This window comes from Nothobranchius furzeri, chromosome 18, assembly GCF_043380555.1.
Source record: "Nothobranchius furzeri strain GRZ-AD chromosome 18, NfurGRZ-RIMD1, whole genome shotgun sequence".
NCBI lineage: Eukaryota > Metazoa > Chordata > Actinopteri > Cyprinodontiformes > Nothobranchiidae > Nothobranchius > Nothobranchius furzeri.
Genome location: NC_091758.1, coordinates 15,469,534 through 15,575,904, shown reverse-complemented (window position 1 = coordinate 15,575,904; position 106,371 = coordinate 15,469,534). Strand labels below are relative to the sequence as shown.

General features: G+C 43.8%; 4 protein-coding genes and 1 long non-coding RNA gene across 10 annotated transcripts; 2 read left to right on the top strand and 3 right to left on the bottom strand.

Annotated features, from left to right (window-relative positions):
• Positions 1-7,083: 7,083 nt before the first annotated feature.
• Positions 7,084-47,371, bottom strand: LOC107391826 (oxysterol-binding protein-related protein 7). 5 transcript variants are annotated; one of them, XM_015969277.3, is made up of 23 exons: positions 47,201-47,371; positions 42,113-42,328; positions 35,558-35,686; positions 34,694-34,747; positions 34,471-34,584; positions 34,198-34,359; positions 31,051-31,189; positions 30,766-30,884; positions 30,599-30,688; positions 28,625-28,781; positions 28,269-28,402; positions 27,578-27,670; positions 23,504-23,684; positions 23,324-23,398; positions 23,000-23,214; positions 22,775-22,912; positions 22,636-22,699; positions 22,484-22,562; positions 15,037-15,181; positions 14,798-14,948; positions 13,937-14,063; positions 13,725-13,847; positions 7,084-8,064 (listed from the first exon to the last, which is right to left on the bottom strand). In XM_015969277.3, the coding sequence occupies exons 2-23, from the start codon at positions 42,275-42,277 to the stop codon at positions 7,947-7,949; spliced, it is 2,772 nt and encodes a 923-aa protein (XP_015824763.3). In that variant the 5' UTR covers positions 42,278-42,328; positions 47,201-47,371; the 3' UTR covers positions 7,084-7,946. The 5 variants fall into 5 exon arrangements, with proteins under 5 accessions (XP_015824763.3, XP_015824764.3, XP_054597886.2 ...); XM_015969278.3 differs by having other exon boundaries at positions 23,504-23,681; XM_054741911.2 differs by lacking the exon at positions 47,201-47,371 and adding an exon at positions 46,897-47,093.
• Positions 47,372-55,762: 8,391 nt separating this feature from the next.
• Positions 55,763-101,528, bottom strand: aoc2 (amine oxidase copper containing 2). Its single transcript, XM_015969275.3, has 5 exons — positions 99,897-101,528; positions 74,861-74,979; positions 69,675-69,841; positions 56,730-56,862; positions 55,763-56,634 (listed from the first exon to the last, which is right to left on the bottom strand). Exons 1-5 carry the CDS (start codon positions 101,452-101,454, stop codon positions 56,344-56,346), a joined length of 2,268 nt encoding a protein of 755 aa, XP_015824761.3. The 5' UTR covers positions 101,455-101,528; the 3' UTR covers positions 55,763-56,343.
• Positions 76,655-78,727, top strand: LOC139063914 (spectrin alpha chain, non-erythrocytic 1-like). Its single transcript, XM_070547001.1, has 4 exons — positions 76,655-76,859; positions 78,062-78,184; positions 78,255-78,472; positions 78,557-78,727. Exons 2-4 carry the CDS (start codon positions 78,175-78,177, stop codon positions 78,590-78,592), a joined length of 264 nt encoding a protein of 87 aa, XP_070403102.1. The 5' UTR covers positions 76,655-76,859; positions 78,062-78,174; the 3' UTR covers positions 78,593-78,727.
• On the top strand, positions 78,583-80,980 carry LOC139063913 (uncharacterized). 2 transcript variants are annotated; one of them, XM_070546999.1, is made up of 8 exons: positions 78,583-78,661; positions 78,746-78,850; positions 78,926-78,958; positions 79,892-79,939; positions 80,052-80,120; positions 80,201-80,505; positions 80,600-80,812; positions 80,895-80,980. In XM_070546999.1, the coding sequence occupies exons 5-8, from the start codon at positions 80,083-80,085 to the stop codon at positions 80,957-80,959; spliced, it is 621 nt and encodes a 206-aa protein (XP_070403100.1). In that variant the 5' UTR covers positions 78,583-78,661; positions 78,746-78,850; positions 78,926-78,958; positions 79,892-79,939; positions 80,052-80,082; the 3' UTR covers positions 80,960-80,980. The 2 variants fall into 2 exon arrangements, with proteins under 2 accessions (XP_070403100.1, XP_070403101.1); XM_070547000.1 differs by lacking the exons at positions 78,583-78,661; positions 78,746-78,850; positions 78,926-78,958 and adding an exon at positions 79,513-79,683.
• Positions 81,618-82,892, bottom strand: LOC139063915 (uncharacterized). The gene is made up of 3 exons (XR_011517228.1): positions 82,753-82,892; positions 81,783-81,843; positions 81,618-81,695 (listed from the first exon to the last, which is right to left on the bottom strand). It is a non-coding gene; the product is annotated as an uncharacterized lncRNA (long non-coding RNA).
• Positions 101,529-106,371: the final 4,843 nt, after the last annotated feature.

Here is a 106,371-nt window from a genome sequence, read left to right as displayed (position 1 = left end):
GCGAAATATCAAGAAATTCTTGTTTTTTTTTCATCAATTTCATCATAAAATGCACTTTTTGTAATAAAACTAAAAAAAAAACAAGTAAAAAAAATTTTTTTCTTGAGTTTTACCCACAAAAAGAATGTGATCATACGATAATTCAATATAGTACTGTATGTCAGACAGGTCAGCTGGATTCGGGAGCTGAGCTTGTAGGGAGCGTGGTTTCACAGACGCGGAAGTGATAGCGTCAGTGAAACGCCGGCTGATCTAGGAAACCCCCGAGCGTTCGAGCGTCAACGAAGTGACATGGAAATGCCCGGCTTTCCAGAAGTAAGTAAGATAACTTACTATGAGCTGATAGTTCGTTGGATTGATCGGTAGGTTGGAAACTCTGATCATGAATCTGAAGAAACGATGACTGAGTGGTGAGCTGGAAAGGCGACTTCCGTTTATAGCCGCGGTTTGTGACGTAGGTGCAACGTGGAGGGAATCCCCGCGAGGGGCATGCTGGGAGTCCCTACTTCGCAGATTTTCACCTATCGCGGCCAGGTCTGGAACGCATCTACCGCGATAAACGAGGGATTACTGTACACACATTGAGTCGGGACTTACACACTGGCCAGACCAATAAAATAGCGGGTGGAGTGGTATGACTAGAGGTCAATTCTTTATTTTTGTTTTTAATAATTTCTAGACTAGGGACACAATGAAATATCATACCCACTGTTTTTAGTGAGCTAAAAGTCCCCTAACCCTAAATGTCCCTGACTAACAACAATCCCCGACCGAGAAAACGGTCCCGACTAACAGCAATCCCCGATTAATACTATACCTTTGGTCGGAGAAGACAAACATTGCTCATATACTGTATAAGCACCCTGACTCCAGCGTATTTTCATGATCTTCTACACTCAGCTTTGCTGTTTTGTGAGAACGAATGAAGGAAATAATCGCGGACCGTGCCAGCTACTCTGTAGACTATTGGTGTGATCCGAAGTACAAATGGATCAACACCATACAGGACTACAGTACGGCTGTGTATGTGGAATCTCACTCTTATGATTCCATCAAAGTGGTCACATATGCACCATACATGGCCAGACATGGATCGGGGAGATACAAGTTGTCCTCTCCGATACTGGACGATCATTTACAGAGACTGATCAACCTCGCCAGTCACCTGGATACCAACAATTATCGCATCTGCGTTTCACTGCATGTAGAACAAATCAATGTGTTTATCCCCACGGGCTCTCGTTGTAACAACATAGGATATACGCATTTCACCCGTGAAGACGTGAAAGCCAATGAGCTCCTGAAAGATATCTTCAAAGAGTGCCTCCAGGTTTCTCGTGCGACTGAACTGCTTACGGAAATGATCACAGACAGCGCCCGCTACTCTGTAGACTATTGGTATGATCCGAAGTACAAATGAATCGAGACCAGCTACGGCGAAACACAGGAATATATTGGCACTGTGTCATGGACGTAATTTTGGGAGGGGGGGGGGGACAGAGAGACATGCCCCCCCACTTTTTCCAAAGTCAAGTTTTGACCCCTGCACTTTTTACCATCCAAAAACAATATTACAGTATATTAAATGGACACTGGTTGAGCTCTAGGACAGCGGTTCCCAAACGTATTTAGCCGCGCACCCTCTTCTATGTCCCGACCATGTCCTCTCTCTCTCTCTCTCTCTCTCTCTCTCTCTCTCTCTCTCTCTCTCTCTCTCTCTCTCTCTCTCTCTCTCTCTCTCTCTCTCTCTCTCTCTCTCTCTCTCTCTCTCTCTCTCTCTCTCTCTCTCTCTCTCTCTCTCTCTCTCTCTCTCTCTCTCTCTCTCTCTCTCTCTCTCTCTCTCTCTCTCTCTCTCTCTCTCTCTCTCTCTCTCTCTCTCTCTCTCTCTCTCTCTCTCTCTCTCTCTCTCTCTCTCTCTCTCTCTCTCTCTCTCTCTCTCTCTCTCTCTCTCATCGATCTCGAATTTCATACGTCATCCCAAATTAGAAGCTAATATCTTAATTTGACCTTGAATGAAAAATGTTATAAACCTCAGCGCTCATTTCTGCCTTCAGTCTGACGGCGCCGCGCCGGAGTTTGCGCAGCGTGCGCTTATTAAATCTCTGTGTGTGTGTGTGTGCGGCACAGCTCCATGAGCCGCTCCAGTCACCACGTCTCCTTATTGGCGCTATTTAAACCAATGTTGTAAAATTACTTCTGCCCAGCCCAGATGTGCTCACATGTGCACCCGTGAGCCGTGGTTCCGCTGGAAGGCATCTGACCTCTGACAGATGCACTCTGAACTTCAGATCTTCAGCCTGTTGTTAATAGCCTGACACGTTTAGAATGCTGTCCCACAGTCAGTGTGCTAATATAATAATGCTAAAAGGCCCAGATGGGAATCATTTCTTGATTTATTTTGTTACATCCACAATGTTCTGTGTGTGAGGTTTACAATGTCAGAACACCTGCATGAGACAGGGTGTTAATTACAATCTGCCAGAATGACTCACCACCTTCAGATTTCTCCAACATCGTTAAAAATGATCAAATACGGAACATTTCTTGCTATTGACAGCATGTACCAGGCCAGAGCGCTGAAGCTCGGCGCATTATTATTATGAAGCTAGGGCACATCGGGAGGACACACACACACAAGCTAAATATACTTGTTTTCAATTACATTTATTGGGCCCACTTACTTTTCCTTAGGCCCACCCACAAATGAGTTTCTGGCAATGCTAATGGTGACATTAGACAGACTTCTCTGAGCTCCGCAGCCATTACACTTCTCATCTTGCGCAGCTCCTAGCGGCAGCTCACGCTTAGGGAATCCCTGCTCTAGGACCAAGTGGTAAACAACCGTTTGTGTTGAAGCCCGTTTCCCATTAGAGCATACAGTAAAGATGCCCCCCCCCCCCACACACACACACACACTTCCAAAGTGAAAATTACGTCCATGCACTGTGTACATGGAATCGCAAGAGTGTGATTCCATCAAAGTGGTCACATACGCACCGCTATCCTTGACTAGACATGGACCACGGAGACGCAAGTTGTCCAACAGTGAGATTACGTACACGGAATCGCAAGAGTGTGAGTCCATCAAAGTGGTCACATACACGCCACCAATACTGGACTATCATTTACAGCACGGGTGGGGAACCCTGGTCCATCGAGGGACGCTATCCAGCATATTTTAGTTTCAACCCTGCATCATCACACCTGATTTCAATCAGCAGGTGATTAACAAGCTTCTGCAGAGCTTGATGAGTTGCAGAACAGGTGAATCAACCACTGAATCAGAAGTGTTGGAGGAAAGACATTCAGGCCACCGGCCCTCGAGGACCAGGGATCCCCACTCCTGATTTACAGAGACTGAGCAAATTTGCCAGTTACCTGTGTACCAACGATTATAGCATCCGCGTTTCACAGGGCTCGAGATTACTCCATGTGGTCATCCCCACGGGCTCCCTCCTTAACAACATACCCGCCAGGTATATGCAGTTCACCTATGAAGACATGAAATCCAATGCGCTCCTGGAAGAAATCTTCAACATGTGCATAGATGTTTCTCGCGCCACTGACGAAATATTGGCTGACCAAGAGGCTGAATTATTGGAAGCTCAAAGGAACTGGGACATTGACATGTGGCACTCCGCGCTCCACTGAACAAATGTGGAAAAGAGAGGTTGGATTGGAAGCTCAAAGGAACTGGGAACTTGACATGTGGGCCTTTGGATATAAACCTACGTTGACGAAAGAATGCAAAGTACCCTTGCCTTTTGACTGAGATGGGCATGTGGGTGTTTTTTGTCAGTTTTCTAATACACGCCCGTGTATCATGATAGATCTGTGGTAAACACATTAGATGACATTGTGTATGTTTTAAAATAGATATTCTTTTCTTTGTCATTTGAATTAGAAATCTATTCCCGCACAATTGTTCTTTTTTCTTTTATGTACAAAAAAGTTTCCATAATGTGCAAATGAAATGTCGTACCATGCAATGTATGTGATATGTTGTAATCACCATTGGCTTCAAGTAAATACAAATGATCATTACGAGAGTGTTGTCTTTCATTCTTTATTTGCCATGCACATAACAATATAGTGTTAACATTATTGACACAGTAGTGAACAAGATGTGTCCATCTGGACAAATTGAAGCGCTCTAAATGCTGCCATAAAATCCAGTACGTCCAATAACAATTCAGAAGTCGTGTCCACATCCACTTGGATGTGGACACATCCAAATTGGTAACAATTTCGCGATGTCTAACTGTAGAATCGTAAAGAATCATCAGTTACGATCTTAAACCCTTGCCCGGTGAACGTCACTGTGTATCTGCATTGTCTAGTGATCACAGTAAACAGGTAACCTGGGTTTTTTAGTTGCTTATAGCGCATTATGATACCCGGCAACCTTGCGTCTTCCGTCTCAACCAAGGTGCACAAATACATTAGGATGGGCAAACCATTGTAGAAAGAGCCCCACCATAGGGCTCTTTGTAATAAATATTCTGTGGTCCCAGTAACTTCTCTTATCAGTGTATTTGCGTCGATCTCTCTCGTGGCATCCACATTAGAATGGGATAACATATTCCCATTAAACAATGTTACAAAGTCTGTGAATATCTCATGTAAACCACGCCCCGTTCTACTGGAGTGGTAGTGCAGATTTCTACACGCAAGCACAAAATCATTTTCCGTGACCACAATGGGAATATGGATTACGCAATTGGGCGATCTCATTGAAATCGAACATACAGCACCTTTGATGTTCCCCAGAAGTGGTGCGGATACAATGATAGAACCTATGGGTTTGGTAATGAGAACGTCCTCCACCTCCATTCTGCATACCTTGCCCCACCAGAGCGAACCCATGATTTCTTGACACTTAGTCCATTCTTTGAACCATCCACACCAGGTCTTTATTTGTGATTGGTAACAATTTCGCAATGTATATGTAGCGCTTGTCATCTTTCAACCAGCGGGGGTTTCTGTGTTAGCTACAATTTAGATTAGTTATGTTCACGTACATGGAGCTCTGTGAGTTAATATTTTAAGTTTAGTCGGGACATGCATACAGCTGGGGCAGAGACTGCGCGAAAACGCTTTGAAAAACACCGGGGCGTTGGGCAAGGCCCGCGGGGAAACGCGCGCGTGCGGTCGATGGGAGATGAATATTTCTGTTCCAGAAACCAAACAAGTAGATTTATTTCAAAATTTATGGTGTTTCCATTGGTTCAGGTGTGTCTTCTATAATCAAGGATGTTTTTGGTAGTGTAGATTCACATTTCATCTTAGCTCTAATGTACATAGCATGATTGGAAATGGAGAAGCTAATTTCTTTGATTTATTGTTCATTATCTCCAGATTTAATAGTGCATCTTTCTCTCTCTGGGAAAGGCCCCGGGGAAGTGTGCGCGTGCGGTGGGCGTTTCTACCCCCCCCCCCCCCCCCCCCGAGATACCACGCTGTTTTTGCACCACCATAATTTAGTTGTTGTGGTTTCCGCCCTTTTAATACAAGAACAATTTTGCAACCTGATCAAAAATCTTATTTCAAACATTGAACATGACGATTCTATAGATTTTCCGACATCTAAGTGGGAATATTTAAAATTTGAGAAATCTCAAAATATGGAAAATCCTCCAAAAGCCTGGAGGGACTATGTCTCTCACCTGGCCAGGGAATGCCTTGGGATTCCCCAGAAGTGCTGGCCCAAGCTGGGGAGAGGGAAGTCTGGACCTCTCAACTTACGCTGCTGCCCCCATGACCCGACTCCGGATAAGTGGAAGAAAATGGATGGATGTTTACAAGAATTTTTGATCTGCTAGGGCATTCATTCCGATTACTTGTACCAATGTAAATGTAGTTAGTGTGATGTTGGGACATTGGATTACAAACGGTTTTTTAAATTTTATAACACGGATTATTATGACCGAAAACCAGCAAAGGTAAGAATTTACACTTTTGATTTCATGAAATTATCTTTGTTTTGCTGTTGGGTTTCTTGAGTTTTGCAAGCAGAGTAATAGTACTTATGCTGTTGTACAAAGGAGAGTCTGGGCTTTAAACAGCTGCTTCTGATTGAGTAGCAGCAATGCAACATGATCCAAAGTTTTTCTTGTGTAAAGGTAAAGGTAGAAAACGTGGTCTCTGTCATAAGAAGGGTAATTTGGCATCCCCTCGTAATGATATGTGGTTAGCACATCTAACATCTACAAACGGCGTAAATGCACCCCACCAAAAAATAAATTAAAAAAATTCAGCCACCACTGGCTTATAAACTGTAGCAGTCTATTGTTGCTTAACAAGCTGAAACTACCAATGAATAACCCTGGGGAGTCAACCCACAGACATATGTAGACACGACGTGCATTACTCAAGCAACAAACAGCTTTGCATTGCAAGTGATCTCAGCCATTCTAAAGTTCCTTGGAGAGAGCTGGAGACAGTGTTTGAATTACGGGAGAGCTAAGGGGATTTTGGCTCTCCTAAAACGGTGACAGGCTCCTCTAGAAAGCCTCAACTTGCACACCCAGTCTTTTTCTGCATCCACAGACATTTACCCCTTCCTTCTCCATCACATCACATCACATCACAGCCATACACACACACACACACAAGTTTAGGGGGTGTGGGGATGGTTTCCATCTCTGCAGTCTTGTGTCATGCTGCACCGTATTTTTAAATAGCAATTAAAACACTTCCACTAATGGCAGACACACAAATGCACACTTAGGGCCTTGGGGGTGAGCACACTTGATGGCACTAGAAGGGGGGAGATCTGTTCACTCAATCTTGTGTCTGGTGTCAGTGTCCACTTCCAATTTTAAGCTGCAGACACTTAGGGTGCTGGGTGAGGAGTTGCGGTTGTGTACCGACAACATTTGATGTAGGCCGGATAATGCATGTCTCCCCGCCATCAACCCCCACCGAGCTCCCTCCAGAATCCAGAATGTGTAATTTGTCCCCTGGATGGAGATGACTCAGTGAGTCAGTTTGATCTTTTAACTAGCAACTGGGAGTGTGACATAATCAAAATGTTTCTGAACTAGATGTTAAATGCCTTAACATGAATAAATACAGAAGTCATGATGTTGACCCATTTGTGTGTAATTGGACAAATCGTCATATACAGAACTGTTGCACAACTCAAGTAGCATTCAGGTGAGCCCAAATAGTTACAAAATACCCACTCTATAAAACCCAAGTTTTCTCATTTGTGTTAAATTTTAAAGAGCTTCATTGGTGCTTATAGAAAAAACAAAGAATCCTGACCATTATTTTCCTCAGTGAAAACTGCATACTGGTAAAAAAAAAAAAAAAAAAAAATACTAGCCTTTCAGCTCCTCCAAGCAAGGGGAAGGTTTTTATAACAGAAAAATTAAGTAGCCATGTGCAAAACCAAACTCAAGAAAACCTACTGCAACAGGGTTTGATCCGAGATTAAGACAGCAGCAGTTTCACCTGTAATGTAACCCCACCCCCATCCCCCAGACATGGAAAATATACAAAACATCCTACAAATATGTAATTATACAATGGGACCAGAGTATCAGATCGATATCACTAGTCATCTAAATAGTTGTCAGTGTAATTCAGATTAATAATACATTTAACGTTGAATATTTTAAGTTTTCATTACAAGAAAAATGCCAAAAAGTACAAAATAAAAATAGGAAGGGCAGCAGATCTGTTGAATCATTTCTTTGATTGTGGCACCTCACCTCTAAAATACAAGTTCACATGAGGTTCATTCATGCTCCAAACACCCTATGCTTCATCAACAAGGACATGGATGGCACGCACACTGGAATTGCTCTGTGGATGTATGTATATATATATATATATATATATATATATATATATATATATATATATATATATACTAGATCAATATTGTGATTCAAATGCAACGAGTACAGCACAAGATCACACTAAACATCTAGCTGATTTTATTCACTCAGCCACAGGTCCAGATTCTCCGTCTTAGAAAAGCCTGGATCTTTGCGGATCTTCCAGTAGGTTCCATTATATAGCCACACCTCTCGACCAGCCTCATCTTGTGCTTTTCTGTAAACATGAAAATTAAAATAATAATCAATAACTAGATGTGAACTAAATATATTTTCCAGTGTGAAAAGATATGGAACCAAATCAAGGAACATGGTCAGTAAATTTAAGTGGATATTTTCTCTTTTCTTGGACCATGATTGTCTAATTGAAGCTGCCCCACCATCTTCACGGCTTCTGCCCATTTCCTTGCCAGACACGGCTCAGCTGGTGGTGGTGGGGACCTGTGCTGTTGAAAAGGGGGCATTACAAGTGAGATCGTTTGGGGTTCCAACATCTATAGATGTCCTAAGTCGATATTGGAGGTCCAAATCTTTAGTTTGGTTGCAACACCACCAGAATTTTTTTTAACAAAGTAACATCAAAAAAGTAATATTTTAGCCTGCCTAATTTTACATTTAGAATAGGTCCCCTAGAAGCTTTTTTATTGTTTGCTATATGCAATTTCAACTAGGGATGTCCCGATCAGGTTTTTTTGCCCCCAAATCAGAGTCATTTGATTTAGAGAATCTGCCAATACCGGGTCCCGATCCGATACTTTCGATACATAAAAAAATAAAGGAAGAAACAGTTCCAGAAAGTTCCTTATTTTTTATTTAATTACCTTTTTATTTTAATTTTTAACAACAGATCACTTCTGTGAGGTAGCGTGAACAATAAAGTAATAAATAACATAAATTCTTCACTTTTGGACTTTATTGCAAATATAAAAAGTCTAATATAAAAACAGACAGCCCTTCAACTTAAAATACCTGGCAGGGGTCTATTTAGCCTCGGCCCCCAAAATGCTTAGATACGTCCCTGGGCATGGGACGGAGTTTTGAAGATGATCTGAATTGTATCAACTATATAAATACTGCATGCTGATAAATTATTGCTTTAAACAGGTACAAACGTGTAGTGGGATGAATCTACCTACATTTTATTTATTTAAGAACTTTGTTTTGTTTTCTTGGTTTTTATTTTCCTATCATCCTGTCCTGTCCGTCTCTGATCTTCCTGCATCTCCCAGTCCTCCCGAAAAACTCCTGCCTGCTTCCTTCTTTTTCACCTCACAAGTAACTTTTTAACTAGCAGATCAAATTGATCTATTGACTGCAAAATAAGCGGACTGTGCGCCGCGCTGCAGCGCTCAGCGCGGCAGCGCGAGCGCGTCCACACGTCATGCTCAAATACAGACAGAACTTACCAGAGAGAAAATGAACGGACACGAATGACTGTGTGTTAATTATATAGTTTTGGTGACGCCACTTAGAAACATAGAAAATGTTACTGTGGCCGCATGCAGAACGCAGCTGGAGTTCATGAATAATCAGCGGTCTGCCTGCCGCTCTGCTCAAAAGAATCCCCGCTACGCTGAGTCCATATAAATAATATAATATCACGGGATCTCTTTTGTGCTCCTTCTGGGTGTGTAAGTTAAGGGTATCAATGGAGCCTGACAACCTTTAAGGAGAACCAAGTTGCTCTCCTGTAATTTGAACCCAGTATCCGACTCCGGATCGGGGCTTGGATCGGGAAGTAAAGCCCGAGTCCCGATCAGTCTGAAACCACGTGATTGGGGCCGATTTCCGATCATGTTGTCAGATCGGGACATCCCCAATTTCAATATTTAACTTTTTCAAGCAAACACAAACATTCATTAGTGTTTTACACACACTTTTCATATTCATTAAGTACTGACACCTAACATGTGCTTTAAACTTTATGAAGTAATTTCATTTCTTCAAGTCATCATTTAACTAATTTCATAATTTCACACCAAGAACAGAAACACACTTTGAATTCATATTAGTTCTTGCTTTGTGACAAATGACCCGCATGGCTCCTTTCATGTCTCTCCGACCACCACCAGCAGGCAGGGAGGGTTAAATGTCTTGCCCAAGGACACAACAGAAGAATTATCTGCCAGGATTGAACCTGCTATCTTCTGATTTTTCTTCACACTTCCTCTGTCCTCTGGCTCAAGTTATGATAGTGTTCAAGTGTATTGGTGTGTGCTTGCATGTAATTCATGTCCTAGTCTTCTAGTTTTGTTTACAAACAGATTTGGTTGGGTTTGATGACACACAGTGTGCATAAATCACGCATGCGGGAACCCCCCCACTGGCTCATTCTTCTTGCGGATCGAAGGTGGTAGGTGTAATTTCAGCCGGCCAATCAGTCCGTAGTGTGGCCTCGGTCCCAGTCTGACCGCTGAGGAGAAGGTCTGAGAAAAAGAGTCGCCTTGGCACCGAAAACGCAAACATGACCTGTGTGTGAAACCAAATTCCGGGGCCGTTTGGTACCTTTTGCGGCCGTGCTGACGCTAATGAATAAGCGCCATAAATGCATGGTGCATCTCCTGCCACTCTAAAGCACTGTGCTGAAGAGCTGACCCAAGGGTTTACGGGCATTTTCAACTCATCTCAAGTACCTTACCCCAAGAAGCCAAGGGTAACTGGACCCAACGGCCTGCGGCACTGACATCTGTGGTCATGAAGTCATTTGAGCACCTGGTTCTGCCCCACTTGAAGACACCAGCTTAGTGGCCTAGTGGTAGAGTGGCCACCCTGAGACTGGGAGATCAGGGCTCAATTCCTGGTTGCGTCATACCAAATACCATGCCTCCTTGCTTGACACTCAACATTAAAGGGTTGGATTGGGGGGTTAAACCACCAAATGGATCCGGAGCGAGGCTATGTGTGCAGCTCACCACTCTCCCAGGGGATGGGTCACATGCAGAGAACAAAATTCACACACACATCAGTGTGTGTGACAACTACTGGGACTATAACTTAGACTTTCACAGGCCCTCTCCTGGACCCCCTGTAGTTCGTCTACAGAGCCAACATGTCTGTAGTTGAGGCCATCAACATGGCTCTTTACTTCATCCTGCAGCATCTGGGCTCCCTGGGAACCTACACCAGCATCCTGTTTGCAGACTTCAGCTCTGCCTTAATCACAATGCTTCCAGACTTCCTACAAAATAAACTGTCCCAGATGAACGTTCCTGACCCCATCTGCAGGTGAATCATGGACTTTCTGACAAACAGGAAGCAGCAAATGAGGCTGGAGAAGAATGTTTCTGGCCTGTGGACCATCAGCACCAATTCCCCTCAGGGTTGTGTTCTCTCCTCTCTGCTCTCCTCCCTTTACTCCAGCAGCTGCACCTCCAACCATGAGTCTGTCAAGCTTATCAAGTTTGCATACAACACCACCGTCAAACTCATCTTGGATGGGAATGTCTGCCTACAGGAGGGAGGTCGAATGGCTGGTGTCCTGGTGCAGCCACAACAACCTGGTGCTAAAAGCAGAGAATACAGCCGAGGTTTTTGTGGACTTTAGGAAGCACATAGCTCCACTCCCCCATATCCCGGTTTGACACTTTAACTATGGTGGACTCATGTTGCTTCTTGGGCACCACCATCACCTCCATCAGAAATAAGTTCCAGCGGCGGATGTACTTCCTGCTGCAGCTGAAGAAATTCAACCTGCCAGTACAGTCGATGAGGCAGTTCTACACCGCAGTCATCGAGTCCATGCTCACCTCTTCAATCACCGTGTGGTACACTGGAGCTACCATCAGGGATACGAAGAGACTGCAGCGTGTCATGCGCTCTGCTGAGAAGGTCATTGGCTGCAAAATCTCCTCCCTACAGGCTCCGTCAGTGGCGGATTTAACTATCTGGCGTCCCAAGGCGAACACAGACATGGGCCCCCTTACACTAAATTTTCGACAATCTATAACTGGATTTGCGAAACTCTCCCCTCTTCTGACACGAGTTATTTTCACTTTTTATTAGTCCTCCTCTTTTTTCCTGTTTTTCTCTCCCTTTGAGCGCTTTCAATAAATGCTCTGCTGTCTTCTTCCTGTCAGTGCTCCTGTGTTTTTGCCTTTATTTTAATTGTTTTTATTTTCCATTTTGGTCTATGTTTTCCTCCCTTTAAACATTTTCTATAGTCTTTCCTTTCTGCTTTATTATTATTATTATTATTATTATTTTTATTTTGAAGAGATCTTTTCTATAACGCCTCTCAAGATAAATATCACGAGGCGCTTCACAAAAACAAAAAATGTGAAAATATAAAAAAGATGAGCTTTTAATGACCGAAAGAACGAGAACGCAGATACAAGCGGCCAAAATGAGTTTCCTCCGTAGGGTGGCCGGGCTCATTCTTAGAGATAGGGTGAGGAGCTCGGACATTCGGGAGGGACTCAGAGTAGAACCGCTGCTCCTCCGGATCGAAAGGAGTCAGTTGAGGTGGTTTGGGCATCTGGTCAGGATGCCTCCTGGACGCCTCCCTGGGGAGGTGTTTCGGGCATGTCCTGCCGGCAGGAGGTCCCCGGGTTGACCCAGGACACGTTGGAGAGGTTACATCTCCAATCTGGTCCGGGAACGCCTTGGGGTCCTGCCGGAGGAGCTGGTGGAGGTGGCTGGGGAGAGGACGGTCTGGAGCTCCCTAGTTGGGATGCTGCCCCCCGCGACCCTGACCCAGATAAGCGGACGAAGACGACTTTGGAAAATGATTAAAACTATATTTAAAATGAGCAAAAAATAGACAATTGTGATTAAAAATGTAAAGAAAGAAAGTGAGTGAATAGGAAAGAGGGAAATCAGTGGATCCTGAGGAAGGTGGAATAGGTAGGGAGAGCAGAACAAGGAGAGGGTGATGAAGGCGTGAGGGTGATGTTTACATAGAAAAACGACGTCACTTTCAGAAGTGAAAATAAAAGCTTTTATGAAGCATGCTGCTTCTTTCTCTTATTGGAGCCACTAGGATAACTCCATTTCATGCTTCATGTTTTGACTATCGCTTTGAGTTTATTACGAACGCTCGCGCCTCTCTTATTATTATTATTATTATTATTATTATTATTGTTATTATTATTATTATTATTATTATTTGTGGTCTAATGGCACTTGGCAAACAACTATTTGGTGCATTACCAACACCAACTGGATTGGGGTGGAATGACCACCATTCGCTTCCTGTTTGTGCATCAGCATCTTAAAGGAATAGTCCATTGTGGCATTAACAGAGGGGTGCTAGGGCTAGGGGCCCCCCAACATAAGGGGGCCCCAGGCAGCCGCCGACCTATGCCTAATATTAAAACCGCCACTGGGCTCTGTACACCAACAGGACATTGAGGCGTGCAGGTCAGATCACAGTTGACCCTTGTCACCCTGGATGGGATGACTCTTTGACTCGCTCCCATCTGGCAGGAGGTTCCCATCCATTTGGACCATAACCTCTCACCACAACAACAGTTTCTTCTCCTCTGCAGTTAGATTCATGAATGTCAGTCGTAGAACTGCCCAATCCAAATGCTTTGATTCAGTCACATGACACTGTTGTGTTTGCACCTGAACTGATCCGCTCCGACCAGTACCTACACTGACTTGTATTTAGTAGCCTCTTCTCTAGTTATTACCTCTCTATGAAATCATCATTTCATTGTATTTATTTTTTAATTCCAACTTTGGTTAATCATTTATTTTTCTTGCACCAAGTACTGCAACAGTTCCTAACGTTGTGATTCTCGCTCATATGGCAATAAAACCCTTCTGATTCTGATTCTGATTGACACTTGCATTTAGTCAGAAATCACCCTCTCTCCTATAGCAGGTGAAGTTCATAATGATCATTAGCTGTCAAGTCAACTGCTGTTTCGTTACCTGAAAAATCTTGGGATGTGCTCCTCTCCTCTTCTGGCTATCTCCTTTCTCCTCTCCCTCTGTTTCTCCTCTATTTCATCCTTCTTTTTGTCTGCCTCCATCACTTTCCCTTCCTCTAGGAGCCTAATGGATGGAGTAAGGGATCGTAATGAACACTCTGCAGCGAACACAGGAAGGTGTTGCAGCTCTCTGGCTAAATCATTTGTTAATACCTCTGGTCTGGTCTGAAACGCGTGTCTGTGGGTGGAAGGACATCTTTCAGCTCTGCAGTCAGTTCATTCAGTTCTCTGGCATACTGTGAGAAACCGTAGAACTCAAAGTGGTCATCAGGCTGAGGATCTGAACACAGATGAAAGATAACAACAATGATAATTGTCTCATCATTATTACGGAGTATAAATTAAACTCTAAAACTTGTAGAATAAGTTTCAGTCTAGTAGGTTTTTTTCCAGTTGAGATCAGTTCATGGTTCATTAAATAGATATTCCACCCTAGTGACCATGTCCTCCAGGCATAATGGGTTAGCATAAACAATGTAAATGAATGGTAACAGCTAGTATTTCAGTCATTCAAATTTAAAGCCACAAATGCGTGGCTAATAGGCTCAAACTTGGTACCGGTTTGGAAGGAACTGAAAAGTGAGTTGATCTAAAAATGGCAGAGTTTATGACGGATGAAGTAGGTGTGTTTTGGGGCGGATGCATCAGGTCGTTGCACCTTGCAGTGGTGGCTAACAGTGTTGCTTTGTCATGAAGTCTCGAGGCTAAATTGGCTCGTGTAACTCCTTTGTGTTACTCATTGTCATTTGCAGTCGATATGATTATTGAGGTCACTAATGCTAAGATAATGCTAACACCATACTCAGATTATGAGAATGACGGGGCTGGTTACAACTTATCTAACACTTATCTAACTCTGGGGAATATGGTCACAGACCAAGTTTAACTTAGGGGTGGGTTATCCCTTCAAGAGAAAGGAACTAAAATGACCTGCTAGCAAAATAAACTGTCAGCTGGTTACATTTTAATGTGCTCTAACTACAGACTCAAAGAGCTCAAGGCCAAGTTCCTTACTTGGCTTCCAGAGACACTTCGGTGTTGGCAGCGTGTCACAGAAGATGCCTTCATGCCAGAAGCCTCCAAAACGATGAACCACCTCTCCAGCCCGGTTCAGAACAGCCCCCTGGACCTCATTCTTTCCACTTTCAGAGCTCCAGTAACGAGACTGAATGAAACAGGCCACATGGTAGTGATAGCTAGAAGAGATGGTGGCAAAATCAAACAGAAAATTGTGCTCATGAGCACGTCTTTACCTTGACAAAGGTCATCTTGCAGGTGCACATGTCACTCTTGGTATTTTTGATGACCACCTCCCCATAATGCTCCAGCCAGCGCTGTTGACTCAACACACTGTGGATGCATGTCACTGCCTTGTTCCATTCGTAGTGATCACCATAACTGCAGACATTTAAAGTAAGATCAGTGATGTGTTGCTCAAAATGCTTAGTTTTTGTTTCTCTATTTTAGAGGAACTTTATTGATGTGTGCTATAAAATAATTTTGTTACAGGTAGAGATGGTCGGTATTCGATAAACCAACATATGCAGAGCCCCCGCCTCATGAAAATAGATAAACTTTAACATGTTACGTCACCAACATCACATATCTGCTACCATACAGGCTGACATTTTAAACATGTTCTGTGCTAAACGACAAATACTTCAATCTAAGTCAGTAACAGGAAAAGCGCCATGTTAATTTGGTCTCCAACAGCAGCTGAATCTCATTCCCCCCCAAGCGTGAAGCTAAGGTGTGTGTTTTATACAGATAGATGTACTTTTTTATCCCAGGCTGGGAAATTGCAGTGAAGAAGAAGAAAATATCATTTCTGTAGCGCCTATAAAGATAAAAATCACTAGGCGCTTCACAAAAACAAAAAAATGTAAAAATATAAAAAAGCATTTAGAAAATGTTTAAAAATATATTTAAAATGAGCAAAAATAGGCAATTGGGATTTAAAAGAAAAAATGTTAAGAGAGAGTGAACAGGAAAGAGGGAAATCAGTGGATCCTGAGGAAGGTGGAATAGGTGGGGAGAGCAGAATAAAGAGTGGTGAAGAAGGTCATACAAAAGCCAGCTTGAACAGGTGAGTCTTCAGCTGCTTCTTAAAGGAGACCACTGAGTCCACTGATTTCAGGCTCATGGGGAGAGGGTTCCAGAGTCTGGGGGCCACAGCAGCAAATGATCTGTCACCTTTGGTCTTTAGCCTGGTGCTGCACAACCAGTAGGCTTTAATCACTGGACCTCAGGGACCTGCTGGGGTGTAGGGACTAAGAAGATCACCAATGTAAGATGGTGCTTGTCCATGTAAGGCCCTATAGACCAGAACCAGGATCTTGAAATGAACCCTGAATTTGTCTGGCAGCCAGTGAAGCTGGAGGAGAAGCGGGGTGATGTGGGTGTGTTTGGAGGACTTGGTCAGAAGCCGAGCACAGGCATTCTGAACCGCCTGTAGACGGTTCAGGGAGGTTCTGCTCAGACACGTGAAAAGAGAGTTACAGTAGTCTAAGCGTGAGGAGATGAAGGTGTGGAGAACTGTCTCAAGTTCAGAGCGGGACAGAATGGGACTCAGCTTAGCAATGTTCCTGAGATGGAAGAAGGAAGAGCCAACAAGAGAACTGACACGAGAGTCCAGGGTGAGAGCTGGGTCAAAGGTCATGCCAAGATTCCTGACAGAAGGTTTGGTGTGAGAAGCAAGCTGACCAAGAGAGTCTCTGACTTTGGGAACCAGCTTGTCTGGGGCACAGATGAGGATCTCAGTCTTATCTTCATTCAGCTGAAGAAAGCTCCCACCATCCAGGTTTTGATAGAGTCTAAGCAGGTGTGTAACAGCTGCAGTTTAGACATCTCATGGGGCTTGAAGAAGATGTACAGTTGGATGTCATCTGCATAAAGATGGTAGGAGAGTCCTTCGAAGGAGCTCAGGATGTGCTGAAGAGGAAGCAGATAGAGGAGGAAGAGTAGAGGCCCCAGCACAGAACCTTGTGGGACACCATGGGTGAGACAGGTGGTGGAGGACCTAAACTTGGGGACGGCCACAGAAAAGGAGCGCTCAGAGAGATAAGAGGAGAACCACTCCAGAGCAGATCCTGATAGGCCTACCCAGTCTCTCAGCCTCTCCAGTAGCAGGTGATGGTCAACAGTGTCAAAGGCTGCAGTCAGGTCCAGCAGGACCAGAACAGAACAGTCCCCTGCATCACTGTGAGTCAGAGGGTCAGAGACCCTAAGAAGAGCTGTTTCAGTAGAATGAGCTCTACGAAAACCTGACTGGAAGCTATCATAGATGTTATGTTCATCAAGAGCAGCTGTGAGTTGTTTAGCCACAACCTTTTCCAAGATCTTGGAGATGAACGGAAGTTTAGAGATGGGTCTGAAGCTGCTATGGAGAGAGGGGTCGAGACTCGATTTTTAAGAAGCGGGTGGATTAAAGCGTTCTTAAAGTAAGCAGGGACCTGACCAGAAACCAGAGAAGCATTAATTATAGAGAGCACGCTGGGACTGATGGACTGAAAAGCACTTTTAAACAAAGATGAGGGTAAGATGTCGAGGGGGCATGCAGAGGTCTTCATAGAGTTAACTAGTTTGGTTAACTCAGGCAAAGAAACAGGAGCAAAGCTATCCAGGATGATGGGCCTGGTTGGAGTCGGGAGAGGCAGCGATAAGGCTGAAGGAGAGATGCTAGATCTAACCTTATTGACTTTGTCCACAAAGAAAGACAGAAAGTTCTCACAGTCTGTAACAGAGTGGATGGAGGCTGTAGGAGTGGCAGGAGAGACGATGCTGCTGATGGTGTTAAACAGCACCTTGTGGTTCCCTTTGCTCTGGGACACCAGGTTGGAGAAATAGGAAACCTTATCGTCTCCGACTGCAGAGTTAAAGGATGTCAGAAGATCCTTTAGGTGCAGCAGATGGACGTGGAGATGGGTTTTCTTCCACAAGTGCTCATTTTTTCTGCATTGGCGCTTCAGGCTGCGAAGGCTGTCATTAAACCAGGGAGTAGGGTTCACTGCATGAACTGATCTGGTTCTGACAGGACAGATGTTGTCCAGAATGGAGAGGCAGTGCTCATTAAACTGAGAAGTTAAGGAATCTGGGTCGTTATCAGAAGAACAGGGTGGATCAAAGGCAGCAGAAAAATTGCTAGCTGTGCTTTCATTAAGAAAACTCAGTGTAGCAGCAGCATCACTCACATCAAGACGGTTAAAAACAAAAGCAATATAAAATGGCCAAAATGTATAAACTATGCAAAGCATTTCAACTGTATATTATGACCCAGAGTTTAGGTGTTGCTATGGTACAATGTGATGGCATATTGTAGGAAAGACTTCCTGTCTCCCTTCGACAGCGGAGCTGTAACAGCCTGCGTGAGAAGGTGTCTGTCTACTGTGTGATGGAGGGGGTACTGGTCATTGTCCATGATAGATCAAAGTTCATTCAGCATCCTCATCTCCACCACAGTCTCCAAGGTGTCCAGTCTGAAACCAAGTAGAGCCAGCCTTCTTAATGATCATATTAGGAATGTTAGTGTCGCTGGCTCTGATGCTACTGCCCCAACACACAAAGGCAAAGAAGATGGTGCCTGGCAACAACAGACTGGTAAAAGATCTCCAACATCTTTCTGCACACGTTGAAGGATCTCAGCTTCCTCGGAATATAGAGTCGGCTCATTCCCTTCTTGTATACAACCTCTGTTTTCGAATTCCAATCAATTCCATTGCTGATCACAACACCCAAATACCTGAAGTCCTCCCCCTGATCTGTAGTGGCTGTGAAGGTGTCTTCTTCTTCCTGAAGTCAATCAACATCTCTCTGGTTTTACTGATATTCAGCCTCAGGTGATTCTGCTCAGACCTCTCCACAAAGTTATCCACTAGTGCTCTGTACTCATCCTTTTCTCCCTCACTTATACACCCCACAACAGCCAAGTCATCAGAAAACTTCTGCAGGTGACGTGACTCAGAGTGGTTCTGAAAGTCAGTGGTGTAAAAGATGGAGGAGAGGCAAAAGCACAGTTTCCTGTGGAGATCCTGCATCACTGACCACCACAGCAGACAGGTTGTCTCCCAGGTGGACAAAAGGTGGCCTGCCAGTCGGGCAGTCTGCAGTCCGAGGTCCATGTGTCACCAACACCCATCCCCCGCAGCTTCTCATCCAGCAGCAAAGGCTGAATAGTGTTGAAAGCACTGGAGAAATCAAAGAATGTGATCCTCACAGTGCCTCACCACCATCCAGATGCAAAAGGGCTCACTACCGTGGGTAAATGATGGCCTCATCAACTCCTGAGGAAATTGCAGGGGATCCTGAGACATCCTCACCCGTGGCCTCAGCTGAGCTAAGACAAGTCTCTCCAGGACCTTCATGGTTAGTCATGTATTGTCTAGATGTCTTTCTGTATTTTGCAGTTATGATGATAAAACATTTAGAAATATCTTCAGGTAAGAAAAACGAGCCTTGGGTGAATATTCTTGATTTGGTTTTAGTCATTTGTTAGCTGGATAGCTACAAGTAGCTACGTGCTGATAAGACCGCATACGTTCAATGCACAGGGTACATTTCTGCTTCACAAGTTGTGCCAAATAAACTAAAATATCTCAAAATTGTCCTCACATCTGTTGTATTTTGACATTTTGAGAAATAGCTGAAGTTTGATGTGTGTAAAAGTTGTGTCGTTAAAAGCCTGAAAACAGATATCTTCTGATATTACGTTTTAATGCGGATATCAGCCGTTATTAATGGTAGACCAATATTATCAGACATCCTTATTTACAGGCTAACCATCATCAGACAAGAGGGCCTGAGAGAAGGGCTAACAGGCTGATTGGAGGACCAAATCTTACACATTTTACTTATGCCTTTTGTCAGAATGAGCAATAAATAAATAATAAACAATAAATTAAGCAATATAAAATTGACAAAAACTATCAGTGAAAATTTTAGCAGCTTTAAAATTTTTTTTTTAAAAATATTCATTAAATAGACGTCCATTGCTCAGAACGAATGAAAATGTCCTGGCATGACACTGGAAAAAGCAGACTCTGCTGCTGCTGCTGGTGGTGGTGGTGCTGCTGGTGGTGGTGGTGCTGCTGCTGCTGGTGGTGGTGGTGCTGCTGGTGGTGGTGGTGGTGGTGCTGCTGCTGGTGGTGGTGGTGGTGTGCATTGATCTTGCTCTAGTCTGGGATTTTAAAGTTTTGATATCCTGCTGCTCAAGCAGCTGGAACTGGTTCAGGACATAACCCAGATCAGTGGTTTTCTTTAAGTAAAAAATTCCAAATTTTTTAAATGTCCTACCCGTTAGCTGCAGTAAGAGTGTAGTGACATGAATGACCTCATATTTGTGACCCAAAGGCTACACTTTCCCAGCTGGGTCGAGCTGTTTTTGTTCCACAGTTTATCCATCAGGAGCCGGGATGTCTGCTAATCACCATCTTTATCTAGCTGCTGTTCCATCCCAAGATGAAGGACACTTCAAGATTTTAAAACAATAATTTTAAATAAACTGCTTTTACTGTTTATTACAATCATCATAAATAATCATCTTGGTTCAGTATAAATGTATTTAATTACTGAAATGACTTATTATTCTTTGAGTTAATAATTATTATTATTTATGATAATCAGTAATGTGTGATCAGTAACCAGAAGGTCATTGGTACGTGTACACCTCATGCAGGACCGGATCCAGGGTAAAGTTAAACCACCTCACATGTCTTTGCTCCATAACAACGAGCTTACTGACGCTAAGAGGGCGTGTTCTGAAGTTCTGTTAAAACCAAATCTCCGCAGCTCAAGTTCAGTTCTTGAACCCACCAGAGGACGAGGGTCGGCCGCCCAAGCCTCTACTAAGCTGTTCTGTCATGCCGATAGAATTGCTCCGAATAGACGCACCTGTAACCAGCTGACGCAAAAACTCCTTCAGAGTTATTGATTTTGAGACTCAAATAGTTTCATCAGTCGTTGTGACCCACGGAGACATCTCAGGACCGATTGAGTTGCACCGAGGTCCCTCTACCAACCTCGTGCCCGGAGGACATCATCTCCACCTGACATGTCACATCCACAGAGGGTCTCCTGAACTGGGTGAGGTAGACTTCCTGACAGATGGCGTCTGATGCTGTTCTCTCTAAGAAACATCAGTTAGCTGCAAACCAACGTTTTCACCCAGAACGCTTTCTCTCTCTGAAAGAAATCTTCTGAGATTCATTCACGCATCCAAACCTGGCATTTCATTTTAGCTTTTCATTCAGACACAGGTTTGCTTTTCATAACAAGTTTTAATATCAAGCTGTTATAAATGGTCATTTTTCAAATTTTCATCTTAAAAAATTGTTAGTAATAAATTCTTATCTTTTGAAACCTGACTTCTTTGAAATAAAACACAGAATGGTATATTTGGTTATTGAATAAGCAAATATCCCTTTAAGCTTCTGATTCAATAAATAAACTTTTGCTAAAATTTAATTGTCTTGAATTAAAAATTAATCTTTGGATTGAATATAGACCAAGCTCGTTGGCGTATGAACTTCTATCGAGTATATTAATATCCTAGATATTTTTATATGATAGAAGCTTTATTTGCTAACTCGTTTGATCTTCAGAATCTAACAAAGCTGATAGCAAACAGCGTTAATTCTAGTATGTAGTTTAACCACGCTACATTATGTCAAAATGCCCAACTTTTTTTAAATGTCCTACCCGTTAGCTGCAGTAAGAGGCAACAGCTACACAAACATTAGCCATTAGCGTGTCTGGCTGGTAGCTTGCCATCTAGCTGTCTTGTGATTCTATTCCAGCTGCACAATTGCAACCAATGGCGTATGGTTGGCTAAATGTTCCCAGCTCTCTGACAGAAATGTGAGTGACCAGCCACTTCATGGTCATGACTGGTCAGTCCCAGAAGCTGGTTCATCAACATTTCATCACAATGCTCTACTGAGGGCCAGAGGAAGTATGCTTCCCTGTGGTCACCTGATGGTACAACTCCTCTCTCAAGACATATACCTTTTCAAAATTTTGATGAACCTGATGTTTATGGTGCATCCTAAAACTTATTTTACTTTCACATTTCTTTGTTTATAAGAGTCGATGGTAAATGGCCTGTATTTGATATAGCACCTTCTAGAGTCCTGGGACCCCCCCAAGGCACTTTACAACACAATCAGTCACTCACCCATTCACACACACACATTCACACCCTGATGGTGATGAGCTACATTGTAGCCACAGCTGCCCTGGGGCGCACTGACTGAGGCGAGTCTGCTGTAGACAGGCTCCACCGGTCCCTCCGAACACCACCAGCAGGCAAAGGGGGTTTAGTGTCTTACTCAAGGACACAACGACAGCGACAGACTGAGCGGGGCTCGAACCTGCAACCTTCTGATTATGGGGCGAGCACTTAACTCCTGTGCCACCATCACCCACTATAGTCAAATCACATTACCGTTGAAGGTATATAAATGGATTAGCTCCAAAAAAAGAATTTAAAAAAATGGAAACTTTCTTGCATCCAACCTATTTAGTTATACCAATTTAGTTATACCAATTTAGTTATACCAATTTAGTTATACCAATTTAGTTATACCAATTTAGTTATACCAACTGAAATTATTTTATATTGCTGGAAAATCTGATTAGCCACCTTTACTTGCAGATAGAATCATAGATCAGAGTACAGCTAAACATGTGGGTGAAAGTCTGACTCACTTGGGAAGGGTAACATTGACCAGTCCAGTAGAAATGATCTCCACAGACTTCCCCCAAAACTTGTTCTTCCATCTCTGATCTAAAAAGCAGACAAATCATGGATTCTATCCACCAAAACATGGATAATATCAGAACACAGCTAATACTCTTACCTTGCCAGAAAGTGAAATTTTCAGACTCTGCATGGCAGGCAGAGATGGGTGGGTGATGACTGACCTGAAAAATATGAAACAAAACTGGAGTACTTCCTTCAGCAGATCAGAAACCTGTGACTTTTCCACAGATGGTTACCTGTTCACTTATAAAACGAAATCCTCTGTCTTCTCTGTGATTTTCATACGTTTCTCCCAGAACAGGGTTGAAGGGTTTGTAGCGATTTCTCCAGGATGCCCACGCATAACCAGAGATGGAAAAGGCCGCGACATAAACCTGCAAACAACCCCGACATTTCCAACATCATTAACTGCCCCTCATCTCTGATGACTTTAATCTGAGTCAGATAGGAAACAAACTCACCATTCTCTCATACGGATCGTCAGTGTGATTGGCTATGTCCAGCAGCTCGGGATACTCCAGTTCTTCACTGAGTCTCTGAAGCAAGCACAGAGGCTCATTGAGAACTGCTGGCATTGAGACTCTAGATAGGTCTTTGCCAATGTTATTGTACAGGATGGTCATAATTCCAATATGGCTGTTGTCTGCTCCTGGGGCAGGGAGAGTCTTACGGCGACCTGGGTCACAAAAAAAAAAAAAGATCAAACAGACCTAGAACATCATTTTAAAATGTTTTGGTATTACGTTGTTTAAACTGGACTAAATGAACCCGCTGTGTTGCATTACCAGTATCGGTGCGCACTGGGGTGGGCTTTTCAGGTGCACTGTTTAGACTTGCTCTATAGCTGACAGTTGCGGCAGCTACACACACACACACACACGCGCACACACAGTTCTACTTGTAAAATGAAACATCCACAAGTGTTTAGGTTATTTCTGCGAATGCTAGGGTAGACAAATCCTTACTGGGTCCTTCTTCAGGCTCAGAGTTGCTAGTAGTAGTGATGTCACTCAGACCAGACTCATCTGAAGCTTCAGCATCTGATGAGGTCTCACATACAATGACCTCACTGGCATCATAATACTCCGCCATGGATTCTGCCACTGAGGGAGCACGGTGACTGTGGCGGTCCAGAGATGGAGTCTTCTGGAAGGAAGTGAAAGAAAATAACAAGTTCCTCTTTATAGGGATCAATAGATCTTTAATGGATTTAAGAGAAACTAGTTTACATCTTCAATATGACTTTGGTTGTGAATTAGCACAAACTAAAAAAGTTTTAAACTCACAAAATGTATGAATTTCAGTGAAACATTCAGTTACACTCCGTTACTGAGAGAACACGTGCCAGCTAGCAAGCAGCCCATCACTGTTCATGTTATGGCTTTAGTAACTCATTCATGAGTAACTTGATTCCTCATCCTCATTAGGAGAACTACCACATGTGGCATGACTTTAGTTTGCCAGAAGCCATCATTCATCTGAGTGTTGTCCCATTATCAATTAAGAACAAAAATTCTTGCTGAAATCTTGACAAAAGTCCATTAAGGAGGAAGAGGTAGAGTGAATAAGAAGAGGCTTAGTTTAAAACATGCTTAGGGTGAAAAGTAGAAGCAGATAAGAGACAATATAGAGATGTCTTCTCCGACTCATCATGAGAACAGGAGATCACTGAAAACCAAGACAGCCAAAACAACAGGAGTTGCTGTAAATGGGGAGTAGAGATTGTGCACTCCCAACTTTTAGCCATGGGGCTGCTAGAACACCTTTTCCATCCCTTCAAGCTTAGCTAAGCTATTTTTGAGCAGAGTTAATTTCCAGAATACTATAATAGTAATAACAATAAGCTAATATAATAATTATAAATAAATAAATATCTAATATAATATATAATCTTGTGTATTTTGCTGCATTTATACATAATGAAAACCAAAAAAAGTAAATGCAAGTTTGTTCAACAAACATTTGAGTTTCTGTACATTCAGTTGCACCACAGAGGACAGACGAGTACTTTCCTAGTCAAATAAAATAGAGTCAGACACTGGAGAGTACCATTTTAGATCAACGATATCCAGGCCAGTCCCTTCAGATCAGCAGGATTATGCTAAGCCATGTCTACATGTCCCAGTGCATTCAAACCCATCATCAGCAGAAGGCAATGCAAGATCACCAGACTCCAGCCACTGTAAAAGGCATCTGCTGCTTTCAGAGGTTCTGTGGCAACATGATGGCTACAACGCCATTGACTCCTATAATTTTAATCAGTGGGCGAGGGTGGAGACAATGGGAGATTATGAATACTCAAGAGTGCACCAGGATATAACCATACTGCTGGACTTTATGAGAAAGTTCAGAGTCATCTCTCTTCATTTCTTGCAGCAACAGAGGTTAGAAGATGCTCAGGATTCTGTAGGTCACAACAAAGACTGAACAAATGAGTCTTCAGCTGCTTTTTAAAGGAGACCACTGAGTCCACTGATCTCAGGCTCAGGGGGAGAGAGTTCCAGAGTCTGGGGGCCACAGAAGCAGATGATCTGTCACCTTTGACCTTTAGCCTGGTGCTGCACAACCAGTAGGCTTTGACCACTGGACCTCAGGGACCTGCTGGGGGTGTAGGGACTGAGAAGATCACCAATGTAAGATGGTGCTTGCCCATGTAAGGCCCTATAGACCAGAACCAGGATCTGGAAACAAGATCATATCACCCCTGTATTAGCAAATCTTCACTGGCTTCCTGATGAGTTCAGGATTGATTTTAAGATATTGCTGCTAGTTTTTAAATGTCTGCATGGTTTGGCTCCCTCAAATCTGTGCAGCCTGATTGAATCACGTGTCCCGTCCAGGATGCTAGATCGGCAGATCTCCATCTACTAATGACATGCAGATTTCGGCTATAAACTAAGGTTGCTAGAGCCTTCTTCGTGATGGCTCCCGTCCTTTGGAACCGTGTACCCTGGATGCAAAGACAGCTGATTCCTTGGGCTCTTTCAAAGTACGTCTGAAAACGCATCTGTCTGCTTTGGCATTGCAAGGACAACCAAGTGGTAAGGGTTAAGGCTTTCGGTTTTGTTTTCTGCTTTTAATCTCATTGATGTTTTATATTCCTATTACTTGCATTTCATCTTGGTTGTCTGAGATTTTATTTTTGTTCTTGTAATTTCCGGACAGCTTTTATGTTATTAATGCTTTTTTATGTCAATGTTCAGCACTTTGGGGTAATGGCTGTTGCCATATATATGGGCTGTATAAATAAAACTCGACTTGAATTGAAATCACTGTTGTTTTGGCGGACATCTAAGTTAGTCTTAGTCAGTTTTAGACGACTAAAATTCAAAAAGGTTTTGAGCAGTGAAGCACTAAGCCAAGCTGAGTGAAGTTGGCTTCCAACACACATCAGAAATCCACGCAAATAGAGTAGTTAGTGCTTTCTGATCTGGGTGGGGAGCTGAGGCTGGTCTCTGAGCAGAGGACACAGACAGCAGCAACAGAGCTTTACTTCGAACTTTTGTGAGACAGTGTGAGAAGCAAGCTGACCAAGAGAGTCTCTGACTTTGGGAACCAGCTTGGCTGGGGCACAGATGAGGATCTCAGTCTCATCTTCATTCAGCTGTAGAAAGCTCCCACCATCCAGGTTTTAATGGGTTCTGAGAGGATTAATGGTCACAGCAGATAAAACATATTTGAATGAAATTTTTTTGTGTTGCCAAATCAAGAAAACACGTGTAGATTTTTTGGGCAAACTCCTCAAGGATCCCCCTAAGGGTATAGAGCTGGTCCAGTGTTCCACAGCCAGGACGAAAACCACATTGTTCGTCCTGAATCTGAGGTTTGACAATCCGCCGTATCCTCCTCTCCAGAATCCCGGATTAGACTTTACCAGGGAGTGTGATCCCGCGTAGTTGGAACACACCCTGCTGTCCCCCTTTTTAAATAGAGGAATCACCACCCTGGTCTACCAATCCAGTGGAACTCTGGGCAGCACCAGAGATAGGAGAGCCCAGCCCAAAGTCCCCGGCCTCTGCTTCCTCACTGGAAGACGTGCCAGTGGGATTGAGGTCTTTGATGTACTCCGCCCACCTAACCACAACGCCCCAAGTTGAGGTCAGCAGCACACCATCCCCACTATAAATAGTGTTGTTTAGAGGCGCTGGATGGTGGACCAAATTTTCCTCAAAACCATATGGAATTCTTGCTCCATGGTCTCACTGAACTCCTCCCACATCGGGGTTTTTGCCTCTGTGACCACCCGGGCCGCATTCTGCTTGGCCTGCCGGTACCCATCATTTGCCTCTGGAGTCCCACAGGCTAAAAAGACCCAATAGGACTCTTTCTTCAGCTTGACGGCATCCCTAACCGCCAGTGTCCACCAGCAGGTTCAGGGATTGCCACTACGACACGGCCGCAGCTCTGGTTGGCCGCCTTGACAATGGAAGCACGGAACAGGGCCCACTTGGACTCAAATGGCGCCTACACATTAGCGTCGGCACGGTTGGGGTCTGGTCAGGCTGTATGGTGTGGGTTCTGTCTAGCACGAGCGATGTAGTGTTCACATTCTCAGGAATGCGGAAATCCCCGAGCGCACGCACGCACGTACGCACACACGCACGCACACACACACACACACTCTTCTCTTGTTCCCACTCAGCGGCAACTCCGGAACAGCAGCTCTGTGCTACAGACAGAAGTTTACAACAGTATGTTAAGGAAGTGACGGAGGATTTTACAGAGTTAAACAAAAGATAATCAGCTAATGGGAAATTAACTTAATCTTTGATCTCATAGCACCCTCAATGAAAAGCCAACACCTCCAGAAAAAGAAGTTCTGGTGCCACCCCATTCCCGATGAGTTTACTTTCATTAGAATATGAAGTGACTGATCTCAAACACCAAACACCAGTGAAGAAACCGACTATAATGTAGATGATGTGATTTGGCCCAAACGTGTCATGCTATAAAAAGGAAAACCTATGTCAAAGAAAGATTTTACATTGTGATTTTAAATGCAACAATTCAGATGATACTGGGACTAAAGCAGTACACACCTGGTCTGGGCGGACAGTGCAGAAGGATTCTTCAGTAGAGTCAGAGGACAGCGAGAATGAGTGGACTTTGGTAAGATGGGACTGAATGTCAAGCTACACATGCATAAACACACATGGGCATGCAGGTAAATACAGAATTTCCATGTAGGGAAGACGCAGCAAAATCAAACATACAATATCATGACTGAAAGGCCTGATTCCAGAGAACTTGGTTTAGTCTCAGTCACTAGGAGGTCACTCCCTACTGGTTTCACCCAACCTCCATACGAACTCCCAGTAAAAAGGTCTGGAAACACACCTGTCTTGGTTTGTGTCACAAGCAAAAGCCTGCCTCTCAGTCACACACACACACACACACACACACACACACACACACACACACACACACACACACACACACACACACACACACACACACACACACACACACACACCTAAGGTGTGTCCTCTGTGAGGTTTTTCCTCCCTACAAACAGCCCCGACCTGCTCAACTGTTTCACGATGCTCCTCACACACAGACTGCTAGGGCTTGGCCCTCTTTTGTTCTCCCAGATCACCACTAATGAGCAGAAGCAACAACAGGTTTTGAACCAGAAACCCTAATCTGTCTGAAGTCCCAGGGGAAGTAGATCAGATCAGGGTCTGGAGGAGGGGCACTGTGGTTTCCATGTTACCCAGCATGAGTTCTTACCTCTGACAGTGTGGTGCACAGAGTAGCGAGCTGCTCAGACGTGTTCTGTCTGAGGTCGGGTCCGGCCCATGCCTGCCTCAGTCTCTCTCTCTCTAAAGTCAGAACCTCATGAATGGCCTTCAGAGAAGAGTGAACTGTAACATGAGTATTAGTCAGTAAGACACACACACACACACACACACACACACACACACACACACACGCACACGCACACGCGCACACGCACGCACGCGCGCGCACACACACACACACACACACACACACACACACACCTAAACAGCTGTGAAAATGTAAACTAGTTAAAAACAATAAGCCAACAACTTTAGTCTGAGCTGGAGCCACTGGGAAGATCTTACCCCTTTGAGACAGACTACAGATGTCCTGGTGGAGCTTCTTGGCTTCAGGTGAAGTGACCTGAGGGTTTGACAGCTGGGAGTAAACATGGTCAGGTATGGACTGAACCGATGCACCCAATCCAGAGCCACAGCTGGTACTCAAGTGGCTTGATGTGAACTAGGAATGACAGACAAAGAATTCAGCATCACAAAGGCAGCTTATGTCATAGCTCATCTTTCTCCAGGCCAGAGTCACTGATATGCTTTGCAAGGAACCATCACACTTCTGCAGCTCCTCCTGCGGTCCCTTGGGTTGTCCTATAGGCTAGACTAATACAGCTTCTTTTGGTGTGTGTGTGTGTGTGACACAGGAGCCTCTTGTCAACAGGCCATGTCCTAACCACCTCCCACAATCCCACAAGAGGCATCTAAGGGCCAGTCTGACCATTGAATTTCCCTCTGGGATTAATAAAGTATTTCTGAATTTGAATTGGATTTGTATCCCTGAACCTCTTATACTCTCTCCTCTTCTCATTGTAGAGAAGCAGCAGCACAGGACTCCAGAGATGCCCGAGCTCCTCACCTCATTCCCAAGGTGGAGCCTAGTGGAGCAAACACTTCAGCTGTTCGTATTTGTAATCTGGTTATTTTGATGGTTACCTAAAGCTCATGGCCATTGGTGAGGGTTGGAATGTAGATCAACCTGTAAAGTGAGTGCTGTGTGAGCAGTTCAACCCCAACCCGCATGCTGACCTACTGCTCCCTCCTTAGCAGCACCTAGATACCTCTGCCCAAGAGACCCAGAACTGGCAAACCCCCCCCCCCCTGCATTTCAGTGTGTTGTAACCCTTGTGCAATAGCAGATGTTAGATTAGTGTGTCTGTGTCTCTTTTGCTGCATACTTCTGGAACCCAAGTTTTCTTTTCATTTGCTGTTGTCAGTGGTTGAAGGTTACAATCATAGTTTACTGCTGTGTGTGTTCATCTGTAACATTTTTCTTCTTTCTTTTCTCTGTGTGTATGTGCTGCTCTAGCAAGTTAATCTCCCAACTAAGGGATTAATAGTCTATTCTATTCTGAGAACCATGGCTTTGGAGTTGGAGGTCTTGATCCCCTTCCCTGGTGGAGTAGTACCCTCAGTAGGAACATCTCCATCTTTCTTCTGACTATGTGAACCAGACCGTGCTACAAAGACCGAATGGCCCTTAATCCATGACGGACTCCACTAGGGATGTTCAGATCACACTCCTTTGCTCCTGTTTCGACCAGAAAAGCATTAAAATAAGGAGAACACATCCAAACTGTCCTTTAAGTTTCACTTTCAGTTTAACATTTCAAGTACACAGAATAAAAACTTGTTTATATTGTGAAATACTTAAAAGTAGCACCATTGCTCTTATTTCAAGTCGTTTACTCCCTCAATATGTAACTGTGAGCAATGCGTGTTCATGTGATGGAGCAGGCAGGATAACTTTTCTCTGCATAACACCGGTAGCTCCAGTGTGCGGCAAAGGAGAACTAGAAACCCAAATGTTTTTGCAGTCTTTGGCTATTTCTCTTTTATTAGCGTAACTTTCTCTGTCGGCTGACTCCGCGTTTTTGTCCGACTTCACTGTTAGAGGTAAACTGGGGATTGATGGACACCAGTGATTTGCTATCCACAGAGCAGGGGTGAGGAGTGAGCACCACCTCACCCCTGCCACATGGACCTCAAGGGATAAACCATCAATCCTGCTCAATGGTCAGCTTTCCTGGCGCGGTCGCCCATGAAGACAGTGGGAGGGTGAAATGTTAACAAGACTGACTAGATACTTCAGCTAACATTTCCTTTTGTTCATTTCTCTGGAGCTGAAGCTCAGGTTTAAAAACTATCAGAAATAAAAACAACACATTTAACAGCAAACCACTCATCAGCACAAAGCAACAACACAAAACTAATCTAATAATATTAATAACAAAAGCACAAATCATGTCTATTGAGTGTCAAAAGTCTTACCGTCCCACCCATAGCTTCCACACGAGACAAAGTCCTGGAGTGACCAATGAACTTTCCAGTCTTCTTCTTTGGTTTTTCCAGGGTGATATTCTTAAAACACACACACACACTCTTTATTAACCTGCATTTATCTAAAACAGCTTACAGTACTCTGACCGTCTGCTCACCTGCATGCTGATCCTCATCTCCAGATCAGTATTTGTGATTGGGAAGCCTCCTTCCAGCCAGTGGAGTCTTTGGACCAGTTGAGCAAGTTCTGTCAGTTCTGCTTGGCTGCGAGCAAGGTCTGATCAACAGTGAGTGGAAAATTACAGGTTAGTGAATAAAACAGTTCAAAGCTCACCATTTGATTGGGTCAGAGGTCACGTTTGTATCCCAATATAAGCACGGACCTTGTTGATTACAGGTGAACTCTGCTATTAAACCCCATGTTAACCTAAGAGCTCCCTCACCATTGGAGGTTGCATCAATGTCATGGGTCTGCTGCAGCCAAGCCGACACTTTGCTGGTTACGGCTGGATGAGAAGTGACCTGGGTGGGGCTAACCATCTCAGAATGGCATGTGGATGCGGAGCTGGCATAATGAGGACTCTAAAGAGCAACAACAGGTAACACAAGAAACACACTGATCAGAACACAACTGGGTGGAAACCTCTGGAGACCAAACATGCTCAGAAGTTGGTGGTGTAATGCAGGAACATGTTTTTGAGCAGCAGATGGTAAACTCCAAATGAAATCACTCCTTAATAACATACTAGTGTTTTCAAACACAGATGTGTTATTTACAGCCAGGCCTAAATGTGAATGACAGGTTTGGTTTTTAGTTTGCTGTTAAAAGGGTTTTTGGATGTTGAGGAAGCAAACTTTCAAATGATCAGTAGAGTACATCAGCACCAGCAAGGCCTTCTCTGCTGGCCTGAACGTGATCAAAATCACTAACTTATAGAACGATGCTAGTCCAATGAAATTATATTTACTGACTTACAGTAGATTTTATTTTCCTGTTTGGGGAACGTTTCTCTTGGCTGCAGCATGTCCTCTACCGGTCTGGATTTTCATTATTTTGTCAAATCCGATTTTGCCTCCGTGCTGCCAGAGGGGGTCTAATCTGCCCAAGGCCCATACGCCTATAGAGTGGGCTTTTGATAGCTATGTTGAAAAGAAAGGGAGCCGTGTTCATTAACCAATCAGCTTTCAGATTCACCTCTGTGGGCCTTTTAGCTGGCTCACAGGGATGCCAGGGGTTATCTGTCCTCTGGATGTTCAGAGAGAAGCCATCACCACCAAGTTTTGCTAGCATAGCATATCCTCTGCAAAAGTCACACAGCATAGACGTGAATATGTAGATGCCCCATTGGCTGCTTGACAGTATATCAGCGTTGATGCCATATTGGATGGTTCCTCGCTCTCCAAACCCAACTTGAGTCAACAGAGTAGACAACTATGCCCATTTTTTGTGTATAAAAACTACCCAATAAAATCGAGGTAACTATTTACTTAGTTAATTTATACCACATATATGTTTGCAAATAGTACTTATATTCAAAGTTAAGACATAGCTTGTTCTATTTGTCAGTTAAATAAAATGGGTAGAATTAACACATTTTTCTTTATTTCAGTATTTAACTAATACATTTAGTCCCATTTTAGATGATTTTCTTGGGTGACATTAACATTCCAAAAAATTGTTTACAGTGCACAAGTCTTGCATATGACTGGAAAGTTTTCCATCAAGCTATGATGCTATTAACAACCAGCATATTTGGCTCACGGGACAGCCAATCACACTGGCCATATGCATTACGGAGGTAGAACTCAAGAGGAGAACATCATTGAACCCTTTCTGCACCTCTCTAGGGTAACGACACGGTGAATGGCTTGCAGCGGCGGTCAAATTGTTGGTGGGGACACGTTGCCTCCGTCCGTGCCAAATCTATGGCCTTGAGTAGAGGTCACTGCTGACTTGTCTAGCCTACCTGTTGAAATGTTATATTTCAATTAATTTTATTTATTCTGTTTATTTATGTTTGTCTTTAAACCATCATGCCAAACACACACACACACACACACACACACACACACACACACACACACACACACACACACACACACACACACACACACACACACACACACACACACACACACACACACACACACACACACACACACACACACACACACACACACACACACACACACACACACACACACACACACACACACACACACACACAAATAAATAAATGATGAATGAATGAATGAATGAATAAAAAAAACTTTGTGAAAATGCATATTAGGATGGGCCTGTGGTTCTGATGTTAGCCTAGATCTGGACAAGTGGGGGAGTAGAGGGAGGTGGAGTGTACAGTCGGTAAAGACGGCTCTCCCTTGCCCTGTCTCTAACATGCCTCCATCTAAATAGGATAGATTATCCAGAGTTATCTCTGTAGTTATGCTGCTATAGGCTTAGACTGCTGGAGGACACACTGACCACTTTCCACACTCTACTGCTTTCTTCTACAATCTGCTCTTTAACTATATTATTTCCTGCTATTTCAGCTGTTAACTTTATTTTTTCTTTAAGTGTTTTTCTCCCCAGAAGAAGCTACAATGATGTTCTGCTGAGCTGTGGTGGCCTCATGGAGGGGGCCATCGGCTAGCACACTGCTTTGACATTGAATGTGCTACTACTAGTTTACCCGTTTATAGATCCACTAGGATGAATACAAGTTTATCTCTCACCTAATAGAAAAATTTACTAAGAAATCACAATGTAACCTGTGTGTGTGTGTGTGTGTGCGTGTGTGTGTGTGTGTGTGTGTGTGTGTGTGTGTGTGTGTGTGTGTGTGTGTGTGTGTGCGTGCGTGCGTGCGTGCGTGTGTGTGTGTGTGTGTGTGTGTGTGTGTGTGTGTGTGTGTGTGTGTGTGTGTGTGTGTGTGTGTGTGTGTGTGTGTGTGTGTGTGTGTGTGTGTGTGTGTGTGTGTGTGTGTGTGTGCGCGCGTGTCTGCTCTGTCTTCTCGATCCCCAGTGAGTCGTGGAGGATGGCTGTTTATCCTGAGCCAGGATTCTCTGGAGGTTTCTTCTTGTTAAAAGGGAGTTTTCCTCTCCACTGTCACTGCATGCTTGCTCAGTATGAGCTGTAAAGACTCTGACGCTAGTCAGTGACTTGATGCAACATGCTGGGTTCCTTATATAGGAACCTTTTTACTGATTGGCTTAATGACCTGACCTGTATTGGAATGTTTACTATGTGAAGTGCATTGAGACGACTTGTCATGATTTGGCGCTTTATAAATAAACTTGAATTGAACTGAAAGTTTTTTAGTTGGGTAAACACCTTCCTCAATAGAAATAAATGCCCTTGGGGCGAATGGGGACCCATTCAAGATGGCATCCCGTTGCTATACCAGCTCCGATAGACAGTGCCTGTAGCTTTTTACACATGAGCACATGATTTCTAAAAGTGTAACCTGCTTTGCAACTGCTGTGATTAAAGCAGGCAGCTGAAAATATTTTCTCTTAACGTTAGCCTGAAACATTTTAACGGCCTTTTACAAACAAAGCACATCATTTGATCTGTGGGAGTTAATACTGACGATCAATTTGCTTTGCTGACTGGCTACAGCTGGCAGCGTGTTCTGGCCCAATGACAGAGCGTGTAGGACACCACGATGGACGCTCATTGCCTCATTTTTTCTAAAGACACGATGGGCACACAGCTTCGTCAGCCAGATGTAAAAGATGTCACTGCTTTTTGCCTAAAATGGGAAAGGAAAGAGGAAACATTTAATGTTAAATGCATACTATTTATATAAAATAGTTTAAATGGTATGTTCAGCAAACATCTTCTGAAAGACACAAGGACACACCTTGAGGTGATAAAGATTGTCTCCAGCATCGAGGTCAATGCGTTTGGACTTCTTGTTCACAGACATGACCGCCATACTGATGTCCAGAGAACCGTGGAGCTTCCCCCTCTGAATCTTTACCACCAGGACAGAGGAAAAATGTCATTTTCTTTTCTTAACTCAAGAGGAAAAAAAAGTAAATCTGTATACGAGGCATCAGGCAGCTGCTCTGATGATGACTCACATCTTGCTGCGTCTTTGAGTACTTGAGAATTCCTTTCTCCAACAGGAAATATCTCTAAGAAAAACAAGCAAATTCATCAGGAGACACACACACACACACACACACACACACACACACACACACACACACACACACACACACACACACACACACACACACACACACACACACACACACACACACACACACACACACACACACACACACACACACACACACACACACACACACACACACACACACACACACACACACACACACACATCCAATCATTTGAAGATTACGAAACATGAATTTATGCACTTTCACTCAAGCCCGTGTCCATGAAATTCCTGCCAGACTTGATTTGGTCTTTAGCCACAAGCTCATTCATCCTGAAGAACATAAAAGCCATTTCTCCAAACAGAGGCCACTGACTCAAGTTCAGGACTTCTGCACAGACGTAATCTTCAGAACCCTAACCTAAAAAAAACCACTTGGCGGAAGCTTCTTTATTAATTTCATTATTTCTTTTGACATTTTTATGTATTTCAAGTTCTGTTAGCAAAAAGACAGTTCTGCTCATTTCCAACCGCACGCGTGCATCTAATGATACATCATTATTAATTATCAGTGACACAAAAACAGTTGTAGACTTTTGTTCAGACATGCACTTCAGCACACATTTTTAATTTGCTGTCTGAAATGGGTTCAACATGAAACCTGTTGAAATGCACAGAAAAGTATTTTATCAATAAAGCATGCTCTCCCACTGCTCCGTCTCAAACTCTTTACCTGCAGAAGCACCCTCAGAGCTGCATGCTCAGCTGCTAGCTTCTGACCGCTTTATTGCTGCTCCACAGGTAAAGCAGGTGTGCTTCTCACCTTGTGCCAGCCTTTGAGGGGGTACTTCCTTCTCTTCATCAGGTAACCCTCACAGATACCAGGAATACTGAGGTCCAAAGAAGAGCCAGTAACCGAAGATGCATCATTCATCACCTCCCAGTTGCGAGACTGATGCAGAACAAGAGGGAACATTTTTGAGACAAGTCGTTATCATACTAAGACATGTCCTAGTCCTTAGGGCACCTCCATAATGTACCAAACATATGGAGTACCTGTTGACCTCAGCAAGGTGCAGGAGACCAGCTATAGTGGTATATATCATTTAAACATGATTATCACTATCCCTAAAAAGAGGAAAACCAAGGAATATAGTACATTTACTCAAATCTTATTTTTAATGCAATTAATGTCAAGCCCCACCATGCTGTGTAATACAAAGTTCTACCAGCAGTTGGTGCTATAGGGGGCCTAAGTCTCCTCCCCTTCCGGTCAGATCATGAGTCACCAGAAGAGTGAATGCAAGTCAATGTGGCTAAAAGAGCCATTTTCTAATCTGCTTTGTCTTACGCCCTGGATTGCACATATGTTGCACTGCAATTAAAAAAAAAACTAATGATGACATACCCACCCAAGTCACGTACTTTGAGGTTTATCGGCATGTTCGGAATTAGCATGACAACATATCAGACATCGGCACGTCACATACGTCACCACAGAATCTCTTCTCCCCTACTGCAGCTGCTGCTTTCCACATGGCCAGATTTACATGGTTTTTCCTTCTTAAGGAAGGATTTGAGGTTCGCTAAACTTTCCCTGTTTTTCCACCATGTCTGGTTCGATGACATCACTTTGGTGAAGCACATTTGTAGTCTTGGACTGATTTTCACACAAAACCTAACATAATGTTTCCCCCCGATCAAAAGTAAGCACTTTCTTGGTATCAAACTGCGTTTTTAAAATGAATCATGTGTGAAATCCATGGCACATAACAAGCAGAGTTAGAAAATTGCATTTTTAGCCCCGTTGACTTGCATTCATTTTATCGGTTTTCCGGGGTCCCATGGTCCAGAAGTAGATAAGCGTGACTTAGGCTCCCTACAGTTTTTTATGTTCTCATGTTGTTTTGTGTTAGTCAACCAAAGTGCAGTAGACCAGTAAGTAGCTCACATGTGCCATTTACTGAGGGAGTGAAGAGGTTAGAATTGTTTGTGAGATCCACATCCATCCTCACTTGTTCTATGGAAAGCACCGTCTCTGTAGGTATTTGATTATTGACTTGTTTTTAACCCTCCCACTGTCCTAATGGGTGTGACCCCACGAGGAAAGTTGACCATTGAGCATCGCTGGTTTATCCCTTGGGTCCATGTGGCAGCGGTGAGGAGTGAGCACCACCTCCTCCCTGCCACATGGACCCAAGGGATAAACCATCAACCCTGCTCAGTGGTCAACTTTCCTCGTGGGGTCACACCCATTAGGACAGTGGGAGGGTTACAACATTTTCTAGGGTAATTTATAATAATGGAGAGTCTGTGACTTATTAAGAAAGATTTCTTTGTGACAACAGCTAGATTCAATATACAGGCTGTGTTTCATTGCTAATGAGGATGTTATGTTCTCTTTCGTATAGCTCCACCCTTTGAGCTATTGCTTATTGGATTAATCCCATCCCCTTAACCAATCATTGAAGAGCTTTTGTGTACGCCCGCCTCCTAGGCGGGTCCTGGCCCCATAAAAGGGCACAGCGAGCCTAGCTCATCTCCTTTTTTCATCTTCAAACAACTTTATCGTTTGAACGAGCTAAAACTAACCCATTCTCTTCAGGCACATATTTGATGATCTGGTCAGTTTGTGCTCCTTAGGAGTTTTCCTTCCCCTCATGTGTCAGAGTAAGATGCTGCATCCCACCTGCTGTGCCCAGTGTGTGAGCTCAGACTCTACGTCTCTCCCACAGCTCAGCTGCTGTATGTTCACTATAGTGATTGTTCCAAAGGGCAACCTCGATCATCTCAGCGATGTGGTGCCAACGCACAGTAAGGCTTAATCACAGCTGTCGCTGACGTTTCTGATCAGAAACTATGCAGTTTCGTTTTTGTCATCCTTGTGTTCTTAAGCACAATATGTCACATTCTGTCCTCTTGATTGTGACAGCTTCCCTCCCGCTTGTTCATAGGCAACCTTGGGATTGCTTCTCATCAGCTATACGCTGATCACATGCTGTCATCATGTCCTCCAGCTGTTCTCACATGTTTACGCCTGCAGACAGGTGTAGAGGTTTATTAGGTGGAGCCTCTGAGTCCGCTCAGGTTTAGTTCTGAACCAGTGTGGCATTGACTATATCTGGCTCCGCCTTTAATCGAATAGGTGATGGCTTAAAGGGCGGAGCTATACGAAATAGAAAGTTGGTTACATATTGCAACCCCAGATTCTGAGTATAGCGTAGCCCTTCAAGCATCTTCGCCCCACTGGTTCTGTGGGCTCAGTGAGACTTATGGAGATGAGCTATGCTTGCTGTGCCCTTCTATAGGGCCAGAACCCAGCTAGGATGCAGGCATGCACAAAAGCTCTTTAGTGATTGGTTGAGGGGATGGGATTGATCCAATTGGCGATGGCTTGAAGGGCGGAGCTATAATCATTGAATCTGGGATTACAATATGTAACAAAGGTTTTAGTGACGTGTTGATGGACAATCTTGATGTTATAAAAGTGCATACCTGTATTTGTTTTGTTATTTTGAATGACGTCCCTTACGTTTAATGCATTGTGAGCATCATCATTTAGTAGTTTTTTTATACATCACATCTACAGTGGTTTTGTTATTGTTTAAATAGCAATCCACACGTCTGAAAACATATTTATTTTTAATTTTTTTTCCTCTGTTGATTTGATGAAGGAAACAGAAGACAAAACACCTGTCACTTGTCAAAGACTTATTTATCTGCGCGCTTCCCCATCAGTGAGAGAATACGCACAGATTTTAGCTAATAGAGCTGATGGTCACAGACCATATATGTTGCTCATTTTATAGACCTGTTAGGAACGCTAGTCTAGAAACTAAGCAGAAAAGGTACAGAACAATAAAAAAATAGAATCATGGGCGTCACACCCGTAGGGGATTTGGGGTTTTCTACACCCACACTTTTCCAGCCGTTTAGCTCACCTCCACACCAGTCTGGTTTCTCTACGTCGCACTCACTCTGTTTGCCTCATCTCCTTCTTCCCCTCCCTCTCCTGTTTCTCCTTTAACCCAACATCTGATTTCGGGTTTCAAGGAGAAACAGGAGAGAGAGGGAGGGAAGAGCTCGACTGAATTCATAATTTTACATCTTGACATTAGCTGTACAAAGTCTGAGTTTGATAACGTGAAGAACAACAATCTGCAGAGGTTTATAACAGGCGCGGCGCCAGGTTTTCATTTTTGGGTGGGCCACGGTAATATTGGACAGACATAATAAGCAGTGACTTAAGTGAAGCAGGCAGGTCGCGCTAGAAAATTTAGTTTAAAAAGACGTCATAAATGTTTTCCCCCATCATTTTAATTTCTAAAATATGAAGTAAAAACTCCCAATTTAATTTTCATTCATTTTTCATTTATAGGCACCAGAATGCATCACCTGCACTTCTAATATTTACCTCTCCACGTAGGACTCTTTCATAAGGGTACATGCACACCGGTAGTTTTTACGTTATCCAAGGGGCAAAATCTCCGACATTTTTGGGAAAAGAAATCCATCTTCCAGTAAAAGCAAAGCATCCAGCGCACCTCTCCAAATGTGTAAAATGTGCATCACAGCCACTAGGCGCACCATCAGGTAGGTCAGCCCAGACAAGAGCAGAGCAAATAGAGAAAGAATAGAGGATAATTGTGTCTGGATGTGGATGGAGATTACATTTTACAGCAGCCTGATCATCATTTAAATACGTAAACCATCACCTGTCTTCTAGTCCACGCTATCAGCATTATTTTAATTGGTGTGTGTGTGTGTGTGCGTGTGTTTTCCACTTCAAACACTGGTCTAACCAACCAGACCAGCATGTCCAGTAACACATTAATGTTACAATTAAACAGTTTCACTTCATGTAGGCTAGGAACATTTCACCTGCCGTGGCCCGACCGCTTCTGCTCCACATGAACTTTGTGCGTGATCAAATGTCTCTACAGGTGCTTTCTGAGCTGAAGAGGCTATTCTGCCTCAGACTGGATGCGTCTTGCGTCTCCATATTAGAGACGGGAACAAGCGCTATTCAGCCAAAGTTTCATAATCAGAGAACATTTTTCCAGGTGACACATCCCTCAGACAGACCGGGTTTCCAGACCGTTTCAGTGGGAGGAAATCTTTCCACATCGCTGTGGTTCTGCACTGCGCTGCCCCAGGGCCAGATTAACACTTCGTTGTACCCTGGGCAACAATATTCAAGGGCCCCATCATCACGACCCAAGGATCACCCTAATATGGTCACATACAGAATATATTACTGTAATATGCAGTAAATATACTCAATACTTGAATGCCTGACATCACATAACCTGCTCAGAGTAACCTTTGACCCACCTCGTGTGGACTGACCAATGAGGAGAGGGTCTTAACGTTAGGCCCTCTCTTCATTGGTCAGTCTGACTCTCAACTGCCCTCAACTGACGTTCAAAGTCATAGACAGCGAAGCGCCTCTGTGCAGCGCAAAAGCCCGGGTGGACAGTTTGTTTAATATAGGGTGATCATATTTCCATTTCCAAAAAAGAGGACAGGGGATCTGTGCCTATGACATCACACTAAGGCAACCACAAACCACATTGGGACCCATTTTTTTGAAAGAACTAAATTAATATCAGATTCTGCCAATAAAAGGGCTCTAAAACAATTCATATGTAAATATTTAGCATATTTATTGCAAAATCTCATGGGGGGGGGGGGGGGCAATGAAGAATGCCTGTGCTCGGCTTCTGACCAAGTCCTCCAAACACACCCACATCACCCCGCTTCTCCTCCAGCTTCATTGGCTGCCAGTCAACCTCAGGGTTCATTTCAAGATCCTGGTTCTGGTCTATAGGGCCTTACATGGACAAACACCATCTTACATTGGTGATCTTCTTAGTCCCTACACCCCCAGCAGGTCCCTGAGGTCCAGTGATCAAAGCCAACTGGTTGTGCAGCACCAGGCTAAAGGTCAAAGGTGACAGATCATCTGCTGTTGTGGCCCCCAGACTCTGGAACTCTCTCCCCCTGAGCCTGAGATCAGTGGACTCCTTTAAAAAGCAGCTGAAGACTCACTTGTTCACGCTGGCTTTTGTATGACCTTCTTCACCACTCTCTCTTTATTCTGCTCTCCCCACCTATTCCACCTTCCTCAGGATCCACCGATTTCCCTCTTTCCTGTTCACTCTCTCTCTTTCTTTACATTTTTAAACACAATTGTCTGTTTTTTGCTTATTTTAAATATGTATATTTTTTTAATTTCTAAATTCTTTTTTATATTTTTACATTTTTTTTGTTTTTGTGAAGTGCCTCGTGATTTTTATCTTGAGAGGCGTTGAGAAATGATATTTTCTTCTTCTTCATTCTGAACCACCTGCAGACAGTTCAGGGAGGTTCTGCTCATGTGAAAAGAGAGTTACAGTAGTTTAAGCTACCTCTAAGCGTGAGGAGATGAAGGTGTGGATAAAAGTCTCAAGTCAACAGTCTCAAGGTGTCCCCAGCACAGAACCTTGTGGGACACCATGGGTAAGGGAGGTGGTGGAGGACCTAAACTTAGATACGGCCACAGAAAAGGAGCACTCAGGAAGATAAGAGGAGAACCACTCCAGAGCAGATCCTGATAGGCCTACCCAGTCTCTCAGCCTCTCCAGTAGCAGGTGATGGTCAACAGTGTCAAAGGCTGCAGTCAGGTCCAGCAGGACCAGAACCAGAACAGTCCCCTGCATCACTGTGAGTAAGAAGGTCATTAGAGACCCTAAGAAGAGCTGTTTCAGTAGAATGAGCTCTACGAAAACCTGACTGGAAGCTATCATAGATGTTATGTTCATCAAGAGCAGCTGTGAGTTGTTTAGCCACAACCTTTTCCAAGATCTTGGAGATGAACGGAAGTTTAGAGATGGGTCTGAAGCTGCTATGGTGAGAGGGGTCAAGACTCGGGTGGATTACAGTGTTCTTAAAGTAAGCAGGGACCTGACCAGAAAGGACAAACAGACTCGACCACTGACTCTGTTTGCTCTGCAACATTGATGTTTCATCTCCACAAATAACACAAGCCTGGAGGAGTTCTTCTGGGTGGTGGAGTTGCTAATGATAAAGGTCATCTTCTACTAGACGAGGCATTGTCTACTGTTTTCTGGAAGCTAAACCAACAACAGCCTTCCTGGCTGTATCATAAAATGTGTTCCAAAATCTAATGCACAAATCTCATCACTTCTACAAGAGTGATTTAGGGTTTCTGCTCATTCATCGTCAAGTCAGTGGGTCAAAACGAGATGTATTAATGTGTATTGTCATCCTTTCTGATAACAGTGGTGATAACAAATTTTACCATGGGGGAAAAAATAAGTCAACATATTTATCTTAAACTGGAAATGAGCTAGAAGTGACTGAACTTAAAACTTACCTGCTTTGACTGCTTGGACGAGCCGGTGCTGTTGTTGCGTGAGTGGCTGGGTTTGAATGTACTGATGGGGGACTTGTCATAGCTAGTGACAGACAGGCTGCTGTTGGCCGGGGGTGGACACACCTGAGGGTCCATCAGGGCCAGGTGATAAGGATATTTCTGCATTGACAAAACCGTTCCTCAGGCAAAGCTGCAGCTTATGACAGGTCAGCAGAACTGTGGATGGACATAACAACAGAAAGGGTTTAATGAACAGCACGAAAAGACATGTGCATCTAATCATCATCATCATCATCATCATCAATCTTATTTTTATAGCACTTCCTTGCTCACCTGGACTCAGTCTGATTGACAGAAGTACAAATAAGATCAAATGAAATGAGCACAATATGACGAGCTAAAGCATAAGAAACAAGATAATCAGGAAGACAATAAAAACAGGAGTGTAAAATAAAGTATTGTAACTCTGTTATAGTGTTTCCACACCTTTGACTGGTAATGTATAGCACTGACACAGACACTGATTAGATTTAGGGACAAGCACGTTTTTTGGAATGATTCAGCCTACAAATACATTTTTAAATGGTCATCTGTAAATACAATGGAAGGAGCTGTTCGAACAACCAAAGGCAGAACATTCCACAGCCGGGGCCCAACCCCCAAGGAGGCTCACTCACCTCAGGTTACCAGGTTATGTCTCAGGGTAGACGGATCACTGGTTTGCTGACACTTGCAGTGGACACATTAAAGTGTGGCAGTTTACAAGTGGCTGGAAATAGACTGGTGTCTCTCCAGATAAAACTCTAAATTAAAACTGCAACTTTTTCATATTTGTAAATCTTTTCCTTGAGCCAGTATGTGCTAAAATGACCCTTCACAGCAGAGGTGTCAAACTCAGGCCCTCGGGCCAAATTTGGCCTGCAGCCTATTTTTATTTGGCCCATGAGATCAAATATCAAATATACATTAAACTGGCCTGCTGGACCCATTTAGCCTTAAAGACTACAAATCCCATAGTGCTTTGTGGCATTAGCGCATCAGCTGAAGCGCCCCTCCCTTACTGTTTAGCCATTAGCATCCGTGGTACCAGTTTTGGCATTAGCAGCGTTCCTCTACTCAGTCTCGGACAAACGGAAAACACTCCTCTTACTCAGCACTGAGTTGACTCAGCAATTCGCCAACTTTGAAGCCCAGAAATGGAGATTTCAACCGCTCACTAATCTGTTCACAGCTGACAGAAATCACACCAACCAACTTCCAGACCGAGATGATTTAATTCTCTCAATACGCTCAAGTTTGAGTCTGACTATGTGGCTGCTGCAGTTTTTATCTCTCCTCCCCGACACACAGACTCAACTGCATGAGGACAGCTTTATCCATCAGGCAGTTAGGAAGCTGAACTCCCTCCCGCCTCTCCCCCTCTCCTCTAATTTCCCCCACAGTCTCTCTGAACTTGGTTACTCTTTTTATACTAAATGTTTATTTTCTATCTAGCGAGAGTTTGAGAGTAACGCAATTTCAGTTCTCTGTATGTCCTGTACATGTGGCAGAATTGACAATAAAACTGACTGACTTTGACTGTAATGATCAAGCTGCTTAAATGCTCTCCATCTTCAGCAGCACAAACCTATGTGAGCAACTGTTGTCTGTGATGAAGATGAACAAAACAAAAAGGAGTCTCACTGATGGAATCCTTCCTCAGCTCAGAGCACAACCCCAGAGATGCAAGTTATCTGGTTGGAACAGGTGAGCATCAGAGTCCATCAGATTGGAGCTAACTGAATTAAACTGTGGTTTTGAGCGCTTTTTCTGCATTAAACCATGAAAGTTTATAGGTGGGATATTGCATTTTCTATTAAGAGAATTACTATTTGTTGAGTTTCGGCCTGTAAAAACGATGGAACCTGCTTTAAAACAGGAACAGGAAAGATTACAGGTAGATGAAGAGTAGAAAATCCCTTTATTGTGCCTCTGTGGGGAAGGTTTGTGTCAAAGCAGCAACAACATATAGGAGCAAAAAAGGAGAGTGAAATAAAATAAAGAACTAAACAACAAGAACCCATAAAATAGAAACACTTCAAAGATTTGAAGTATTCCATTTTATTTAATTACTGAATTTCAAGGAATACAAAATATAAAAAACCGAGACTTAAGTAATGAATACCACTGAATTGTGTTTCATTTAAAATTACCTTGCTTGTGTGTAGTTTGGTTATTCCACATTCAGTGTTGCTGCAAAAATAAGTTTGTTTACAAATGCAAAGATTCAACAACACATAATTGTAAATAAAGGAAACTTAAAGCCCTTTTGCCGTCGCTTTTTCAAAAAATATTGAGTTTGGCCTGAGACTTCGTCCCAGTATGAATTTGAGTTCAACACCCCTGCTTTACAAGGTTAGTCACTCAGATCCCACCGCCCCCTGAGGCCAGAATATCACACTTGCAATTTCAGAGTTGGTGGGCTGCTCCCTGCTGGTGGAGGGATCTGAGCAGTTGAGCTGACATGGTGGAACTGCAGTCTGCTTCCAGCACGTTTCCTGCATGCTGTAGACTGTCAACACAGCTAATTTGTTTAATTTAGTGATGAATTGCTTCTCTAGAAATTAATGAAAGCTGAGGAGACATTTCAGCTGTTAGATGAAGGTGTTAAAAACCAAACTCACAGAAAGGAGAAGTTTCATTTTTACTTCAACCACAGTGAATTTATAATGGACAACAAGGCGTGCTAAAGCAAGCAAACTGCCTAGTATTCGTTTAAAAACAAAGTGGACAACATGCAAATCAATTCTAAAATAGACTGCCACATGGCAGTGGACTTGGCGTGATGTCATCAACATGCTACAGCAGCAGATTGGGCTTCTAACTGCACCACAGTACGTTTAAATTATTCTGCCGTTCTATAGCAATATCTGGAAAAGTACCGTGAAAAGGCAGATTAATTTAAACACACCATGGTGCAGGCAGAAGCCCAATCTGCTGCTGTAGAATGTTGATGACATCACGCCAAGTCCACCGCCATGTGGCAACGGCTCTCTCTGCTCGATTCTGCTAGTTTTGTCGTCTCTATCAGAGCGTGCTATTTATGACAGTTTTCTTCCCTAAAGCCTTTTGATTTGACAACGTTTTTCCCTGAAGCCGTTTTTCCTGTAGCCTGAGGCGTTTTTCCACGGTCTGAAGTCTGACACATGAGACACGACACCTGAGACCTGAGGATGTCCTAAAATGTACGCTGTACTACGGCATGGATTACAGTCTCAAGCTGCTTCCTTGACAAAATTGACTTAATCCTGGACAAGGGGTGCAATTGGAAGAAGCATGTCTGAACAATTGTGTTTATATGCTTACAAATGAAAATCAGTCTTCATTCCCAAGCTGGTCACTACCCGTGTCTCCACAAATGAAACTTTGGATAGATGCCCTGGAGCCGGGCAGCTACTCACCGAGCCAGACACGAAGATAATCAACTCAGATTTTGCTTTATTTAAAATTCACAGATCAAGGCGTATGATGATTAATTTAAGATGTGGTACATTCATTTAATCAATACATCTGCAGTGTTCTCTAGTTGGAATGAATGCCTTGTAAGTTGTACTCTGGGGAAAAAGCACAAATGCACCCGTTTCGGGAAATACAAGTCAGCTGGAGGAGAAAGTATCATTCCCGGTATTTGCACTGTGCCCTGCAGCTTTCTGTGAAGTGCACTTGAAGGAGGTTTCGAGTGCGTAGGACACAAGTGTGCCGAATGGGGACAGGAAACACTGCGTCGTAGACTGAAATGCATGCCGCAATGCCAGTCGCCGCATGTGCTACTTAAAAAAAACTTTAACTTTCAAACAAAAAACAATTATTTGACTACATTTTCCTTCTCTGCTGTCCACATCAAACCTACGGAACAAAGGAGGTGTCCTTGATGCCATTACAGTCTAAAACATTCAGAGCATTAATAAATATGTAAATGAACATCTTTCATTTGAAATTACATATTTTCAGAAAAGGCACTTGAGCCATTCATCCGCCTTCTTAAAATTCCTGTGCAGCAGTGGATTGTGGGTAATACCCTTCACAGAAGTCTGCATCAATGGGGACTTGTGCAAAGTGCAGATCAAGGCTGCTACAGGGGCATGGTCAAGTTTGTCACTCGAGAACCGGGACGCCCTACGCACTCACACCCCTGCACAGGATCGTGCAATTGAAGGGTGAGTATTGGGATTGGGCCTCAGATGGCAGGATTTTAAGGCTGATATTTTGACATCTCGCCTCTGATTGGCTAACAGTAGCACACCTCTACAACTGACTCCACTACGGATGTAGATGTGTCAGGCTTTTCTAATCCTAGATTTCCACAGTCTATTTTTTATCTTAAGCTAATGCAGGAGATAGGTGTAGAAGACTATGTTCATGTTCAAAAAATGGTTTCACTAAACTCTCAAAATGTCCCCAAACATCTTCCAAGAACCACTAATGGTTTGGTTTGGGAATTACAGCCCCAGAAAGTCAAAGTGTGGATGTGCCTTTGTGTAAAAGGCGTTAAACCCTACCACACGCTCAGTGATGAAACAAAACCTGTTCACAATAAAAGAGAAACACAAGTGCTTTTGCAGAATCTAAGGCCAAAACACACAGATGCTCAGGATCTGTTTTAAATGAGGTGTTTCATGGAATACTTCAGTGATCTGCACCTCCCTCTCTCTCCACGGCTTCTGACACTTCCTCATGCTTCCATGACCTGATTGAAAAACCAGAAGTTTCTAAAAATCAATTCATAACAAAATGGTTGAACTTACCAAAAACAAAGAAGGTTGTTGGAGCTACTATTTAGTTCAATGAGAGAAACAGCATCAGGTTTGATCCAGTTAGCAAACACTCCCCGAACTCTCATGGTTCTTTCTGTTTGACCAGGAAATCTAAACCAACCCATCTCATTTTTGCTGGAGAAAACATCCAGTCTGCTGCAGACAGCCACTGTCGTCACATGATTCTGCGCCCAGTCTTCATGTTCACACACTCATTCATATATGTCATTGGCGGCTGAGTTTTCTAAACCAAGGAACAAATATCCACACAGTCAAGGCTCCAAATGAAACACACCTGTGTCATCCAGAAGCAGCTCCTTCTCTGGCTCTTCGTTCTCACAGGTCTGGCTGCACAGTCCTCCACAAAAAGAGACGTTGACAGGAACAAAAGAAGAGGTGAAGTGATTTGTTCTGCTACCCAGAGCTCAGCCACACCCGAGTGATGACTAGCTTGTCAGTGTGGTTTCACCTCAGCCAGCAGGTATCTGGGCGGGGCTCAAAAGTAGAAAAACTCTACCTAACCGGACTGGCTTGCTAACTGTCAACCCAGGTATGATCAACTTGGAAACATATTTCTTAGCAACACACTTATAAAAGAGACAGCTTGAAAGTTTTTGTCCAAAAACAGATGAGAAAAAAATTCTAAGAATAAATGAAAACAGCGTGCTAATGTTGGGCCTGTTGTATGTACAGCCCTGTGATGCTTGTGGGCTACTTAGGAACGTGGATAAAACTCTGAGTTTACAGTGGAGAGCATCTCACTGAGGCCAGCTGGGTCACCATGGTAACGCTGCAGGTTCAGAGAGTTTGGGTTAATCTCTGAACCTGATCACTCTTTCTTGGTAACATCAGATGTAGAAAAATGTTATCCTAACAATGTCATAGTTCTGCTGAACACCAGCTCAGTGGCCTAGTGGTAGAGTGTCTGCCCAGAGATTGGGAGACCAGGGTTCAATTCCTGGTCTGGTCATACCAAAGTCCGAAAAAAATGGGGCTCCATTCTTTACACTCAGTATTAAGGGGTTGAATTGAATGGTTCCCGAGCGCGGCTGTGTCTGCAGCTCACTGCTCCCCCAGGGATGGGTCAAATGCAGAGAACAGTTCAGTCTGCAGACACAGAGGGAATATGCAGAGAAGTAGCAGGATGTCAGCTGAGAGGACTTTAAATCATTTAGAAACACAGTCAACACGTGACCTGTTTTTGCACACCACATACACTCCATGTACATTTTTCATACAGTTGTAGCATTGGAAATGTCCAAAGTTATTTGTCTACTGGAATGTCAGAGGTCACCAGACATTGATTTGTCCAAAGACTGCTTCATCAGTGCACCAAGGGTTAACTGTGTGCTTTCCACTGCTCTCTGACCTTGTTACCAAGAAGGGAAGCAATAATAAAATTCCCTCTCCGGACTCCCTTATCTGGCCTACTCACAAGTCTCTTCAGAAGATGAGGCTTTCATTCTCTGAATAAAATTACTCTTAGTTTGGTGTGATGAAATTATTTATTTCAATCTACAGGTTAATAATCCTATTCTGTATTAACAAATTAATCTTTAACAGATTTATTCCATACTAAATGAAATGAGCTTTCTGAGCAAAGAAGGACGGGGAATGCCTCAGGGTCTTGCCTCAGGGTCTTGGTAAACACCTATACAAATTTCTCAGATCTGGTTGGTCAAAGTTTATAAACAACCATTTTATTAAAAGTGAAATAACTTCCTATTTTCTGGAGGTCCTGGGGTAGTGTGGTGGCATCAACTGGCGTAGGCCAGCCGATGGTGGGTTGCTTTGCTCAGCGTTGGTCGGGGGAGTCTGCTCATCAGCACCCCAGTAGCAGCAGGCAGGATTGGTCGCCCCTGGGTCCCGGGTCGCTGGGTCCCGGGCTCGGCCGGCTGGAGGGTGCTCTGGGGCAGCTCCTGGATCTCGGGGACTCGGAAATCCCTCCGCCTCCTGCACATCTGTAGGGGGCGGATCTGTGGCCTCTCACACTCTATTGGACGCTCTTATAGAGAAACCTTACATGAACAAGTGCATGTACACACACAGGTGCTCACATGGTGCTCTCATGAGTATGGACTTGGGCAGGTTCAACACATGTCTTAAGGCTGTGGTTGGCACTAAATGCACTGTGATTTATTATTGTGATTGTTCACTAAAACAATGTTGATTTTATATTTCCTCATCAGGTTGACACAGTGATGGCTTGCTCCTGTTGTATTGTTGTTGTGTCCCATTTCTGCAGGTCTAGAAGCAGACTCTTGCTCATCATTGATAGTTTATTTTTGTGGACCCCCCCCCCCCCCCACACACACACACACACACACACACACATACACTCACCTTTTGTCTCTTCCTTTCTCTTTCACCTCTGTCTCCGTGTCTGGTCGGAATTAAAAAGCATTCACAAACAATAACAAAAAAGTTTTAAGTATCAGGTGTGACATTAAAAGCAGACGCTTTGATGCTCCACCTGAGAGTAAATCTGTAAGGCGTGTCACCAGCATTCAGACATCAATTCTGTTTGTTTCACAGCCAGACAGGACACGGGGAAAAAAAGATGATGATGTTGCGCTTGTACTAACACGTTCCAGCACGTTTCCTGCATGTTTAATGAACACAGCTGACTTGTTTGACTTATTGATGCATAACTCTTATAAACACTAATGAAGGCTGATTTCAGCACAGTGAGGAGTTGTACTTGTGCTTTCACTAACTTGACACTAGGGGGTGCTAAAAGCACATCAAAACTGCAAAGTCTCCCTTTAACCTGGTCAAATTCCACTTTTCTTCTGATCATTATACCTAAATGAAAATCTATTTGGGGCCATTCATAACTTTTGTGGCTGGATGTGCGGATAAATAAAATCATTAAGGTTGTGCATTTAGACTGAACCTGGCCCTGCAGTTGCCATGGAGATGAAAGAGTCGCGGCCCCATCTATGAGTAAATTAACTCAGAATTCAGATTTTTACCTCATTACCATGTTAATGAAGAGCAGAACACAATGACAGCAATTAAAATGTCCTTGTCAGTTTAGGCATAACTTTTGCCGAAGTCTAATCATGAAAATTCAGCACTTTTCTGTCACCATTTTAAACCTGACAGTGAACTTTTGCCATTGTTAAAGTGCAAGTCACCCCCAAGTAAACTTTTTTTTGCTGATAAACTAAATAAACGAGTTTCTAATCGTGCTGCAGATACGTGTTGTCAATAATTTGGCACTTCAGTGCATGTTAGTTAAAATTTAAATATTTTGCCTAAAACTGGCAGTGTTGTGCCGTTGTCAGGTAAAAACTCTGCACTGTATTCTAATTTAAATCTGCCACCGCTATTGGCTAAGAGGTATGCTATGATGTAAACTGGTACATTATGATGTCACAATGCTGTTGTGAGCCTGTGTGTGTGTGTATTTGTTAGCAGCTCCGCCCTCTCGGTCTGCCAAGCAACAGCATTTGTTGCATTTTTCAAACATGAAGTGGGAGTGGAGTTAGACTCTGGTAGGGGTTGACTTGCCCTTTAATAGAAATTTCTATCAGAATCAGTAAAGGCAAAAAAGAAATCTGATTCGCACAGGAGGAAAATACACAAACATGCACACCCCTCTTATTATCAGCTACACTTAACATTAAAAGGACATGCAGAAGACAGAGATAAAGCTGATTTTGTGAAGATTTTGTCTTTATTTCATAAATGGAAAAGTGGTGTTCAGCCAGCAGAGGCTGTTGCTGCAGTATACGTAAATTTTTACTGAGTAAAAGTAAAAGGCTTGCCAAAATACAGAAAAATACAAAGATTAAATATAATGTAAACCAGGGATTCCCAAAGTGTGGTGCGCGCACCCCCAGGGGTGCGCGAGCTGCCGCTAGGGGGTGCGCGAGGTAAAAAGTGTAATGGCTGCGGAGCTCAGAGAAGTCTGTCATATGTCACCATTAGCGTAGAAACTCATTTGTGGGTGGGCCAAAGAAAAAGTAAGTGGACACAATAAATGTAATTGAAAACAAGTATGTTTTTGCGCGCGTCCTCCACATGTGCCCTAGCTTCATAATAATGCGCCGAGCTTCAGCACTCTGGCCTGCGCACGCCGATATGTTCCGTCGCGCGCGCGCGCGTCCTCCACATGTGCCCTAGCTTCATAATAATAATGCGCCGAGCTTCAGCACTCTGGCCTGCGCACGCTGATATGTTCCGTATTTGATCATTTTTAACGGTGTTGGAGAAATCTGAAGGTGGTGAGTCATTCTGGCAGATTGTAATTAACACCTGTCTCATGCAGGTGTTCTGACATTGTAAACCTCACACACAGAACATTGTGGATGTAACAAAATAACAAGAAATGATTCCTATTCAGGCTTTTGACAGCGCGCTGACGATCTGAAGTTCAGAGTGCGTCTGTCAGAGGTCAGACACGTTCCGGCTGAACCACGGCTCACGGGTGCACAAGTGAGCACATCTGGGCTGGGCAGAAGGAATTTTACAACATTGGTTTAAATAGCGCGAGACGCGGTGACTTGAGAAGCTGTGCCGCGCACAGAATCAATAAGCGCACACGCTGCTTTAACTCCGGCCCGCTGTCAGACTGAAGGCAGAAATAAACGCTGCCTCCTCCGTGATAAAAACTTTTAAGAAGTTATTTTTCATTCAAGGTCAAATTAAGATATTAGCTTCTGGGATGAGTCGGGTCCGCTCCAGCCAGTGACTCCGAACCTGACCACAAGTCCTGTTACACCATTTGTTATTCCAGTCCGCATGACAGCGGATCGCAGATTCAGCCACACCATAAAACAGCAATAAGTCGGTCTGAGGCAAAAGTGAACATCATGGCTATATCTTGTCCCCTATAGACATTTGATTACGCACAAGTAGGTGATCAGCTCAGGTTTACGCAGAGCAGAAGGAAGGAGAGCGCTCTGGCCGCACAGGTTAAACGTTCCTACTTTAAGAAAACCGTTAAATTGCATTGTTTATGTGCTACCTGGGCACTCTAAATATTTATTCAAAATGAAATCAAAGGAAATTGTAATGATATCGAATGTTTATTAATTACTATTTAAAAAATGAAAGTGATGGGGAATTTTTTTAACCCTTTCTGTTTAGCTTGACATCTGATATATATATATATATATATATATATATATATATATATATATAGAGCCATGCCCCGATGTGGGGGCTGGGGGGGGGGGGGGGGGGGGATGGGGCGTCAACATGGTCGGGACATAGAAGGGGGTGCGCGGCTAAATAAGTTTGGGAACCACTGATGTAAACTATTAGTCTTTTACTAATCGGTCGGTAACAAGATGGCGCCTGTGCTGTCACCGGCCACTTTTTCAAACGTATCTCCACCTTGCTCCTGTCTGCGATCCTCTTCAGTAGTGTCCCTGCTACCATCTCCTATGATCACATGGCTCTATTAAATACCCGCTCTGTTAACAATAAGTCATTCCTGCTCAATGATCTAATTCTCTCTAAAAACCTGGATTTTCTGTTTCTGACTGAAGATTGGCAGCAAACATCTGATTATTCTGCTCTGATTGAACTCTGCCGGAGTGGTTATTCTTTTCTTAGCAAGCCCCGGGGTTCTGGTCATGGTGGAGGCCTAGCTGTTGTTTTCAGAGACCATCTTCCATGTAGCTCTACAATCTCTGGTCACTTTGCTTCCTTTGAACTGCAGCTGATTAAAGTCGGGCGTAAGGACCCGTTCTACTGTGCTGTGGTCTATCGTCCACCTGGTCCAAACAGGAGTTTAGTGGCTTTCTATCCTCCACTGTGAAGCTGTCCAGACTGGTGATTGTTGGTGACTTTAACATCCACGTTGATGATCCGTCTGATCTCTTTGCCATGAATTTCTCCAGCCTTATGGACTCCTTCAGCTTTATCCAGCATGTTTCTGACCCCACACACACCAGGGGGCACACTCTAGACCTTGTTTTTACCCTGAGTCTAAATGCTGACAGTGTTTGTCCTGAGGACGGTTATATTTTAGATCACCATTACATTTACTTTAACTTGTCAGTTTCTGCGTCCCCACCTCCTGCTCGCCGTATGGTTAGTTCTTGTTTTCTTAATGAGAGCACAGCTAGCAATTTTTCTGCTGCTTTTGATCCACCCTGTTCTTCTGATAATGACCCAGATTCCTTAACTTCTCAGTTTAACGAGCACTGCCTCTCCATTCTGGACAACATCTGTCCTGTCAGAACCAGATCAGTTCCTGCAGTGAACCCTACTCCCTGGTTTAATGACAGCCTTCGCAGCCTGAAGCGCCAATGCAGAAAAATTGAGCGTTTGTGGAAGAAAACCCATCTCCACGTCCATCTGCTGCACCTAAAGGATCTTCTGACATCCTTTAACTCTGCAGTCAGAGATGCAAGGGTTTCCTATTTTTCCAACCTGGTGTCCCAGAGCAAAGGGAACCCCAAGGTGCTGTTTAACACCATCAGCAGCATCGTCTCTCCTGCCTCTCCTACAGCCTCCATCCACTCTGTTACAGACTGTGAGAACTTTCTGTCTTTCTTTGTGGACAAAGTCAATAAGGTTAGATCTAGCATCTCTCCTTCAGCCTTATCGCTGCCTCTCCTGACTCCAACCAGGCCCATCGTCCTAGATAGCTTTGCTCTTGTTTCTTTGCCTGAGTTAACCAAACTAGTTAACTCTATGAAGACCTCTGCATGCCCCCTCGACATCTTACCCTCATCTTTGTTTAAAAGTGCTTTTCAGTCCATCGGTCCCAGCGTGCTCTCTATAATTAATGCTTCTCTGGTTTCTGGTCAGGTCCCTGCTTACTTTAAGAACGCTGTAATCCACCCGCTTCTTAAAAAACCGAGCCTCGACCCCTCTCTCCATAGCAGCTTCAGACCCATCTCTAAACTTCCGTTCATCTCCAAGATCTTGGAAAAGGTTGTGGCTAAACAACTCACAGCTGCTCTTGATGAACATAACATCTATGATAGCTTCCAGTTAGGTTTTCGTAGAGCTCATTCTACTGAAACAGCTCTTCTTAGGGTCTCTAATGACCTTCTGACTCACAGTGATGCAGGGGACTGTTCTGTTCTGGTCCTGCTGGACCTGACTGCAGCCTTTGACACTGTTGACCATCACCTGCTACTGGAGAGGCTGAGAGACTGGGTAGGCCTATCAGGAACTGCTCTGGAGTGGTTCTCCTCTTATCTTCCTGAGTGCTCCTTTTCTGTGGCCGTCCCCAAGTTTAGGTCCTCCACCACCTCTCTTACCCATGGTGTCCCACAAGGTTCTGTGCTGGGGCCTCTGCTCTTCCTCCTCTATCTGCTTCCTCTTCAGCACATCCTGAGCTCCTTCAAAGGAATCTCCTACCATTTTTATGCAGATGACATCCAACTGTACTTCTCCTTTAAGCCCCATGAGATGTCTAAGCTGCAGCTGTTACACACCTGCTTAGACTCTATCAAAACCTGGATGGTGGGAGATTTCTTCAGCTGAATGAAGATAAAGCTTGGTTTATGCTTGACGCATTCACTCAATTCTGGGCCGTGCGGAGGCGCGGTGGAGGGGCGTGGTTGTTAAAATGACGCAAAATGACGCAACTTTTCCGCGCGGAGCCGTGCGGACCTCGCGGACGCATCAAGCATAAACCAACCTTCAGACTGAGATCCTCATCTGTGCCCCAGACAAGCTGGTTCCCAAAGTCAGAGATTCTCTTGGTTAGCTTGCTTCTCACACCAAACCTTCTGTCAGGAATCTTGGCATGACCTTCGACCCAGCTCTCATCCTGGATTCTCATGTCAGTTCTCTTGTTCGCTCTTCCTTCTTCCATCTCAGGAACATTGCTAAGCTGAGTCCCATTCTGTCTCGCTCTGAACTTGAGACAGTTCTCCACACCTTCATCTCCTCACGCTTAGACTACTGTAACTCTCTTTTCACGTGTCTGAGCAGAACCTCCCTGAACCATCTACAGGTGGTTCAGAATGCCTGTGCTCGGCTTCTGACCAAGTCCTCCAAACACACCCACATCACCCCGCTTCTCCTCCAGCTTCACTGGCTGCCAGTCAACTTCAGGGTTCATTTCAAGATCCTGGTTCTGGTCTATAGGGCCTTACATGGACAAGCACCATCGTACATTGGTGATCTTCTTAGTCCCTACACACCCAGCAGGTCCCTGAGGTCCAGTGACCAAAGCCTACTGGTTGTGCAGCACCAGGCTAAAGACCAAAGGTGACAGATCATTTGCTGCTGTGTTCCCCAGACTCTGGAACTCTCTCCCCCTGAGCCTGAGATCAGTGGACTCAGTGGTCTCCTTTAAGATGCAGCTGAAGACTCACTTGTTCAAGCTGGCTTTTGTATGACCTTCTTCACCACTCTCTCTTTATTCTGCTCTCCCCACCTATTCCACCTTCCTCAGGATCCACTGATTTCCCTCTTTCCTATTCACTCTCTCTCTTTCTTTACATTTTTAAAAAATCACAATTGTCTATTTTTGCTCATTTTAAATATATTTTTAACCATTTTCTAAATTATTTTTTATACTTTTACATTTTTGTTTTTGTGAAGCACTTCGTGATTTTTATCTTGAGAGGCGCTATAGGAATGATATTTTCTTCTCCTTCTAATGTTTTTGCAATATCAGCACATGTAACTGCGAGCACCAACCCTCAATGTTTACAATAAAGCAGATTGGTGAGCTCATTCAAAAAACCTCACTAAAACCAGCAAACACGACCGAAGAGTGACCCACTTTTATTTTCGCAGGACCAAGAAAAGGATTCAGGAAAGCTTTTCTGTTATGAAGACAAACATATCAGAGCTGTTTGTCTCACAGCTACTCAGATTTTATTTGGTCCAGATGTTGGACATTTGAGCAAGTACAAAATTCACAACAGAACCATTTAGATTTTTTCAATTTATTTAATTTTAAAACTAATAGTTGTGGCTTACAACGGCTTTTGATGTGTTCTGCTTTCTAGCTACTCCGCTCTCGTCACCCTTTGCTCCAGACTGCAAAAATGCTTGCAGGTCTGCCAAGCCAACATACTCATCTTATTATAAGGAGGGTGACAGAAGCTTTGAGGAAAACCTTTATGATTGCTGAAAAACATCTTCTTTGGTGAAATTATGTAGAAACAAATGAAAGCAGAACTGTTTAATAGTTAATGTAATAAAATTTTCAAACAAAAATATTTATAAACATCACATTTTTGAGACACATGTGTAATAGTAAAATAATCATATTTGAGGGTAATCACATGCACACTTCAGATCACCAAAGAATGACTTGTAAAAATTGGTGGTTCTACCTTTAGCTCCTTCACATGTCAAAATATACTTGTGCAAACTGGCCCTGAATCAGTGTCAGAAGGAAGTACACATGCTAAATATGGGTGGGTGAATAAGAACACGTTAGGCATTTTATTTACATTTGCCAAACTGCCTGTCTGAGGTTAGTATGGTTCAAAAGCTGCTTTAAATTTAGTCCCAGTCCTCAAACTTCATGACTCCTTCAAATCCGTTGTAGGTGAAGCTCTCACGGACGGGACTACACATCTCCTGGGACAAGCAAGCCATCCTGTTGTTCTTACAGCTGTCCTTGGTACCTGGGTCAAAGTACACCGCATCTGCAGAGTTCACGGATGGGTCCTCATCAAAGTAGTTATGGGGTCTCAGCAGGACCCCACCCCCGTTGCCAACTGTTACAGTGTTGGGGATGTCCTCAGCGTGAGGAATGTGAAGAAAACCAGCTGTCACCCATGCAACAAGGTCCTGCAGGAACATAAAGCAGCTGCTTTAGTTACATCCTAAAATACCAGTTAGCAATTGTGTGTTTAATTTATCATACTGATCACAACAGAACATACTTCATCCTCAATGCTTTCATTGTCTTCAATGAACTTGCTGAAGTCAACAGCTGGACTCCAAATGTCATTTTGATTGTACAGACTGCTGCTGGTTTGTTCCAGGTCTTTGTGTTTGGTGATGGCGACTTTATACCTGGTAAACAAACACAGAGGCAATCTTGTTTAACAAGAAAATAGTGTTAAGCTGTGTTTGGAGTGAAGGGGGAAGCAACCACAGAGATAATGACTGAAATTACTGTATAGCACAAACATGCAGGAGCACTGATAAGGTCCCTCTGCCAACCACCAACCCGTCCACGTTTTTAACAGATTTTCCCCGCTCAGTGACGCACCCACTGACAAGCCGACTCTGATCATTGGCAGCTCCATAGTCAGAAACATGGCATTAGAGACTTCAGCAACCATAGTTAAATGTTTACCTGGGGCCAGAGCGGGCGACATCAAATCTTATCTGAAACTGCTGGCTAAGGATAAGCGTAAATACAGTAAGATTTTTATTCACGCTGGCGGTAACGACACCCGGTTACGCCAATCGGAGGTCAGTAAAATTAATGTTGTTTCGGTGTGTAAGTTTGCCAAAACAATGTCGGACTCCGTAATTTTCTCTGGCCCCCTGCCTGATCGGACCAGTGACGACATGTTTAGCCGCATGCTGTCCTTCAACCGCTGGTGGTCTAGATGGTGTCCTGAAAACAACGTGGGCTACATTGATAATTGGAAAACGTTTTGGGGAAAACCTGGTCTGATGCGGAGAGACGTCATCCATCCCTCTTTGGATGGTGCAGCTCTTCTTTCTAGGAACATGGCCAGTTTTATTAGTCCTCCATGACAACCCAGGGTCCAGACCAGGAAGCAGAGTCGTAGTTTAACCCACCCCTCTGCAGCTTCTGTACTGTTACCCACCCACTACCCCATAGAGACAGTGTCCTGCCCACGGCCAAAACCACACAGATTAAATATCAGGCTTAATAAAGCTAATCATGGAAATCTCATAAATATTAGAACACATTCAAATTAGAAAAATTAAATGTGGGTTGTTGAACATTAGATCCATTTTTTCTAAGACTTTGTTAGTTAATGACTTGATTTGTGATAATCAGATCTCTTTGCTCTCTCACAGAATCCTGGCTGCAGCAAGAGGACTATATTAGTTTAAATGAGTCGACTCCTTTTAATTATTTAAATCATCATATTGCTCGAAGTACAGGGCGAGGAGGAGGAGTAGCAACCATTTTTCATTCAGACCTATTAATCAATCACTTACCAATTAACAGTTACAGTTCTTTTGAACATCTTATTCTTAGTTTTCCTAATCCAGACTGCAAAACTGTAAAACCACTCTTGTTTGTTGTTTTGTATCGTCCACCAGGCTCCTCATTTATCAAACGTTCATAGAAACTGTCCAATATTCCCTCCGGTGGGTTCCGCTGTTGAAATGCGTTTCCTCACCGCTCCGCACCGCCCAAGCGGTAAAAGCGCACGTTCATTACAAGCTCGCTCCCGCGTTGCACTCTGGGTTTAGTTTTATATAAGCCACAGATCTAAGTTGTGTGTTTATTTATTCAACGGAGGGCAGAACCAGGACCCAGCTGGGGAAATTCCCGGTGGCCCCATTTGAGTTTGGTGTTTCTAGTTTTTTTTGGGCCGGGTTACTCTGTAGATCACCTGCTGCTGATGAGAGGATTTCTCCAGTCGGAAACAGGTGAGCTGCTGCCAACCCTAACCCAACAAGCTTATGTTACTAGAAACACGTTCTAGCCCAGAGTGACCTGTTATTTATAACTTTATAATTAATATTAAGTGAATGCGCAAAACCCACAGGTGATGTAAAATAAGATTAAATAATCCTGAATATGTTCTTCCACAGCTCAGCTCTGTTAGAAATAAGCAGATGTCTGCTTCAGCTGGATGATGTCACATATAAAAAAGTGTTCAATGATAACTGATCTTTTAATGACGAAACAATGTTAATCATTTAAAAAAATGTAATTTTGATTTTATTTCATTTCTAAGGTTTGGATATCTGTGAACATTACTGACTATTCTGGTTGGGGTAAATAAAACACAATATTATTAATAACAAGTCTGGATCTAGGCGGTTTGAGGTCTAAAACTCTGCCCTGGGCCTAAAGCCCTGAAGATAGATTTAGTTTCTATAAACAACAACAACAAATAAATAACAGCAGCTGGATTCTACTTTGCTCCTTAACTTGAGTCACGTAGTTTAACAAGTTCTGTACGCTCACACGTTCACCAGCAGCTCTGCCAGCTGATGGTTATTTTAGTAACTAGTGACATCAGTACAGTTCTGGTATTGAGCAGCATGGATGAGAATGTCGCTGTAGTCAGTGTTCAAGATGGATTAAAGAAAGGACGAGATATATAATCAAATATAATATTATAATACCATGAACATGTATAGATACTTAATCATACATTCTCACCAGCCTGTAACTCTACTTTTTTTCTCAAAATGCACCAGACTGATGCTTTTAAATATAAAATGTGCACATTTTTTTTATCTCCCACACTTTACAAAAGCATTCTACGCCCCTGCGCGCACGCATTCTCCGCCTCCTCCACCCCCCTGCTTTCACAGATGGAACGCGGCAGTGAAACGGTCCCGAGCTCCCCCCGCTCACGACCAACGCATGGCACCGAAATGGTTACACCCTCCCCTCACCCCTGCGCACCACGGCCGGAAAATTTTCTGGGGGAAACACTGTTATATTTCTGAATAAAGCTATTCATTTCAGTCTAATGCACTTAACAGGGGGAAATGGTTTGGTCATTTATTTAATTAGTTTAATTACAACTAGCTTAGTTCCAAATCCTACTGAAATCTGGTAATAAAGAACAAATTAATGTTTGTCAAACCTTTTTTCTGCCAGATGAGACGGTTCTAATACATAAAAAAACATTGCTACGATACGGAAAAAAGGAGGTGTCCTTGAATTAACAATTAAAATACAAAGTAACAGTAAATAAAAACTATTTAGCAAGTACAGTCCTGTTTTATGAATTAGCAAAGTGTCTCAAATAGTAACAAAGTAATAAAGTAACAAAGAATCACTTTTGCAGCCAGTGGATGGTGACTGGTTGCTAAGAAGCTCAAATAAGCTGTTGAGCGATTGGATTTGATTGGATGAAAGAGGGAGAGAGAGTCTGTGATTGGCTGGTTGAGTTGAGCGAGCAGAAGGTTTTAATCTAAAACGAAATTATTGTAAATTCCACTACAATAACTAGTTATATGATTAAATATACATATATACACATATATATATGTGTATATATATATATATATATATATATATACATATATATATATATATATATATATATATCACCCTGGATTCTCATGTCAGTTCTCTTGTTTGCTCTTCCTTCTTCCATCTAGCATAGCATAGTTTATTTATATAGCACGTTTAAAATGCAGCATGGGAGCTGCCCAAAGTGCTGCACAGGCTAAAACAAAACACAACCATTACAAGGAGCTAAAACAAAGGATAAAAATCTCAATCAAAGGCAGATAAACCATGACGAATACTAAGAACACATTAAAACAATGACACAATAAAACACTAAAACGAGTCACTGTCTAAAAGCCAAAGTGTAAAAGTGGGTCTTTAAACGAGATTTAAAAACCGCCAGAGATGGAGCCTGCCGAACGCCAATGGGCAATGAGTTCCAAAGCTTTGGGGCAGCATGCACAAATGCTCGATCCCCCCGCGCGATTTGAGTCTCATCCGCGGCGTGTGCAGCAGCAAAAGGTCAGCCGACCTCAACGTGCGAGTGGGCACATATGGAGTGAGAAGGGCAGAGAGGTAGGGAGGTGCCAGGTCATTGAGCGCATCTCAGGAACAGTGCTAAGCTGAGTCCAATTCTGTCCCACTCTGAACTTGAGACAGTTCTCCACACCTTCATCTCCTCATGCTTAGACTACTGTAACTCTCTTTTCACGTGTCTGAGCAGAACCTCCCTGAACCTTCTACAGGTGGTTCGGAAGCCTGTGCTCGGCTTCTGACCAAGTCCTCCAAACACACCCACATCACCCCGCTTCTCCTCCAGATTCACTGGCTGCCAGTCAACTTCAGGGTTAATTACTAGATCCTGGTTCTGGGGTCTCATTTATGAAACATTGCGTAGAATTCTTACTAAAACCGTACTTAAGCTCAGCCAAAAAAAATGTACTTGGCTAACGACCCATCAGGGGATGGAGAGGCGAGGTACCCACAGTAGTTTTGGCTTGTTAAATAACAATAGACAGTTACAGCTCATAGGCTTGACTCTCCCATATTCCAGTTAGAAGTGACAAAGGTCCTCGGATGAGAAGCAAAACGTCTTCAAGAAACCAAAGAAGTCCAGTTGCCTTCATTTGAACCCTTTGGATTACCATGACCTGGATGACTGAGAACCTTCACAAGCAATTAAATTGATCAGCTTCACTAAAGCTCAACTAAAGTTAGCTGCTTCTACATGAGTCCAGAAACTATTTAAAAAAACATTTAGGAAAAAAAAAAGGATGATTACTGCAGTATATATATAGAAAAATACTCAGCTGGGGCCTCATTTAGAAAACTTGCTTACACTTCTGTTCCATTACAGGGGAGAGGGATGTCCAGGCGAGGGAGGACCCAACTTTACCTGGGTATCTATGGATCACGTAGTCTGGAAGTTGATTAAATGCGGGGATGGGAGTAGATACTCTGCTGGGGTGGGGCTGGGTTGGTGACCTCGGACTCTGTGGGGCTCTGCAATGGTGCTGCTTTGGGCCCTGGCGAGGTGGGGTCTCCATGCCCGGGTGGATTTACGGGAACAGTGGTACCTATTTGGGCCAGTGTGGGAGCTGGCTCCCTGGAGGTTCTAGACACCCCAGCCATTCCTCGCCATCCTCAGACTTTTTCTTCCTCCTTCTCTTTCACATCACCACACAAAAATGCATATAAGGCCTTGGGGTGTGGGTACGTCAGGGGGTGCGGGTATGGTTCCCATTCCTGCAGTTCCATGGCAGCTTGCGCCCCAGTTTTAATTTGCACATTAAACACTTCCACTAATGACATTCCACGCAAATGCACACTTATGACCTTGGGGGTGAGCCGACTCAACAGCACCTGGTGGGGGGTGTCTCTCAGCCTCACCCTGAGTGCTTTAAGTTGCACCTAGATACTGATGGTTCAGGTGGTAAGTGGGATTGTGTGATGGCATCAGCTGTTGTAGGCCACCTGATTCCTGTGCTCAGGTGCTCTAACAAGGATAGACTTGGTTATTTTCTTTCTTTTTTTTTTTTTTTTTTTTTACCGTGCCCTGTCTGGCAGTGAAGCAAACAGAATTAATGTCTGAATGCTGGTGACAAGCCTTACAGATTTCCTCTCAGGTGGAGCATCAAAGCTTCTGGTTTTCATTTCACGCCTGATACATAAAACTTGTTATTGTTTTTTTGAATGCTTTGTAATTCCGACAAGACATGGAGACAGAGGAGAAAGAGAAAGGAAAGGACAGGAGTGGGGGGTGGGGTTTCACAAAAATAAACAATCAATGATGAACAAAAGTCTGCTTCTAAACCTGCAGAAAAGGGACACACAACAATCCAACAAGAGCAAGCGATCACTGCGTCAACCTGATGAAGAAATATATAATCAACATTGTTTTACTGAACAATCACGATAATAAATCACAGTGCATTTAGTGCCAACCACAGCCTTAAGACACGTGCCGAACGTGCCCAAGTCCATACTTATAAGAGCACCATGTGAGCACCTGTGTGTGTACATGCGCTTGTTTATGCAAGGTTTCTCTATAGGAGCGTCCAATAGTGTGTGAGGGGCCACAGATCTGCCCCCAAAGATGTGTAGGAGATGGAGGGAGCACCAAGTCGCAGAGATCCAGGAGCTGTCCTAGAGCACAGGGATCCCAGGGAGACTGCAACCAGAAAAGCCCCCGCCCCCCTCGAGAGGCGCAGAGGATTGCCCCGGGGGGCCACAACCAGCAGCCGGCAGAGTCCCGGGAGAAATCAGCGGCAAGCCCACAGGCCTGCCCACAGCCTCCCACCCCCTAGCCCGCCGAGCCCGGAACCCAGCAGAGCCTAGGGACCCAGATCCCACCAGGCAGCCACTGAGATTAATCAGGCAGACGCCGAAAATCTTAAACCCCCTAACCCGGGAGCTGCGAACATTCAGGCAGACCAAGGCACCGCACTCCACACCAGGTGTGGCAGGGGGAGGGGAGGCGAAGGTGTATAGAATCAAAAGAAGGCCCAGAAGAGGGGAGGAGTCAAAGGCCCCACCTGACATATACAGTCATACACAGACACAGTCACACACTCCCTCCCTCATGCTCACACATACACATACGACCTAAAGCCTGGTTTATGCTTCTCCGTCAGCTCCGCAAGGGACAGACACGCACGGCTTGACGGAAGCGTTTTGCTCTCATACTTCTCCATCTCCTGGAGAGTGTTGCAAAGCAATTGACCTGCAGGACAACAGAGGGCGTAGCGCTGTTCTGTGGTATCCTGTCATGTATCGGTCCAAGATCGTGTGTTTATATTGTGTTTTTTGTGTATATAAGAGACTTTTAACACGAACATATTTCTCTCATTCTCCCACCGCTTCATGTGCTCCCCACCTCTAAACCCACGTTTCCTGTCATTTCCGTCCACAAATAAAACGCTTGCTGCACATCTTTTCACTCCTCCAGTCACTGGAGGATGAAACATTCATATTTTTAGAGTTTTTTCGTGAGGCATTCTTCAAGCTTCTCCGTGTCTGCCGCTAGTTAAACTCTGCTCTCTTTGCAATGGCGGCGCTGTAAACAACAGCGGCGTCCTGACCAATCACAAGCTTGCATAATCCGTCTCGTTTGACGGATGTTTAAAAAAGTGGGCTCGACTCCGTACGTACTTGCGTGCCTGCCGGAGCCCTACCCAAGGATGGATAATGGCGTTGCGTGTCTCCGCACTGACACAGACGGAGAAGCATAAATCAGACTTAAGACTTAAAAAAATGAACGTTATACACCCATACACACCCTATTCACTTTGGTCCCGGTACTGCTGCACAAAGGGTACAACCATCCCTGGTTCCCAGAGTTCAACCCTTCCTGCTGGGGTGCTGATGAGCAGCCTACCCCGCACAACGCTGAGCAAAGCAACCCACCACCCCAGACTAGGGATGCACCGATCAGGTTTTTTGCTGCCGATCACTGATACCGATATCAAAGAATGCTGATCACCGATACCGATCACCGATACCGATCATGTGGATTGGCCAGAAATTTTCTACAACATTATAGTGAGTGCTACAAACTACATAATCTGGGAATAAAGGAAATGTAACCAAATCTAAAATGGTCTGTGTTAGGGTTGTCACGGTGTGAAAATTTAACCTCACGGTTATTGTGACCAAAATGACCACGGTTTTTGGTATTATTGCGGTATTTTTTTAAAACGTGCTACATTTACTTTTTTTTTTTTTACCATGTCCTGTCTGGCTGTGAAGCAAGCAGAATTGATGTCTGAATGCTGGTGACAAGCCTTACAGATTTACTCTCAGGTGGAGCATCAAAGCGTTTGCTTTTAATGTCACGCCTGATACTTAAAACTTTATTGTTATTGTTGTTGAACGCTTGGTAATTCCGACCAGACACGGAGACAGAGGTGAAAGAGAAAGGAAAAGAAAAGGTGGGGAGGGAGGGAGGGGGGGGGGGGTTTCCACAAAAATAAACGATGAACAAGAGTCTGCTTCTAAACCTGCAGAAAAAAGACAAAAAAAAAAGCAAAAGGACAAAAAAAGGGACACAACAACAATACAACAAGATCTAGCTATCACTGCGTCAACTTGATGAAAAAATATATAATCAACATTACTTAACTGAAGAATCACGATAATAAATCACAGTGCATTTAGTGCCCACCATAGTCTTAAGACCTGTGTTGAACGTGCCCAAGCCCATACTTTTGAGAGCACCATGTGAGCACCTGTGTGTGTACACGCGCTTGTTTATTTAAGGTTTCTCTATAGGAGCGTCCAACAGAGAGTGTGAGGGACCACAGATCCGCCCCCCAAAGATGCGCAGGAGACGGGGGGAGCTCCAAGTCCCAGAGATCCAGGCGCTGCCCCAGAACACAGGAACCCCAAGGAGACTGCAACCAGAAAGGCCCCCGCCCCCCCTCGAGAGGCACAGAGGATCGCCCCGGGGGGCCACAACCAGCAGCCGGCAGAGTCCCAGGAGATATCAGCGGCAAGCCCACAGGCCCGCCCGCAGCCTCCCACCCCCTAGCCGGCCGAGCCCGGGACCCAGCAACCCGGGACCCAGGGGCGACCACCCCCGCCGGGGACCCAGCAAAGCCCAGGGACCCAGACCCCACCAGGCAGCCAAACGTGCTACATTTTCACACAATTAAATAAACCCTGTATGTCAGAAAATTTTGTCCTCAGTTTGTGTCTAAATTTTGCCTAAAATGTGTTATTTTGTAATTATGTTGTTTATTTGTTTACATTTTTTCCCTTTAGTCTTTAAAATACCAATATTTGCCCATAACTTCTTATTTTATGTCTGTTTGATGTCATCATTTAAAAATATTAGATCAGATGATACTCAGTACTCAAGTAGCCTTCTAATCAGATACTTTTTTTTTTTACCCTTACTTGAGTAATAAACCCTATATCAGGAATTTATTGTCCTCGGTTTGTGTCCTTCCAGTGAGCTTTGTGTGGGAAAATGTCATCAGGCAGTATTCATTGTTAAATTCATGATTATTCTCAGAGAGAGACCAACTCTTATCTGCCCCTGGGAGCCCCGTAATGCATAGCGTCATTTCAATATGGGGGTGTCCGCGACACAGTTTATATGCAGGTAGCGGCGCTGCGGCTGCTTTATATAGCGACTCGTTGCATTCTCCCTCAACCCAAATCCTCGGATCACGCATTTTAGCTAACACGCTAACGTTAGCTTGCCTTGCGTTGACTGTAGAGTTGTGGGTGATGGTCACGCAGATGTGTCATGAGATTTGAAGCATTGCTGCCTTTTACGGACACTTTTTCTGCACATGCTGCAATCAGGATAGCCATCTTCTATCAACTATCCCTCGGCATTCTTCAAATATCCAAAAGATGCCCGTACTTCCCACTTTGTCTTCTTTGAGGGATAAAAATGTCCTTCTGAGCGCTGCCATCTCCTCCTTTGGCCATTATTTCAGCTTTAGCTTCAAGAAAGTTTTGGTTGTAAACAACAAAGAGCGCATGTGCCGCCAGCAACTTCAGCAGATGATACTGTGGCTGGTAAGGGTCACCACGCCTACACCGCAGCCACGGTAAACCCACCGAGATAATATAGTTTTTTTTTTTAAAAAACAAGACGGTTATTATTATTGTCAACTTTATTTTACCGGGGTTTACAGCTACACCGGTTACCGTGACAACCCTACCTGATCGGTCCGCTTTGATCTATTTTGAAAACTCTGATCAAAACCGATAGGGGCGCTATCAGCCGATTGGGATCAAATGCCGATCCATCGGTGCATCCCTACCCCAGACCCCAACCAGACGGCCAGATCCCCCTCCTAGCCTCCAGCCCCGGGAAGCCAAGCGACAACAGAGGTGTGCTAAGACCCCTAGTCTCCCTCTGCCTGCTCCAATATGGTGTTAGTGAGTGTTGATGAGGTGTTTTCCATGGCTGTGGTGAGTGGGCAGTGCAGGCATCATCTGGTCTATGCCAGCTGATTCCACCACACCACCCCACTTACACCCACAGCCCTCAGTGTCTAAGTGCCGTTTAAAATTGGAAGTGGGCACCGGCTCTCGGGATGAGGCTGAAAAATCCCCCTGCCAAATGCTGTTGTATGTGCTCACTCCCAAGGCCCTAAGTGTGTGTTTGCGTGGAATGTCGTTGGTTGAAGTGTTTAAGGTGCAGATAAAATTGGGGGCAGGTTGCCACTGGAATGCGACAATGGGGTCCATACCCGCAACCCCAGACTTGTCCACCCCCCAAGGTCTTATGTGCATGTTTGTGTGATGATGTAAGGGAGCAGGAGGAGAAAAATGTGTGGGGATGGGGAGGAATGGCTGGTTGGCCTCAGCCCTCCAAGGAGCCAGCTCCACCACTGGCCCCAATAGGTTGCCAAAATGCCCCCAGGTCATGAAGACCCCAGTCCATCTCGCCAGGGCCCAAAGCAGCAGCATCGCAGAGCCCCACAAAGTCTGAGGGCACCAACCCAGCCCCACCCCAGTAGAATATCTACTCCCATCCCTGCATTTGCACAATTTCCAGAACATATAAGACATAGGACATCCAGGTAAGGTTGGTTCCTCCCCCTCCTGGACATCCCTCTCCCCCGTGATGGACAGCAGAGGAGCCAAGGCCTACCTGAGGCCCCTGAGCCTAGACAGGAAAATTTGGCAACATTAAAGAAACTCTGGCCCTGGTGTAAGCACATTATAGAGTTGTGCAAACTAGCAGCGCAGCTGGTGACAGAAATATTAGGACACTATTAAATAAATTAATGACCCACACTTGTATAGCGCCTTTATGAGTCAGTGGACTTCAAAGCACTTTACAGTGAATCGTTCATCCATTCACACACTGATGATGATATAACCACAGCTGCCCTGGGGCACTTTGACAGAAGCAAGGCTGCTGAGTACATGCTAGGGCTGGGCGATATGGCAAAAATAGAATATCACGATTTTTCCAATATTTTATCACGATTTCGATTTTATCACGATTTTTTTTATCCATGAATAGCATAACTTCAATTGCGTATTAAAGAAGAGAAACATTGAATAAATAGACATTTATTCATATTAGGGATAATCAGCACAGTGCTAACACACTTATATTTTAAACTCACACCAGAGATGATAAAAGCCCTGAGAGAAACAATTACAAAAATCAGTTTTTCAAGTTACTTAACATAAATTAAAATCGTAAACATATTTAAAGTGCAAACATGTCAATTGCAAACGTATTGTGCAAACATTAACTTATTCAAAATACTATGTAGCTCCCAGTTGCTCATGTAGTGGATAGTTAAGCTCAAATACGGCTCTGATGTGCGGCTGGACCAGAGATCGCTTGTGGTAGCAAAAAACTGCGCATTCTGAATATTTTCTGCAACAAGTCTCTAAATAAAGTAAAATTTTCCAGTGCAGATTGGAGACAACCCATAGAAGCACTGATTTGATCTCATTTCAGAGAAAAATAGAACAGGTCAGATGAACCTAATAAATAAAAATTACTAACAAACTCAGGAATCTTTCTTTGCTTCCCTGTTCTGGTGCTGAAAATATCACTAATGCGGATCAAAGGAGATACACAGATGAATGCACCTCTTATTATTTGGAGACTACATTTACTGCAGCTGGCAGAGGCAGAGATTGTTTCTATTGATACACAGAGTTTACAGAATCATTTTAAATGTTAATAGGGGAAGACTGCAGGAGGGAGCGGTAAAATACAGGGGTCCCTAAGAAACTTTACAAGTCTGATGAAACCCGCTGGTTTTCCATCAGGCAGTCACGGGGCAGCTCCATCGACCCAGTGACCGAGCTCAGTCGGTACCGACACCGGCTCGGCAGAGGGTGAACGAGCCGAGGCGGCGTCGTGCTCTGCTTAAGAAGCGGTGTTATTTTCCTGCTTCAGAAGAAGCGTCCAACGTGTTTTTACGCTTTCTCCGAGACATGTCACGTCGCTAAGTTGTTAGCGCCGCGCGCTAAGGAAACCCTGCGTTCCTCTTCGGAACGAAAACCTCGTTGTCGCTCACACACAGGTGAAGGTGAAAACAAGCGGGGCACTAATATATTACTATGACTCACTCTGATTGGTTAAGGGTCAAACAAAGGCGTGTCATTCGCCTGGGGTAAGTTCCCTTTTCATTCAGAGGCAGAAATTCAACAGCAGAGCTGTGAATCGTGATAAAACGGTCTCTCAAAAATGACAGACCGTCAGATGTGTAGATCGTAAAACGGTCTAAAATCGTCATATCGCCCAGCCCTAGTACATGCAACTGGTACCTGTGACTATCAGCATGCAAGGTGGGTTAAGTGTTTTGCCCAAAGACACAACAGGAGCATTATCTGCCAGGACTTGGGATCAATGCTACAACGCTCCGATTAGTGGAAAACCTGCTCCACCTCCTGAGCTTACAGACTTGTGTGTGTGCGCGCGCGCGCACACACACACACACACACACACACACACACACACACACACACACACACACACACACACAGTTAAAACACATTGATTTTAAGGATGGATTGCTACAGCAAGGTTTAATTTTAAACTCTAATTAAATTTATATTTAAATTCTGTTGCACCAAACTTTAAATCTCGTTTAAAATTAAGATAAAGTAATTTTAACCTCTTTTTAAAACCTATTTTAATTTTCACACTAAACCAAGTTGAAACGTAACCTCCTGAGACCCGATTTTTGTATTTATTGTGATCTTAAAGGAAAATAAGATCTAACTATTACAGATTAGTAAATCTACCAAAAATGATGATGTTCCTCAATAAATATTGAGAAACAGGCTCAGTCCAATTGAATAGTATGATAAAGATGAACTTTTGGTAAGTTACTGGTTTACTACAGAAACTATTTCAGAGTTGTTTATTTCCATCAAGCCTTAAACTGTCAGGTGCTAATCTATTAATATTATCAACTAGTTGCTGCCTCCGCTGGACTGGCCATTGCTCATGGGCCACCCCCTTGCATCTGTGGAGTTAGTATGTCCCCCTCATGCATGCGTGGAGTTAACATTTTCCCTCCATGCGTGTGTAGAGTTGGCATGTTCCCCCCAGGCAAGTGTTTTCTCTGGGTTCTATGGTTTTCTCCCACAGAACAAAACGTGCATGTTAAGTTAATACACTGGTATCTCTAAAATTTTAGGTGGCTTTGGGTAAAAGCATCTGCTAAATAACTAAAAAAATAAAGCTATCTGGTCCTACCTGGCCCAGGACATGGCTCTTTCCTCAGCCTGGCTCTCAGGTAGGTGGTCTCCTGCAAAGCTGTAGACCTGCAATCTGTAAGAATGCTGATGGCCCCAACGGTTTGTCTTCTTACTGGCAATGTGTAGGTAGCGAGGTGTCTTGGTGTCATGACGTAGGGCAGCCTCCTGTGGATGTTTAACAACAGATAACAAATCCTATCATCAGGAGAGCCAATCTGAGATCTCATAGAATCTTTGGACCAAGCTTGTTCTATTATACTGTCTGTGCCAGAGCCTGACGCAGCTTGGTTTCTGACATTTATGCACTCATTTTTTGATTCCAAACTGGTGAATAACCTAGCACCAACTCCTTGCTGGGCCAGAGGTGATGCTTGCCCTGTATTTGATATAGCACCTTCTACAGTCTGAAGCAAGTTCCTAGTTTGTGAATTGTTTGTTCACTGACAATGGCAATAAGCCTAATCTGATTCTGATTCTGACAAATGGACTCACACTGGCTAAATAAACGAATAAATAAATAAAAAAACACATTAGTCATTATATGTTAAACGGTATACCAGTAAATTGTTGTAAACATAGTACTGGCAAGTGTAGCTAGAAATGAAGAAAAGAGGTTGTAAACTACCTAAAACTTACACTACTGGGAGGCGAACCCGCGCAAAACTGCATGTCAACCTGACTCCATAACCACTACACCACCACATCTGTTATAAATCATGTGGCGTTACATGTAATTGTGCTTCTCAGTCTGTCTCTGAGATGGGTTTTATGGTTTATTGGCGGTGTCCCAGTAGAAGTCATTTCAGAAATAATTTGTCAGAAAATTCACAGAATATCCAGATTTGAGAACCAAGACCAGACCCGCTTCGGGGGAGGAGACCAAATTGAAGCTGAGATGGGAGGACTATGCATGAATGAGGCTAAAAATGGCTTTGGCATGTTTCTTATGAGGAAATGACAATATAACATGATTAAAAGTTCCAAAAGTTAGATTTTTAATTATATGGAACCTTTACAAAAACTGTTCAATTAACTCAACTCCGTCCTCAATCTTGCATTTTTTAGCTATTACACCCTCTTTGGTTCCAGAATGCTATCAAGTCTGACAACTGGAAGGAATTGGACTGACTCTAATGGAATGGGCGGGGCTGACTCTGGTGCAGCTCCACCTTCTGGTGCAGCTCCGCCTTTGTGGTTCTGCAGCGAGCACCACTTGCATTTCAAAGCCACCGAAGAGCCTTAGATGCGAAATAGATACTCCAGCTTCTTGCTGTTACCTGAAGATAACTCAGACTAGAAGGGTCGTATTCTGAGCTGGCTACGAGCTCCGGTACAATAGGTCCACTCCATCGACAGTGTGGATCTCGACCTCCTGACTCCCTGGATCGCTTGGGGATCTTCACACAAGGGTGCGTCGATGCGTACAAATTGCGTTGGTTTTTATAAATAAATCTCTAGCTTATCAAACTAGACAGCCAAATTGATTTTACAACCCAGACTCCACAAAAGATTTTGCTAAAACATCCAGCTTCAATTCAATCACTTCATTCATCATCTGTTTTTCGTATTCCATCATTTCATTCATAATTTGTCGTGTACAATCATTTAGTTTATGGAAATATAATTAAAATCCTTTTTATAACTATATTCATAACTCTGTCTGAATTAATATGAAGTGTGTATGTTTCATGAATAAGTCAAAGAAACATTTAAAGACCAATCAGATTGATATTTCGTATTTATACGGAATATCACATCTTATTGGTCATTTAATATATATTAACGCTACATAAAAAAACAATCTACGGTAAAACACCATCAAATCTTTGCTCATTAGTCATCACTTCCAACAACCAGCGCCTCTGTCAGGGTGCCCCAGAGCAGCTTGGTATACGCCTATACAAATTTCTCAGATCTGGTTGGTCAAAGTATATAAACAACCATTTCATTAAAAGTGAACTCACTTCCTAATTTACCCAGTTCCAGCCAGAGCTCAGAGTTCATCCAAAGTTCACAGCTCATATTAAATAACCATCCAATGGGAAATCAAACCAGATTTTTCAGTGGAATATTTTTTGCGGTGTATGAACCACCCTTTTTGAATCAACAATTATTATTTGCTCAACCCACCACCCACTCAACAGACATGAAACCGTACGCCAGAAGCCACCTGAGAAGTATCTTTTGACCAGTCGGGCATATGCTGAGGGGGCCTATGACCTTCAAATACATCAGAAGTTCACTCACTCGCTCTGTGAGACGGCTTCGCCTGCAGGCTGGATTGCCAAGAGCTTCTACGATCCGTGGTGTGTAGATTAAACTCAGAGTGGTGGATATAAATTTGATAACTTGTTAAATTACTTCCAACAAACAGCCTCATTTATTTTATAAACCCAGACAAGGTCATGTTTCATCAGAGTTCATTCATGGTCTCATTTGATATCACTTTGAATCACCATTCATAGTCTTTCATCATCATTAATATAGTAATACGTTGATTTTTATAAACTATATTTTTGTCTCAGTGTCAAATTATTGTAATGTGATGTTTTCCTGGTGTACCCAAAGTACCCAGTTTCATCATCAAATCAAATATTGAAGGCTCAATAATATTGATAATCCATATTTTAAGGAATATTACATTTTATTGAATTTGTTTACCATATTTTCCGGAATATAAGCCGCTACTTTTTTCCCACGCTTTGAACCATGCGGCTTATAATGAGGTGCAGCTTTACTGAAGATTTTCCTTCACCTGCAGGGGGCGCTTTAGCAGAAAGTGAAACAGGTGGAAGTCAAACGTGGAAATCGAAAAAAGTGCTCATTTTAATTTAGCACATGCAAGCAGCCGGCACGACGAAGAATCTTTTTCAAATCCATGCACCCTTATCATGGTAACTACACGTACGAGTTCATATGGTGCCGCATTTAAGTTGAAGGCCATCGATCTGGCAGTAAAGGAGGGAAACGGCGCTGCCGCACGTAAGCTTGGCATGAATGAATCCATGGTTCGGCGCTGGAGACGGCAGCGGGAAGAACTCATTCAAGCCAGCTTCACCCGGGATGATGACAGCAACACGGAGAGCGACACTATTGCCACAGAAAAGGTATGTGACGAAGCTCTTCTGAGGCTGTTCAACTCCGACACTGAAGAAGAGGACTTTAATGGATTTAGTGCGCAAGAGGAAGATGAGAGCGAATGACTTCTTCTGGTAGGCAAGTGTGTTTTATTTACTAACCAGGCATGCTTTGTGTGCAGTTTTTATTTTCTAATCATCCAGGGCTTATTAATGCTGTGTCAGCGCTGTTCTTTCCTTCTAAACATGCATGCAAATGACCGGTAATAACGTGTCAGTGCTGTTTTTATTTATAACCATCCAGAAATAGGAATGCTATCCGTGCTGTTGTCTTTTCTAAACTTGCAGGCACGCTCACCCGTGTTTAAAATTTGTTTTGTTGAATTAAAACAACAAGAAAAAACCTCCGTGTAGCGTCTTTCTGTCTAATTATCTTATGTTATGGCCGTACATGCGCTGTGCGCCAGAGACCTGCATGTGGCTGCTGCGCCGCGGCTTGTATTTGAGTGCGGCGTGTGTGTGTAGAAAACCTTTTTTGATGGTGCGGCTTATATTGAGGTGCGCTCTATAGTCCGGAAATTACGTTATATTCTAGTGACAACCTATTAAAAGTAACCACCTTCAAATCATTACATTATGTTACTTACGTACCTTTAAATTGAATGATACATATATGTTATGTGCACTGTGATCCTGAATGAGTCACTTGCAGCTGGTACACCCTCTGTAATTCTTGAAGGCTACATAGCAATAATATAATTTATCCTTGTCCAAATAATATACTTACTGATTAAATCTGAAAAGATATGAACAAGTAGAAATTACATTTAATTAATAAGTAATATTCATAATAACAACTGCACTAGTAGGAATTTAGCATCTTTATTCATTAAGGTGTCTCCATCCTTTAGTGCTAACCCTGACCAGCTGTCAACAGTTTAAACCTTTTTGTCTTTTTACAGAAACTCAAAAAAGGCTATTAGGCAAATATAATTAAAGGTGTGAATCAATGAAGAAACATTTTTTAATGAATATTTCTGATAATCAGTCACTCTGAGTATCTCGTGCAGGCTGAACATGTAATAGTCTCCTACACCAATCCCTTGCATTAGCATCTAATAGAAAGTAGACGGTGAAGCTCTAGGACAGTGGTTCCCAAACTTATTTAGCCGCGCACCCCCTTCTATGTCCCGACCATGTTGATGCACCCCCCAGCCCCACATCAGGGCATGGCTATATATATATATATATATATATATATATATATATATATGAGACGTCACGCTAAACCAGGGGTCGGCAACCTGTTCCCATCAAAGAGCCATTATTACCCGTTTCCCACAGTAAAAAAAAACACCGCAGCAGCCGCGGCGTTGTGGGCGGGGCCTACCCTCAGACAGCAGAGCGCTGTTCACAACAGGTGACAGCAGCCGGTGTTGTGCCCAAAAGTGATCGTCTGCCAGAAACTGATTGCCGTCCGCGGGAGCGCGCACGGTTAGGTAATTGCATTTCTAGACGAAATTCCCCAGGATTTCGCCCTAAAACTCAGCATATCCAGCAATATGGACATTCAGAAACAGATGTTTATCGCGGATATTAGTTTTTCCAGGGGTGGCACACTGATGAAGCAGTCTGTGGACAGTGTCTTAACCTTTGCAATCCACAGCCTTCTCCAATGCTAAATCTGTGTCCTTTATGCTGCATATTTCTGGAAACAAGTTTCCTTTTTATTCATTGTTTTTAGTAGTTGAAGGTTTCTATAACAGTTAACTGCTTTAAGTATATGTGCTGCTGTAGCAATTGAATTTCCCCACTGTGGGATTAATAAAGTCATCTAACACTCAGGAAGGAAGGATGATGGTGTAGAGGTTAGGGTTAAATTCAGTTTTGCAACACAAAAAACATTTGAAATTTTCATTTTGGGCATAAATATGTTATGTGTTCAGGCTGTAACTGTTGTTTATCTATGAGTGTTGGTGTGAACCTCATCCAACTCTGGGTTTAGTGCACTGTTCCACTGTGTGCTGTTTGTTAGAAATTGTTCTTTCTCTACTTTTGGGATTATATATTATTAAAATGATCTGAGAAATGAAGAAAAAGGTTGCACCTGTTCAGTCTGGAGTTGTTTCTCCACCAGCTGAGGTACCATAGCGTAGCGATTGGGCATCCATGGCAGGGAAACATTAACATACTCCATGTCCTTTGTCTGAAACACGTTCTTCACTCCTACAAAGAAACATGTTTATTCACAGTGCTGAGAAAAATGTGTTAATACATTCACTTTTCAAAATTCAGAGTCAGAATCAGAAATGTGACTAAAAAAGTAAAACCCAGAAGAAATCAGTAAACCTTTAATAAGCAGGTCTCAAACTTCTGTCCTCGACGGCCGCAATCCAGCACAATTGAGTTGTTTCCCTCCTTAAACTTGCCTCAGCATGAGTTATTCATCAGCAGATGAAATACAGGCTGAACAGCTTATCCAGCTACTAAATGAAGTGTGTTTGATCAGGGAAACAACAAATACATGCTGGATTGTGTCATTTGAGGACAAGAGTATGGGACCTCTGCCCTGGATCTTATGAACTGAATGCAAATGAAAAACATTTGTACTAAATTAGAAAATAATCTATAAGATTTGGGGATGCTTCTTTAAAAAGTAAAATGTCATGTATTGAGGTTCCCCCAATATTGCCAACAATAACAACCCTTATTGCTCCCAAATAGGCAATAGTTATAGTAGTATTAATAATAATAATAATAACAATACCAACAACTACTACAATAATAATAATAATAATAATAATAATAATAATAGCAGGATTGATTTCAGTTAATGAAAACCTGAATACAGAAGTTCGTGGCATGCTGTGAGTGGTATCAGAGGGAAAGGAGAAGAGAAGCGCTCCTGCTGGGTTTTTGCAGGAATGTGCAGCAGAGCAAAACTCCAAATAAGGTAGTAATGTCTCTGGTTTAGGAGGATTGTGAGTGCAGTGAGAGGCAAAGGCAGTGGTTCACACACCCACACACGCAGAAGATTAATCGGCCCATGCGCTCAAGACCAGTTGCTTCCTCTGAATATGGGACTCCTACAGCCTTCAGGAAAACCAAATGTTTGCAGCTTCTAAAATGGGCTCTTAATTTCATCTCAGTAAATGTGTAAACAATGTTAATAAAGTGAATTTTCTCTTTAAGATAATTAAGTGTGCATGTGCACAGGGTGTGACCTGTACCTAGCACAAAAGTAGCACATGGTGATCCATATGTGACACAAAACAAAACAACGATGGACATGATGGTGATGTCAGTTCCTGAGCACTGCCGTGTCTACAGCTCACTGCTCCCCATGTTGGGTCAAATGCAGAGGAGACAACTGATGGAATTTAAACTTTCTGTTCCTGGCATTTTCTCAGACTCTGAACATAAACAAGACAGAAAACTCTGGAAAAAACAGTGACTCCTCTATCTAGCCAATCAGTTGAATTCAATTCATTTTATCTATATAGCGCCAGGGTGCGATTCGGTGGGGGTATACCAGGTGTGGAAGCAGAAGGGAGACCTTCCCTCCTCCCTTCTGCTTCCACACCAAGCCCCCACAATGCCGCTCAGAAAATGGTCCCAACCCGGAAGTAAGAAAAATTGCAGTTCCACCCTCATCCGCTGGGGGCTGGTACCAGAAGCGAGCAAATCCTCATTGACTCCCATGTTAAAAATGCCATTTTCACAGCAGAAATAAACATGTTTACAGCCTGGTTCAAAAAATGGTTTTTTGTCTAAATTATCTAGTTTATACTCATGACAACTCTGAGGGGGGTGAATTTTTTTCTCACTCTTCTGTTTAAGTGTATTGAAAGCCTAAAATTCTGTATAATTAATGAGCATCCAACACACGTGACCGCCGCCTCAGACCCACGTGACCACAGAGCTAGCTCCGTGGAAAGGCCTCAGTACAGCCTCGGTCTCTCCTGGAAACTGTGTCGGGATTTTGAGTCTCTGTGCTTGTGAATTCTGTTTTGGATAATATTGGTGCAATTGTTGGACAAAATGACTTGCAGTGGTATTAATTGCACTAATAGAGCGTCCAAGGAGTCTCCACTTCATTTTTTTCGGTAAGTTAAAATCTATATTTGTATTTTATGTCACTGCTGCCTTTAAACTAGCTGAGTTTACCGAAGTAGTTAGCTAACTATCAGTTTAACATGTAGCATGTACTGTTTAACCATGAAATTTAAATGTAAAATACGGTAAAATAATTAATAGGGCATATTTAAATGGGTAATAGGGTAAAACCCAGTGCATTTAAGATAAAAATGGGTTGAAATATGACGGGGCGCGCCGCTTGGGGGGACACTTCTGTGCTCTATTCTTTCATCCGGTAATCCCCAGCGGTCAGGCCGGGCAGGCTGATCGATGCGGCGCCTCGCTGCTGCGGGCTGACCGCTCGTGGAACTCGGAGACAGATCTGACCGGAGAAATACTGCAGCTCGTTGAGAAGTCTATAGGGCATACAGCGTTTCCCTTAAATCCCACTGCCACGCCGACAAGATCCCAAGTTTCTTTGTTTTTGTTGGCGCTGTTTACCGAAGAAGCAGCGGGAATACCAGCAACTTTCATCAGACTCATAAAGTTAGTTTTTGCAGGGGACCCCCTGTATTTTACTGCTCCCTCCTGCAGTCTTCCCCTATTAAAATTTAAAATGTGTAACTTCATGTATTGGGATGAATGAATAATATTCATGTTAACTAAAACGTTAGGTATTTAGGGGGAAAAAACAAAATAATAAACATTATACAGATGTCAAATAAATCAAACTGTAATTAAACTATATATTTTCAAAGTCTAGATTCTGGATAAAATCCAACAACATATGCTTTATAAATAAACACTACGCATGGCTTTTACACACACACACACACACACACACGTTACATTGTGATTTCTTAGTAAATATTCTATTTGGCGAGAGATAAACTTTATTGTATTTATCCTAGTGAATCTATAATTAAACGGGTAAACTAGCAGTAGTACATCCAACATCAAAGAAAGTAAAATGTTATTATCAGGAGAGGGAGAATGATTAAGTGGTTAGCAGCAGTGTGCTAGACGATGGCCCCCTCCATGAGGCCACCACAGCTCAGCAAAGCATCATTGTTGCTTCTTCTGGGGAGAAAAACACTTACAGAAAAAATAAAGTTAACAGCTGAAATAGCAGGAAATAATACAGTTAAAGAGCAGATTGTAGAAGAAAGAAACCCCTGGGTTAAACTGGTCTGTCTACTGCATAATGCTGAACTCTAACATGTGTCCTCAGGGAAGGACCTGATTGGTGTCCAGAACCTGCTGAAGAAGCACCAGGCTCTGCAGGCTGAGATCACAGGTCATGAACCTCGCATCAAGGCTGTCACCCAGAAAGGAGAGACCATAATGGAGGAAGGTAGAGCAGGTCTGGTCCTGACATGTTTCTGAGGTGTCTGCAGGTTCTGGCTCACTTTGTTTGGGTCCAGGTCACTTCGCTGGTTCAGAACCCTCGGCCCGTCAGAACATTCTTATCCACCACGTTCTAACACCAGACCTGTTAACCCGACAGCAACAAGTGGCTCCAACTGACGATGAGACCGGGAAGGAGCTGGTTCTGGCTCTGTACGACTACCAGGAGAAGAGTCCTGGAGAGGTCACCATGAAGAAGGGCGACATCCTCACGCTGCTCAACCGCACCAACAAGGTTCGTGTGCCCTTCACAGCCGAGGAACGACCTCCAGCTCAGAGCGAACATCTCCACACCTGCTTTGTGTTTGTGTGACTTTAGGTTGTTTTACTTGAACTCGCGTCTTTAGCTGAATGAGGATGGAGAGACGGGTCGGACCTGGAGCAGGTCGAGGTCTTGCAGAAGAAGTTTGACGACTTCCAGAAGGTCGGACTTTTCCTCCTCTCTGTCTTCCAGCAGCAGCTGTCAGATCAGCTCAGGTGATAATCAGCAGGTGCTTTTGTCCTGCAGGACCTGAAGGCCAACGAGTCCCGCCTGAGGGACATCAACAAGGTGGCATCTGAACTGGAGTCAGAAGGTCTGATGGCTGAGGAGGCTCCTATGGTTCAGGCTCAGGTGAGCGTCACCTGTCTGCAGCAGCTGGTCCCTCTCACTTCCTGGTTTGTTAACTCTGCTCGTCTCTGTTTGTAGCAACAAGAACATCTGGGTTCTGCTCCTGGAAAGGTGCGTGTTGTCCTCCGCCTCCACCAGAACCAGACGTGGTGTTTTTGTTACCACTCATTTGTTTGTTTACAGGATGAAGCCGACTCTAACCCCGGCTTTCCACAGGAGCCGTCAGCAGCACGTTTACTGCAGCAGCACGTCATAGCTGCTGATAGGAACCGCTGTGGTCAACAGAACCTTTTCCACCGGAGCCGTCAGCAGCGCGAGTCGGCCGCGTCTCAGGAGCAGCATGTCGCGGCCTTTACGCGCCGGTTCTATTTTCTACGCGCGACGCCTCTGAAACAGGTCAAGTTCGACATTTTTGGGGAAGGAAAGACAGGAAATCGGACGCGGAAATTGAGAGAAGCTACCGAGATTTTCAGAATAAAGAACGTACTGCCTTCCGGTTGCTTTACTTTTAAAAAAGGTTACTAACTGAGCGGCCCCGTGAGAAGTTATCACCTAGCTAGCGGTCTCCTTTGTTTTTCAGGTCCGTATTGGCGATTATAAAACGGACAGAACATAAAACACAAACCATGTTGTAGTTTTCTCCTGCTTGTTGTTGTGTTTACTGACGAAGTCACTCGAGTGACTTCGTGCTCGGTCGGTGACAGCTGCTCCCCTGCTGCTTCGCGTCTCGTGGGAAGGGCCAAGCAGCAGCTTACGCGAGCAAGACGTGCTGCTGCAGTAACGTGCTGCTGACGGCTCCCGTGGAAACCCGGGGTAACACGGCGTCACCCTAGAAGGTGAGTTCATTCAGCTGATCAGAGGTCACCTCTGATGGCCGCAGTCACGGCCGACCGTGCTGACATCACATAGGAATTCAGGTGACCCGGCAGGCACCAGGTGCTGGTGAAAGTGGGGACATGTCAGCTGGTTGCCATGGCTACAGTTATCTTTATGCATCTGTATGACTGCTGACTGGTGTGTGTTTCCTGTGACCTTTGACCTCAGACCGTACGGTTGGGCGTTCAGACGACGGCTAACTTTAATTCCATCAAGGTAAGAGGAAGCTCTTCCCTTCCTGTCTGAGCGATCCGTCTCCAGGTTTCCTCGTCCGGCGTCCAGCCCGCTGGCGTCCACCTTCATCTCACTGGGTTTGGTTTCTCTCCAGGAGCTGAACAACCGCTGGCGCTCGCTGCAACATGCTGGGCAGCGCCCATGAGGTGCAGCGCTTCCACAGGTACCCCACACACTTATGCGCCGCTTACGGGTCAGTAGAGTTTGGACCCACACTCAGACGGAGTTCTGATATCTTCTCAGAGACGCTGATGAGACCAAAGAGTGGATCGAGGAGAAGAACCAGGCCCTGAACACAGACAACTACGGCCACCATCTGGCCAGCGTTCAGGCTCTGCAGCGTGAACATGAAGGCTTTGAGCGTGACCTGGCAGCTCTGGGTGATAAGGTCCGCATTCCTGATCGGTACCAGGACCCGAGTTGTCTCTGGAGACACGTTCTTCATGGTTCTGGTGACTCCACCCCAGCCGTTCCTGATCAGCGGGGTGCTTTCCTATTTAAGGTGGATGGAGGACACAATTTGACGCCAGAAGATTGCCTCAGTTTTGGTAGTAACCAGCCACTCGTGTTACCTCTAGTGTTCCTAGGATTAATGTTATTTCGTAGTGTTTTTTCTCTTATATTGGATTTACCATTCTTCAGGATTCCTGTCGACCTCATTGGATACTGACCTCTACTCCAGGATTTGGATATTCAACACACGGACCTTATCACCACCCTCCATAACCCACCTCTCATCTCACCCAGTGCCCCATCCACCAGGACGCCCCGCTTCTCTCCACCTCTGCTCCCTCTCCTGCGCTTCCCCCGGCTCTCTACCTCTCTCTCCTCCAGCCAACACATACACCCACCACAGTAAGTCTGCTGAACACCTCTGCCTGCCTACAATGGATTTTGAAACCAGAACCTAAGCTCACCTGTGTTCTCCCTCCTCCAGATGCTGAGCTGTTGTTGCAGTTCCAACCACAGACTTATCTGTGCACCTTAAGTTCCTCCTTATAAATAAATCATTTTTTTCCATCAGTTTTTGGTCAGTGTTGTATTCTGCATGTCTTGGGTTAAGTACCTTCCTCCAAACATGACACTCCTCCTCAAAGAGCAAATCTGTTCAGCACATTCTGACAGACAGACCACCATTCTTCTGTCATGATGCTGTACAGGACATTTTTAGAGTTTTCCTTTTTAAAGATAAATAGGATTACATTTAAATAGCAATACTTTCACATTATCATTTTCCCACACTTCTGTATAACTGTATTTTGTTGTTTTTCAATAAAGAATGACAAATTATTTAAGTTTGGTTTTTGTTGCACACAAATATATATCTGTAAAAAATATCTACAAAGCTAATATTTACATAACAAGTATGATTGGGTTTTGCAATACGGCACTCAAGTTTATTTTAGTAAGATTTTTAAACCAAGTAAAGTTAGTTAAGAACACATTTCTATTGGCTGCTAAGAAACTGTTGGGATTTAAAATGGGCCTGTTGTACAAATAACTTGTAAATGATTATTCCTCACTTTTGTCTTAACCAAAGAAATTCCAGTAATTGAGCAAAAACATTTATTTTTAACACTACATTTTATAAAACAGGGCGCAAAGTGTCGGCACATGTATGTATGTCGATGGTCCACCCCAACCGAACCAGGAGACACAGACGTCAGGGAGGCCAAGGTTGTCTCTGCAGCTCTCTGGGCACCACGCCTCACTCAGCTGTCTCCAATGATCCAAATGGCTATGGAGAAAAAAATAACAGGTTTGTCATAATTGTTTAAAGTACAAAACCATACATGAAGTGGTGAGACAGGTATGTGGAACTTACACTTGCTTTGTGTAGCTGATGTTGGAGACACACAGGCTGCCATGGTGACATTTAAACAGATCTAACAAAAAAATAAAAATGAAAATTAAAAACTCCCAGACCTCATGTCATATTTACTAATCAGCTATGGCTGATTTATTGTTTGGATCACAGTGAGTTACACTAATTCTAATATGTTCTTATTTCTATTATACATACATACTTTTTAAATGTTATTTTCACGACTGTTATCAGGCTCTCTTGTTCTGGTTCTGATGATAATTCCGTGTCTTCCAGTAAGTTATCTTGTGCTTACTTCATCTGTAGAATGTCTCTTTACTTTTGGTAAATTGTACTGAGTCCAGAATAAAGACTAGTTGGCTGTACAAGATACAAACAAGTATCACATTTTGGAAATATATGAAATGTATTTAGGCTGCTAATTTAGCTCGAATACTAATAACTGCAATATTTTCCGGACTATAACTCGCACTTTTTTACATATTCTGGCTGGTCCTGCTACTTATACTCCAGAGCAACTTATATAACAAAATATGTAGGCTACACCGCGCTGCTGCGGGCCGACTCCGACCCACACAAGAATGAGTTCCCCTGTCCCGCTGGGAGGGTTTCAAACACCGCCAGCATCTGTTAGAGCCTGTGGCGGGGTGCTGAGGGCCGGCTCCAGCCCAGGAATGAGCTGTCCTCGCCGGCCGGGAGGGTTTGAAACACCGCCATCCTCTCCTCTGCTGGCTGTTGTTCATTCTGTTATGGTTACCGGTGCTTGTGTTGCTATGTGAAACGCTTGGTCTCAGATTTTGTAAGAAAGATAATAAAATGTCCCCCCAAAATACGACTTAAATATATTTTCTCTTATTCATGATACATTTAATGGCTGGTGCGACTCAGGAGTGATAGCGCCGAAAAAAACTGTACTTAAAACTTGCTCAAAGCAAAATGTTTTCATTACGGAAATAAATTATAAACTTACCGATTTAAAACTTTTTTAATACTGGTACTTCTCACGAACAGGCGCAGAAAACCTCCACCTAAACTCCGTGTAAGGTTCAGGTCGATGGGTGTTCCAGTTAGCTCCGGTTGGGTTGAAGCTAGGTGGCTACATCCGTTAGCTCGGCTCCCACCTCCGCTTTAGCTTTGGGTTAGCCAGGGTTAGCTTCAGGTTAGCTCGTAGCTAGTTCGCCTGGGTGTCGTCACTCGAGCCCAGCCTTACAGCCACACCCTCAGCGCCTCCTCTCTTCCCTTTTATGGAATTGTCTGGGCTGGACGGAACCTGTGACACGGTCAAAATGGCGGTGGTGGACACCTCCCATTATGGACAGATAACGTGTTATTGAAGCCTATGGAATCGAATTGTCCAGTATATGTACAGTCTATGTTCCACACCTGGACTCTATTGGCTCATCAGCCCTAGTGCAGCATAAAAGAGAGGAGATGCCACTGGAAAGGGACTTCGACTAAAAGAAAGACAGAGACCAGATCAGTGTGATGGGTCGTTTAGCTTATTGTTCTGTGTGTGAACATCTGAGGCTGGGGACAGCTGTCGGGCCTGAGCGTTGTGTCTGGTTGGCGGTGACTGTTCAGTTCGGTTTGCATTGGCTCCAAAGGGTTGTTCGGGTGGTTGGCCGACGGCCTACAGCCTGGCTTCGCTTCGGTCATGCTTGTTGCAGAGAATGGGGAGGAAGGGGATGAGTAGGGCTTGAGCGGCCGTTCAGTCGGTAGTGGCTGCAATGTGGGATCGTGGGAGCAGCAGTGATACATCAGATTGTGACAGATGCGCAGCTGAAGCAACAGAGGCTGAAGGAGGGCGGCTTTGTGGTCTGTATCAGGGTGGTAGGTGGTGCGCGTTTTACTACCTTTAACTTGTTGAAGCATTGTAGGGAGCTGAGTGCTGTGTTGGGGGAGGTGTTAAACGCTACCATGGTGTTCAATGGGCTGTTGATGGTGGTGTGCTGAACTAAGACCCAGTGCCTCAAAACCCTGCGGCTTGAGAAATTTCTGAGGGTGGACGTGGTGCTGTCCGAGTCGAGGTCTGGTTGTATGGTTAAGGGTGTGGTGTACGGCATTTCAAACCAGGTTTCTGAGCCGAAGGTGTTTGACTCTCTGTGTGGGGCGGCATTGGTGGCTGTTTAACGGCATCTGGGGTTTAACGCTCGTGGGTCCGCTATGCTGCTGATTACTTCTGATATATTCCACTTCATGGTGGAGCTCCCTGCTCATGTTCAGTTGGATTTCTTTAGTTACATGGTCAGGGCGTACGAGGAACCTCCTTTGCAGTGTTTTCTGTGTCCCTTTAGATCAGCCTGCCTTCCTCACACCAGCTGGAGCTCAGAGCCTGCAGCACTGACAGAGATAATGAAATCATAACGATAACATTCTCTCCTTCCAAAGTCCCTCACAGAGCACCCTTCTTATCTAAGACTCCTTGCCTCACAGAAGAACAGAAGAAGGAAGATTTTTAAAATTAAATATGAACTTCTAAAATTTACAAGCTAGATAATCATTAAATCAACGTTTGTTTATTGCTACTTATAATAATCATAAAATAATGAAATATTCATTAATCTGTGCTCAATGATATATGCTTCAGCATGTTTACTTGACAAGGTCATAACATTTGCACTCACACAAGAACAAAGTAAGGTAAAGTTAAGTCCATGAAACATAATTAGCCTTTGCCCCAGATATGAGCCTCCGGGTCAAAGAAGGCGTGTTTCTGAGATTCCTGGTAACTTCCTCAAACTTGTCAACCTCTGGTTGGCTACATAATCATAACATGAGAACATTAAAACCAGATCACTCTGGTGATTCTTCAGTGCTAGAGAAGCTTCAGGCCGGCCACCTGAAGCAAAATCCTCTTTGACCACCAAAGCTTTTGACACGTCGTCAAAACCTTTTTGCACCTGCGAAGCTGATACAACAAAACAGTTCCTGCAGAACAAGCCGATTTGTTCAACTCCTTAAGAGTAATTCCTGAGACGCAAACTAGTTCTAACTGTTGTTACCTGGAGATGACTATGGACTGACCTGGTCGTACTGCAAGTTAATCTACGGACTTCGGTACTTGGGGTCTCCGACCCCCCCGACATCTCGGATCCGAAAAGGACATCTCCACCTGGGCACGTAGAACACAGTGAGATTGCGCCTGGATGTGTTTTGATAACAATCAACCTCATAGCTTAATGCAAACCAAATTCTTTTTCATCCAGATCTCACCTCTCTTAGATACGGAAGTTCTGACTAACACCTCATTCACACATAGGTTCATGCATCACATCTAGTTCCATCCATCACAGTAAATGTTAGTTAACTTGTCATGTTTTAATTGTTTGTAAAATAAATTCTTACTTTTATAAATCTGACTCTTTTCTGAATCAAAACGAAGTGTATACAATCCCCAAATGAATAAAGAATCCTAGAATCTGCTGATTAAAGCACAATAAAGACCAGGCAGGGTCATATTCTATATTCAGAGCATCACAGCTTATTGGTCATAAGTAGAGGTAATATATATAGAGAGCTCTTAAAGCACTCAATTTACCAAACCCCACACTCCTCTACCGACCACCCGCCTCTGCCTGACCCATCCAAAGACCACACCTGACCTGCCTCCCCCTCCAGCCCATTCCCAGTCCAGCACCGTAAGATTGTTCCATTTCCCATTATCTAGTGTATTTCCTTGGTTCTCAGATTCCTGTTTGCTCACATCCATTTATTCTTCCGTGTTAGACCCAGAGTTACATCCTGTCTCGCTTACGGAACAGCTGTCATGGTCTGCGTCCTGCGTACCCTTCATGTGCTCTCCAGCTCCCCCTTTAGGTTCCCCTTATGTGCCTCCTTTGGGCCATTCCCATCTGTACCGGGTCGGCCCGGGCTGGGTAGCGTAGGTTGTTTACGTATCTGGGTGGCCTGGTATTTTTCCGGGCCAACCAAGGCTCATCCTCAGCCCTCTTCTCGAGGGGGTCTGCTTCAGGCCGACCAGGGCCAACACACCCACTGCTGACAGCAAATTCACACCTTCCATTAGAGCAAGCCTCTGATTGGTGGGTAGAATCAGCCCACATGGGCTTAAGGCAAGGATGTGTGGAATCAACCGGGCCAGACTGGGGCCGACTGGGGCTACCCGGCCCGGGCCGACCCGGTACAGATGGGAATGGCCCTCTTGTGTTCCCCAACCCCTCCAGGTGTCCCTCTAGGATCCCCCTCATTTGTACCCAAGATTCTTGTGCCCCTCTTTGTCCCCAGCTCCCTCCTGGTCTCCCTCAGGTCTCCCCTAGTCACCCCTCTGTAGTTTTTCTATAGGTTCAGCTTTTCACGTTATTAGTCTCCTTTAGTGTGTTTCCTTCTCCACTTGATAATTAGTCTCCCTTACTCTTCAGGTCATTAGTTATTTATTCTTTGGTTCTTCTGTGCCCTTAGTCTTTTAGGTTTATTATTTATTTTGAGATTATAGGTTAGGGTTTGTCCCCTCTGCTTGGTTTTCCCTTCCCATTTAGTTAATTGATTTTGCCAGTGTCCCCTCAGTTCTCTCTCCTCACGCACCTGCTCCTCGTCTCCCAATCACCCAGTCACTGTGTATATAACCCTGTCTGTGTCAGTGTTTTGTCGGTCCATTGATGTTTGTCAGCGTGCTTTGTCCCCCCCTCCAGGTCTCTAGGTCTCTGCTCATGCGTGAGCTTTTGGTTTTTGTCTTTCGGTTTAGATATCAGGTTTGGCTTCCTGCCTTTTGGATTTTTTTGTTCCCCATCCTAATAAAAGGAATTTTACTTTTACAAATCGCTCTTGCCTCATGTCGTCTGGTGTTCTGCATCTTGGGTCCTAACCCCCCCACCCCTACTCGCATCACGACAGAATGGACCGACCAACCCAGGACCCAGCAGAACCTCCAGGTACACCGACGCGCCAGCAGATGTATCGATACGATGGTGACCCGGACACCTGTTGGCAGTTCAATCAGGACTGTGCCCGCTGCTTAGACCTGGCTTTCTCAGAGTTCATCAAGGTATCCTTCGTGGTGCTTTGTTTGGGAGGTACAGCCCTGCGGTGGGCCGCCCTCTACCTTGACCATAATCCCATTAAGGAGGTTTCTTTTTGGACCTTTGTTAGGGATCTTCTGGAGACTTTTGGTTTCTACCCACAACCCCCAGCCATATAAACCCCTCCACCTTCATCTGGTCCCGGCAGCGCTACCTCTTCATCTCTGGTGGGCTGTTGTTCCCCTTCTCCATCAAACTCCAGAGGTCATCATCCCCTGGCAGCCGTCCCTACCCTCAGATCCGGCTTCCTCTCCTTCTCCCACTTCATCCGGCGCCATTTCATTACCTCTGATGGGCCGAGCCACCACACCTACACCTGGTCCAGACAGCGCTACCTCATCATCTCCGGTGGGCTGTCACCCCTCCTCCTCTGTGGCAACCGGCGCCATCTCAGCACCTCCAATGGGCTGAGCCACCACACCTTCACCTGGTCAAGACAGCGCTACCTCATCATCTCCGATGGGCTGTCACTCCTCCTCCTCTGCGGCTTCCGGTGCCATCTCAGCACCTCCGATGGGCCGAGCCACCTCACCTTCACCTGGTCCAGACAGTGCTGCTTTCTCATCCCTGGTGGGCTGTCATTCCTCCCCATCCACAGTTCCAGCCAGTGTCATCCCTGCACCTCCGATGAGCCGAACCTCCCCACATCGACGATGTCGTAACCGTCGCCAGCAGTCTCCTGAGGTCAGAGCTGATCCACTAGTCCAGGCGGCTCCCGCTCTGCAACCTCAGCCCGAGCTCCACCCGCCATCATCATCAGCTCAGGCCAAGCTCCACCCGCCATCACTGCCAGCTCAGTCCAGGCTCTTCTCCGAGACCAGAGCAGGCCAGCCTGTCCAAGAGGCTACGGTACAACCTGCAGTGTCCCAGTCTATGCCTGCAGGGTCTACGCCTGCAGCGTCTACACCTCCAGAGTCCCCTCAGTCGGTCCATTGATGTTTGTCAGCGTGCTTTGTCCCCCCAACTGCGTCTCTGCTCATGAGTGAGCTTTTGGTTTTTGTCTGTTGGTTTAGATATCAGGTTTGGCTTCCTGCCCTTTTGGATTTTTTGTTCCCCATCCTAATAAATGGAATTTTACTTTTACAAATCGCTCCTGCCTCGTGTTGTCCGGTGTTCTGCATCTTGGTTCCTACCAACCCCCCCCCACCCCCCCCCCCCACCCCACCCCACCACCACCACCACCACCACCACCGCGACAACAGCGCCCTTAGTTTGCCTGTAGTTTCTTTTACAAATAAAAGTTTAGGTACTTTCTTACCTGTGTTTCCGTGAGTGATTCTTTCATGTGGGTCAGAAAACTTCCACTCATCATGACAAGTGCTGGCTCCCTTTCAGCTCCGAACTTTTGTGAGTATGGTCAGTGGTTGTGCTATGTTTGGGAGCTTTTTAGATGTCTGTTTTAATTGAGAATCCCCACTTGCCTTTTTAACATTGTTATTTATTGAACTTTTAAATTTGGAGCTTTGTGTTATTACCCTATTGTTTACCTAACAGATTTGTGAAGAAAACATCTGCGAATTGTATGGCACTAACTCTGTTTAGATCCTTTTTATCAAGCAGAAGTTTTTCTGTCTTGATTGGTAACACCTACTCATCCAGGGTAAGCCTCCCATTTAGTATACCCCAAGGATCTATCTTAGGCACCACACTCTTGTCATTGTACATGCTGCCACTTGGAAATGTCACTAAAAACATAATTTGTCTTTCCACTGTTATGCTGATGACATCCAAGTTTATCTTCCTGTTAAGTAAAAAAATTATAATACATTACATCCCTTATTGCATTGCATGCATGATAGAGTTATGGTTGTCTGAAAATGTCTTACACCTTAACAATAACAAAACTGAATGCATTCTTTTCTCCACATCAATCATGGACAATGTTACACTAAGATTTTAGAGCATTAGCCCCGACTTTAAAAAACCAGGTCAGAAATTTGGGAGTGATATTTGATAGCAATATGAAATTTGATAAACAAATAGATTCAGTAGTTAAGACTAACTTTTTTCAGCTCCATATTTTAGCTAAAATAAAACTATTTTTATTTTGTTCTGACCTGGAAAAAGCTATACATGCTTTTATCAGCTCCCGTTTGGACTACTGCAATGTGCTCTATACAGGTCTGGCAACAAAACATCTTGCCAGGCAGCAACTGGTCCAAAATGCGGCTGCACGTCTGTTCGCCAACATCTCTTGGCAACAACACATCACTCCAGTTCTTGAATCACTTCACTGGCTCCTGGTTAGATTCAAAATTTAATTCAAAGTCATATTGTTTGTGTTTAAAGCCATCTATGAACTCACACCATCTGCGACAGTCTCTCATCACAAAAGCAAGACAGAGAAGCAAGGTCTTCTGGTAAATATTATATACATGTTCCAAACGCCAGATACAAACAGTGGGAAGATCGCTCTTTTTCAGTAGCAGCTCTGAAACTTTGGAACAACTTACCACTTCTCCTATGCATGACTGATTTTAATTTATTTAAGTCTGGATAAAAAACACACCTCTTTTATATAGCTTAAAAAAATCCTGGGGAGTTTTAATCTGCATTGAGTTTTGTGTTTGATCGTACACAGGGTTGATAGTAATTAAGTGGCTGAGGGCTAGATAGAGGAGGCAGCAGACACAGAGGAGGGTGTAAGCCTGGGAGTCATGACACATTATAATAATTTGGCACAGAGGCAAATAGATATCTTACAAAATTCAATGTATTACTATATTTCTACAACTAGGATAAAAATGCTCAAACAAAATGTACATGGTCTTGTAGCGTGATGAATCGTCCATTTCTGACCTAAAAGGCCCTGCTCTGTTTTGCTCTGCTCAAAGCAAAACCAGAAATTTCTGACACGAACCTAATCTACAAGGATGGGTCAAGGCCACTTACGCTCTGTGCTTATCTAAACTATTGCTTCCCCGGACAGCACAAGAAAGAAGAAATGAAGACACAACTCTTTCTACTTAAATAGAAATCAAATAACTTTGTTAGTCCAAATAATCATGTGAAGCCAATGTTCAATCAATCTGTGAAATGAAAATATTAATTACTTGATATTATAATCCTATGACAGTATAAAATAAGTAATATAACTTTAAATATTTCCACTAGAGACTGATCACACGTAATGCTAAAATCACGTGACACATTTCCTTTTACTGATCCAATCACTACTAGGGTTGTCACGGTGTGAAAATGTAACCTCACGGTTATTGTAACCAAAATTATCACGGTTTTCGGTATTATTGCGGTATTTTTTTAAACATGTTAAATTTTCAGGAAACTAAATAAACGCTGTGTATCAGGAAAATATTGTCCTCAGTTTGTGTCTAATTTTTGCCTAAAATGTGTTATTTTGTAATTATGTTGTTTATTTGTTTACATATTTCCCCTTTAGTCTTTAAAATACCAATATTTGCCCATAACTTCTTATTCTTTGTCTGTTTGATGTCATCATTTAAAAAATATTAGATCAGATGATACTCAGTACTCAAGTAGCCTTCTAATCAGATACTTTTTTACCCTTACTTGAGCAATAAACCCTATATCAGGAAAATATTGTCCTCGGTTTGTGTCCTTCCAGTGAGCTTTGCAGATTTGGGAAAATGTCATCAGGCAGTAATCATGGTTAAATTCATAATTATTCTCGGAGAGAGACCAACTCTTATCTGCCCCTGGGAGCCCCGTGATGCATAGCGTCATTTCAACATGGCGGTGTCCGCAACACGGTTTATATGCAGGTAGCGGCGCTGCAGCTGCTTTATATAGCGACTCGTTGCATTCTCCCTCAACCCAAATCCTCGGATCACGCATTTTAGCTAAAACGCTAACGTTAGCTTGCCTTGCGTTGACTGTAGAGTTGTGGGTGATGGTCACGCAGATGTGTCATGAGATTTGAAGCGTTGCTGCCTTTCACAGACACTTTTTCTGCACGTGCTGCAAACAGGATAGCCGTCCGTCTTCTATCAACTGTCCCTCGGCATTCTTCAAATATCCAAAAGATGCCCATACTTCCCACTTTGTCTTCTTTGAGGGATAAGAAATGTCCTGAGCGCTGCCGTCTCCTCCTTTGGCCATTATTTCAGCTTTAGCTTCGAGAAAGTTTTGGTTGTAAACATCAAAGTGCGCATGAGCCGCCGGCATCTTCAGCAGATGATACGGTGGCTGGTAAGGGTCACCGCGCCTACACCGCAGCCACGGTAATCCACCGAGATAATATAGTTTTTAAAAACAAGACGGTTATTATTATTGTCAACTTTTTTACCAGGGTTTACCGCAACACCAGTTACCGTGACAACCCTAATCAGAACCTTCCAGATCTGATGCGAGGCGGGGTTTTTGTTGGTGCTTGGTACATCCCCTTTTGTTGTCCTTTATAGATTCGACCGTAAACCAAAACATCCAAATTATAAAACTATTCCCACGTCATCTTAACTTCAGTTCAAAGCGTTCTAGAGAAGTTGTCGAAGTGGCCAATCCGTAACTTTCCTCTTCAGCCGAAAGAACCAACGACAAGCTGGATTAAATCTGTTGGTGTTCCACCTGCTGCAACGGTTCCTTTGAGAATAAAAGCTGAACCATCACGACCCCTTTCAGGGTCTTGCTAGATGCCAATAAAACTGTTGTGACCTGGAAGTATCTCAAGACTGGTCTAGTCGGCAACCGCTGCTTTTCTACAGGCTTCAGTTCCAGAGGAGGTCAAGCTGGACCTCGACATTCCTGATGTAACGGGGACTTCCGCCAAGGGTACGTAGACTGACAGAATGGCATCTCAATGTGTTTATAAATCTCCAAACCAAAGCTTAGAGCCAAACATCATCTTCACTCCCATCAGAACTAATCGTTTCTCCGGATCTGCTGGTTCTGAACATATTTCACACACACACCATCCTCAGCCTTACTTCACCTTAGTTACACCATACACCTAGTGTTAAAGTTAGTCTTGTTTAATTTGTTTAATAATAAATCTTTAAACTTTTAAAACTTGACTCACTCTCTTTTCTTGAAGTTAATGCAAAGTGTTGCTCAATCCCTGCAATAAAAAGATCCGATCTTCTGGTTAAATTTACTCAAAGATCTGTTAAGGTGATATTTCATCTTTCATGATATTTCACATTTTATTGCTTCTAATTAAATGTAATGACATATTCACTACAGTCTACAGTGAATACATAAATGTACTCATTCATGGACAAACTGACTAAATGATGGTGGCCAGGCCGCTACATAATCAGCCAGAGTAACCTTGCTGATAGAGGAAGTCAGCCTCTGTAAATCAGCAGCATCCTTTGCGGATGATTAGCCGACTAATTGGTAGCGAGTGCAAGCTATCACCCTGTTAAAGATGCTAAGTTTCAATTATCACAGGCTATGTTTTAAGCAATCTGATAGTAGTCTAGAATATTCTAGTCCATGTTTGAAGCATTCAGGTGTTGAAGTTTTTCAGCTAGACCAGTTTCACTGTGGACTATATGCTAAAATCATTTTGAAATCTATCTGTTTTTAAGTTTCACAAATCAGATAAAGGTTTTACCAATCAAAAACTATGTTTTATGCAATCTGCAATTGGTCTAGAACAGGGCTATTCAATTCTGGGCCTCAAGGGTTGTATCCAGCACGTTTTAATTGTTTCTCTAGTCCAACACACAAGATTCAGTGGTTGAAATTCTGTTGTTTATGTTTGACTGTAATTGGATTCCAGTTTTTGATAATGATTAATATGAATTTGTGTAATATTTTACAGAGAATTAGCATGATATTGTTTACCCAGATCTCCAGATGTGATACTCTAAATTGGTATTATCATTATTAGACCAGCTTTGACATTTTCAAGCCTGTTTGAAAAGGATTCCAGGAAACAGTTTTCTGCTCTGACTCTGGAGAAAGACTGGAAAGTATCTCATGAGTGTAACATGCACTGGTTGTGGTATGTATACACATAAACATCCAGATAGAAGACTTCCTGCCCAGGAAAGGATCTGTTTATAAAACCCATCCTCTGTGGACATACAAGGACTAACATGCAGACCTCAGCTAGTATCCAGCATTGTCAGGTTCACTACATTAGAGTCTCCTCACCCAAAGGAGAAATGGAATTGAGTTTTAACTGACTAGCTCTCATGGATGGCAATGTCATTAGCGGGCTCATGACAAGACCCCAACCCTAGTAAACAATATTAGAAGAGGATTTTGATCAGAATTCACACAGAAAGGTCTTTTTCTGCTGTATCAGTGCTATGTGTTGGTAAGGAGGAACAATCTCTGACTTGTTAACTAGATTTTACACATTTGATCATATTATATAACTAATAGCTCATCCATCTGGTCTAATTTAACAAGTCATTGTTTTGAAAAAGTGGACTTGGATGTGTTTAAATCACTTTAAAACATTTAATCAATAAAAGTCTTTAAAGACATGCAAAACATTTTCTACCATGAGTTTTAGAAAGTCCTTCTGTTCAGAATAATATAATCAACTGAACAAACTGATCAGAAACAAATCTGATAATTATTGGGGATTGTCATATAACAAACACAGGAAAACTCCTGAAAACATTCCAAAATATAATAATGATTCGTAAGGGTTATTGTTATGTGTTCATGGTTGCTGTTGTTGGGTGTGATTAAATGTTTTAGACAGCTTGTGAGGGCTGGAGTTGCTGAGATGCAGCATTATCCCTGCTGTTTGTTGACTACTTTTAAGCTAACCACTGTCGGGAGAGAAATATGTTGTATTTATACCATGAAATGTATATATGTATATATTGTTTTTTGCTTTAGTGCTACAACATTACATTAACAAAAATGTATTTTATCTTACATTTGAACTACGGCATCCTTAAAGCCTCAGTGTGTAAATATTCTACTCATTAGCACCACACAGGTCAGAGGAGGAAGCAGTGGCTGCTGGTGATTCTTTTTTGGTGGGGTGCATTTTTGCAAGTCAGTTTTCATCGAAAGGAGCCAGTTGAGGTGGTTTGGGCATCTGGTCAGGATGCCTCCTGGACGCCTCCCCGGGGAGGTGTTTCGGGCATGTCCTGCCGGCAGAAGGCCCCCGGGTCGACCCAGGACACGTTGGAGAGGTTACATCTCCAATCTGGTCCGGGAACGCCTTGGGGTCCTGCCGGAGGAGCTGGTGGACAAGGCCGGGGAGAGGACGGCCTGGAGCTCCCTAATTGGGATGCTGCCCCCGCGACCCGGACCCGGATAAGCGGAGGAAGACGAAGAAGACGAAGAAGTTTTCATTTGTGCTAACCACATATTATCACTAGGGGACGCCAAATTACCATTCTTATGTGACACACAAATTGAACCTAATGGACTGGTACCAGGTCCACGAGCACTTCCAGCTGCAAAGTTGTTCCGGGAACATGCTTAACCCTGCCTTTTCACAGACTGTTAGAACTACAAGATTACAGTGTGGTTTTAAAGCTTCTGGTTTCCAGATCAATAAGAATGTGTTGCTGCTGCAGCTGTGAGATCACAGATGATGAATAAAAAATAAAAAAAAAGTCTGCCACGGACTCCGTAAAAACTTGGCGGTTTAACCCCCCAATCCAACCCCTTGTAGCTGGGTGTCAAACAGGGATGTATCGGGTCCCGTTTTTAAAGTCTTTGGTATGACTTGACTGGGATTTGAACCCTGAACTGTCATGGTCCACGTCTGCGTCTCCCCTCATGTGTCTCCTTGTGTTCTCCATCCCTCTCTAAGTTCTCCTTTTGTGTCTCCTAGCGCCCTCTTGTGTCCTTGTCCACATCTCCCTCATGTGTCTCCTTGGGTTCCTCACGTGCCCCCTGATCTGCAGCCCCTCTAGGTTTCCCTCCCCAGGTATCCCCCTCCCAGGTCCTGTGCTCCCGTGGTCCCCCTTAGTCACGCCCCTGTAGTTTTCCTTTCTGTAGTTTTTTTCCTTTATTTTCAGCTGATCATTTATTCTCTTTTAGTGTGCTTATTTCCCCCCACCGGTTCTTTAGTTCTCCTTCCTCAGATTATTAGTTAGTTATTTTGCTCTTCTTGTTGTTAGGTTTTGTCTTTAATCTTAGCTCATGTTATTTTTCTTCCTCTTCAACTCACTGCCCTCTCCCTGATTAGTAATTGAGTTCACCTGATTTCTCTCCCCACACACCTGCAGCTCATCTCCCTCTCTTCCTCCCAGTGTATAAAACCCTGTCTGTGTCTCGATGTTTGGTAGGTCCATTGTTCTTGTCAGACTCATTTGCTCTCAAGTGTTTCCAGTGTTTCTAGTGTCTCTAGTGTTTTTGCATTTCTCAGTTTAGATATTTGGATTCTTGATTTTTAGCTCCCTTCCCTCTTGGATTACTCCTAAATAAAGGATTTTATTGTCATCATCCAACTCCTGCCTCCTTCATCTGGTTCTCTGCATCTTGGGTCCTAAACTTCCTCCTGCCCAACTCGTGACATGAACTCCCAGTCCCAGGGCCAGACACAATACCACTAGGTTACTGAGAAGGAAAAATGTGGTTACCCTACTTTAATATAAACTGCCCGGTATTGTTTTTAATTACAAGACCAAATATGGTCCAATGAAATCTATTTTATTTCCCCTCTGAATATTTTTTTCTGAATTATTTTATCATCTTTATAGCTCTTTGTACATCTACAAAACAAGCTAGTTTAAAAAGTTTTTGTTCATTCTTTTTAACAACATCCTAACATAGTATAATTATAAATATATTGTGGAGATTTAAAATGAAAAAAAAAATGTAATAAAAGTGGTTCTCTGCATTTGTCTAAAAACGTCCACCAATAACATGTTTAAGACTAGGGCTGCACAATATATTGAAAAATTATCGTCATCGGGATAACAGGACGTGCAATAGGCCCATCGCAAAGCCCGTCAAAAACGGCGATAAATGTTTGGTTCAAACATTTCCATCCGTGTCATACATCAACTTTTTGTAAACCAGCACTGTTTTTTCCGCAGAAGTATTATTTGACCAATCAAATGTAGCCCTTCTGATATGCGGCCAATCAGATGGGTCCGTTCACGTAATACGCCCGCCCCCTACGTAGACCCTTAGGATGGGTGGGACGCACAACCCGAGCAGAGTTAGCGGCGCCGTTCCCTTGTTCGTCATGCTGGCTCAGAGCAACGAATGCACTTTGTGCTGAGGTTTCTGGAATCAGTGCTGCTTTCAAACGTGAACGTGCATCCACTCGGTGTCGTTAAGCAGCTGATAGTAACCGGGCTGACTCCGACACGTGCCGGTGAACCAACCCACCGTTAGCCCCAGGCTCCGGTTAGCTTCCAGCTAAAAGGCTACAGCACTCTCCTCCCAGTCCCACCCTGAGCTGCTAAAGAGGGCCTGGAAAAGTTCCCCCACACATCAAAGTGATTTTTCATTTATGAGCTTTTATAACCTTGTTAATCAGGATAGTTGATTTGCTGCTGCACATAAACTGTCAGTCAGAAGCTCTGCTAGCCAGTTATCTTAAGAGGAGCTAGTTCAATTAGTTAGCTTGTTATCAGAATCATAGTTGCAGTTTCATCATCTGAGCTGCTTTTTAACATCTAGGTAAACTTGTTCAATTTGGGGTTAAAAACAAACGTTTTCATATATTTTCCATGTAGTTTTTTTGCCAGTTCCTCTTCTGAAAGGTAGACAATTGTTTTTCTCTTTCCCTCAGAAAATCTTAATATTCTCCTAGTTTGGCCCAGCACAGTTCACTTCCCAATTACAGCAACAGCCTTATATCATAACCACATGAGTGGAGAAAATGCTCTGTAGCAATGAGAGAATTTGCTGTTGCATTTAAGTGATGTTAACTATTATTTAGGGTTCCAATGCCTATTGTTTTTCTATGGATTTTTCATTATTCTTCTTCTCCGCTAATACTGTATGGGGGCAAGAGCCTGAAATTGCCAGGAAAAATCTGATATGGCAGTCTGATAGAAAATCCTGACCGCTACTCAGGTTCGAAAATTTGGACCCCGAGTCACCTAGGTGGCGCTATTGCGGAGGTGAATATGTTTGAGCTACTAGCTCCCAAACCATAGGCCCTACAGTCAAAAAACTTTATATGGGCATGATCCTTGGATGATTCTGCATCTTTTTTGTATTGGCCACGCCCATTTCTGCCAAACTAGATTTTTTGCTAGATCTCAAAAAAGGCAAAACTTAGTTTTAATCACCTATTCGTCATTTTTCGTCGAATCAACTTCAACCTTTGAACATATGATCTATGGAGGAAGAGAAGTTGTTGTGATGAAGAAAAACGCGGAATTATTGAAAATTGGGTTAATGACACCATGTCAAATTCAGTGCGCTAGCTAGCACATGTCCTAATTGATTATATCTTCAACAATTTTCAAGATAAAATGATGAGACTCTAGACCCTTACAAAGTATGAGTGGTAAACCCTATCTACGCAATTTTGTTTGGATTCACCAATAGGGGGCGCTAAAGATTCAAAAAGTTTGTTTCAGCAAAACGGCTTGATGGATTTCCACAAAACTTGGCAGATATGTTTATCATTGGACCCTTACGCTATATTTCGAAAATGATTAAAAAGTGGACGTGGCTTATAGGCTATAAATAGGCTTTAAAAGTTTTCGCCCTTTTACTCATGAAAAATATATATTCTGTACAGAAAGTTACAAATCAAATCAGTCATAGTGACATCTACAATCACAGAGAAAATTAGAATTTTGTCCAATAGATGGCGCTGTTGTACCCCAAAAATGTTTATGGCATGTTTCTCCCCATTACATTCGTAAAAAAAAACAAATGGTCTCATCCAGTATGTTCATTGATTCAGTCAAATTTAGATGAGTATTTTAAAAAATAATTTAAACTTATGCTAATTAGTAGAAATTTGCATAGTAAGTCAAACGTACTTTCGTTAACTCCTCCCGCCCGTCCAACACAATCACATCACTACTTTCCCTGACAAGAGAGGAGGAGCGGCTGACCAAACGAAGTGAAGGGATTTTGGATAATTTGCTTATTTGTTTCTATATGATTTTTAAAAATATTTTTTTGCGAATGAAACTGTTTTTTTAGCATAACTTCAAAAGATTTTGACATTTTTCAAAGCTATTCATAACCACCATACCTAAGGTCAATTCAAGTGGATATCTTAATTGTCAGCTTGATTCAACAATAGGGGGCGCTATAAATAGGAAGAAATTATACTGCTGAACTGGCTAAATGGATCTGCACGAAACTTAGTGGTTGTCATTATTATAGAGTCGTAAGACTACAATATCAATATGGTAATGACTGATCAAAGTGGGCGTGGTTTATGATCATTTAAAATTTCAAATTTGAAAAATTTCCTAAAATCATTATTTGCATGTAAGAGGCTAAGATTTTCAGGTTGTGTTAACTGGGTAGGCTGGAGCTTATGTCACATTCTGGTCAGAGTTGGGATCGATCCTTCAACCTTTTAGAGCCATTCCCATCTGTACCTGGTCGACCCTGCCCGGATAGCTCCAGATGGCCCCAGCCTGGCCCGGTTGATTCCACACATCCTTGCTTAGGTATGCAAGGAATGCAGTCAGAGACATTTTTAGGTTCTAGGTAATCAGCATGATAATGAATGAGAATGAATTGAGCATGCCATAAGCCCATGTGGGTTGATCCTACCCACCAATCATAGGCTTGCTCTAGTAGAAGGTGTGAATATGCTGTCAGCAGGGGCAGTGTTGGCCCTGGTCAGCCTGAAGCAGACCACCTCAGAAAGAGGGCTGAAAAACAGTCTCGTTGCACCCTAAAAATAGGACGGGATGCAGGCGGGAGAACGTGTCTTTGGGGCGGGGCTGCGTGAGGAGTGGGGAAGTTGAGGGCGGGGGCGGGTGGGCGACTGGCGCTGGTGGCTTGGAACCCGTTCATAACTGCTTGCAGTTCTAGTTAACATTTAAACTTATTTTCTGATTTTTATTTTTATTTATTCAAAAACCCTGGTAAGGGATGTTTTTCTGTATTTGGAGCATCAGAAAAAGTTTTATAGTGGAGGTGATGTTTTAAAGTCACTGAGAAACTGCATGCATGCAGTTTGTTGTTTTGCTGCTAATACAGTAGCAGGTGCAGCTGCATATTTTTGCAATAAAAATGTTATGTTGTAATGGAATTCATGCATTAGTTCTTGTTTGCTTTGAACCCAGAACAGACGTCACACGCCAGACGACATCAACACTGCATACTTTAGTATTTGCTCATTTATCGAAAGTAATATCGATATCGCAATACTAAGCACTGTTATCGAATATCGCAGGTTTTCCTAATATTGTGCAGCCCTATTTAAGACCAAATGCAACTACTGGACCATCCATTTGTCAGCCTCACCAAACAGCCATACTTCCTTGGGTCTTACACTTGTGACACACTCACGTATTTAGCAACAGAACACCACTGGTGTGAGAGGTTCTCCACTCCATATTATCAGAGAAGGAGAAACAGCCGGCTGCTACCACTTCAACTTTAGAACAAACTACCAGATTCCCATAAAGAAAAACACCACTTGAACTCATGGACAACAAAAGAAGTTTGGACCTAGGAAACAGCGACTAGACAATGTGAGTTTGGTATCGGGGATGTGGCCTAGGGGTGAGAGCCGATGAGAAGGGTGAGAGCTCTGTGACCTGCTCGTGTTTAGAAGCTAGCTTGTTTTGTGTATGTGCTTGAAGTCGTCCCCATTGTGATTCTTTCTCTGATAAACGTGTGGCTGCATGGTGGCGAAGTTGTTAGCACTGTTGCCTCGCTGCAAGAAGCCTGCAGGTTCGAAGCACGGCTGCGGTCTTTCTGCGTGGAGTTGCATGTTTCCCCCACAATTGTTAACAATTGTATGTCACTTTGGATAAAAGGAAAATTTCCATTTTTCCAAACCAAGGCTTTTATGTATTTAGCAGTCACTTTAATCCAAAGTGACTTACAAGTGTGAAGCCAGCAGGTTGCCCTTGAAGTTAACAACAAACACTAATCAATCCATCCTAGGTGGCAGTGAGGCAGCCTTTTCTTGATCTACCTCAGATCACGCACGCACGCACGCACGCACGCACACACACACACACACACACACACACACACACACACACACCAAAACCCTGCTGCCTTTTACCTGACACATCTAGGTCCACCTTGAAGTTGATGAAGTGGGTGTGGATGTTCCCCAGAACGTTCTCTGCCACCTGATGGCCATAGCGCAGACTTCCGTCCACCAGGTAAGAGGAGGAGATGTATCCAGTCGCGTGCACCTTGGCCTCCAGCGACCCGCTCTGGTAGAAGATGAAGTCCCACATGTAGTCATAGTTTCCTATGGCTGTGATGGTCCGGAACACCAGGGCGCTGTTTGCCATCCCGCCAAAGCTGTTGTGGAAGAAGTCTGAAAAGTGCCTCCGTAGGGGCTGACCCATGTTGTGTTCAAATATGCAAATAGAATTCCTGAACCGGACCGGTACTGGGACGTCTATGTATCGGTACGTGTCCACATAGGTGGCCTCGTAGGGGCAGTCCACGCCGCGGACTAGTTCGTGTGCGAAGCGGCCGATTCCGATGCTGGAGTCCAGAAACTTTGTGAGGATCATCCCTGGAGTCACGGAACCGTACACCGACATGGCCTCCTGGACGCTGATCTCATACGCGATCCTCTCCTGCTGGAAACGCACATCAAACACCCTCATCCCGGTCAGAGAGCTCATCCCGAAGGCGAAGCTCCAGTCGAGGTACAGGACCTGGTTGTCCTGGACGCTGAAGCGCTTCCCCTCTGCGTAAAACTGCTGCGGACCCACCTGTAGGGGTTTGGTTCTGGGTTTCAGGGAGCCGTAGTCTGGAAAGTTCTTGTAAACGATTTTCTTAACACCCCCGTTATCGTATTCCCGTTTGAGTTCCTCCACTGAGCTGAAGTACTTGCCGTTGTACAGCAGCTGCTCCACGCTCCACTGGGACGCGTTCGCGCTCTCGTGGTTCAGCAGAACCTCGAAGCCCACCGGGTGGATGTACATGCCGCTCATGTCCCTGAAGAAAGACACCCACGTCTTCCTGTCCCCGGACTGGACCCCGCGGGGCATTTGCTCGAACGCGTTAAGAGACTGGCCTCGACCCACTCCGAAGCTCTCCTCCAGCAGCTTTTTCAGCCTGGAGAAGACCTTCTCCTCAAAGAACTTAAACATCAGGGAGTACTCTCCGATCGTGACAAGGCGCTTGCGGATGGGCAGGTGCATTTGGTACCGCTCCTTGGTCACGTCTCTCATGTAGGTCGGGTTGGGAAGAGGCCCTACCACATACTCCACGATGGTGCTAGATGAGCCGTAGAAGACCACCACCGTGGCTTCTCTAACGGGCTTGGTGCCGTTCCGGTCCAGGTAGGCGAGCGCCGCTGCTTTCTTCGGTAAGGACAGATCTATGAGGAACAAAAAGTTCTGAGATGGTTCCGTGGTCTGCCTGGTGGAGATCTGCAGCTTTTTCTCCTTTAGCATGAACTGTTGGATTTGCAAGTATTCTTCCCGGGTGAGGTCAGCGAACACGAGGCTCCTTTCGTCGTGCTGGCCCCGCAGCGGGTGCACGCGCTGCACGGAACATTTGGGCACCCGGCCAGTCTGGATCCCAATCAGCACGATGTTTAGGATGACCGAAATCAGGACCAGCAGGATGAGAATCCATTTCACCAGAGAGTTCATTTTTGCCTCTGATTTCTCAGAGTTTGAGAAGAATCGACCGAGCGGAGGAGGAGAAGGGAGAAGGAGGAGGAGGAGAAGGAGGAGGAGGAGACTGAAGTAAAGTTTGCATGATATCGACAGATTCGACTTTTCCGCCGCAATAACTCCTGATTCGACTGTTATTTTGAAACAAGAGACACCTCTTTAGAATCGTGGTAAGGTACTCTACCCGCTACACCACCGATATTTTTTAAAGATTCGCCCTCTGCTCGTGACGCTTTTACATGGATGTCTTAGGGACCAGGGCCGGCCCAATTTGGTGCCCCAGGCGAGTCCCACCCCGCTGCATACACGACCCCCCCCCCCCCCCCCCTGCACACGCACACACACACACACCCTTTGTGTGGCCCTACACAAACACGCAATTTATGATCAGCAGCATATAAATGATTACAACAGTTCAGCTTAATATTTGAACAAAAGCTACAAGAACAAGCAGCTCTGTCCCTGCAGCAAAGGCATCTATAGTGTCGATGACAGTGGCCTCACCCTTATAAGAACAAGTCCTTTAACACTGACCCCTGCTGGATCTCAGATGTGTTTTAATCAGCTTCTATCAGCAGACGCTCCTCTGTAGCAGCAACTGTCACTGGCATTGTGGCAGCAATCCTCAGGGCCACCAGCATATTAGATAAACTTCATTCAGTTTCTCATGTCTTTTTGTAAATTTAAAGTCTAATATTACCCGATGGGCCCTCTTTGAACTAAAGCCTAATTCATACTTCCCCGTCAGCTCCACCAGGGCGACACGCACGCACGGAGACAATTTGCCCTCGTACTTCTCCGTCTCCTGGGGAGTGTCGCAAATCAATTCCCCCCCAGGACAACTGAGGGCGTAGCGCTGTTCTGTGGTATGCTGCCATGTATCCAGTCCAAGACGGTGTGCTTGTATTGTGCTTGTTTTGGTTTGTATTTAAGAGACTAACACAGACAAAGTTGTTCCTCATCCTCCTCCACCTCTTCATCACTCTCCACCTCTAAACCCATGTATTCCATCATTTCCGTCAACAAATAAAACACTTGCTGCATCTTTTCACTCCTCCGGTGATGGAGCAATTAAACATTCATATTTTAGAGTTTTTCCACAAGGGGACCTTCAAACTGCTCTGTGTCTGCTGCTAGATATCCTCGGCTCTCTTTATGTTTTTGAGGGCGCAATGGCGGTGCTGTAGACAACAGCGGTGTCCAGACCAATCACAAGCTTGCGTTCTCCATCTCGACGGATTGATGTTTAGAAAAGAGGGCTCGACTCCATCTGTCCTGGCGAGGCTAATGGCAGATAATGGTGTTGCGTGCGTCCGTCCCGACGTAGACAGAAAAGTATAAATTAGGCTTCACTCCATCTTTATCTTACCAGAGAGGTGAGGCCAGTCAGCAGTTCCAAAGGAGCCTTGTGAAACTCGTCATGAACTTCAGGATGTCCAGCATGTCCTCAGGCGGCTGTCTGTCCCTTCAGCTTGAAGCAAATTTGCTGGAAGCAGATCAAACACACATGTAAACATAAATATGTATCCTTCAGTGAGGTCACACAGTGATGTAGAAATGAAAGGACGTCTGAATAACATTATTGTTCAGTAACAGCACTGATAACATATCAGTGTGTTATACGAACATCTGGCTAAACTTACCTGCTTCAGGGTGGTGCTGGCGTGGATGCTTCATCAGAAGCTCCAGCAGCTGTTCGGGTGCATCTAGACACAGATGTTACTGTACAATATAGAAATAGTAGCAAACAGGTGAGTCAGACTTCGGCACAGGAGTTAAGTGCTCACCCTGTAATCGGAAGGTTGCAGGTTTGAGCCCCGCTCAGTTTGTCGCTGCCATTGTGTCCTTGGGCAAGACACTTAACCCCTCCTACCTGCTGGTGGTGGTCACACACCTAAACGTCTGACCTCCGCATCGCCGTACTGAATATCTGGCATTGCAGGCCAAGAGTCAGACTGGATGACCTGGATATCTTTGAGGAGTAGACTGTCTGTCGTTACAGACGAGGTTCTGCTGACATGTGAGGAAGTTGTTGGAGTCATTCTGCACTCCACATTTACAGCCAGGCTACAGAAAAACTGTGCGGGATTGATTTTTGGAACCCTTTGATTTCCATGCAGCTTTACATTTCCGAAGATTTTCTTCTCTTCTGCTTTGATTGCCACTTGTGTTTGTGGGCCAGGTGTGGATACCATTGACTCAAAGACATGGATTTGCCGGGCTAGCAACCTGTTGGCTTGGTCCAATGTCACGTCTCGTCTCTGGAGCATTCTTGAGAGGTCACTGAGTTCTGTGAGAGCATCATGCATGACACTAAGATTGGCCACAAAGGAAACAGAAGTAAGAACGTCATTAAGTCCTTCGTATTTCGCTCCCTCGCTTGAATCCCTGTTGGTATCAGCAGCAGCACTTGTGAAGTGCATCTGCAGAGCTTGATAGTTTTCCCATACTGCTTTCACTGTTCTCTCACTTGAAGCAACCCAACGCACTGTCAAGTTCTTGTATGGTACACAATCCCCACTTGACAGGGATCATCTAGCTGGAGAAATATGCGCAGGATTCCACTCAGGACTTCATGGCTTCTTCACTTTTCATTTTCCTTTATTTCATTTCCATTTCATATTATTCAAGACGGAAATAGGAGATGACGAAGCATGCAGCAAGGCAAAGCCAACGAGCAGGTGAAAAACCTGAACAAAAACAGTGTAATTGTGTAAATTACGATTATCCCTATATAAACTACCATTCATAAAATAGGTAAATGCGTGATACTCACTTAAATTCATCACTTCAGCTATTTATGTTTCAATTTTACATCACAACATTAAATAATTAGCAGATCTGAAATAGCTTATTAACAATCAAACACCAAGTTGATTTCTAAACACCCAACCCAAACATTTATGATGCGCACCGGAGTCCACAGTGCCAACTCCGAGCTGCGCTTAACAATCACCCGTCAGCTGATCGGCACAGCACACACGCGTTACAAATCGGCGTCTTACCGGCTGCCTCTCCAGTCTTCAGATGAATCTCGTTAGCACCACCTTGGAGGATCACCACGTTGGTGCTTCCTCTAGGAACGTTCACAACGTTTTCTCTCCTGACATGTCCTACATAAAACATTTCAGGAAATGCGCGATGACGTTCTGAGACTTGGAGCGACATGCACACTGACCTTAATTAGTTCCAGCTGTTTCATAACACCTACCCCATGTTTCTTTTATTTTTTTCCCATTATTTTTCAACTTTTTTATGTTTTTATTTTAGTTTATTATTCTGATCTAAATACAACTCTGTATGATCAAGACTTTGACCACAGTCATAAAACACGTCCTATCACAAGAAGACGCTGGCCAACACTATGAGCACTCTCAGTTAATTCTCTTTGATGTTTTGGGGATGCATGGTAGAGGGAGTACAGCTGATCTAAAATTTTTTTGAAGTGATTGGTTCCCCCAACCTCCTTCAAAACATCACATGCTGCCAGTTCCAGTCTGTGGTTAGAACAATGCCAGACAAACAAGTTAGGGAATTGGCAACAAAGCTGTGCAGCGACTCCTGCTTTCCTCCCAAGCATCACTGATGCTCCATCACAAGCGAAGGCCAACAAATGGTCCTGTAAAAAATGAGGGTCAAAGCCATTTTTTTTGAAGACATTCTAACAGTGCATCAGGTGTTTCCTTTGCTGAGGTCCCCTAGCCTAGTGAACTAGACCTAACCTAACCCTAACTATATATTCACATATATAGTATGGCCGCACACCTCCCACTAGATATTTGTGTGGAATCACAAAAACATTGCAAGTCATGAAAAGGTCAAGAACATCTCATCTCTGTCCCTGAATAGGCAATAAGACAACCAAGCGTCTAACGTCTCTGTGTAAGATAACAGTTTTGTCTTTGCCTCCACCCAGACATGATTGGTCTCGCTGTCCGTGTCCACCTTTCGCTTTCACACCAGGTGCACAGTAACTTGGTGTAACCTTAATGTTGACATCTCTCACAACGCCTTCACTGTCTGGGTTGACCCCAACCACCCTACCCAACCTGTACGGTCCATTTAAAGCATTCTGATCACTTAGCCACACAATGTCACCAATGGCGACATTTCTCTGTGCAGTGTGCCACTTGCTCCGGATAAATAAGTTATGTAACGTGATGAAGGGGCCATTTCTACCCTAACAGCTGTTTCCTTTTGACACAGTGTTAGTGTGTCTGAAACAGCCTGAAGGTCATACAGTCGTTTCTAAACTGTTTACATTCCAGCATGAAGACAGAAGAAAGAAGAATGAACTCTTTTATTTTGATTAATCAAAGAACTCTATTTTAATAAAGCTAATCCATCAAAGTGTTAGTCAATATAACAAGATGTGACCGGCCTGTGAAATTAAAACATTAATTATTTTATTATGATCTTAGAAATGAAGTAATGTAACTTTAAATGGTTCAACAGGACTCATTTCACGTAGTGTTAAAAAGACATAACACATTCCTTTCACTGATCCAATCAGAATCTTACAGATCTGACGGAGGCGTGCTTCTGACAGTGTTTGGTAATTTTCATTCGACAATAAACCATTACATCCGAGGTATAAAACAGATGCCATGTCAGCTCTAATGCAGTTCAAAGCGTTCCAGAGCAAAGTGACGGAGTGGCCAATCCTCAACTTTAACTCTTCAACCAAAAAAACCAAAACAAGCTGAGAAAATCCAGTCGCTCTAACAACAAGCAACGACAACAGCTCCTTTCAGAATAAGAGCTCCACTGATCCAGGCTGGGTCTGAACAGACGCCAAGAAAAGAGTCGTGTGCCGGCAGTATCTCGAGACGGGTCTGGTCGGAACTGCAGCTCTGCTACCAGCTCGATGTCCAGAGAGGGTCCGGGTGGACC

What these genes read in the sequence shown, in the direction of transcription:
- aoc2 (XM_015969275.3), bottom strand. Translation starts at nt 101,454, where the DNA reads ATGAACTCTCTGGTGAAATGGATTCTCATCCTGCTGGTCCTGATTTCG. An exon ending in GGTGGACCTAGATGTGTCAG is followed by an intron (nt 74,980 to 99,896) that starts GTAAAAGGCAGC and finishes GTTTCTTTGTAG; the next exon opens with GAGTGAAGAACGTGTTTCAG. An exon ending in AACAACTCCAGACTGAACAG is followed by an intron (nt 69,842 to 74,860) that starts GTGCAACCTTTT and finishes AAACATCCACAG; the next exon opens with GAGGCTGCCCTACGTCATGA.
- LOC139063914 (XM_070547001.1), top strand. An exon ending in TGCTCAACCGCACCAACAAG is followed by an intron (nt 78,473 to 78,556) that starts GTTCGTGTGCCC and finishes GTGTGACTTTAG; the next exon opens with GTTGTTTTACTTGAACTCGC.
- LOC107391826 (XM_015969277.3), bottom strand. Translation starts at nt 42,277, where the DNA reads ATGCAGAAATATCCTTATCACCTGGCCCTGATGGACCCTCAGGTGTGT. An exon ending in ACAATCTTTATCACCTCAAG is followed by an intron (nt 34,360 to 34,470) that starts GTGTGTCCTTGT and finishes TTCCCATTTTAG; the next exon opens with GCAAAAAGCAGTGACATCTT. An exon ending in ACGATCCGTATGAGAGAATG is followed by an intron (nt 22,913 to 22,999) that starts GTGAGTTTGTTT and finishes GGTTGTTTGCAG; the next exon opens with GTTTATGTCGCGGCCTTTTC.
- LOC139063913 (XM_070546999.1), top strand. Translation starts at nt 80,083, where the DNA reads ATGCTGGGCAGCGCCCATGAGGTGCAGCGCTTCCACAG. An exon ending in AGAAGATTGCCTCAGTTTTG is followed by an intron (nt 80,506 to 80,599) that starts GTAGTAACCAGC and finishes ACCATTCTTCAG; the next exon opens with GATTCCTGTCGACCTCATTG. An exon ending in CAACACATACACCCACCACA is followed by an intron (nt 80,813 to 80,894) that starts GTAAGTCTGCTG and finishes TCCCTCCTCCAG; the next exon opens with ATGCTGAGCTGTTGTTGCAG.